Source organism: Scleropages formosus, chromosome 8 (assembly GCF_900964775.1).
Source record: "Scleropages formosus chromosome 8, fSclFor1.1, whole genome shotgun sequence".
Taxonomy (NCBI): Eukaryota; Metazoa; Chordata; class Actinopteri; order Osteoglossiformes; family Osteoglossidae; genus Scleropages; species Scleropages formosus.
Window position 1 is genome coordinate 4,778,755 of NC_041813.1, and position 121,896 is coordinate 4,900,650.

At 45.5% G+C, this 121,896-nt stretch overlaps 4 protein-coding genes and 1 long non-coding RNA gene across 7 annotated transcripts; 3 read left to right on the plus strand and 2 right to left on the minus strand.

Annotated features, from left to right (window-relative positions):
- Window positions 1-2,844: 2,844 nt before the first annotated feature.
- LOC108942673 (uncharacterized) lies at window positions 2,845-3,638 on the plus strand. The gene is made up of 4 exons (XR_003797854.1): window positions 2,845-2,945; window positions 3,142-3,162; window positions 3,252-3,319; window positions 3,455-3,638. It is a non-coding gene; the product is annotated as an uncharacterized LOC108942673 (long non-coding RNA).
- A 14,311-nt stretch (window positions 3,639-17,949) lies between these two features.
- Window positions 17,950-22,425, plus strand: calm2a (calmodulin 2a (phosphorylase kinase, delta)). The gene is made up of 6 exons (XM_018725104.2): window positions 17,950-18,046; window positions 19,394-19,424; window positions 20,946-21,089; window positions 21,178-21,284; window positions 21,378-21,513; window positions 21,800-22,425. Exons 1-6 carry the CDS (start codon window positions 18,044-18,046, stop codon window positions 21,826-21,828), a joined length of 450 nt encoding a protein of 149 aa, XP_018580620.1. The 5' UTR covers window positions 17,950-18,043; the 3' UTR covers window positions 21,829-22,425.
- Window positions 22,426-54,284: 31,859 nt separating this feature from the next.
- Window positions 54,285-109,867, minus strand: ttc7a (tetratricopeptide repeat domain 7A). 2 transcript variants are annotated; one of them, XM_018725133.2, is made up of 21 exons: window positions 109,822-109,867; window positions 108,816-109,005; window positions 106,089-106,252; window positions 105,118-105,286; window positions 100,531-100,661; window positions 100,263-100,387; window positions 99,464-99,542; window positions 97,482-97,651; window positions 95,487-95,550; window positions 94,841-94,978; window positions 93,605-93,688; window positions 91,551-91,655; window positions 90,332-90,449; window positions 88,689-88,746; window positions 88,235-88,307; window positions 86,807-86,967; window positions 76,726-76,842; window positions 76,173-76,273; window positions 74,422-74,556; window positions 70,607-70,809; window positions 54,285-55,121 (listed from the first exon to the last, which is right to left on the minus strand). In XM_018725133.2, exons 2-21 carry the CDS (start codon window positions 108,943-108,945, stop codon window positions 54,903-54,905), a joined length of 2,544 nt encoding a protein of 847 aa, XP_018580649.2. In that variant the 5' UTR covers window positions 108,946-109,005; window positions 109,822-109,867; the 3' UTR covers window positions 54,285-54,902. The 2 variants fall into 2 exon arrangements, with proteins under 2 accessions (XP_018580649.2, XP_018580650.1); XM_018725134.2 differs by lacking the exons at window positions 97,482-97,651; window positions 99,464-99,542; window positions 100,263-100,387; ... (3 more) ...; window positions 108,816-109,005; window positions 109,822-109,867 and adding an exon at window positions 95,738-95,802.
- An 811-nt stretch (window positions 109,868-110,678) lies between these two features.
- On the plus strand, window positions 110,679-113,392 carry mcfd2 (multiple coagulation factor deficiency 2, ER cargo receptor complex subunit). 2 transcript variants are annotated; one of them, XM_018725135.1, is made up of 4 exons: window positions 110,679-110,822; window positions 112,036-112,214; window positions 112,558-112,717; window positions 112,987-113,392. In XM_018725135.1, exons 2-4 carry the CDS (start codon window positions 112,054-112,056, stop codon window positions 113,116-113,118), a joined length of 453 nt encoding a protein of 150 aa, XP_018580651.1. In that variant the 5' UTR covers window positions 110,679-110,822; window positions 112,036-112,053; the 3' UTR covers window positions 113,119-113,392. The 2 variants fall into 2 exon arrangements, with proteins under 2 accessions (XP_018580651.1, XP_018580652.1); XM_018725136.2 differs by lacking the exon at window positions 110,679-110,822 and adding an exon at window positions 110,898-110,956.
- A 1,013-nt stretch (window positions 113,393-114,405) lies between these two features.
- prop1 (PROP paired-like homeobox 1) lies at window positions 114,406-119,559 on the minus strand. The gene is made up of 4 exons (XM_018766203.2): window positions 119,468-119,559; window positions 118,634-118,825; window positions 115,449-115,678; window positions 114,406-115,263 (listed from the first exon to the last, which is right to left on the minus strand). Exons 2-4 carry the CDS (start codon window positions 118,728-118,730, stop codon window positions 114,880-114,882), a joined length of 711 nt encoding a protein of 236 aa, XP_018621719.1. The 5' UTR covers window positions 118,731-118,825; window positions 119,468-119,559; the 3' UTR covers window positions 114,406-114,879.
- Window positions 119,560-121,896: the final 2,337 nt, after the last annotated feature.

The window sequence follows — 121,896 nt, forward strand, 5'->3', positions numbered from 1 at the left end:
TACGTAAGTCGGAACAGTTAGGTACGGTTCATATCTACGCATAAAAAACATTAAAGAAACACTTCCAGATACACTAAAACATCTTTAATATAACAGTACAGTAATAATGATAATAATATATTTATTCACTTAGCAGACACTTTTCTCCAAAGCAACTTCCAGTGAACTCTATGTAGTGTCATGAGCCCACACACCTTATTCACCGCAGTGACTTACACTGCTAGATACACTACTTACACTTGGTCACTCATTCATACATCAGTGGAACACACACACACACTCTCTTTCTGTCACTTGCTCACTATGGGTGAACCTGAACAGTATGTCTGTTGAGTGTGGGAGGAAACCAGAGCACCCAGAGGAAACCCACGCAGACAACATACAAACTCCACACAGACTGAGCAGGGATCGAACCCACATTCTCTCACACCACCCAGGCGCTGTGATACAGCAGCGCTACTCTCTGTGCCACCATGCCGCCCAGGTGCTATTGTTTGCCAGTGGCTGAAATGATACTTTACAATTTTACTAATAATACAAGTACCTCTTGTACAGGTAATAAATGCAACTACAGTATTTATAATAGAGAGAAAACAAAAAAATTAAAGCCTAATACAGTAACACACACAGGACACTGTAAACAGCAATGTGGTCCGACTGAAAAGAACAGATTCTGTCCTACCTTGAGCCCACGAGCCGATGAACCGCTGTAGACATGCAATGTTTTGATGAGTGTCGCAAAATAGCGCCGTTTGTTATTACAAGCCATTGTGCGTAACTCGAATGTTTACTTTACGGGGGGAGCGGTGGTTCGTAACTACAACTTGTATGTAAGTCAGACGTTCGTAACCCGGGGACTGTAGGGTTCTTGGTTACATCTGCTTTGGTGACTATTACTGCACAATGAGAACAGGGTTCAGAGTACTGATCTAAGGTAAGCAAAGATTATGTGCGCTTGTGCAATAGGGCCCGACTAACACACCTGTAATCACACCTGTATGAAAAGCTTCCGTGTTTCTATACCCCACGAAGACCATAGCTGAGACGGTTACGGTGTCGATCAGTGTGTGTTTCCCAGTTTGATGGAGTTTTCTGCTCCAAGAGAACAGAAAAGCAACATTAATTTTCTCTCCCAACCCAACGCACCATCCTGTCTTATTACGGGAAAATACAGTTTACGCCTTATTACTGGTAAAATGCCTCATTAGAGTGTAAATCTGTTTTAAGTCACTGTGTGTTTATGACCCACAGTTTTATGCCTCAAACTGCTACTGAGATCTTTTTCCGTAACGATTCAAATGACCTCAATCCCAAGGAGAGTAACCAGAAGCGACAGAGTTGGGACAAAGACTGCAGGGTGTCCGGTCCAGCAGCAGGTCCATTAATGGTGTTCGGTGCAAACTGCTGCTCATCGCGATGATGCCAGCTTCGGATGAACCCGTGCCTTGGGCGTGAACCGAAAGCGCGCCGTGAGGCCAAGCTAAGCCTGCAAATTATGTCACGGTGCAACTTTTGCATTCATTTGCTTAGCAGACAATTTTCTCCGAAGTGATGCCGAACAAGGGTGCGGTTCACCAGCAGGCGGAGAGACACAGATACAGACGCGCCGTTCATGAATTGCAGCTAATAAGTCCGATTCCACCGTCTTTGTCGGCGGCACGCAGGTGTAAAACACCAATGACTGGCGCTTTGCACAGACACACACCTCGATTATTTGTCTTCCTCCCTCCCCAGGTGGTAGGTTGTTTATGCCCAAAGGGTTTTGGGGGGAGATTCTGCGGTGACGCCACCGATGCGTGCCGGGGACGACCCTGCTTCCCGGGGGTGTCTTGCCAGAGCCAGCGGGACAACTTCACGTGCGGGCAGTGTCCGCCACACACCGTTCACCACGGCAAGCCAGGCTACAAGTGTTTCGAGAACGGTCAGTAAGAACTTTATGAACGAAGCTGAAAGCCAATTCATAAAGTTCATAAAAACGAAACAAACGCAGCTCTTGAGCCCACAGGGTTTTCCTACTTTATTACGTCAACTACATTTTCCCCATAATAATTAAATGATGTCATTGCATGTCAGACTTACAATGTGTCGGCGACTTCTACTCTTCAAAGCACAAATGTATGTAACCATATAATAATGTCGTTGCGTATTATTGCACAGCGACAGCAAACAACTGCAAAGCAGCAATAACAGCTGCCGAAAAACCATTTTCAGACTTGCTCATCTAATTTTTACTTTACTGCTCACACAGTTCTCAGTGAAGAGACCAATCTGTGTCTCTGCCATGTGATTTTTCGTCAGACTTCTGCCTCCCTCCGTTCCCCTTCCCCTGTCACAACATGGCCCAGTGCTACAACGCAGGGTACAGCTTCACCTGCATGTGCAAGTCTGGCTTCACCGGGGATGGACGCAACTGCACAGGTACGTGGCATCATAGCCGTGGACACAGCACAACGGCCACGCGCAAAAACAGACTTCTCAGATAAAATTATCCAGTGTCCAAATTTGAACAGCGACCATGATATTAAGGCTGATGTATTAAGTGTAACGACACAGCCGGCTTCGGGAAGCACTTAGTGGAGGTAAATAGAAACGTGGGGAAGGTATAAAGTGTCTCAAGCTAGTAATCTGTGACATGAGCTTCGCAAACCCGAACTGGACTAAGCTCTTTTAATAAAGCCCTGATGAATCCAGCCCATGTAGCAGTGATTCATGTCAGTGGATTTTTTTTTTTTTTTTGTCTTCACAAAAGCCTCACTCGGGCAAATGGAACAGTGATAAACGCTCCAGAACGCTGATGTACGGATCACACTCCTCCTCTCCTACAGATATAGACGAGTGCACGAACCCCTCCGCCTGTCCCAATGCCAAGTTTGAGTGCGTCAACACTCCAGGCTCAGTCCGCTGTTCCTGTCGGTACAAGAACATTAAGGAATCGGACGGCTGCGGTACGTGAGCCACAGTAGCGCCTGTTCAATTATTCAGGAAGCAGGGCCGCTCACCTTCTGCTGCAATGCCGTCCATGCTGAACCCACACATTTGTCATTCATAATTCAGAGCTGTCCCCTATGTTGGATAAGATATGGAAATGAAATGTGAGCTTTTGGAATTTAGTAACGGTGTCTCCGTTACAAACTCTTACAGGTGATTCGGACAATCCCCCAGGTATGTTCTTTCGTATACGCAAATGCTTCTCATAACCCACCTTGGAAAATGTGTAGCGGAAGGTGTTGTGGTGTGTGTTCTGTTGTCAGGGTGGAACATCTTTAACGTTTCTGTGGAGTGGAGCACTCAAGGAAGTGGAATGAGCGAACTGCAGAAGGTTAGAGCCTGTGGTTTCCTCTGAAGTTTAAATGCACATGCGATGGACACATCTTGAGTATCAGCTTATATTTTGCTGATTTTCTATCTATGTTTGGAACTCAAACGCTTGTACTCTGCCCCTCCAACCACACAGCTACAGCAGATCCTGTCCATGGGCTTTCAGAACAAGTTCTACAACGCCAGTGTGACATGGACAGGCCAGGGCGGACAGACATCTAGTGAATATCGCATCAACGTGTCCAGCGACACCCCGCACTGGTACGTGCAGGACTACCTCACCCGTGTCAGCCAGCATTATGGTATCAAGTCCACCGATGTGGGAGGTACGCTCTCCAAAACTACTTCACATGTATGTCTGAGGAAGCTTCTTGACCAAGGCATCTTAGACACAGAGACTGCCTGTCCTCCTCAGACCTGGACGAGTGTACGACGAAGGAGGCTGTGTGTCACAAGGCAGCAACGTGTGCCAACACCTATGGAGGGTACAGGTGTGTTTGCAATGGCACCACGGATGTGGACGAAATCCAGTCCTGCATTTTAGGTGAGGGGACCAGACGCATCTTCCAGACCCTATTTGGGTCTGAGATCCACCTGTTTGTTACCATTGCTATGGATGTACATTAGTGTGTTCAAGCAATTTATTCCATATTTCTGCATTGCAACATTCATAATAGTACCCAACTGGTTGACCAGTAGTTTGTCATAAAAAGCCAAAAAGGTCAATAGGTACTACGGTAGCTATCAATCTCTTGTTCTCGGCTTAGCTAAAGGTGAAGAGAACCGCACTGGAGTACATGAGGTCCAGAATCAGGAGAACCAGAGATCTTTGATTTTGGGCCTGGTTCTGGGCATTGGGATTCCCTTTCTACTGCTGCTGCTGCTAGCTGTCCTGGCCTGCTTCTGCTGCACACGCAGGAAGACCATCACGGGAGAGTATGTACTCATATCCCTCATGCCACTGAATGTGTGTGCAATCACAAATACACTTGAGCAATAAAAAGAATGACAAGAGCATTGCAGCGCTCTGCACCATTAGTCAGGTGTCACAACGTCATTCCTTCCAAGCAAATCATGGTGAAATGCTGTCTAGCACTCTATAGCCACTACGGTCTGTAATGTGCATTGAAACTGGGGGCCCTGGGTCACCAATACTTTTAAGGTGAAATTTATTATCTGGCTTCCCTGGCTTTCCCTTTTGAAAGCTTTTCTACTGTGTGCAGTCCTGTCAGAATTCTCACTTCCCGTGTGCAGTCCTGTCAGAATTCGCACTTCCTGTGTGCGTCCTGTCAGAATTCTCACTTCCTGTGTGCAGTCCTGTCAGAATTCGCACTTCCTGTGTGCAGTCCTGTCAGAATTCTCACTTCCTGTGTGCGTCCTGTCAGAATTCTCACTTCCTGTGTGCAGTCCTGTCAGAATTTGCACTTCCTGTGTTTAATCCTTCGGAATTCGTACTTCTTGTGTGCAGTCCTGTCAGAATTCACTCTTCCTGTCCTGTCAGAATTCGCTCTTCCTGTGTGCAGTCCTGTCAGAATTCTCACTTCCTGTCCTGTCAGAATTCTCACTTCCTGTGTGCGTCCTGTCAGAATTCGCACTTCCTGTGTGCAGTCCTGTCAGAATTCGCACTTCCTGTGTGCAGTCCTGTCAGAATTTGCACTTCCTGTGTTTAATCCTTTGGAATTCGTACTTCTTGTGTGCAGTCCTGTCAGAATTCACTCTTCCTGTCCTGTCAGAATTCGCTCTTCCTGTGTGCAATCCTTCGGAATTCTCACTTCTTGTGTGCGTCCTGTCAGAATTTGCACTTCCTGTGTTTAATCCTTTGGAATTCATACTTCTTGTGTGCAGTCCTGTCAGAATTCGCTCTTCCTGTCCTGTCAGAATTCGCTCTTCCTGTGTGCAGTCCTGTCAGAATTTGCACTTCCTGTATGCAGTCCTGTCAGAATTCACCACTTCTTGTGTTGTCTCTGCAGAATTCCCCACTGTGTGCCGGAGTACATGCAGCAGCAGTACAAACCCCCGCCGTTCAACTACTCGGACCCGGCGCTGCACTATAGGACCCACTCCAGCCCACGCTTTGTGGATGAAATCACGGTTAGGCGCTACCTCCAGTAGCTGCATTTTACATGTCCAACTTTTTTGCGGTTCTGAAGTGTCAGTTGACATGCCTTATTTTAATTCCACACCTTTTTGTGGGAAAAAAAAAACAATTAAAAAATATATATCTAGGATGAATGCAGTAATTTTCAAATGAAAAATTTTGTCTTCCAGAATTATGATAATGGTGAGTGTTAGCTGGGTAGTTTTTAAAATTAATCGTATTGTCTTATGAGAAAAAAACGATACACATGTACATGCTATAAGTATGCAGTCTCTTATCAAACTGGTGGATGTAATGTATTATAAAATATTATCTACAGGATGACATGCACAAAATGTTGTAATATATAAAGGTAAAAAGGCGATTATATTAATTTTTTCTTTAACTAATGACTTTGTTCAAGGCAACTTACAATGTAATAATGTGTGGGAAACAGGAACTTAGCCTCAGTCAAGGCAGAAGTCTTTGTAACTGGGCTACACCTCACTGAAAATGACACTTTGAACTGTGACATTTGCATTTTTCAAATTGTTTTCATGCACAGCACAGGGTCAAAAAGCATATGGATGGACAGTATATTGAGAAAAAGCAAATATGTCCACATACATAGAGCAAAGGCTCAGGGTCAAAAGATTACAATTTATCACAGGTATGGTCATGTAGCACTTTTCAGTAACTTCCAGAAGGGCGTCTAAATATTCCAGTATTCATTAGGATTGTCATGCAAATCAAATGTCTGTTTTGCAAGTGGGAAGAATTTAAACACGTCAGTAATGTGTTTACAGAGGGATCAAGTGTAAACCACAGCATTAAAATACACACACACACACATTTTCGGCATTAAAATACATTTCCTAAATAGTAACAACCCGCCGTCAGCACCCGATAGAAACTGAGCAATGAGACTGACTGGCTGTTGACAGAAAACACTGTCCAAAACACAAAAACATAACAGAACTTCGAAAGAAAATTAACTGCTGGTGTAATACGGTTAAAGACGAAATGTCACTTTTGTGAATGGCCTTTTGCAAAAAATTCTGTATCGGTGTGACACAATAAAGGTCAGCCATCCATCATCAGCTTGGATATGAATGTAATCTAAGTCACAGTTTTCTGTGGATGCTGTGATATTCTTATTTCCAGCTGCTGCCCCCTGTAAATATAGAGTGCATTGACTGTTACTATCATTTTTCCAGATCATAGCGACAGGAAGTTTTACACAACAGCGACTGCAGCCTCTGTTGCAGTCGCTCAGGGTGCCATTCATATCTGCACCATGTGGTGGCAGGAGCACTTAAGCCACAGTGGAACAGACAGCCTGGAAGCAGCCTGGCCAAAGGGCCCTCACTCTCCGCAGCCCTCTGTGCAGAACAGATGCACCAGTGCAGTGTTTCAGAGCTCCCTTTTCCCAGCTGGCTCTCAAGGCTGGAGGTCTGGTGGGTGGGGGTTGTTCAGTGTGTGCAATGACAATGGGTATTCGATGACAGAGTCATTCCACCTCCAGCAGCCCACGGAGACAGTGATACCCCCTGCAAGATGAGATCACGAACGTGGAGAAACCTTGGAGGTGCCTCAAGGCTGCTGAGCTTCATGCAGTACCTCCTGGGCAGAGACTGGCTCAAGGACAGTGCAAAACTTCCTCTCCTTCTCACATATAATTGTTTCTTGTAACCTCAGGAGGTAATTATCACAGTAACCTTTGAACAGCCTTCAGGTAGGATGCATCCAAGGTTGTATGAGAGGAGTTGATTGGTTGTCCTTCATTAAGGCTGCATTTGTTCATGTAGAGGTAAAAACGTACAGTACTTTAACAAACATGTGATGTGTGTGTGTGTGTGTGTGTGTGTGTGTTAACTTGCTTTTAGCACCTCAAGGCCCCTGTAAAACTTTACAGATCTAGTGTCTCATCAAACGTCACCAAAGCAGACATGATGACAGAAGATACAAAGATCCCTCTTGGGGGGTCAGTTAATCATCAGCTGCTTCACTGAAGACACTTCATCTTACTCTGACTGGTGCCCGTGCCGGAGAAAGGATGGGCTCTGGCTCCAATTTACACCTGCTGCAGTGTGTGCAACCAAAGCAGCACAAGTTTGGTGCTGAGGCTCAGAGGCTAGAGCTGACGGTAAGCTCGGATGATGGTGGGCCTCAGTGTCCCCTTAGGATCACAACAAAATGACAGGTGGTGAAGCTGCCCTGCTCGGCAGATGCAGCCGTAGTGGAAAATGACTGAGCGCAGACAAGTGGCCCCATCACCAGCAATACCTGGTACTACTGCAGAGCCAAAGGCGAGGACATGAACAGATCTTCGTCTTGGCAGCAGGGTCAGAATACGCAGCCTGAGAGCAGAGGTTCGAACAGGTACAGCCACAGAGTCATAACCCAAATCATACATCGTCACAGCTTACAGCAGACAGACACAGAGAGCCCCCAGGGCCACACAGTCACAGGGCACAGCAAGAGAACCACAGATTAGTGCAAATACAGCTTCGGAAACACAGCCTTGCAGATCCAGCCAGTGAGTCATGCAGTCATCTGCTGATGGGTCAAACTGTCAGTTAGGACACAGTCCAGCAGATTATAGCACCACGACCGACGCGCCCCGCTACAGAGTGGCACAGTCATCGTCACTCAAGATCAGGACACGGTTTAGACGTGACAGGAGAGCAAGTTATCATGCAACTAAAAATACTGCTGTAGTCAAGTGTGTGCTCTTCTAAAAGCGGCACATGCTAAATAACAAACACACAAAGGCTTATATGCTCATATCTAGTCCGAGGTGCTCTCTGAAGGTCAGCATTAAGATGATGTATGTGGCATAGCAGAGAAAACAATGAGATACGTTAAGTGACTGCATTGACCGCCCACCACTTCACAAAAAAAAAGAAAAAATCCAAGACCCTTAACATATGCAGACCATCACGTGACCCAAGTGAACGCACACTGAAAAAGTTTTTAATTTGCACCCCATGTGTAATTAAGTTTGTCTCAGCTCAATGTCCACTGAAGGGATGCAGATTTAAGATTAATGAGTGACTGTTGAACAGGTCAACCCAAGCAGAAAAAAACAATTAATTCCTCTGCGGCAAACAGAAAGTCATGTCAAAACAGGCAGTTAGCCATAACCCTCAAGTTCTTCATTAAATATTAACTACCGGTACTTTACTTTTAAATGCCTAATGTTTAACATTTGTGAAGGAATAAGTAAATTAAGCTATAAATAGCTTGGTAATGCATGTAAAACTCGGCTCCGCTCAACTATGAAGCTACCATTTGAACACAATCCTATTTATTTAGTTTTTATGTAGAAGCGGAGAGTATTTATTAGTGTGTTTTGGCGTGTTAAAAATTTCAGTTATAGGAATGTGGCAAGTTCTTTCATGCTTTTATCGCATTGCCCCAATCTGTTTCACTATACTAAAACTATAAATGCCCTGTTCATACCAACCCTGTACTAAGGTTTAGTTGAACTTTGGCCTGCTTTGGGTACTACATCATAAGCAGTTAAGACCTTCCCAAAGCACACTCCCGCTTTATTCTGACATTTTTTAACTGAAAGGGGACAGAATGAAAAAATGGAAATACATACAAAATATTCAGTATGTCCCTTCTCTCAAAAGATGGACCTTTTCTGGTATCCTTTGTTTAGCACCCATATGACTTACTTGTACTAATAAGCCAAGAGTTGTGTAATACTCCTGATTTTTTTAAAGACTTGATCTGTATGCCATTCATTCATTCATTCATTCATTCATTCATCTATGTCCACGGCCTTTCAGCAGTGAGGAGCTAATAACAATTAGAGGACTTGTAATTTCCAGAAAAAGAACATTTACATGTAAATGAAAATGTACTGCAAATGTGATTTAGAAAGCGCAAAAAAAGCTGCAGCTGAAACAATGGACTCTGCCCTTTTTATAACATACTATTTTTAAGTATCTATGGTTTGATAATTGTGTGGGTTAATAATTCATAATGCGCTAGGATGCAACAGCAGTCGTTTCCATGACTTGCTGGCGGTAGCGTTGGTGGAGTTCAGTCTGCACTCACCCTCGCTATTTAAATACAAAAGCTATAAACACACACACACACACACACACACACATTTTCAGAACCGCTTGTCCCATACGGGGTCACGGGGAACCGGAGCCTAACCCGGCAACTCAGGGCGCAAGGCCGGAGGGGGAAGGGGACACACCCAGGACGGGACGCCAGTCCGCCGCAAGGCACCCCAAGCGGGATTTGAACCCCAGACCCACCGGAGAGCAGGACTGCGGTCCAACCCACTGCACCACCGCACCCCCAAGCTATAAACAGTTCAAGAGAATTTAAAAAGATTGTAATGAAATGACACTATTTTTATTGCTGCCAAAACATATCTACTCTCCTAAATTCAACACTCAATAGAAATTCAGCATATTATAACAACCCACGTTACTGTGTTTTAGCGGGGAATACACTTATTATAAATAGTTGCATTATGGGGAAAAATGTGGAATGTAAGGGTGCAACCAATGGGGACACTTCTGGGGGAAATGATGGGGTGACTGTGTTTGTCAGGGTGTTAGAGCCTTGGGGGTGCTAAGCAGGCTGGGAAGGGTGGCTTGAGGCACAGGTCCTTGAGGAAGCGGGGTACAAGGCATTATTTCCCTGTGTGCCGGTGTTCTAACTAAACGTTTGCAGTGAACGCAGCCTGTGCGTCCGTTTTCACCCCATCCAAACCCACGGCACTGCGCACCACAATATATTCTGTTATTCAGCCGGCATCTTTGTCCAAGGCAACAACAGCATTTCAGAACTATTGACCAATTTATACAGCACAGCATCCTTTCAGTATCAATACATGGTAAGTACCTTGCTCAGCAGAACTGCAACAGGAGTGGAATTTGAGGCTGGCACCTTCAAACTGTATGGTAAGACTTGTGATCATATGCAAACAAACTGTAGCAACCAGCTAATGCAGTAACTGTAATTATCCAGTAGTTCATGTAGTATTGCCTCTTTGTCCATGTCATTCCACACTTTAGCGTATGAGCTTCAGCCAGTCACGTGTCAGGTGGTCTTCATCGTCAGTCTTTGCTCAACCTATAGCTTTTCTATCATTACATTTACATTTATTTATTTAGCAGATGCTTTGCTCCAAAACGACTGCCAATAAACCAGCCTGGGCCTGCAGAGCGTGGTAAACGAAGAAAGGTACCGTAACCTGGCTCTCACGTTTGGTGAGTAAAGCAGTCTGTAAATGATGATCGACATCAGTGCATGGATTACGTTTACTTATTTAGCAGACACTTTTCTCCAAAGTGACTTCCAACGAACTCTATAGTGTTATGAGCCAATACACCTTATTCACCGCGGTGACTTACACTGCTAGATACACTACTTACACTGGGTCACTCATCCATACATCAGTGGAACACATTCTCTGTTACTCACACACTATAGGTGAACCTGAAGAGCATGTCTTTGGAGTGTGGGAGGAAACCCACACAGACACAGGGAGAACATGCAGACTCCACACAGACTGAGCGAGGATCGAACCCACGTCCTCTTGCACCACCCAGGCGCTGTGCCACCGTGCCGCCCATCCACCATTAGTAACTGCAGTCAACATTTGGTGTCTCACTGGAATGTAGGAAACTAACAGAGCAGTGAAAGGCATTGAGACAATAAAAAGACACCCCTTCAGTCCAAATGTCAGTTTCTGTATCTCCAATGCCTGATGAGTGTCGGAAAGAATGACAGCTAAAGGCAAATATCTAAGCGCAACTCTTCGGGGAGTTCATTTCAGAATGCTGAGGTATGGTCCAAATTAAGGATGTTGTACCACTCACAATAACATTGACTTCTGTGCTGCTAAAAGCAAAAGACTTTCTTCAAATTAAAATGGGAGCTGGGGAGAGAGCTGCGAGACAAGAAACCCAGCATACTGACCAAAAGCATTAGTATTCTGGTTACAAATCTAACCCATAAGATTATGAATTTGAACCGCATTGCAATATTATTAAGATGCAAGGAAATGAAAACATTCAATCTCTTTGGAGAAATACGTAGGCCAAGCAAAAATAGGAAATCAGCAAACCACTTGCAAATAAATGATTCTGTGGCCAAAAAAACACAAGTATATTCCTGATACAAACATGCTTAGATTCCATGTCAGGTTTTGAGAGCAACAGGGATACCCAGTCGGCGTTGACCAAATGACATTCAAATTTTTTTCTCAATGGAAATATTTAAAAGTTAAATTTAAATGAGATGTCACTGTTTGGCTTTGTACTTTCTAAGAGGCTTGAGGAGACGATTGGAGCGCTTGATATGGGCAGGAATCACCTGCTGTATTTCATGGGGAACATGCTCATGTTACATTACTCCCCTTGGTCACCATTGTCTTCACCTCCTAACCCACCGGTCCACATTTGCAAAAAGAAAAGGCCTTCCTACACCCTTTTGCAGCAGGGAAACGCAGCACTATAAGTTTGGGTGTCCTTGCCTTCTTTGCCTCCACATCAATTCAGACAGAAGAATGAATAAATATAATACTGATAGGAAGAAGCGGCATTGCCTTGACAACAGGGGATTTTTTTTTCCCCCACGTTAGTGTCTGTGTGTATTTTTCCTCTCATTAAAGATCCATGGGCACATTGGTGGTGTACAGACACTCTATGGAATAAATTCATTACAGAGCGTGCTTTTACAACACCCTGATCTTGTGTATTGGAACTGTTTGTTGACTTCCCTAAATGAAAGCCTCGAGATCTCTCTCTCTCAGCAGGAGGAGTCGAGCTTGACGGCAGACTGTGCTAGATAACAACCATGCGCTGCTACTGCTGGGCTGAGAGTATTGAACAACGTGCAAGCGACTGCTCCATAATGACACGATCCTGGAGACCTTTGCATATCCACACGTAGAAACTTGCATGAGGTGCCTTTTACTGCTCCTGCACCCTGCAAATAGGCACGTTGGCACCCAAATGGACACGACTTTGGTCTCTAGGAAGACCTCAAGGAGAGGTTTCACTACCCACCCTCTCCACCTACAAGACACTTTCGGAGATCCTACCGCTGCAGAGGACAGTTACATATCCCATTAAGAGCAAAAAGATTCTTCCACTACGTAAATTTTGAGAATGTATTTGCCACAATTTCTGACATCTGGGCTTCTCTTTCCAGACTCGCATGGACCATTAACGCTTTCCCTGGTGTGACCCCACGGTCCCACACACACCACGGGACTTGTATGTCAGCTGCCAGCTCAGTGGAATACAGTGACTGGCTGCTCCACATCGCTCGCCGTGTCACCACCCAACCCCTGCTATCAGACAAACAGAGGGCCTTGTTTGTCGGTCACAGCGGAGCGCTTTGTAGCCCTTAGGGTTGCTCCAGACTTTCTTACTGGTGCAGAGCAGCAGACTTCAACAGGCTCGAATGTGCAAAACAAAGAACAGAGGAACAAATGGAGGAGGATGCCAAGGTACAAGGTGGGTACATATTGTATCAGTGAGCATGTGTGAGATGGGGCATTCAAGACAAGTGCCTTCAGTAAAATATGTGTGCTGGCTTTTAGCCTTAAGGGTCCGGCATGCTTCACATTTTTAAATAACAACGTATAACATACAATCAAACTCCACTTGCTAACGATATAAATAAATAAGTAGGCTTTAACCTCAACATCCACTTCTGACCTGAGACATGTTTCCACGGTCAAGGGCAAAACAGTAATCAATTAAATATTGATTCAGTAGCACAGAGGTTAATATGAAAAAGCACATTCGTGGCGCAGGGACACTAGGGAACAACAAGGTTAGGAAAGAAATGTGTGTATGCCGGGTGATGTTCTGGTCGGTTTTTGGATGTGACTGTCGCACTGGCCCAGGGGCACAAGATATAACAGCTTATCTCCCTACTTTGTGACCTTCTGTCAAAACAGGAAGCTGTGTTTGCAATTCTTGCGCTGGAGCACACTGATGACAGCCCTGCCCTCTGCCGGGAAGCTACGAAGCCCTCTTTACAATTGTTCTCGCAGCTTTTATGGACTCGCCCTTCCAAAGTCTTACTGCTTCCCATGCAGCATGATCACTAGGAACACGTAAGCAACCCGTTAAATGTTTCCATCCTGTTGTGAGAAAGATTAAGATACGGGAACACATGTACACACACACACACACACACACACGCACTGATATCCAGATTTGGTAGCCAGTTGCACACAGGGCACTAATAACACTTGGCTGTAATGGGATGAAATCCGACAAACATCTGCATGCCAGTCTGCGGTTAATCGTCAAAACAAAATCATGCCGGCTTCAGAAAGAACGCTACAAGAAATTAGGAGTTAAAGAGCACTTTCCACACTGAAAACGAGGCAAAGAAATGTTAAGCAATAGAAGTCGGAGGTGGTTTCTGCTGAGCTCTGTACCATATCTGTGTGTGTGTGTGTGTGTGTGTGTGTGTTTGTGCGCAGAAAGTAGAACTCAACCAAGAGGGCAACAACTAAGAAGCAGCTCAGTTGAGGGTCAGGTGAAAAGAGAGGAGTTCAACTCTATAGCAGTCTAGTGCAGCTAAATACAAAGATCTCAGTCAAGTTGAACTTTTCTCTCTCTTTACTGAACGGAGGCTTTCAGATCATTTTTATTATGCATAATTAATGAGAACAGTACCAAGGTGCCACAGCTCATGCGACTTGTAAGGCTGGATTTAAGCAAACACCCACATGCAGCAAGCGATTAATCCATTATGAAGGACAACAATTTGTGATCTTATCGCGAATACATACATCATCTGATGTTTAGAGAGGTGACGGATAAGTCAATTAAGACTATGACAGCTATGCTGTTCAAAGGTGGAGGCTGGAAGCGAACCTTCACACAGGTATAGACAGATCTTAAATAAATGGACCCTTCACACTCCTTCACGTGGTGGTAAAAGGAATCTGCCACAGGTGTATATATAAGTTCTGCACACAAATATAAAAGGACCCTGTACACAGGTATATGTGGATCCTGCATAAATAAATCCTGTAGAAGAATGTTCTGGACCTCTTGCAACTGATAGTGTTCAACTTGCAACATCCAGTGTTGGTTCCTGTTCCATTGTCCATCTCCGGACATTTACTGTAACTGCCGAGAGCTAAGATCTCGGGAAGGAGGAGCTGATGTCCCCATCCTCCCCATGACATACTGTGTCCAGCGAGTTAGCTTGCTCAGCTTTCATCTGGCAGGTTTCATTTGTGCCTCTGATTTGTGTCATCAGCTTTCTAAGAGATGGACAACCGCAGCACTCCCAGCCTCCATCCCCAGCCAATGCCTTGCCGGGTTTGGGTCCACGGACTGCTGAACAGACGCAAAACTGTGGCAGCTGGCCAGTCAGACCCCCCCTGCACCAAGGCTTCTTCCTGATTCACCAGGCCTCGCTAAACTGGGGTCTGCAGTCAGTCAGTCAGCTTTGTTGCACGCTGGTGCTGGCGTGTGTGGGCCCAGTGATGCAGTGTACAGTAGGCCTCGTAGTGCAGCGTAGGAACGAAAAGCACCGCTGGGCTGCTTTGCATGATGCTCAGGGTGGAGCAGAAAGACAGCAGAGCAAAAAATGACACTCTCAAAATGGTGAGAGGCAAACAGGATCTGTGGTTTCCTGCTGAATGCAGATGACTGTTTCAGGACATGTGCAGGTCATACATCTATCAGGGGCAACGCTGAGGACACACAGCCACCCACCCCTACATCCTCAGCACGATCGGTACATTTCTGCCACTCCGAACCGTGCTCTACCCTGTCAGTGTAAGAGACACATCAGAGGTTGGATATCTGCCATAGTCCTCTATAGAAGATTCGGTGATAATGTGGAGAAAGTCCAAAGCTTTTATGTAGCTTTTATGCACAGATAATACAGCATTCTCTGTACATCATTAACCTAAATATATCAAATCAAAGCCAGAGAAAAGGCATAATTATGATGTATTAGATGTCATGTAGGGGGCGCGGTGGCGCAGTGGGTTGGCCTGGGTCCTGCTCTCCAGTGGCTCTGGGGTTCGAGTCCCGCTGGAGGTGCCTTGCGACGGACTGGCGTCCCGTCCTGGGTGTGTCCCCTCCCCCTCCGGCCTTACGCCCTCTGTTGCCGGGTAGGCTCCGGTTCCCCGCGACCCCGTATGGGACAAGCGCTTCAGAAAATATGTATGTATATATGTGTGTGTGTGTGTGTGTGTGTGTAGATGTCATGTTTTGACCTTTAACCTCCTAACCTTAAGGTCCCCCAGACCATTAAGTAGGCCTTAAAAACAGCTTTTGGGAATCAAGAGCAGAACTGAGGGAAAAGCTGAAGCACATGTGTACTGCACATGTGGAAGGAGAGGACAAAGCGGAGAACGCACAGCTGTGAGTGTTTGTGTGGAAAGGCTGAACGGTGAAAATAGGCCCTTTTATGATTCACCCTTTCCTTCTTCTGGGCTAGAACAACCATAAGCATACCCTGCTGTTTTTGACTTGGCACCATTTATTCTGAAAAGTTGAGGGCGGTACAAGGAGGAACCGCAAAGTTGGAATTTAAGGGATGACCGGCACCATGGGACATGCGGTGGGCTGGACAGCACAGAGAATGCTGTAACACTCCTGACCTAAATGTGCAACGCCTCAATGGTTTCCAGTGTGTGTGTGTGTGTGTGTGTGTGTGTGTGTGTCCTGCCCCCCGCAGCTTCCACACAGCTTGGGCGAGAGTCAGGTGGCAAGCAGGGGCAAGGAGAGGCAGCCGAGCATGGAGAAGCATAACTGATAGGCCCTGGTTACCAGATCGGACCATACGCATCCTGCACAGAATCGCTCTTGGAGATCAGTGCGGCAGCTGCCGCTATACACTGGTTTTCCGCTCCTGGATATTTTTCCCCTCCCTGTTCCAGGATTCAGTTTCTTCTTGTTCCAGGGAAACAGGGAACCACTTCTTTACAGAAGAACCACAATATCATTTTGCTCTCTCTACAGACTATGCTCAGAATCATCTCAATGAAATTAAAGTGAATGTGAAATACCCCTTCAAGTTGAGTGAAACCAACCTGGAGACGCTTGTTCCCAGTTACAGCAAAGGTCTATGATGTGAACATAAATACGAGGTGATCAAACAGACAAGACACCAAAAGATAGAGTTAATGTTGGCTACTACTGTATGGAACAAAAAAGATCTTTGTTAGAACAGAGGTCAGAAGCTGCTTGCAATTTGAAGTATACAGTTTTTACTATCTACACCATGGTGGCAAAAGTAATAAGGTTGATTGTTTCTTCTGATGGGGGTGCGGTGGTGCAGCAGGTTTGGCCAGGTCCTGCTCTCTGGTGGGTCTGGGGTTTGAGTCCCGCTTAGGGGGCCTTATGATGGACTGGCGTCCCGTCCTGGGTGTGTCCCCTCCCCTTCCAGCTTTGCACCGTGTGTTGCCGGGTCAGGCTCCGGCTCGCCGCGACCCCGCTTCGAACAAGCAGTTTCAGCCAGTGTGTTTCTTCTGATATACCTACAGTAGATTTCAAGTCTTATCCGATCCATGATGTTCCTTGTTAACCTGCAGCAATTTTGGTAAATGTTGTGAACTGGGATAACAGAGACATCGTTGGTCATCAGGGTCTTCCAGGTGCTTTACAAGCTATGGGGAGAGTATTTTGCGGACACTTTGCTGCATTGCATCACTAGGTTAGCATGCTTTAATTCCCTACAGTGAAATCATTTCAGGATGAGTTACAGCTTTTGCAGGGCGAAGCAGTTCCATTAGTGTGTGTGCATGCATGAGATTGGGGGGTAAGGAAAGGTGTCCTGCTAAGACGGGAGCAGTAGATGGGCCTAACAGAGGCAAAGGAAAGTTGGCAAAATGCGTTAACAAAATCTATTGTTCCTTTTCAAGGCCGTACAGACGAACACTCCTGCATTCGTCTTTCCGAAAGCATTTTCCTCTTTGACTCTCTGTGGCAAAAACATATACCAGATATGTCATTCTTTACCCCGCCCCCGAGTCCATTTGAAATCCAGCATTTTTTTTTTTTTTTAACTGACATCCTCTTGCGCCTGAAACTGAGAGCCTTACACGACTGGTATTAAAAGAAAACGTATAGCTAGATGCTTGAACATTGGCTGGAATATAAGAGTTCCGCGTATTCAGCAGGACAACGGAAAGCAGCCATCATCACTGTTCGTATTCCTCGCAGTGCCTCCAGCCGTCCATGTGCAGTCTAGCGCTACCATGCATGTCCAAGGGAGTGACGCATTGCAGGTATGAACGGACCAATCAGAAGCGACCTTCCCTTCCTACAAGGTCCTATACGGCGCAGGACGTATCACGCAGTTACCACTTCCGCAGTTAGATAGTTCCACGCCTAGAGCTGCACGCTTTAATACTTACTAAAATTATTTACGCATAGAGTTATATGTTGGATTTTTTTAAAGGATGAAATGTTTAAATTTACAGTTTAGTGCTGTAGTTTCTTGGTTTTTCTGTCTGTGCTAAAAGCGAGGTGAGCTCCGGTCGGCGGAGAGATACAGCGTAGGGGAGGAGTTTGTGAAGAACTGTTAAAGGCGGGTCGGGGGCGTTGAGGCGCCATCCGGTCTTGTACGTGCAGGGGAGTGTAACGGTGTTGGTGCCAGTCGGTGATTAAGCGCAGGAAAATGGTGAGTTCTTTCAATTATAAGCTTATTTCGGAGTTAACCCGATGCAAGTGGGCCGCCTTGTCGTTGTGCGGTTTCAGATTAGTGCGTTCAGAGACGTGTGTGTCAGGAGAAGAACTTTGACGCCTCGGTTTGCGGAGTTTTCCCGAAACATGACACAGCAGGCCGGCGGGTTGGGGGTAATTTATTTCACCGGTTTGAGGGCGTATAAACGTCATATTACTTATAACTTTGTGTGAAATAATTAGGTGAACATAATTTTCCAGACGTTTTTAGGCATGTACGTTATCGGTTGGCAGAGAAGGGAGGTGTGTGTGGCCGCTGCACTGGGTCCCGCCTGTTGCTGCAGTCTGTCTGCGTGCGCGAGGGATGAGTTACAAATTAATGTTTGATGTGGGGAAATGTGTTAATACTGGATCATACGTGATGGGATCTGCTCTCTCCACATCACTCTCCCAAGCCAAGTGGTTCCTGACAGCTGATGGATGGGAACTCTGCATGAAACTAAGCTTCTCAGCCTGCTGCTGAAGCCTTTTTTTTTCTTTTTTTTTTTCCCTTCAAACAAGATTGCATGTGATATGTCGAAATGGTGTAAAAAGTTGTCAGACCTGTTTGTTTCTATTTGTTCACTGACTTAGCAGATGCTTTTTGCCAAAGTGACTAAAATATGATGGGTGCATTGTTAATTAGTGCTTATCTTTTCAAAGAGAAGTCTCCTGCCTCCCTTCGTATTGATGCCAAGAGAGGTATCAGGCATAAATGTCATATAAACTTCATAAGTGGTTTTTGGTAAATGTGTGACCACTGAAGATTCATAGCGGGAGAGACTGGTTTGCAACTGCACCTAATATTGCTCACGTGAAACGGTCCGCTATTCCATTGACCGCACGTAGATGACATCCTATCCTGAAATATGTATTTAATCATGGTCCAGAAAGTGCTGAATGTGCTCTTATCATTTGTGAAATGGATTCTCTATGTGCAAGCCTCTTGTTGGCTATACTATCTCATGTCTTCCACCTTTGATCTGGAAGGTAGTGGTTGTATAAATAGCTTGACATTTGCATATTATAGGAAATATTATGTCCCTTGAGATCAGTACATAAAATGTTTTCATGCTTGAGTTACATTTTACTGTGTGGGTGTGCGGAAATGGCACTGGTAAAGAATGTAAACTCTCCCGGGTGCCCTGAATTGTTTGAGGTCAGGGTGTGGGTCTCTGGTCTTGAATCAGGAGTGCTGTATCTTAGGAGGAAAGGTGTAGGTCAGCCCTGTGTTTTGCCTAGTTCAGCTGCATGCATTACCTAATGTAAAATAACTTCCTTTATTTATTTATTTTTTTTTTGGTAGGCTGATCAACTGACAGAAGAGCAGATTGCTGGTAAGATGACTCTATTCTCCTTCCTAGGTGCATGGACCTGTGTGGGTTCTTGTGGTACAGCCAGTTACCATTTCCAGTCTTTCCTTGCTTCTTCCCTTTTAAGGCCTTCTTTTGGACAGCCCACTGAAACTCCAGTGTGAATGGGCTGGCCTGGCCTGCCCTGGCCATGCTGCACTACAATCCACAGTTGTTACGGCCTTTAAAATGGGCCAGAAAGACTCGGTTCACGAAACATGCTTTACATATCTTGGATGAGCTTGCATTCCTTTTGCAAAGTATATCGCCATATGGAAACGAAAGTAAGGGCACAGCCTGACTTCCAACAGTTTAATGCATATGTGACATCAAAACTGTTTAGGAGCACTGTAACAACTCATGACTCCCCTCAAATTATTGGGTGAGCTCCTCAAAACAAAATCCAGAGTAAGGTTGAGAAGGGTATGTCTGTGTGGTGTCAAAGGCAGATACTTAAAAGCATTCCAGAGGTAATTTTGCGGTCTAAAATATCATACAGTGGCAAACTGGAGGATGTCAGACTTCTCCTTCCAAATTTTGCTCATAATGAGAACTTTTTTAGAATTTGTTCTACTTGTGATTTAAGTGGCTCTAAGGTGAGACAAGGTCGGTGCAGCCTGTTTTAAATACCTAAGTTATAGCTGAGGTGCCACTTTGAGTCAGTGGGTACTCAAGATTTATCTGCCATGTGGGGAAACATATTTTAAGTTATCCTGTCCTTGTAACTGAGGCAGGTAACACAGGAAGCTTTTTTTGGTCCCCTAATCATTGTTTAGGTGATGCATGATTGTGTAATGTGGCAGTTGTTAACTTAGTCTTTAAGTATTTTAAAGCAATCCTTGAGGTGACTACTTCTGTAACAAGTCAAAGTGGTAAACCCTGTGGCCTTCCATCCTAGTCACCTTGGTGTCAGTGGTGCTGGATGTGGCTATCCATATTGGCCCGTATTGCTGTAACTGAGGTGGGACATGTCAGCTGTCATGACACTGGCAAGCTGTTTTTTGTCAGTACTCATTCTAGCTTCCTGCATCAAGCTGTCAAGAGCTGTTAGTGTCCCTAGCAGCATTACGTTGTAACTGCTGCAGCTACCTCCTTCCCCTTTCACTGGCATGCATCTTCATCCTGGAGGTTTTAGAGGTCTGATGCAAATGTTTACAGTGTTAGTATTCATGAAACTGATTCCATTTTAGAGGTAATGGTTCAGTTTAGGATTAACTGATTTAAAACCTGTTGGTGTTTTGGGGGGGCTGTTAAGTGGTTTGTGGTGCTAATGCGTTTCTTTGCAAAGTCAATAGTTCCTGCTCTGCTCTTCTACTCATTAAGCACAACTTATTCCCAGTGGTGTATTGGGGCCAACCAAAAGACAAGGGCAGAGATTTTTAAAAAAAAAAAAAAATTTTGTACATCTATACATAAGATGGATGATTCCCTTCCTTTTCAGGAAGTTTGTGGTTCCAGTGTAATGTTGCCAAATGGTCCTCTAAACTCTTCTGTTCCCTTTACCAGAATTCAAAGAGGCTTTTTCACTATTTGACAAGGATGGTGATGGCACAATCACCACAAAAGAGCTGGGCACAGTCATGAGATCCCTGGGTCAGAACCCCACAGAAGCTGAGCTGCAGGACATGATCAATGAGGTTGATGCCGATGGTGAGGATCTCTCCTCTGTCTTCGTTTTATGTAGATGCACCAACCCTCTTCAGTTGAATTAATGTGGGCAAAATGTTTCTTCCTTCAGGAAACGGCACAATAGATTTCCCTGAGTTCTTGACAATGATGGCAAGAAAAATGAAAGATACAGATAGTGAGGAAGAGATCAGAGAAGCATTCCGTGTCTTTGACAAGGTAGCCACTTTTAACAACCTGTTCATATTTGACATTTTTCTGAAAGCTGCAAAACACTTAAGTGTTAACAGGTCTAGACATATGTCCACCCAGGATGGAAATGGCTACATCAGTGCTGCTGAGCTGCGTCATGTGATGACAAACTTGGGGGAGAAGCTGACTGATGAAGAGGTTGATGAAATGATCAGGGAAGCAGACATTGATGGAGATGGTCAGGTCAACTATGAAGGTATGTACCAGTTATTTTGCTCATCAGGTAGTTGGATGACTTTCACAGCTTCTGGTTTCACTTGATTAAGCTTAAACTGCTCACTTAACATTTGATTGGAACACTGCAACAGTAATTTTGAAAAACTAGACAATGGGAGAGTACTGAATTAAGAGTCTTGGTGATCTTCCCTGTTAAGATCAAATACTGAAGATTTGGCTTGCCTTTTATCAGCCTTGGTATTTTAACTTAAATGTTTTAGAGCAATGAAGGGATGTTTGAAAATGCCCCCGTTTTCTCTCTACAGAGTTTGTACAAATGATGACAGCGAAGTGATGGCCTTGTACAGATTTTTCCCTCCCCCTTGTATAAAATTTGCCTTTAATTTATCTGTAAAATGTTTTTCTCTGCCCCCCCCTCTCCTGCTGTCCAAAGGAACTGCATGTATACTATTTAGGATTCAATTCCTCATTTCCCTTTATTTTGCTATCATCTTGAGTGAAGAAATGAACATGTGGATGTTGAATGAGGCCTGGCAGGCAGGGCACTTGATCTGCTCTGCTGTCAGCTGCCCACCATGAAGTGACAGCAGGGCTGCTTGACAGTTGGAAATAACTTGGCAACAATGTTGGCATGTAAACATTTTTGATGTGCAGGAGTTTCTCTGCATGGACTATGGACAAAGTATACGGAAAAATCTCAGCATTGCACTATTGCAAAAAACGGGTGTTTTCCGCTAGGTACTCGTACACCAACTCTTTTTGTATCTGCTGTTCTATACCAGAGAACTTTGATTCTTACTATGCTTTTTAATGTTTTAGTCACTTTCTTTTCCTTTTTTTAACTGCTTATGGCATAGCCATGCCTCAAAGAATCCATTCCAAGTTGTATATTTTGGTTTTCCAATAAAATTTACAATTTACCCAAAAAAAAGTCTTTCTTCCCCCTTCTAGGGTTAGATGTGGGGATCAGCTTTATGTACATTTCCACGTTGTAACATCTGGACATTTAAGGTACACTCCTTAATCCTCCAGTGCACTTTGTTCCGAAAAGGGGCTAAATATAGAATACATAAAAGGATGAAAAATCCACAACAGCCTGAGGTTCCAAGGATTGCTCAAGACTTCAAGGGCAGGCTACTTCTGGAAAGATTCTTGTTACCAAATACCACACAGTGTTATTGCCCAGTTCCATCATCTTCACCAATACGATAGACGAATGTACCTTAGGTGTTGGAGGACTTAAAATTCAGCTTGTGAGTTTCCACATATCCAAAAGCATGACATTTTAGTACTTCACTGATGTGACTAATGTAGGATTACAAATGATTGAGAACTCTGGTTATTGACAGCACAAACACGGAAAAGTCACACTTTTAAGACAATGGTGCTGAAAATAGAATTTGAGGTTTTGTGACATTTCTGAAATTACTGAGCTGGGGGGGTGAAGCTCTCCAAATGTAGGACCACTGCAACCTAGCAAATGTACAGCTTACCATGCTCCAGCACCATTTTTGTTGCCCATGGAGAATGTGTTTCTGGGAAAGGTTTGGATAAATGGGTAAATAATTAATACATTGACATTGCAAGTTGCTTTGGAGAAGAGCATCAACTACATTAAGTCACTGGCTGCTATGTTTCAAGTAAAAACACAACTATCATCTGTTTATTCCTCATCCACCCATTGCCAGAAAGTTAGAACGAAACTTACTGGTATCAACAGGGCAGCAAATACTCAGGGTCATCTGACTTCTACAATACAACAGTTTGCAGATAACAAAAAGTGCAACAGCATTCATCACAACTAGGCACTTTAGTAATTTCTTTAAAATGTTCCTTAAAGTAATGCAGAAGGTGTGCAATATACTTATAAAAATAAATGAATACTTGTTATAGATGTAGCAAGCGCTACATCTTAACCTAGTAATAAAATTCATGCTGCAACGACATGCGATTACACAAAAAAAGGTGTGTTCTGAGAAATGGTGATTGTTCAAAAACGTACAAGATGTTATACTCCATGCATATTTATCAACGGCTCTACGCAAAGACCCAATCCAGTAGGGTACCAACATGAGTACTTCATTGAGGTTGTCAAATGGGCACCTCCCTTCATCAGTGTTTTGTTGAATTAGGCCCACGACCCCTCTAGGAGGCTCAACAGCTAGTTAAACCACAGCTCAATACATACCTTCTAGACACCACACCTTCATACCCACCAGCAGAAACTGCAACTACAACACACCTCCTTAATCACTGCCAGCTGCTTTCCATTACTACCCACCTGCAACCCCAACTACCCTGCTCTTTTTTCAACCGTAACCACTGACTCGCCTTCTCCGCTGCCTCAGACATCTCCTTCACCACTGCCTTTAATGAGTGGCCTCTAATATCAAATTCCCCCAACAACGATGCAACTCATTTAGCCACAAATCCTCTAACACCTACCTCCACCGGTCTCACCTTAGCCCGCCATCCATGGTCTCTTGCCTCTGCCAACAGATCTGCATACTTCAACAGTTTGTGCTCGTAAGCCTCCCCAATAGCATCCTCGAACGGCCCTTAACGCTACAAAGTACGCAATCTGCTCACACCCCAAGTATAACACCGTGTCCGGGTACGGTGAAGTAACCGCGACGACCTCCGGAACCTGGAGCTACTTGCCCACATCAGCCAGCAGCTGCCAGTCCCATGTCTGCCCTTGCATAGTGCTACTCTCTCCTGCCCACACAAAACCAATTGTTTTAGTCGAACCACAAACAGGCAAGGGATTTACCACCTGCCAAACATCTAAGGCACCACCTTTTTTAACAAACATCTTTTGACTCTGCTGGAGTCAGCTACAGACCCACCTTCACGCACTTGTACTCTTCCACCAAACTTCTCACTGGCAGCTCCAACATGCCCTTACCATATAACGCTACTGAAGCAGTCACTTTCTTACTGCTGTACTAATAACCCGCTCGAGATTCTCAACCTCCCAAACAGAAAACTCATACGCCGTAAGCGGCCGCTTAATACGTGGCAAGAGCCCGAACTGCAGACACCACAACTTTAACTTCCCAGGAAGGAGGGACACATCAATGCTCTTTATACCTTCCACAACCTGCTCCTGAACTATACCACCTTCCCAAGCTCTTAACTGGTTTCTCCAGAATAGATGGAATTACTTCCTCATCAATACAAAACTTCTCCTGCACCACCTTCCTACCAACAATCGAGAGACTCCTTGAGCTACTTGGCTTAACCTACTTAGCCCACTTCAAGTTATCGTTGCACTTGGGCAACAAACGACGAGTACAAGGAGCCCTAGCCGTAACTCTCGTCCTATTATCCATAAATGATCTAATGGGGGTTGGCGCATCCCATCCCATCCCACAGCCTCGCACCGCCAGCAACCCATTTGGAAACCCTTTTAACTTCCATTGCCATTGTGAACGCCAATGGCAAAATTGTACATTCAACCACGATTCCAACCTCCAGCTGATGCCAAGTCGTCGTGTAGCTTTCTGTACTGAAATAGAACCGAATATCCCCAAAGTAGGCTGTCGCCAGTCTCGTAACACTCCCAGGGACCTTAAAAAACCTGAACGCCTCCCATAGCAAACTGTGCAGAACCGACCCAAAGGCATTTGCTAAGTCCAATAACACACACACGGAGATCTCTTTTCTTCTTCTTGGCAGCCTGCATCCGATGCCAAATCATACTGGTGTGCTCCAAGCACCCCGAGCACCCTGGAAGCCCCGCTTTCTGCACGGAGGTATCAATCAGCCTGTTGGTTTTCAAGTACGCTACCAACCTCCTTGCCACAACACTAAAGAAGATCTTCCCTTCGACACTGAGAAGGCTAATAGGCCTAAACTGGCCTCCCCCAACAGCAATTCCTCCCGCTCTCCACCACGACTTGGGAATTACCCCCTTCTTCCATACGACAGCCATCAACCTCCACAGAAATTTTAGTACACCCGGTGCACACTTAAACACCCGGTAAGGTACCCAGTTTGGGCCAGGTGCCGAAGAGGCCCTTCCTCGCCGCACTACATCTTGCGCCTCTCCCTACCTCAAGGGACACGCATCCAATTTATCTCCACTACGGGGGAGATATCCACTGGCAACTCCAGTCCACCATCATGCTCTTTACCAGAGTACACCTCATGCAGATAACTATCCAGCTCCTGCTATTCTACCCTTAACATCCCAGACTTCTCCTCACCAAACAGAGCCTTCACAAAGTTGAAAGGATCCCTAAAAAAACACCACCCTGCCCCATTCCTTTCTCCTCCTCCTCCACCCTCCTTGATACAATAAGTCTACTCTTTATACCCGCCTGCAAAACAACTACAAATAAAGGCAGTTGGGAGACCTGAATGAGAAGGATAAATGGTACCGGGGGTAACTGAAAGTTATCAAAATAAATGTAACAAACAGATATGCGATTCCTCGTTCATCGCGACCCTGCGTACGGAGAGTTGAGGTTTTTTTGTGCATCAGCTGCGTAATGAAAATGACAAATCGGCGTTTAAGAACTCTAAAGTCTAGTAGCGTTTATTTTGCGTCTTAGAAAATGTAGTAGATGAGCCAAAGCTTCAGCCCCTGGAAGGCAGTGAAGGAAAATGAAACTGAATGTGCCAAATATCCCATATGCCCACTGAATGTGATGGGTGCATTTGAATAGTGCTAATTTGCATCCTAAAACGGCCGGGATACAGCAAGGTGAATCGTCTTGCGGGTGTCGCCAGGCTCAGGTAGCAGCGCAGCTTTACTGTACTTAGCTTAGGGGGTGTCGAGCAGAGAGGACACTTAGCCCTTCGCGCCCGTGTGTGTCGGAAAATTACACTCAACCTCAGCCGTTGAGAAGGTGACTAATTACAGTTGTGCTGCTCTTCGGCGCTACGTTTGCATTTATTTATTTATCAGACGCTTTTCTCCAAAGCGACTTCCAACGAACTCTATGTGGCGTTATCAGCGCACACACCTTATTCACCGCAGTGACTTACACTGCTAGATACACTAGTTACACTGGGTCGCTCATCCATGCATCAGTGGAACACACACACTCTCCTTGTCACTCACTCACACACTGTAGGGAAACCTGAACAGCATCTCTTTGGAGTGTGGGAGGAAACCAGAGCACCTTGAGGAAACCCACATAGACACGGGAAGAACACGCAAATTCCACACGCACTGAGCGGGGGTCACATCCGTGTCCTATTGGACCAACCAGGTGCTGTGAGACAGCAGCGCTGCTCGCTGTGCAACTGTGCTGCCCAGAATCATAGACTATGTATACTTGTATTTTTACTCCCTACCTGTGTCACTAAGACAAGGACCAGGACTTGCTGAACCCAGGAAACGACCAAACGCAAGGCTTCGTGGAGGAAGCCACCTCAACTCACATCCAAATGCCATGGTGCCACAGCAGGTACAGTAGATCCATGTAAAAAATGATAGACTGCAACAGTAAATGTCCTGAAAAGAAAACTGATGTATTCTAGTTTGAATAATACTGTACATTGATCTTACTATATACTGTACATATATACTATATACATATTGCATACATTATATACTTATATATGCACTATATATGTAACTATATATACTTTATATCTTACAATATACTTATACACTATGTACTTCGATCTTACTATATTATGGATGAGTGACCCAGTGTAAGTAGTGTATCCAGCAGTGTAAGTTACCCTGGTGAATAAGGTGTGTGGGCTGGTAACACTACACAGAGTTCGTTGGAAATCAGTCGCTTTGGAGAAAAGTGTCTGCTAAATAAACAAACGTAAATGTAATATATACACGTTAGAGCTGTTCAGCTCATCGGAGTGAAAGTTAACCGTTATCGTGGCTAAGATTATTTCCAGGGGGAAGAATCCCGCTAACAAGTTATTTATTTTAACAAGGAAATGAAAACACCTGTGGCCAACTGGAGATTTCACACGTTCTGTATGAGTGTGTTTACTGGACCCTAAAATGTAAGCAGCACACTGATTTTTTGAGTCCCTCCCTTCCAGATTTGTCACAGAGCCGCTCTGGGGAACGTACGCGTCCTGGGTCCGGTCACCCGCTCCGCGACTCTGTAGGGATGTCGGGCCTCTCGTCGCGCCCCTGGGACCAAGAAGCCGGAGCCCAGCTTGCCCCGCAAGTCAGACCCTATGGGTTCCTTCCCGAACAAATCCGAGGGACGCGGGTGGCTTCGCCTCGAGCGTTTCTCCCCTCGGGTTCCTGCCCTACAGGGTGCTGGCTCTTTGCTCGGGAGCCTCCCCCACCAACCCCTTTTCCTCACTCAGTTCCGCACCTGTCGGTGCTCCGTGCCGCCGCCCGAAACGGCGTCGCCTCCATCGCAAACACCCGAGAACGTACGCGGAGTCACACGGGGACGGCCGAGGTGACATGCGAGAAAAAAAAAAAAAAAAACCACCTGTTTCTGCACACTTCTTTAAGCAAATAAGAGCAGCAAATAAAGAGCTGCAATGTTTTTAATGGAATTTGCATGACAAATCACAGCTTTAACCCCTTTACAGAATAATGTTCTCGTCAGCTGGTATGATGGTACACAAGACGTTCTAGTTGAAGGCAGTTGCTGGAGTCAGAGGGTCTTGGTGGTTCGTGGTGAAGGGATACCGGCCATTCCGCAGGGTTCCTGCCGCTTGTGAACGCGCCAGTTCGTCTAGCGGGAGAAATTTTGGCCCACGTCCCCCACGCCCTGGCTTCTCCCGCCGACACACATTTATCGTTAAGCGCCGTCCTTCGATGCGCTGAGCTCACAGATCCCACCCAGGCGACGGCACGAAGGTCCTCCTCATCCCCAAATTTTCCCACCACCTACTGCTGTCGGCGGGCCTTCGAAGGTTGGCATAGGAGAGGAACGTTTCCAGCGCCAATAATTATGTCTTTCGAGTCCACAAGTGACAGATGCTATTTTTGTGAAGCGTGACAAAAAGTGTGTTCTAAGAGAAAGGCGTCTAAGTCTGTGATTTAACACGAATTCTCTGCTTTTTCACGTGTTCATACATACATAGAAATATTGAATTGAAAATCCCCCCCCCAGTGGTCACTATGAATTGGGCTCAATGGCACTTACAACCATCCATATATAATATTTCTTTTCTTCAAAATCTATTCAAAACACATTCAGCACGCTGGTAAAAATCAATCATATTTATCATTAATGCAAATATTACAAGCGCTCAGGGAGAAATTTATGGCATCTTGAAACAGGTAGGGCGGGATATGTTCTCAACATGCAATATAATCCCACCGCTCTTATTTAGTTCATAAACAGCTGTTTATTGATTCTGCAGTTATATCCAGTTCACTTCCCTGGAGCGTGTCCCGTGGTAATATTTAAAGCCCTCATAATATTGCGGCGGCATTGCCAAGACTTTGCTGCAGGCGCTAGTCTCACGTTCTCCGTTGAAACCGGCGCTGAAACCCCGACCTGCTCGCCATCCCGCCCGTCCAACGAGGGTGACCCTCGGTCCACTCGAGCTCATCCTTCGACATGCCGGCCCACGCCTCCCACCCGAACCCCACCCGGTCGCATGGCGACACCCTCCTAAGCCTCGTTCGCCCACGCTTCCGGCCGCTCGGTACCAGAGCACGGCGCAAAGACAACGTAGGGTCTTGACACGTCCTAGACGCACGGCCACGAAGACCTGGCCGGACACAGTCGGTGCAATTATTCAACAATTTATCAGTGGACAGCGGTCATAATACCTTCTTGGCGCTGACAGGTACCCACTTCACCACCTGTAGCGCAACCACATAGAAGAGGTGGTTTGGATGGCGTTGCCTGTCTGCGTGTGAGACAGAAGAGGGGTTTGGCTTGAAGAGCTTCTCTGGAAAGGCCAGAAGATCATCTGTGACATAAACTTGAATTAACACCTACTCCCCGCTTTGGCTTCCAGAGGTCTCGGTGGGGGCTAACCAGATCAAGTGATCCCGCGGCGGGAATCGGATGGCATGTAATGTTAGTAGCCGGCTTTGTGGGGGCCGGGGTAATGCGGTTAGGGCACGCGTTCAGCCCCTTGCTGGCTCTCGCTTATAATAAATATCGCAATAAATAATCTCAATGGCTGGGGACTGTCTGGCGCAGGCGAGAGCTGGGTCAGAAGCAAAATAATCCCATTTATTACTGCTGGCTCTTTTTTCCACGCGTACGACAGAAAGAGAGGAGAACCGGTGTGCCGTTCTCCTGGCCGACCGCAGCCGGCGGGAGTTCGCTCTGCGCGCGCTCGTGGGCGTGCGCGCCTGCTGGGGGCCGGGAGATGTGAGACAGGGGACACGAGGGGAGGGGCATGCTGAAAATAGTGGAAAGCAATTAGTGTATCGCAGAGTTCAGGCCTTGGGGGGTGGGGGGCAATGAGGATGTATGTGCTCCGGGCACAGAGCTGGTGCGATCCGTACAGAAGTAGTGGGAGCGGCGGACAAAATTAGACAAAGGAACGGAAAGGGGAGAATTAGGCAGGGAGATGAGAGCACGGCGCGTGCCTTGGGGGAGGGCTGCGTTCGGCCGAGGTACGGTGGTTCTCTAGGTCTCAAAGCTCTTTTCGTGAAAAGAAAGTACCGGCTATATCGCTCCAGAGGTGACAGATGACAGGACGGATATTTAGGTTACACATCTGCTATCGGAAGCCCTGCCGACAGATGACTCGTCTCACCTTGGGTGCCCTTCTTACCTATTATGAGCAATTGCAAAGGAATGCTATCGCTACCGGGGCGGTACGGCGGTGCAGCGAGCAGCGCCCGGGTGGTGTGAGAGAACGTGGGTTCGATCCCCGCTCGGTTTGTCCGGAGCTTGCATGTCATCCCCATATCCGTGTGGGTTTCCTCTGGGAGCTCAGGCTCCCTTCCACAGTCCAAAGGCATGCGGTGCAGATGGATTGGTAGTGCGAGATTGCTCTTAGTTTGAGTGAGTGGCCACCCAGCAACAGACTGGTGTCCCATCCAGGGTTTACCGCGCTGAACCTTGCGGCCATTGCTTCCGAGTTGGGCTCCAGTCCACTGTGACCTTGTTCAAGGTAGCTGGTTTTTGAAACTGGACGGACAGACGACCATAAGGAGGTAGAATGGGGATGGATGGATGGATGGCCAAGAGGAGGTAGAGAAGGGACAGAGGATGGATATAAAGAGGTAGAATGGGAATGGATTGATGGATGGATTGATAGATGGATGGATGGATGGATGGATGACCAAGAGGAGGTAGAGAAGGGACAGAGGATGGATATAAAGAGGTAGAATGGGAATGGATTGATGGATGGATTGATAGATGGATGGATGGCCAAGAAGAAGTAGAGAAGGGACAGAGGATGGATATAAAGAGGTAGAATGGGAATGGATTGATGGATGGATGGCCATAAGGAGGTAGAATGGGGATGGATTGATGGATATGAGGAGGTAGAATGGGATTGGATGGATGGACAGACTACTTGTACTCCAGAATAATAATACTAGTGATTTACTGTCACGTTGCTGCTGGTAGCTCACCAACCACCTCTTCAGGGTGAAAGCAGCTGAAATTGCTGTTCAGCCCCTACGCTAACCTGTATTGCTGGCCACCCCATTCGCAGACGCCCCATCTGATCCTCTTGAAAACCTGGCTCGTGTACAACCCTCGGTGTGGCACTGAGTAAGGCACAGGCCACCTCCGTACCATCGCTGACATGCCAAGCCCGATGTGCTGGAATTCAGCGAAATCACGCGGAGAACATGAGGTTGAAAGCCAGGCCTCACATACTTTTGATGTCAAGCGGAGGCAATTTACCACGGTCATAAAGAGTAGTGCACATGTTAGCTATTTCCTGATACCATCTTTTAGTACCAATCCCCCACCCCCCATCCCTGCTGTGCCTGTGTTCTCACTTAATGGTGTTCCATAAAGTGCAACTACATCCTGTTTGTTCAAGCAAGAGCAAATACTTGAGATTTAAGGAATTTCCATCCTGACGTTTGGGTCTGAGATTTATTTCATCCTGATTTTTACAACCATTCCCGACACAATGGAATATTTACCTCATAGCACCTGGGGGTATGTAATCCAAGTGGTAAAATTGCCATTTACGCCGTACTTCCAAAATACCTACCTTAACGAACGAACGAACGAACGCGCAAACGAACTATAGTTTCCTTCTTTGGACACATCGTGCAAAGAGAGGGATCGTTCTAAAAAAAGATTTCGCGATCAGTAAGGCTGAAGGTGAGTACGAAAGAGGAAGACCGAACAGCAAGAACCAATATGACAACAACGTGAATAAACGAATAATAATCAATGATAAAATCAATATCGATGATAAAAAGAGCTATGCCACTCTATCGGCGATTAGCCATCTGACTGAAAACAAACAGATTAGGACAAACATCCACAGGGTTTCCACGAGTCAACGTTGAATCAAAAGCACTTATAGAGAGATGTTCGGATGGACTTTTCTAGATCATCCCATCGTGGCTATGGATCACGTTATTTTTCTCCTTGCTGGCATATTATGCGTCCTGTCCTCAGCAAAGGACCTGCCCCTGGACCCTACAGATCACTAAAGGAATCCACCCACCGCACCGTTTCATGTTTCATATCTAGTGTCCAGCTCCCACGCCGTCCCACGCGTCCTCTACCCCAGCCAATGAGATTCCAACTGATGGGTGGCACATCTATAAGCACAACACATAGATGATTTTTCTCTTCGGGTGCCACTTTCCATGCTTCTCGCACTCTGATTCCAAGCCTCTAACTTGTACGAGAATCCCAAACCAGGTGCCACAATGAAAATATCATACAGACTTAGAGGTGCGGCTGGATGTGAAAGAGATATAGAGAAATTCCAGCTCAGCTGCAGTTGAGATCTGGCCCCTCTTACGACATCCATGTCCTTCCTAGCACCTTCATTTGAGCAGAGGATGCCCAGACCAGGGACGCATGAGTCATGGCTACAGATAGTCCAGGGCAGGGCAGAGACAGCCTGCCGCCTCTTCCTCTTCATCATCTTCTGAGCCTTTCTATGTTTCGAAGTGGGTCTGCATCTCACCCGGTCCTTCACCCCCAGCTCCTATAAATCACTTTTCGAAAATTTCGGATGCTTTACTGGCTTTTACATCTGTATTTATTTGGCAGATTGGGGGGGTCGGGGGTGGTGGCACAGCCAGTTTGGCCGGGGCCTGCTCTGTGGTGGGTCTGGGGTTTCAGCCCTGCTTGGGGTGCCCTGTGATGGACTGGCGTTCCGCCCGGGGTCTCTCCCCTCCCCCTCCAGCCTTGCACCCTGCGTTACCGGGTTAGGCTCCGGTTCGCTGCGACCCCGTTCGGCACAAGAAGTTGTAGCCATCGTGTGTGGGTGTGTGTATTTAGCAGACACTTTCCTCCAAAGCGACTTCCAATGAACTCTATGTAGTGTTACCAGCCCACAAACCTTATTCACCACGGTGACTTACACTGCTAGATACACTACTTCCACTGGGTCACTCATCCATACATCCGTGGAACACACATATGCACTCTCTGTCACTCACACACCTGAAGAGCATGTCTTTGGATTGTGGGAGGAAACCAGAGCACCTTGAGGAAACCCATGTAGACACGGGGAGAACATACAACTCCACACGGACTGAGCGGGGATCGAACCCGCATCCTCTCGCACCACCCAGAATTCATTTACTTTTAACTAGACTGTTGGGTCACCACATCATTACCTACCCCCCCCTCCCCCCCAAACCTATTTCCCTGGAATTCACACAAACGCACAAAGACGCAGCTGGTAAACACACACTGGAACAGAGCTGTCACAGGCATGCTGATCTTGTAGACGCCCAAAATAACACGCAGACAGAGGCTTAGTGTTTGAGCGATTCGAAAGCAGACATTCAAGTATTCACGCAAGCACAAGGGCGCATAATCCAAAAATTGTTCTGCAAACAAAACATCGCTTTACAGCGTACAGAACGGGGCTTTACAAAAACGAGCCAGTCAATTACTTTTTTGAAATTTCCTCTTTGCCTCGAGCTTTTCGTCCCTTATTATAGCAGCTGTTATTTATTTACGAGGGAGAGCGCAGCTCATGTTTTCGCGCGCGTCAGAGCACGAGGCATCGTGCAGCCCGTGTCATGCTCAGATAATGCATTCAGCAGCCACAATGAGCTCAGTATTACAATGTCAAACAGCTGATTCGCGACATGGGCGGCGCACACATCGGTGTTCAACGAAGGCAAGCTGCCGTTCGGTAACGTGCGCCCCAGAATGGCGCGAAGCCGGGGCCGCGGGACGACAAACGAACGGCGTGTTGCATTTCTGTAGACGGCAAAATTATACGGTAACTCGTGGCGTGCGGCAACGGACGGGCTGCGCCCTTGATTCGGCGACCTCACCCAGGGTGCACGATGATTAATGGGGCAGACATTCGTTTGTCGTTGTGGTGCAGTTGCTTGGTTACTCTTGAGGCCCACAGCAGTGACTCAAACGCAACTTTTTGTTTTGTCTTAATGGGGTAGGGCGGTGTTTTTTCGCACAGACTTGGCACAGGGTTTAACTTTTTTCCAAGCGCACGGAAAGCTAAATGCACGTTCATAAGTAAGAAATAAGCTGTACCTCTCCAGGTGCCAGTGCCAGCGCTACCTGAGCTAAGTCGCATGGCGGCACGGTGGCGCAGCGAGTAGCGCTGCTGTCTCATAGCACCTGGGTGGTGCGAGAGGACGTGGGTTTCATCCCCACTCAGTCCGTGTGGAGTTTGCACGTTCTCCCCGTGTCTGCAAGGGTTTCCTCCGGCTGCTCTGGTTTCCGCCCACACACCAAAGACATGCTGTTCAGGTTCACCCATAGTGTGTGAGTGTGTGTGTTCCACTGATGTGTGGATGAGTGACCCATTGTATGTAGTGTATCAAGCAGTGTAAGTCACCGCGGTGAATAAGGTGTGTGGGCTGCTAACACTACATAGAGTTCATTGGAAGTCGCTTTGGAGAAAAGCGTCTGCTAAATAAATAAATGTAAGTTTTGGTCCTTTTCCGAAGGCTATCTGAATAAGCCGTCAAGCATGCTTTTGGTGACTACACATCATACCCTGTCGCATTGTAATGGAGACATTTAACATACACATACTGACAAAGCAGAGGACACATACATGCGCGGATATGTTCACACCCAGAACTAAAGAAAACAGTTGAACTCACAGATATAGAAACAGATAAAGGTAAACAAAGGTGCAGAAAGAAACCGCAACCCCAGACAGCCGTAAGGGAGGTACACCCTTAGAGAACACCAGGCCTCAGACGGAGCTGGTAGTGCAACTGGAAGTGGAAGGCAGAGATTTAACTGAGGCGTCGTACTTAATTCTCACAACAGCGAAGCATTTCCATCGCAAAGACTTCAGCGTATTCCTCTGATCTCATATCAGACTCAGGAGACCATCCATGTAAAAGGCCAAGAATTTGGCTTGTTATGGGGTTCTTTCCCCACCCAACATGGCTTGTGCAGATTTCAGACATCTGGAGAAGGCACAGCCGTGGCTGCGACATCACAACCCACAGTGAAATATTACAAAGCTGGGTGAGGACTCCCAGCATCCCCGGGGTCCGTCCAACAGATGACCGATTCGTCCGATAACAGTTAATAACTCCGAGTCCAGCGAGTCTGAATCTCATAAACCGGAGGTGGAGAAAGCGATCCGACAACCCTGTCGAAGAAAGCTGGGAAGGAGTAGATATCTATTTTATCGATATTTATTACGTTCTATCTCTTAGAAGGGACTTTAAATGAAACCTCCCACACAAAGTCACCGCAGAATGAGAAGAGAGCGGAAATGAAGACCACATGGCTACGACGCCCAGCGAGCCTGTTGTCCTCCAAGCTTTTCCTCTCTAAATCAGACGGTATCCGCGTAGGTAATGACATCGTCACACTGATAAAAGCAAACGAGTGCATTTACGCAGGGTTCCGCGCCCCCTCGCTGTCTCGCTATCCGTCACAGTAGGATCCTGCACTCGACGGGACAAAGCGGACAAGCTGTGCCGATTTCCTTGAGGAATCGTCTCCTTGTCCACCGGCAGGATGATCTTCTTGTGACCCGTGTGCGTCCCGTCTTCCTGATCCCCGCTTAATATTTAATAGGGTCTTTACAGCGAGATGCAAACGTTCCCCGTGATTTTCCGAGCAGACGGGCGAGGACAGGGGAGCAAAGGAAGAGTCTGGCCTTTGACCGAGCGCAGTCAATCTGCAGCCGCGAGGCGAAACGTCTGAAATTAACGTATGTCCGATTCAGGTGTCTGCACGTCCTCCGCAAACCGTTGCGATATTTTACGAGAATCTCGGTGGTGCGGGCTACGATACCTGGCTATACCCACCTGAATGCCGAACACACAAATACCTGCTTCCATTTAATACCAAAAGCAAAACAGGAGAGTTTCTACCTTGCCTGGTATTCAAGGGTTTGGGGAGCTGAGGCCACGGGAGGAATCAAGTTCCTCTGGAAGGCATTACAGTAATCGTCTCATAACCAGTGTGGCAAGACAGGATGCCTGGCACTAATGCTCATTATAGCGTCAAAACTCTTTCAAAAAATTTAATTATAATTTCTGCTTATACTCGTTACACTTTCGGAAAGCTACCTCCAAACATTTTCTTCTGCTGTGCTGCAGCAGAATGGAATTGTATGTGACAGTCACTCTGTAAATGGTACTTTACATCCAATGGATTTCATTTACATGTCTAGCTGATGCTTTTCTCCAAAGTGACTTACAATGTTAAGGTTACAATTATTTACCCACTTATACAGCTGGGTAACTTTACTGGAGCAATTGAGGGTAAGTACCTTGCTCAAAGGTACTACAACCGGAGGTGGGGATCAAACCTGCAACCTTTAGAGCCAAAAGGCAGCAGTCTAACCACTAAACTACCAGATGTCCCAAATTTCAGTATTGTAATATACATACTAATTTCAAATGGAATGCAATAGTTCGCAACAAAAAATTGTTTTTGCATAATAGTTTTGTAACAAATATGTTAGTAAGTGTGTCTGTTAAATACTCCTGAGACTGAAGGAATAAAGTGTTAAACTGCAAGAATAAGCATCGACAGAAACTGGTTTGAATATTCCAGAATGTTCCGAACTGTTTATGAAATGCTGTATGTGGTAACAAACAACTGGTCCCCAACTTAGGACAGGGTTCTGTTCCAACAATCTTGACACAAGTCGACTTCGTCACCAGTGGTAAATCCCTTTATGCCGTATTACATAAACCATAAGGATATATAAATACTTAACATGCATTGATGCTACTCTGTACATTACAGCTTTGTTGTAATTTTTCACTACTTTTACACATTATTCATGTGAAATTATAACCAATGTAGAAGAATAACAATGCAAATACACTACAGTGTTATATTTCCATGCTGCGCTATTATTTTCACTGTCATTTCGAAATCTGTTTTCCAGGGTACGTTTGTTTTCGGTTGCTTAAATAAAAAGTAACTTGAACGGAATCACAATGGAAATGTTCTTTAAAAATGTTTTTGCGAATAAAATCCAGTCACCGAATCAATAAGAAATATGGCGCTTCGTGGCAGAGTCCAGTCGATGTTGTGCATAGACGGAGCGGTAGTTGTTAGGCGTTACGATCGAGGGTCAAGGCTCAAAAATAACACGGTAAGGCTTGATGGGACGGCTATCGTAAGCCGGTGACGAACTGCATGGATGTACAACACCCGAGATGAAAAAAGAACGTAACTCATGAAACTGGATGTGGTATCATGGAAAATCGAGCACAATTCATACCTTTAGCCAAGAATCGCTACTTCTGTTGCCAACCGGTAGTATGAAAACTCACCATATTGTTTCCTGTTTTAAAAAAAGTTCCATTAAAATCTTGACTGTGTATCGAGAGAACTTGCAATGGTCACGCGTGTGTGACTCAGAAGAGCAATAGCTACCATGTGGGATAGTGGTTAGCGCCGTCGCCTCGCAAAGAGAAGCTCCGGGTTTAAACCCGAGGCCCTTACCGTAGTACCCTTGTGAGGTTCTTCCCCACAATTGCTTCGCTCAAACCTTCCCTGCTGTTTAAACGGGTAAATCATTGCAGGTTACTCTACAATCCTGATGCTGCAAATTGCTCTGGAGAAAAGCACCATAGTAATCTGAGAGATCTATTAGATGCCAGCACCTGGGGTCACTACAAGAATTTCTGGGCCTGTTACATAAGAGCACCAAAATACATGCTTTATATGCTTATTTACATTATGTTTTGTGCTTTTCCATACTGGGACAAGATCCCTTCTCAGCGGATCGGCAGGCGCACAGACGGCGTGCAACTAATACTGCATCCATGGCAGAAGAAATACTTTTACTTTGGTTCTGATTCTCGGGGGAAAGAAAAAGGTGTTGAATTGCAAGCTTACGTTACATTTATTTACTTAGCAGATGCTTTTCTCCAAAGCGACTGCCAACGAACTCTACGTAGTGTTATCAGCCCACACACCTTACTCACGCGGTGACTTACACTGGGTCACTCATCCATACATCAGTGGAACGCACTCTCTCTGTCACTCACACACTGTGGGGGAACCCGAACAGCATGTCTTTGGAGTGTGGGAGGAAACCAGAGCACCCGGAGGAAACTCCACACAGACCGAGCTCCAAATGAGCCGTAGCACCTTAAATGAAGACAACGTTACCCTATTACAGGATGTGCACAGCACAGCGATGCAGAGTTGGACCTTCCTTGCAGAGAACAAATCTGCTGGTCACTCAGGACCGCTGCATTTTCTGTCATTAAATATGTCTTCCAAGCATCCAAGAAATGAAGAATGCGTTCACCCTCAAGCTGCAGAACCTGGCATCAGCAGTAATCTCCAGAGCATTAGAACATTGTGGGGAAAACGTAGGGAATAGGGGACTTCCTGTTAAGGGAAGTAACTGTGAGAAGAGTGACTGGTCACACAGGGTCGGGGCAAGAGGCAGACCGAGAGGCACAGGCCATGTGATTACTTTGGCCCAAAGTAACGTCATCACCGCGTCATTACCCCGGGCATATGCTCGGTCGCGGAATGTTTTACATCAACAGTTATGGAATTCCAGGGCTAATTTTACTGCTGCTTCTCTAAACATCTACACAGTGTGATCAGAAACACTCCCAGAATGTTTCATGCGAAAGGATACTGGAAAAGAAAGAAAACGGTTCCATCCCTTTTTCACGTCTGCCCGCCTCTGCGACAATACCGTCCAAATAGGTTCTACGTTTTCCGAGAATTTTTAAAGCACGGTGGGAGAATTGTCTATGTGCGGAAAATTTTTTTTTTTTTCCATGTCTTTGGACTGTGGGAGGAAACCAGAGCACCAAGAAACACCACTTACAATGTGTCACTCATCCATACATCAGTGGAACACACACACTCTCTCTGTCTCTCACACACTAATTTAATGAACTAAATGGTTGTCTCAAAAAGAACTGCATTTTTCTGCGGTTCAAATGTCAAATGGGTCTCATCTCTGACACCGTTCGAAGATACAGAGGAGGGACTGCAGTCTACCAGCTGTCGTTAGTCTGCTGATCCGCTCATCAAGACTTCCTCCCGGAGTCTGCAGCTCATACCAAAGCTCTGCTTCCACCCAAAATGTTCCCAGGGTAATCCTCACACCCCACTGTATGACCATCACTAGATTAACACCCAAACACCCCACGCCGGACTGCCGATAGCCCATATGATCCCCCAGCTCCGTGTTGATATGTTGGACGAACGTCACCGGGACATCTCTGAAAGAGCAGTTGGCACATCTGATGCAATTTTTTTTTTTTATACACCGGAGGCCCACAGAGTACAGGACCACTGCTGTGCGAAACTGTTAAGCCCAGCATCCGGCTGCTTAGCTGATGAGAACGAAATGAGGAACGGATCAGCGGCGTTCCTCTCTGCCACTGCACTGGTCCCGGTTACGCCAAAGCTTTCCACGTCGCGGCCTTACCTGCTGCATGAGTTGCTAAGCGTGATCTATGAAGCCCTCTTTCTCCCCAGTTCCTTGCTTGTACCAGCAGAATGAGCACACACACTTGTCACACACACAAAGAGATTAAACCTTGGGAAAATGGACTAGTAGAATACAACTTCCAAACAGGAAAGATCATTTCACTTTTCGCTCATAGATTTGAATTAGTCTAAATTTACATTTATTTATTTATCAGACACTTTTCTCCAAAGCAGCTTGCAATGAACTCTATATAGTGTTATCAGCCCACACACCTTATTCACCGCGGTGACTTACACTGCTAGATACACTACTTACACTGGGTCACTCATCCATACATCAGTGAACACACTCTCTCTGTCACTCACGCACCAGGGGGGAACCCGAACAGCATGTCTTTGGAGTGTGGGAGGAAACCAGAGCACCAAGATACACTACTTACACTGGGTCACTCATCCATACATCAGTGGAACACACACACTCTCTCTGTCTCTCACACACTAATTTAATGAACTAAATGGTTGTCTCAAAGAGACTGCAAGATGCAGACACATCGCAGGCTCCACTCCTCACTACTCTGGCTCGGTACAAACCATTAAGAAAACCCTTCAGCAGCGCAGATGAACTGGGCAAAGTCTCATAAGAGGATTAAGCTACTTCATTTGACAAAGACCAAGCGCAAGCAACGTAAATACAGAATGAAGACCAATAAAACCTGAAGTATGACACAGTGGAATTCAGTACATGAATTTAATCATTAGCAGATGAACGACAATGATAATGAATAATGAAAGACATAATGTGAAACTGCATTTCCTCAGAAAAGGCACTTATTCCAGGGCGCTAATTTTCTCTCGGTGCATGGTTTCCAACACAACATCACTGAGAAACAAATGCATGTATGTATTGTTTAGCTAGAATAAATACCTCATCTGGGAAAATGTACAATGAGACACTTATCGCTCCACTGAAAAGTTCAGCCCCCTGCACTCAGCAGTTTAACTATTGCAAAATATTCACACTTGACAGGAACATAACCAGCACATCACATTTACTCATTTAGCAGATGCTTTTCTCCAAAGCGACTTCCAACAAACTCTAGGTAGTGTTATGAGCCCACACACCTTATTCACCACGGTGACTTACACTGCTAGATACCCTCCTTACACTGGCTCTCTCATCCATACATCAGTGGAACACACACACACTCTGGGTGAACCAGAACAGCATGTCTGTTGAGTGTGGGAGAAAACCAGAGCACCCGGAGGAAAACCCATACAGATAAAGGAGAGAACATGCAAACTCCACATGGACTGAGCTGGCATCGAACCAACGTCCTCTCGCACCGCCCAGATGCTGTGAGACGGCAGCGCTACTCGCTGCAGCACTGTGCCACCCTAGATAAGCTGCAGCTTTGTGGCTAAAATGCTTCTTGAAAAGGTCAATTTGATCCCTTCTTTGGGGGGTTTCATATCCGTTCCCAAGTTAACCAGCTGTCTCCCTAGGGGGACGTGTAAGCGAACTCCAGTGCAACGTGGGCACCGGGGTCGTATTGTGTGTGCTGGTTGGAACTGTATCTCCAAAAACAGAAATATTACCCCATGAAGAAAACAATCCCTCAGGGATTTAGAACACACAGTCCTACTTCTCCTGGGTTTGACCCTGCCAAGACAGCCCCCCCCCCAGCCCATTGCTGCAGAGCTTGTCCTTTTGAGAAGGTTGTCTGTGCTTTTGTGGAAGTTCAATGTCTTTGTTGAGAGGCACAGGAACAGTGTAATCTAACAACCATTGGTGGCCACTCGCTGTCAGCATGTTCTCATTTCATGGAGCCATTTACTTTAGGGTAATATATCTTGAGGGTGCTTCTCTCATTTCATTAAACAGTTTTATGAGGAATTTAATTATCTTGGTTCTGTACCAGATGGACTGAACTAAAGCACATGTTGGATGGGGAATATGTTGGGGAAGAGAGAGGATTTCCCCCCATGTCAGCAAATATAGGAAGGGGGTCTACTATATGAATGACTTATGGAAAGTAAAACCAAGTCTGTCTATAAATCATAACAAATGTCAAGATTTTGGCTCATTGATGAGCTCTACAAAACTTCATGTTCCAGCTGTTACAGCATTTACACCTCGGTTCAAAATGAAAATAGCTTTATTTTTCAGTTAAATGTCAGCTTTTGAACAGTTGACCAGAAATAGCTAACTTGGAGCTTGAATTGTCATTGGATAGATGTTTCCAGAAAAAGACACCTCCTAAAGGTACACTCTTTTTGAGCAATAATACTATATTGTCTGGAATGGAGGCAAAAAAAAAAAAAAAAAAAAAAAAAAAAAAAAAAAAAACACAACCTCATCTCTATAAATAAATAAAACCAGTAAGTAAAGTTGTGTCACTTTCGTACACCTGAAACCTTAACCTCAGCTGGTAGTACATGTTTACCACTGATGTGCAGAGCAAACTAAACATAGTCCATCAACTTTCTCAAGGAAAAGCTTGGAACAGGATCCACGTAAGCGAGCCCACTACACCGAAACGATCATTTACTCTGCTTTTAATAAACATTGAGCTGCATTGTTGTGCTTGTCAGTTCCTTTCTCAGTATCTCCTACCTGACTGACTATGGGTTTGGAGGAGAGCACAGCAGGAAGATGGTCTCCAAGGCTCTGGAGGTCAGGCTAGGGATAAACAAGACACCACTTAACTCTGTGAGAAACCCAAGCTCTGTTGCCCCCCATTCAGCTTGACAGCAGGAGGCCTTGATTAACACCTAATTGTGTAAGTGGTCAGGAGGCAATCACTTGATACCTCACACAGGACAATGCCCCCTTCAATCTACCATGATTGCTTTCATTCAGTCAAGTGCAGATTAGCACAGCCACCAAACCTGCCTGGCTGTTCTCATAGCACTGGTCATCCCTCCCAGTAATGAGAAATAAAGAATATAGTTGTTGTTTCTAAAAACAAGCAATTGCATTTGCATGGAACCCTCTTTCAGCGGGTTTGGTCTGGCGGCGTATTGCACTTGGCCAGCAACCACGGATCTGTTTTCCGCGTCACTTACACGTGGGCCACGATCAGACATCACCTTTCTATTACACCACTCAGTGAATCTTTAATGGAGTTGAATGGGCCGTTCTTAGCGAACACGAGGTAATTGTTTGCCCATTAAGGACAACAGCAAAGTGCTGGGCCCATCAGCATCGGCCAATCACATGAAATTGATCAGGCGGTTTGGTTACGTGGAAACTGTGGACAAGGCGAGGTGGCAAAGGGAGGCAGCAGGCTGGAGCACTAGTGAAAATGCCTTTGCAGGACTTCACTCAAGAAACAGTATGCTGGATATATTTTGGATGCAGGCTTTCAGTGTATTGTCATCTGAAATTAATATCACTGCCTGAGAGATACATTATTAAGAGGCAATTTACTAGTGTAATCTCAAGTTACTTTATGGCAGGTGCTTATGTTCAAATTGACCTTCAGCCATCAATGTAAACCAAACCAGAACTCAAAACAAAAATTTGACCTATTCATGAATGCAAGTCAATACCCATTGGTATCACATGTGCCAGTATGTAGCACAAAAAACATCCTGGCACATGGCTTCTGCAACTATGATTATAATTAGCAATAATCCAGGCACCAGTTCAAGGTATGTGGTTTTTACATTTGATCTCAACGCAGACTCCCCATCTCCCTTATATCTGCTTCTCAGCTGGTTTCAATAAAAACACTATTCTCACTAATCTCATCGCTTAAATTCTCTAAGTCTTCCCTTCCCCCCAGTATCAAGTGTTGAACTCTTCCACTTGAAATGACATATCATCCACTTCAGACCCCTAATAACGTTGCCGTCCACTGCAGCTCAACAACTGTGTCAATCATGAGCCAAGGAAGAGGCTGTAATTCAGCCCTGACACCCAAACCAAAGACTTTGCAGGTTGGGTACTCATTGGATCCAACCGGTAGGCCGTGGCTGGGAAACTGGAGAACGGAGTGCAAGAACACCTTGCGTCATGCTTACGTAGGCAAAGGGCAGAGAGGACACCACCAGCGCGGAGCTTAAAGCCCAGACGACAGTTAAACTGACGCACAAGTAAATACAGGCCGAGGACAGGGAACACACACCTAGGGAAGAGGACACTTCATTATTTTGGGGCAAAACACTGTGCACTCACCTCCTGTTACTAGTACAACAGCGTTGGGGTACAACTTTACATTAATTTATTTATTAGACGCTTTTCTCCAAAGCGACTTCCAACAAACTCTATGTAGTGTTATCAGCCCACACACCTCACTCACTGTAGTGATTTACACTGCTAGATACACTACTTACACTGGGTCACTCATCCATACATCAGTGGAACACACTCTCTCTGTCTGGGAGAACCTGAAGAACACATCTTTGGAGTGTGGGAGGAAACCAGAACACTTGGAGGAGACCCATGTAGACACGGGGAGAACATACAACTCCACACACACTGAGCGGGGATCGAACCCACGTCCTCTCGGACCACCCAGGCGCTGTGCCGCCGTGCCGCCCAACTTTCTGCCGAGCAGGATGCGCTCTTTGTTTCGCGATTCATTGTCGAGCATTGTTTGAGCTGGTAAGAATCAACCTTACGGAAGTTACTCGGACAAACGGTGATGTGGTCCTGTCAGCTTCCACGGTGTAGTTCTTGCTGCTGTTGTTAAGCGCCACTGAGTCAACGGCGAGTGTTGCGAACACACACATGCAGTGTCAGAACGATCTGTGTCCTTAAGATTCCAAGAGCCGCGGTCATCGTCAGCGTGATTGAATCCATCCATCTGGCAAAATATATCACAAAAGCGTGGAAAGATTTGATGGAGCTCTAGAAAGAACCTCAAAAAGAGAATATTCTTGTTTCACAAAGACCTATGGAATGCTGTGCATTAACAAAAGAAGTCCCCGCAAAGAGTTAACAATGGCAGCTAGAATTACAAAAGACAAGTGACTCAGAACGGCGCTTGGTGTTACGTATGTCTGCTGCGAGAGGCACTAATCTACCGATGCGGTGCCAAACTCTTCAGCACGCAGCTAAGCACCAGGCAGAAGTGTACTGCCAAAGCAGCTTCAGCTGTCATAACTTACCGTGTGGCCTGATTTCCAGAAAGACTCCCCAGAGACCTGTTTTGCTCATACCGCACGAAAAGGTCAGCTGTAATCCTACAGCGCTCATTCCCTACACTCTCGCCACTCAGAAACTGAGTAGACCTGGGTCTGCAACTGAGATTTACAGAGAAGCTGGAATTTTACATAGGAGCTCAAACATTACATTTTATTTATTTAGCAGACACTTTTCTTCAAAGCGACTGCCAACGAACTCTATGTAGTGTTATGAGCCCACACACCTTATTGACCAAGGTGACTTACACTGCTAGATACACTACTTACACTGGGTCACTAATCCATACATCAGTGGAGCACACACTCTCTCTGTCACTCACACACTGTGGGTCAACCTGAACAGTATGTCTTTGGAGTGTGGGAGGAAACCAGAGCACCCAGAAGAAACCCAGGGGGAGAACATGCAAACTCGAAGCAGACTAAGCAGGGATCGAACCCATGTCCTTTTGTACCACCCAGAAGACAGCAGCGCTGCTCGCTGTGCCGCTGTGCCATAAATAAGAACATAAAATTTGTTTTCAAATTACAGCACAAAACTGCAACATTTTGATTAACTCATACATAGACTTGCTTTAAAGTACTGGTTTAGTTTCACTATCACAAACAGTTTGTTTTTAGAATAATTCAGCACAAAAATACATTTCTTAACTCTCTAAAATCTCTTCTTAAAGCTTTTTAATAGCCATTCGTTTTAATATGAGTCTATAAAATAGAAAATCACCCTTAGGTTAGTGCATCTGCCAGGCCAATGAATAAATCATGATTCCCTGGCGTGGAAATGAACAGTCTCTTCATCTTTTCATATACGTACCTATGTGAGTGTCAGCGTGAAAGGGAGTGTGTGTGTGTGCGTGTGTGTGTGTGTGAAAGCAAAGAGCCTTGAGCTGACTGCACAATCCCGCGAAACAGCCATTGACCTGGAAAAGCCCCGTTCTATGAGTGCTTCCCATTTAGCACAAAACATTTTCATGTCATTTCACAGTGATTCCGTAGGTAGTCGGAAAATACAACGCTGCTTAACTGTTGCTGGAGCAGCGCGTTTTAACTGTAGCCACACAGTATCTCTAAGAAGTTTCAACTTGCAAAAAAAAAGTCTTCATTTTAAGTCTTGAAATGGTTTTACTAAAGGCATATGATTTTAAAACCATAGATTTTATTTCTTTGCTCACTGGGATGTTTCCATTGCTCATGAAGCCACTTCCAATAGTGTCTTTATTTCTGTCCTGTAGTGATTGTCTGCTGTCTGCCAGAAATTTTTCTCCTCATCACTATTTAATTTATCTTTAAATTGACTAAATTCGCAGTGTAAGTCACCACAGTGAATAAGGAGTGTGGGCTGATAACACTACATAGAGTTCACTGGAAGTTGCTTTGGACAAAAGTGTCTGCTAGATAAATGTAAATTTAATATATGTAAATAAATACAGAATTTAAGTCAGCATATATTCAAAGCCTTTGCATAAAACCTACATGCATGTGGATTTGTAATCGCAGTTATGCAGCTTGGATAGTTTAAAATTAGGTCCTCTGTTCCATCTGTGATATTTCCACTGCCTTACATGATTCCCCACTTTCATCACAAGGTGCAAATTTGGCTATCAAATTGGGCTGTGGGACAGGAGGATGGTGAGAAGGTCGCTGGGCTGTGAAATAGGAAGAATCAACTAAGGCAGTGGAGTTATTGTGCATAATTTATAAATACCAGGCCCTGCGAACTTCTTCAAAACAACCTGCCGGAATAGAAATGATGAATAACAGCATATTTCTGAAGCGCACTTTCCATGTGTCAGGTACACAAAAGATAGAGCTTTAAGTCATACTGTGGTCTGATGAGTGTTTTAGATATATGAGGGAAATTTAAACGTCATTGAGGGGGTAACTGAGCTGTGAATGAAGCGGAGGTGTGGAGGTGAGGAGGAACGTGGGCTGCGGAACTGAAGGTGGTGAAAGTGAAGAGGAACCTGGGGGGCATAGGAGGTGAGGAAATAGATGGGCTGTGGATCAGGTGGGGGTCAGGAGGTGAAGAACAATTTGGGCTGCGGATCAGAGAGAAGTCTTGGGAGTGCAGTAGAAGACGAATGGTCAGTAAGGGAGTCTGACGGGTCTGATTTACCATAGTGCTGGTCTCTTCTGCAGTAATCCCTGAGTGCACTGCTTCCTGCATGGCCAGCAATTTCCCACGAGGGTATTCCAGGACCTGTACCATCATCAGCACTTTTAGCTTGTTTACTGCTGACAGCTGAAATGCTCTGGAAAACAAAAGCTCCCTCACAGTTTAATAAAATGTCCCGAGCTCCATTTACTGAGTTATGAAACAGGGGCACAAAGCCTTGAGCTCGTTTAGTCTCAGGGTCTTTCTAAACAAGAGAGATCATCTCCCTCTTCATACACTTACATTCCTGACAAAAGTACATTCATTTTCCTTCCATGGTGGTGGCAAGAATCCATATAATCCTTCAATCAGCTTGAATGAAAAAAAAAACGCAGAAACCAGCAATTCTTTACGTGACATTGTTTTTCAAAAATTTGTATTGAACGAGCAAAAAGGCTTCCGCCAGGATATATCTTGGACTGCATTTCTGGACTCTGGATTCACCTTGGCAAAAAGAACGTAACACTATGTACAAGAGCACAAAAGAGAATGATGCAAAGAAGAATTTTTTTCACTTAAATTACATTTATTCATTTAGCTGATGCTTTTCTTCCAAAGCGACGTACATTGTTAAGGTTAACAATTATTTACCCGTTTACACAGCTGGGTAATTTTACTGGAGCCCTTTAGGGCAAGTACCTTGCTCAAGGGTCCTACAGCCGGAGGTGGGGATCGAACCTGCAACCTTCGGATCCAAAGGCTCTATCCCCTAAATGAGCGTAGGCTGCCACGTATACGTAATTTTTCCCAAATTCCTAAGGTGAAACCCGCTACAGTGTTACTCAACAGCCAAATCTTGACTTGATCAAACCTTTTAAATAACGATTCCATGTGAAGCCATGCTAATATTAATTTGAGCCAAGCTTGCACTGGTCAGGTTGTCACCGATCTCTCGAATTTATTCTTTTATTCACATTTTTCTTTCTAGATCTTTTACAATTAACTTTTAAGTACTGGTCCAATCTAGGCTGATTTAACGAAAAACAATGTCAAAGGCATCTGAAACGCGAACATTTCGGAGCTGTGCAGACGTCCAAATTAGGGTGTTTTGCTTGATTTGATTTGGATGTTTGATGCAGTGAGACAGATTATGTGCAAGTACATTTTAAAGCACAACAATTACCCACGACTGTGTCCTCTCTGAAATCATGAGAATTTTCCTCAATTCCTTGAACATATAATAGCACTTCACTTGAAGCCTAACAGGCAATATTCCGAGCCCATAAAAAAGCAGGATGGCATTGCAGTAATGGCTCTACCCTCTTCCTCTTTGCTGGTAAGTGAGGTCTACTCCATGGAAGCAGATTGCTCCGATAGGGAGAGACAGTGCATTTCCTATTTCCCCTCCTCTCTTCCTTTTCGGTGCAAGATTAGCATACTTCTTCCTAACAGGCTTGATGAGTGCAGTAATGGCTATAATATCAGCAGTCAGACCCATTTATGCGTCTCTACAGACCAATGAGGTAATGACATGGGAACAGCTGGAAGAAACACTGGGAACCTGCAGCGTTTCACGGCATTTAAAAAGGACAAAGACAGCCCAGTGCGAACAAACACTGTCCATTTTCAACCAACCAACCAATTTCAATCCCGGGCGGGGTCGTGGTGAGCTGGAGCCTATCCTGGGGACATTGGGCACGGGGCTGGGGGAGTGGGGGGCACACCCTGGGCAGGATGCCAGTCCATCGCGGGGCCGCAGCTGGGCATCCAGGCACACAGCCCGGCGAGGATGCTGGGGTGGTCAGAGGGCGAGCATCTCGCTTGGGAGCACTGCAGCCGGGAGCGGAGATCGAGCCGGCCACGTTCGGAGCTAAAGGCAGCCGCTCCAACCACGAAACCACCAGACATCCCCTTTCCCCCATTTTCACATTACTCTATATTATGCTCAGCTATACAATTGCAGTGGTCCCAGGGGTCACACGGATGGCTTTAACACGATGAGACGGAGCGACTGTTGAAAAACTGTTGAACAACAGCTTAAAGCTTAGTTCACCTGCTTTTAATCTTAGTTAAAGCTGTGCCGTCTGCACCGCTGTCGTCACCATCCGGCAATTTCCCACCTCAAGAGTTTACAGCCCGACCACTTTAAAAATGCCCCATGAAGAGGGTTGTTGGCAGAAGAGCTTTTTTCTGTGGAATAATGAGTGTGTGTATTACTAGGCATGCTTTGCTGTGGCCACCTGGGTGTGCATAGCTGGAGTACCACACCGAGTTTAAAATAATTAGCAAGAAAGTGCCACTTCTGATGGCAAAGGGCCTCAGTCGACCTGTTACCGGTGTTGTGGGTCACGGGTCAAAGCCTCGAAGTGAGACAATGTTGGATTGAAGCCCACCTCCTTTGTGGATGGGGCATGAGCCGCGTGGGTTGGATTGCGGGTGTGTGTGTAGTTGTGCGTGTCTGTAGAAACGGTTCCTCTTTTTCCGGCCTGTAGGTTTGCGATGCTGTTGCCAGTTCCCGGTTGCTAAGGTGCACCGGTTACCTTTCGGTCCAGGGATGACTCACGTCATAAAATGACTGAGTTATTGACAGGAGACTTCTGAGTTGGCTGCACATGTAATTTCTGTTTGCAGAGGGAAAAATCTGTTTTACATTAGGATGAAATATGGGTCATTTAGCATGGGAATGGATGCACATTTGTATTCTTTTCTTAGTTAATGTTCTTAAACTGAAGTTTTTATTTTGGGGGTCTGTGGCAAGTGAATATTATTTCTAAAGACGTTTTTTCACAATGGAAGGAAAAAAGATCCATTATGCTCGTTTTGGAATGATTAAATTCCCATTTTGCACTAGGGTAAAGTGAGCAAATGCACAGCAGATAAAATGATCATAAATTGAGCCTGCAGGGGGACTACGTTCTTTCCAGTATATATTTTTTGATGGCTCTCAAATTATTTTATTAGAATGCTAAAAAATGTAGAAATCCTATTAAAGTTTAACCATAGAAGATGAATGATAGTGCACTTTTAAAATGTTTACATGATGGACGTGAATGAAATTTGAAACCTCGGTTACATGGCTATTGTGTTTAGATAAGCATATTAAGCTGAAGCATAGTCTCTATGTCGGGAAATTGTTATTATGTGAGTCAGAGCAATTATGTCCAGTGACTATCTATTCACAGTGATAATAAATGCAAATAACCAAATCAACAATTATGGAAACCTACGATCTACGGTTAATACTCAAATCAGCACTGGCTTGGTGATCTATTTTTCTGCCAGAGGAATTTGAAAAACTTTTTTTCATATACCTCCCAGACTGAAGTCATCCGCATCTCAAAGAAACAGGAAAGAAGAGGACTTCTGACCAAAAGGTGGTTGGTTCCAAACTCTGGAGGGTCTACAGCTTGACTTTCGAGCAAAACATACAATAGCGGCGCCGCAAAGGGATGCACATCCCCTCTGCACACCTCCTGCACTTGTGAATTGCACCCCAGCTCTCTGTTTAAACACAGGCTGGAAAGAAACTGATGCGACGCAGAGCTCCATCTTCTCCTCCCGTTTCCTTCTCCTTGTTGCTTTTGTCATTAAAGCTGGGACTCAGAGGAAACCAGAGATGGGAAGGCTAGGGTATCGACCCCTGCAGAAGCAGAACGGGGCGTATTGCCATCAACCAGAGATGCTCTTGGGACTCAGTGAGGTTCCGTCAGGGCTCTGTGGCACAGGGTTGGGTGATGTGACACAAAAGACAGGCAGACAGACAGAAGGACAAGCAAGTAGAAAGGGGATCAAAAAGGGAGCAAACAGAGATGAGCAGAAGGCGCAATGATACACAAAGGCACAAAGTTAATGCAGACTGGTGGGGACAGACAGGCATTTAAAGGGTGAAGACAGACATACAAGCAGGTAGACGGAAGCAGAAATTAACACAAAGACAGACAGAGGAAGACAGACAGGCACTGTCACAAAAGCGGAGATGAGATTTAAGACGACCACATGGTGCATCGCCATGGTTACGAATTACTAAGATGCATTATTCACGCTGCTTTACATAAAAAAAGTTACAGATATATAACACTGTTAGGTAATCCTAGAGAAATTATACAGTCGTGATAATTAAGTTCTAACAGAATTTTGTCCTACAATTTGACCTTGTTAAAATCTCCCACTTTTTATTACAGTGCTTCAGAATATTTTCCTACTTTTCCTATATGCTTAAACATCACAGCCTATATTAATAGCTTAGTTACATAATTCTTCTAAGAATAATCAAAACCTGAAACTCTGTTTTGACTGCTTCGGAAAGCTGGTGCATTTTCAGTCTCAGTGTTATCTCCAGAGTAAGCTTTCTTGAAGTGAAATGCTTCTAGAACCTTCAGTGGCGGATGATATGTACCATCTGCATCTGCCTATTCTGAAAAACATTAATAGCTCCGAATGTACAAGGGTAATCTTTTCAAAGGGAAAAAGCCAAATGAATGAACATCACCCCCACTCCTTCACTTTCATTCATTCAACCTTTTATTCATTTCAGATTGATGGAGCCTGAACTAAACTCATCCTCATCCTCATACTTCAGTGTGCCCATACAGGCAAAGAATCTGCAACGGGATTTAAACAGGATTGAAACCAGTAAAAAAAACTTAATTAAAATGAACACTTCCTAACTGTACAACAGAGGAGAGATTCTGTAGGACAGCAGAAGGGTAAAGGTCCATTGCAGGGTCGCAGAAAGAATGCGGCTCATAGGACCCATTAAGGCCTACCTGATGCTGGCGTGCATAGCTGCTTTATTAAAAACTTTATTATCAGCTTTGATGAATATTTATAGTAAATATGTACAAACATGTATTTTGCACCAAAATGAGAGACACCACAATTCTATGAGAGCCTAATTCTGTGGTCATAAAGTCTCTTCAAAACCGTGTTTACGTTCAACATACACGGGATAAGATGTTTCACCCCCATAAATTACAACGGCCGTACACAAGGACCCAGTCCAAAGGACTTCACCGTGAAGCCACAGAGAAAAACATCCTGCATTGCCATCACACATTTCCATGACTCAAGACCAAGTGGCTTTATTCCCTCAAATATGTTAAGTGAAGAAATATGAAGAACAGGCATTGTTTTTCAGTGCGCGCCTCCTTCAAAGGCAGACAGGAGCAGCTCAATTATTTCTCACATTTTTTTTCCCCTCAGCTCAACACAGTGCATGTTATTTGGGCTATTTTTTTTTAACTACTGTACAGCATCAGGAGTAGAACACCTAGCAATTCTGAGAACTGCCCAAAAACATGCTGCTCTTTACGTAACAGCCTGACCTCTGCATTGCACAAAGCGCCAGTTGCTGCCGGGCTCTGAAGTGTGCTCTAATAGGCACGCCAGTGTCACGTCCACGCCTGCGCCACAATTAACAGCACCTGACGCCGATCGAGCGCCGGCCGACAATCAGAACACTCGCCTTTAAAAGACCCTCCTCAGCCCCTTCACTCTTGCAGAATCTCACTGAGGCAACCACCCTCCTTTGCGCTCATGTCCTCCCTAGCCCCGGTTCTTTCTTCACGGGCTTCAGACCATTCGCCTCGTCTCCTGACTACATCCACGGATCCTCACTCCCGCTCTTTGCCCGACAACAAGGAACTCGCCTGACCCCTTGGTTCTTGCCAAACGATCCTGCACTTGAGTCCAGCCATCCCCACGTCCTCTGTTCTGCGTGACAGCCGGGGGCTAATAGGTGTGCCGGAGTGCCGGTAAGATTGGCCTGCTGGCAGCAGAACAAAACCACAATGCAACATCAAACCCAGACAAAACAATCACAGGCAGCAACGAGGAGTAAAGATGCAGAAAAGGAGAATATAAGGGTTGAATAGTAGGAAGCCCACCTTTGTGTCAGAAACAGTGAGCGTGATTGCGGGCGGATGAAGGCACTTAGATACAAGAGGGGAGAGGAAAACGCGGCTTAGAGCAAACTGTCACAGCATCAATCTCGATCAGTCAGTACTCATTTGTGGAGGGGAGCCCATCGGTGCCCGCCAGTGCCTGGTTTCAGAGAAGCATCCCTACTCCGCCTACTGTGAGGCAGAGAGACAGGCAAACTCGACAGAGACGCAAGAAACAGAAGGAGAAAGAAAGAGATACAGACACACACACACACAAAAAAATACACGGGGTGAACAAGAAAAAATGGTAAACAGCCCTTTTCGTAAACAAGGCTTTTACACTAAGCACGATGCCCCGTAGAACAATGTAGCTATATCCTCAGTCCCAATACAGAGGCGCCGCTGACAGCTGCAACACGACAATAATTGCTTCTCTTAAATATGTCAGCGTAACGTTAACAAAAGGGACCTGAACTAATAAAAACAGCAGTGACAGAACGAGCTTGCTGAGCTTTGTTCTATTTACATCGTTCCGTACTGGTGCATGAGCATGGAAACAATAGCAAATAGAAGACATACATCACATTAGCCCCTGCCAGCTGGACTTGTGTACATGTAAACTGCTGACACCCTGACAAAATACTGCAGCTCTTTTCAATGTAGGACAAAACAGGGGGCTGCTGAGTGCATGTGGATGCCGGGCTTTAAAATTCAGTGCTACGGAATCAGTGTAGACAGTGCAGTCCTTATTGAAGGTTTTGTATATGTGTGTTTATGAAACATGATGAAGATCTAGAAATAAGAAAATGCACATACATATGAAGGCGGTGTGTACAAACTTGAAACGCAGACCAAAAGACTGAACCTACCTCTTGGAAACTGCCCAAATGAAGCTTTCAAGAAAATATATTTTAGAATCGGTATTATAGCAGGCGACCGGCACTTGGCATGACCACCTTTCACATGGGCCCTTAAACCATAAGTATTAAATCTGAGCTCATAGAAAGTTGAGAGGCAAAATCTGCCACGTCTCTTTCGGAACTAACCATTTACAGCACTTTAAAATTTACAGTTTTTGGGCACTTACTGTATAAGAGTTCACTCCAGAGGTCTTTTGTGACACACTTCTCTTAAAAAAAAAAAAAAAAAAACCCTTTTTTCCTAAAAAAGTGCTTACTGAAGCAAGAAAAACAACTGTTGTATTTTAAATAAGATTTCCAAAGCGCAATCCTTGGTAGGCGTTAAATATTAAGTGAACTCTCAGTGTTCTTTGCTAACCCTGGGTCCTCCTTTCATTTTCCCCTCTGAGCAGACTTACCTCTACTGGAAGCTGAAAAATTTTGACTGCAGCTAATATAAAGGATGGAAATCATGGTTAAATATAGTACTCAAATACGCCATGTTCAGCTTCGATATTCTGCAGGCCTCAGGACACAGAACAAAATGACTTTCTATCCCAGTTCATATTTAAATGTTATAAAAAATGGCTCTGAATAAAATCTTCAGACACCTAATCGGTACTTTACTGTCAGAAACCCCCAAGACTAAAAATGTTCGGCCATATACGCCATTACAGGAATTGTATGTTGCATGAGAAAAATATGACAAAATACGCAAATCACATTTAAAAACTCTGTTTATAGAAGAAAGAGACAAAAATCAGAAGTAAAACTAACTAAAATTAAATATACAATACAAACAACATTTAGTGGTACATTTAGCACAACTAGTTTCCCTGAGTGTACACAAGTGTGTGTGTGCGGGAATATCTTCTTCAGTGTTAGAGGATGTAGATCTGAATTGCATACAAGATCAAGGGAGTGTGCAGTGGTGCAAGTGTGTGTTTCATCTGCATATGTAGGGATCTGGAACTGCGTGCCTCTGTCAACAAGACTTTGGTAATCCAGCTCAAGTGAAACAAAGCAGCTGAAAAGGGTTAACAATAAAAAAAAAAAAAAAACATGGAAGTCCTCTGCATTAAAGCTGGTGAAGCTGTCTTGAAAACCCTGAGGAAGTGATGGAATTAGACACTTCGGAATGGATTTGCTGAGCCCACTCTGGTCCAGTGGGGCAGCAGTATAAAATAAAGGCTCTGCAAAAAAGAATACTGTAGGTTTAAATATGGACCCCTGCAGCTGTACTAAACAGAGGTGCTTAGCCCGAACTGTTCCAGGGAAAAGCCACTGGTTTGTATCGGAGTTGTATCAACTAGACAGAAAAAGTTGCTGCACTAAGGTATCAGCTAATAGATTAACAAAACAAAAAGATTTCCATAACTGACATGTCATATGGCTTTGGTTTGTACTGAATGTCCTGAAAACCAGAGCAGAGGGCCTCATAGCTCACGCGGGATGATGGTGAAAGGCTTGATGGGACAGCTGGCTTCCAACTCCAGGGCAGTGAGAAAGCAATCGGGTGCCTGGCTGCTGCCCCGCTGCTCTAGAGCCTCACCCAGGCTGCTCCAGGCCTCGTGGGCAGTACTCTGGGCCTGCACCGCATCCCGTAGCACCTTCTCGGCAAGAGCTAGGCGACCCATCTTCACCAGCAGTTGGCCCTGCACGGTAGACAAGGAGGAGGGAAGGGGAGAGAGGAGGAGTTTATCCCTTCATAGACTACCTTTTCATATATTTGGACACAAATCAGCTTGAGCTGGAGCCAGATTCTAGTTCAACAGCTTTGGTGAGAAAAAGCACTTCTGCCAAACTGTAACAGAATAGCACAACATTTTAATTTATTCTGCTTTTGGATGTAATACGACATACCCGTGCCTTTAGAAATGACCTAACAACGGAAACATCAGCATGCTAAAAATTTTGCTCCATACTATGCCCCGAAACGTGACAGGACAACCCGGGACGTCAAGAGTTTCTGAGGACATGAAGTCAGATGTGAGGTCACCCCATGAAGAGCATAACCCTCCTCAGAGGTAATTAATGTTACGATGTTTTATGGGCTCTGCTGAACCATGAGAGGATTAACAATGAATGAGCTGCAGCTGTATGCAGCCACGGCTGTAGCTGCAGAGGAGGAGGGTGGAGTACCAAGTCCTCGAGTGACGCGACTTGCTTCCGTCCAGGGCCAAAGCAAACAGAATGCATCCTTTGCTGCAGGAAAAAAAGGCCCCGCTTGTTAAATGCTCGTTCGTCAAAACTCATATTTACTTGCGGCATATTTGGTGACAGGTTCCAAGGCCCAGTGTAGATGGGACCCAGCAAAACCCTCCAGCACGTATTCTGGACAGAGCAGTGGTCAGGATTGCATGCCTTGTCTCTTTCAAGTACTTCTCAGTCATCATCCAGCCCTGACCTTAAGACTGCAGGGGGACGAAGGCTCAGAATCATCCCGCAAAACTGTCCTATGACACAAAACTAGCTACAAGCGAGAGAGGGAAGTCCAAACACTACTCCTCCATGTTCAACTGAGACTGGCCACGCTAACTGACCTGCCAAAGAAACACACACTTTGGCACTCACAAGTGTACAAGCACAGGCACTCTCAGGTTTATACGCAGTCATACTGACAACCCCATCAAGCTGCCCTCTGGATCTATAAGTGCACACATCTATTCTCAGCTGCCCTCTAAGGAGGCAAGAACTTGATGTTGATGTAAGAGTCAGAAAGGGGAAACAGGAAGGTGGCGAGGGGACAAAAACAGGATCTAAGAAGAATGGAACCCAAACACCTGGACTGTTGGCCTCTGCAGGTGCTATAAGCTCCGTTGGGTCCGCGCCAGTGTAACCTGCATCACATACAAGTACATGACTCCATGTGTGATTCACGGTGCTCTGTGATCCTCTGGAGGCACCACCTCCCGGAGGTGAGACAGACGGGACTTGTTAGACTAAAAACCACCGATGACTCTGCTTGTCAGCTCCCCATTAATTGGGTTGAAATTCAGCACTCGCTGTCTCAAGGCACTGCGCCTATTTCAAGAGAGGAAAAGAGTTCATCCTCTCTCCTCTGTCACTCCCTATCCCCACCATCCCCACCCTCTCACCTCCAGCCCCTTCAGCACTTTACCCCATTCTTCTTCTCTGCTTCTTCCAATCCAAATAAACGTTGGTGTTTCGCTCTAAAGAGAGCCTTGGGGTGGGGTGTAGGAAGGAATCTGTTCTGCTATGGGTGGGTGTTAATTAGCTCAGTGAATAAACATTTTCCTTGCTCTGAGCTCCTGGGCTCCTGCTGTGGGATGGGGGGGGGCTTGCCCCAATGGGAGCTTGAGGATGGCTTGCAAGGGAACGGTGCACATGGGATGGTCGATCTAAAGCCACATGCTAGGGGGATTTTAACCCTGATATAAGTTTCAGTTGTCAGCCATGTGGGCAAGTTCTTTATAGCATCCCACAGAGTGGAAAAACAGCGTGTGATAAGCTCAGTGCCCCAGAAATGGGGGCTAAATTCCCCTCTAAATAATCCTCACCTTCCAAAGTACTGCAACGTAACATCCTGGACAAGCTGCCACATTTACTTTTATGGCACCGTGAACGCATCTCACCTGCCCCCATTTGCTGTATTTCGGTATTCTCTCTGCTAAAGGAACTTAGCACACTACAGTCCCCCACTACTTGTCTCCCAGTAGTGGGTCATTTATAGGTCGATATACTTCAGCGAACACAAATTCCCATTCATTTTGAAATTGGTCTGTCGCAGTAGTCTTATCGCTTTTCCATGGGACACTTTGATTCCCAGTATCATCAAGAAAGGCCTGCCTGCCTGCCGCTTTACTGTCAGACCTCCATGAGACTGTATCGCATGATTAGGATACTTACTCTGGCTATGGCACCCAGAGGCTTCTGTGAACCTGCTCAAATCTCCATTAATTTGAAGAATGACAACGGCGTGGAACACTGTGTGTGTTTGTGTCGAGTGATCACTTCCCCCCTGCTCTCACCGCGTGGGCAGACAGATGTTTCTCAGTGTGTCAACTCTCTGGTATTTCACACTTCTTCCCTGTTAGCTGAGGTGTAAAAACCACACTAAAGCCCACCCTTTTGCATCTACAGACATTTTTAACAAGCCCTGGGAGTCTGTCATGGCTGAATTCAAGGAGCACTGTGAAGTACTGAAGCTGAGCTGTAAAACAGGATGACGGAGAGTCACAGAATCTACAAGCACGGATTAGCAGCGGGTGGGGCACTTTTGCAAACCACTTAAAGTTAAGCTTGTGCGTAATGTCTGTCCATGTGACGTGTGCAAGGAAAGGCGATGTGGGGAGGGCTTAGAAGAATTACAGCCAATGGCAACAAAGATATCTGGGTTTCATGGGTATTTTGTGCTTCCTGGAAGACATACTGGTGTCCCACCTATCCATCAGATCCACACCTTGGTAGAGTCTACACATCCAGTAGACAAATGGAAGTAGAGGTTCAAATCAAGCCTTGCAAGCATTCATCTGGCAGACTTTCAACACTGGGGAGTCACAGCACTCACTCCCATGGTTACATACCTATAATCACAGCAAATATATTCAGGGTCAGCAGTTTACTGCAACAGTTGCTCCGCAATGGTAAACAAGGATGAGAGGAAAAAGAGAAAGAACAGCCTCTGTGTTTAGGGACATTTCTTGGCAGGGCATCCACGAGAAGTGTTTCCAAGCACCTCCACTTGGGCGAAGGGACGCACGGCTGGAAGACATGCTCCTTATATGTCTCGTACCGTGCAGCTGCATTGCCACCGGGGCCAAAGCGAAACACCTCTAAGCCGTCAGGTGCCTTCTCTGAATGTGCGCCCCACCTTCTCCTTCTCCCTTGCCAGGATTTTCTCACAGACCACATTAGGAAGGCATGTACCTCAGAGAGCTTCTTTCCAGGGGACTTCGGTGCTTACTGGCATGGCCCCGGAGCAAAGATTCATCAAGAGGTTGAGGAAACACAGATGTGGCACCAGGAGCAAGGCCGTCCTTGGCTGGTACACGTGCCAGGACAGAGAGAGAGAGAAAGCGAGAGAGAGCCCAGGAAGAGACAGATGCTGATAATTGTCCCAAACCCACAAAGAAAAAGAGAAACACAAACATGTGCATAATCCGCGTGAATTTCTCCTTTCACAGCAGAAGACAGCAAGCAGCTGATAAAGACACAAAGACACAGTGATACAAGGCGACACCGAGGAGGCAGAGCTTTGTTCTGCAGGAGAAAACAGGAGGGGTGTGGCATGGAGGCCAGAGCATAAAAATAACAGTGAAACGGTTCAACTTTCACACCGTTTAAACGAGCACAAGAATAGCCTCCTCTGCCAAAAACGAGCAGATGCGCAAATCTCTCATTCACTGTACCTCTCTCCCCAAATGGTGCTTCTCTAGTATAGAAATTCAGGTTGCCTACATTGAACCTACTGTACAGTAGCAACTTACTAAGGTCACATGCAGAGGAAAAAAGAACTTTGCCCTATGATTCAGACATAATAAATCTGACTCTTGAAGAGAACCTTGACATGGCATTTAAAGGCCCTCTCTTTAGTCCACATTGCTCACGCATCGATAAATCCTTGCTGACTTCCACGTACTACTTGCCAAGTTTTTCCCCTTAACACTTTTACTTTGTCACAAACAGACCCAGTGTCTGACTGGACCAGGTGTCCTCAAGTGGCGCCCGCTGCTGTCAGTCTATCACAGCACCGCCCCACTGGTCAGCATTAACCGTAAACAAGTGGCTTAACCCTGTTTGGGGCTGGCTGCTCGGGACACAGAAATCGTTCCTTTGTGTTTGGCCACAGCTGACACAACACTCCTAAAAGCAGGAGTAGAAAACCGGTAGCGAAAACAAAGCTTGTCTCCTTGACAGCGAATAACCCAAACCACAAATGATCACTCCGCCCACTCAGAAAGTCACACTCACCCTGTTGTTTGTTCCCTACTGACACACTGCTTTACACACCACATGCCAAAGTAAGCAGATATCCAGTTGCAAAAAAAATTTAGGCTCATAAAACAGCAGCTCTCAAACCAGAACTCTGAATCGGTTTCTGGAAGCTCCTGTTGGACTTCCGAATGACAGAGGCCATTGCGAAGCCCACCGGAAGCTGTGGGAACTGGGTTAGCAGAGACCTTCCAGGGCCCTACGCCACAGTCCTCTTCTACACTACTGTTGGGACTCAAGCTGAGAACATCACGGCCACGGAAACGTGCAGACAACTGACAGTGAGCCAGAGAGTGCAGAAGCCTGGATAATAATCATCCCTACCCTTCCCACCCAGACAATTCCTGACATCAACACTGATCTATGCACTGCCCAGAGCACCTGATCAATACCTTGCACAACAGGCAGATAAAGAATGCGCTTTGCAGTTGGGAGACAGGCTAAGTGATGATCAAAGGGACCAACCGATAACCAAAGGAAAAAAGCTGTTCTGACATCTCAGTGAAACGCATCCCCTTTTGTCAAAGGGTTACTGCCTCACGGGTTATGGGAATATGAGGTTAAAGCCTCAGATCCCTGTTGCTCTAGGCAATCGATTGCACCCTCCCACCATGCACTGACCCCAAGCAGCCCAGATGCATTTGCAGCCCGCGCTGGATGTTCCTGCATTTGGAGAGGACACATATTACGGAAATCATCAATGGAGGTCCCCTGGGGTTGGAAGAGTGTTTTTTGTCAGCATGGGAGAGAAATGGAACGGCGGGGGTGAGGAACAGATAACCCCCAACCAGCCCGCTGCCCATTAACGGCTGTGGGAGGTGAGGCAGAGTGAATGGCTTTTTTTGTGTTGGGTCGACACTGTGGGGGAGTCCCTGTTTCACCTTTCTAATGATTAAATCATCACTCTTACACATTCAGTAACTTCCTCTGAAAGCAGACAAAGTGAGAGTTTATGATGAGCTGAGCTAGACATCCGCCCCCCCCGAAACCTTGACTATAAACTCAGACAGAAGGTCGATGTTGTTTCGTCTGAGCTTCAGCTATTACAATGACCGTATGCTCATCATAAATGCATGCTGTGCTTTGGACGTGGACTCAGTTTAATTGGGTGTCTATGACCAACAGCGGTGCCTTTAAAGCTCTTTGTTGATTTTAAAAGCTCAAAGAATGTCAATGCACACATGCAGGGAGAGACAATATTTTTATTAAACTCAACTTTGCTGCATAAATAAAAATGAGGTAAACATTGTTACATGCCGAATGAAGTTTAATGTTGACTGATTTTTTAATAAACCACAGGCAGAGCAAAATTCACATTGCATTAATGAGTGCCTTACATTACAAGATGTTTTAATAGTGTTCTTGGATATTAAAAAAATAATTTAGAGTCAGACAGAGCAATAACAAATAGATGCAGTCTGGATCTGCTTGGGTACTATCATTTAGAAATGTGAAGACCTCTCCTATCCTCTTTTCTCTTGATTGTCAGTAGGCTGCCATTGGACACACACTCAGGGCAGCACAGCACACGTAGCACTCCCACATACACTCCGAACAGACATGCGCGCTCACACACACACACACACACACACACACACACACACACACACACACACACACACACACACACGCACACAGAGATCACGGGAATGCTCGCTGCATGGTAACATGTATGCTAATAAAGTGTTTTTTAATCTTTGGTGCCAGTTGGTTTCAAATCACATTGGTTCACAATTCAAAGGGAACTTTCTCAAGTTTGAACGCAAACAGTATGTCACTCCCAAGGAAGCCAGTCCAGTTTCCTGTAGCACAGACCTGGTGCCGACGGCCAAACTGTGGACTAACCAGGTCTGCTGACAGTACCTGCTTGTCCTGTCTGTGGCAGGGCTGACAGTCAAAGACCCGAAGCCCTGCTAGAAGGGTCTGAACAGGTGACCTTTGCAGGGGGACAGTTCCAGAGACAGACTGCTGACTTACTCCACAAGCAGCAGCAATGGTGCCAAAGCACCACATGGACCCATCGGAGATAGAAAGTACATTGGAGGGGCTGAACAATTAGAAGCACAGGTACAACATTCCACATGCACTGAGCTAATATTAGGTTAATAGGACTTTAAGTACCAAACTCACATGGTCTGAGCACACAGCATTAACCATCAAAAAGGCCCATCAGCGTCTCCACTTCCTCAGGCGTCTGAAGAAAGCCAGGATGCCTACTACAGTCCTCACCACTTTCTACAGGTGTGCTGTTGAGTCCGTCCTCAAAGGGTGTATTACATCCTGGTGTGGCAGCTGCTCCATACAGGACAAGAAAGCCCTACAGAGGGTGGTCAAAACAGCTCAGGGAATCATCAGCACACAGCTACCAGCAGTCCAGGACACCTACACCACACGCTGCCTCAGAAAGACAATGCGCATCATGAAAGATCATAGTCACCCCGCACGGGCACTTTTCTCTTCTCTACCGTCTGCAAAGCGGCTCAGGTCTTTTCGAACCCGCACTGCTAGGTACAGGAACAGCTTTTACCCGAGTGCTGTAAGAGTATACAACAATCACCAATGTGCCACCTTTACTAACTAGAGTTGGACTGCTCCACCCAAGCACATTGGTAAATTACACTGTCACTTTAAGCATTCGCATTCTCGCTTTCACGTTCTGAGTTCTCTGGCTGTCTGGTATTATTGTTATTACTGTTACTGTTATTTATTGTCATTGCTATTAGCATTACTCACTGTCATTGTCATTGTTTTGTTTGTACAGTATTTGTATTGTCTCTGTCTTGTCCATAGTCTGTGGAGAAGCATTCAAGAAGAATTTCATGATACTTCTACACGGTACTTGTGCCTGTGACGATAAACTTGAAACTTGAAGTACCATGGGTTCCAGAAATCCACTCACACAGGACCTAAGGTTATGACACTGTGGCACTGATGGACAGTAAACCACAAATGTGGTGTGCACAGTAGACTGAAGCGGGTAAATTCAATACCACATGCCTCCCGTTCTTTAAAAGGCCACAGGTGAGTCAGGCAGGCACTCTGCTGTGCTGCAGACAGTTTCCCCACAACTGCAGACAAGTCACCCGTGGGAGAGACAGAGAGCCCTTCAGCAAGGAAGGCGAACTCCTGTCACTGATGAGAACTTCCAGGTTAATCACTCTCTAATACAAACTGACGGCTAAATCAGCACACCTGGCTCTGTTCTTCAGGGTCAGTACTAAAGTGCCTGGAGGGTTGCTGCTGAACTGCACCACGACAGAAGCTACCACTGGTCAGGCTGACGGAGTGTGGTTGTTTTTGAGCATGTCCAACAGTGTGCACACCCGCACGTGTTTGTGTGCACTGCTGTGGAGCGCTACCACAGGTTTCAGTCCGAGGCCAGCGTGGCTACTTCATGCCAAGCACATAACAGGTGGACACATACCCCAAACGTCCTCACTGCGTCTTCTCGAGCTCGTGTGGCCCCAGACAGTTGCCCTGGCTCCGTCTCCAGAGCTGCATGGTGCTGACAGAGGTCACATGACCATACGCGGGTACATGGAAAGGAGCAAGTGAGAATGATAAACCAGGGACGCTTGTCTGTTGGGAATAGGAGGCGTGGGTTACTGAGGGGTTATGGAGGTTAGGGGTTAGTGTTCCCAGGCCCAGGAATAATGGAGAGGGCCACACACATGGGTTTCAAACTGAACTGTAGGAATTTCAAGCACCTGTACTCATTGCTCTCCTGTTTAACTTGAACATCTACACAGTAGTGTTTAAGTAAGTGGTGAATAGCGGTTAGCATTGCTGTATTCCACCCCAAGGACACAGGCTGAAATTCCAGCTCCTGCTGTAGTACCCTTGAGGGAAGCACTTACCCTATACTGAACTCAATAAAGATTACCCAGCTGCATAAAGATAGATAAATCATTGTAAGTAGCTTAACACTTTAGATTGATTTGTAGTATCAGCTAAATTAATGGGTGACACGGTGACACAGCAGATAGCACTGGTACCTAGAGACAGTGTGTTTGGACACAGCCCGTGCGGAGTTTTCATGTTCTCTCTATGTTTCAATGGATTTCCTTTGGGTGATCTGGTCCAACAATAAGTTTCAGGTGAACTGGTGAACTGGTGACGCTAAATGGCCCGTAGTGTGTAAATGTGTTATCTTTTTCTGCTGTATGGATGGGTCAGTGTACCTAGGAGAGTAAGTCACCTTAGATAAAGCTATAAAATGAATAAACATAATTACTAACTAAAAATGCATCTCCCTCCCAGCCCATGAAAAGTGACATACTGTTTTGTGAGCACTGTCCTGTAGAGACAACCCTGTGCGTGTGTGGGCGTTACTGTGTCTCCAATGACACGAGTGCTAATTAAATTATTAGTGCTCTCTGCCACCTTTTTTACTTTTCTTTTCCTTCTGATCTCCCTCCTCCACAAATGCAGCTTTTATAATATCTCAGCCAAAGATATACTGTATAGTATTTTAGATAATAAGACTGGCTTACAGACCAACAGATGCTCAGTTTCACAGTAACACTGCTTAAAACAAACTCTAAAAGTTAAGAGACATTTAGTACCATCAAATGATGCTGAAAGAACAGGTCATCCAGATCACTACCAAGGTGAAGCAGGGAGCTCTTTTTCCACAGTAAGGCTACTGAACTGCCACCCACTGTCCTCCTTTTAATGCCCCACAAGTCCACCATCAGCTAAGTTTTTGCTACATATATAAACACATACACTTACCAAGGCAGGCAGTTGGTAACATAGTGATTAGAGCTGCTGCCTTTGGCCACAAAGATAGCAGGTTTAAATCAATACCCTTGAGCAAGGTACTTACCCTAAATTGCACCAGTGAAATTGCTCAGCTATATAAATGGGTAAATATTAGTAGGTACCTTGACGTTGCAAGTTGCTTCGGAAAAAAGCATAAACTAATGAATAAATGTAATGAATCATCACAATTTTTCCATTCCCAGTATCTCCTCCACCCTCTAAACCCATCATAGACAAGGTACCACGGTCCACCAAGCACAGAGACAAGCTACAGCCAGAATACACCCTTGCTCCCCCTTCTGCTCCCACAGTATGGCTACCTCCACCTACTCCATCTACTTCTGTACTTCTCAAAGGCTTTGCTCAATAGAATACATTTTCCAGTTGCTAGGCAATCCCATAAAGCATATGAAGAGAAGGACCGAAGCCTTATAAATAATGTATCTGCATTATCTAATCGGTGGAAAATGTTTCCTGGCTGGCAGCCACTTGTATTGACAGAGCAAGAGGGGGGAGTGGACAGGAAGGACCGGCAGAGCTGACATAGGAACAAGGGTGACTACCATGATGGTGAAAAGTGAAGAAGGAGGCAGAGCCTGTCTTCTGAACCATGACAGCATCACTTGGGGGGAGGGCTACTCCCACCACCCCATCATCTGTAATAGCCAGAATTCAGGAGAAGATTGCAAAACAATGAAAGGGGCCTTGTCACACGCTACAGAAAAGGCCATGTCGCACACACATATATGGGATATCCTTAGCGGTGTGTGTCCAGTGCTAACTGCATGTCCTACGAGGTACAAGGTGAATAAAAGTGTGTGTGCATTCTCTCTCGTACACACACTCGTAAACATACAAGGGGCGCACACCGAAGGCACACGTCTCTCATAACAAGATTTTAGTTTCAGTGTCCAAAGTTGACACAGTGCATGCTAAGAGCTTATAGAAATGATCAAATTAGCCAATTAATGTTAAAAAGTCTCCATAATTTCAAGAACAATCTAATGTGACGCCCACTGGAGACAGACAGGGCTACAGGGCCAGCTACAGAGATACTCAAGTGTTGCACGGTACGGGGGCAGGTGGGATGTATGGCACTAAGCAGCACTACTGCAAAAACAAGTAGTAGTAAGCTGGACAGAGCAGTCGGGCAGGTGGCGTTTCAGTGAAGTCTAACAATCAAAAATGTCTTTGATCCAAGACAAAGGTCATAAGACGCAAATGCAAATGGTGATGCCATGCATAGAAAACACTCTTTTTCGCCGAATCAGGCACCGGTCAAACAAAAAGAACCACTTAAGGAGTAATTTCCAGGTGGGATTGTGAATGGCACTGAGGTGAGCATGTGGGCAGGTGAGCACCACCCTGGCAGGTGCCTGCAGAAGGAGACTAGCCTGGTTCGTGGAAGCACCGTTCCTGGGAAGAGGATCAAACATGCGGTGCGTGAGTCCCACAGGGAAGCAAGTAACTACCTTTGCTCTTCCAACAGCAGGGATGGTAGGCGTGTCTCGTAGGCAAGAAGCACAAGGAATTGCCCGTGACGCCTAAAGACGCCTTCCAAATGCAGCTATGTTAAGTAAACGGGCACACTGACTTATCTGGGTGTGATAAAAGGAGTTGGTTACACAAGCTCTGAGTCATTAGTGAGGGATGAAATCTCAGAGTAAAACTGACCTGCAACTCCAGCTTTTTTGCTTCGGCGCAGAAGCAGAGTTTATTACATAATTTGCTGCAAAAACACACAAACAGACATAAGCACGCATGAGCGCACACATACATGCTCAAACATACTCGCAATCAAAAATGCGGTGTGTTTTCACCACCCCCCTGGGTTGCAACTGTTTCCTCTGGAACAATTAATAATAACAATAGCCTGAAATCAGCCTCCCCTCCAGTTTAGCACCGCAAACACTTTCACCCCCTTCATTTCCCCATATTGATAAAAAGTCAACTGTCGCTGTCAAAAATGTAATGTCAAAATAATATGAAATCCACAGTGATATCCATAAGCTGCAGGTTCAAGTCTGAGGGAAAGTCAAGCTTTTTAACTTTGAACACTGCAAACAACTTTATAAATGCACAAATAAAGGCTTTAAGTTGCAATTCTGTGAGCTGCAAACACACAACTGTTTGCGGCTGTGCTATGACCATGCTTTTACTAGGACACTGAAAGACCCAGACACTTAGGTTGAAGAACTAGGGCCTTAGCAGAAGTCATTACGAAAGGCTTATTTGGGAATCTTCATTCCTGCCTGGACACTCACGTATCCTTGCCTCGGAAAAGACAAGTCACATATGATTTAGGGACAGATAAAGACAGAGAATGCTGAAAAGAGGAGAGTGTGAGTGTGCATGCTTGTTATAGAGACAGATGGGAAATAAGAGAGAGAGAGAGAGAGCGTGAGAGGGCAGGAGGAGGGACTCCATGCCTTCTGAAGAAGCAGGTGAGGTGTACACTGCAGCAGAAGTCCTGCGATCTCTGATTCTTCCTGAATATGCACTGAAGTGTGCAGCTCTCGCTGGCAGTTTTAGAAAAACTGAGAGAGAAAGAAAAAAACAGGGGCAAGCAAGAAGTCCTATTCAGGGCAAAAAGCAACCGCTTGCCCTCTCGAAGGGACTAATCAGACACATGCATGAGTCAAACAGGAACAGTTTACTCACATACAACCTGAGACCAAACCCAAAGAACCAACCACAAAAGAAGAGGGCCCTCTATTTGGACTGCTTCACTAGCCAGCGCCTGTGCTAAAAATAGTTCCCCGGCTATGAGTCACTGGTGGCCGCCTCCGCCAATGGCGGCAACAAGGCATAGCAGGCACTGCTTAGGAGAGGACTGCCTGGGAGAGTCGCACTGTGGACCAGAAGGACAACTGCACGTGTCCGCAGCTGCAGATGGACATTGCTACCTGCTTTTCCACCAGGCCATGTGACACGTCAAGGCCAGTGCAAGTAAACAGGAAGGGCTTCCTCTCTAATGCTGTCGGGGGGAGGAGCTTCACTTTCTATTATGGCACCTTAATAAATGACAAACAGTAAAGAAGATGGTTAGCCTTACACAGAGGGAAAGAGAACAGCTATGGGAAAAGCAGCAAGTCCGTCAGTGTTTCCTCTGACACATTTTCAAGAATGGAGGAAAAGCTTACGTATAGAACTTACATTGTGCTTTGCACCTGTGAAAAACTGTCAGGCAGGGCTTTAGGGCTGGTTAGAAAAATCTGTCTAATATGACACGGTTTAAAGCAGAATGCATTATCTAGGTAGCTGAATATAGTTTAAATGTTAAAACAGATGAAATTAACTATATCATTAAATGAGTAGCAGCATAAAGAATTGACAGAAACACAAAGGTAATTAATTGAGAAGTGAGTCTGAAAAGGATGTTTTGAGATCCTTCTTGAACACCAAGAGGGATTCAGCAGTCCTGAGAGAGAGATTGCATGTTGGTGACAGATTAAAGATACACTTCTCAGCAATAAAACAGTATTTTTTTTCCAAACCACAAACTACTTGTTCCTTTCAGCCTTTGCACCAGTGATCACAATTTAAACAGTGGTTGGAGAAATGCTGTTATATTTGTTATAGTCCCTGGGGAAATCACACAGCTGTGACTTCATAACTTTTGCATCTTAACACAGCCAATCCATACTCAAAGATAAAGATGTCATCCAAGATGTGTAAGTCCACTAAAATTTTAGTCAGACATTTTTGTGATCTGAACTTTAAAAAGTAAGATCGCTTGTGTTCTTTTTAACCTCTATTTGCAAACATTGCGTTTCTATGTGTTTAAAGGTCAATGACTAACAGTTACATGTCGGCTGCTTTACCCATATGGAGCAAAGATGGTTCCGACTGCCAGGACAACTGAGAGTCTCTCCATCGCATTGTAATGTTGCGCGGTGGGCTGGATGTCATCTTTGTTTCGGGGTCCATCCATCCTGTCCTATCTCTTTTAAGCCACAGTGTTGCAGGACCTGGCCACAGTGTCACAGTGTTCACTCCCAGGCCCCTGCCACCTCTCCATAAACCTCCCCATGCAACTGCTGTGAATTCTGTGAGCGTACAGAGGAATTTGACGGAAAGCGCTGACAGCAACCCTCCAAGTGAGAGTGCACTGACTGCTCAAGCCATCATTTAGACTACAACCTTATCGGATTGTCTACCGCCATTAACAAGATTAAGGGGGAAACAGCAGGAAGGCTGTTAAGCCAAATGTAATTAAGGATTTCCATTTAATAAGCTAGTACTCTAAAGTAGTGCCCAATTTCCACCCTTACCCTGCTCTCTAATTTCTGTGGCTCACACAGCAGACAATAAACTTGAACAGGCTGGGTCATTGAACCCATGTTCAAAGTAGTGCACAGATAAGTGTCAAGACTCTGCTCTATTAATTGTTTTTGTTATATTTTACATTTATACACTTAGCAAATGTTAAATGAATAAAATGTAACTCAGGGTAAACAACAAAGAGAGTTTTAGACACAGACACATGATTCTTGCAGCACAGTTTATCCAACATTACTTTTGCCAACGAGTAGATGCCTGTAGAACTGATAGGACATAGACAGGTGATTGTGACAAAAGCGGAGGTCAGAAAGCCGAAAGACACAAGCCAAGGGAGGAGAGGGGGGAACAAGGGGTAGATGAAGGAACAAGGAGATACAAAGCACAGTTCGACGCAGAGGGAAGCGGTCCCTCTTGCGAGGTTCTGTGAGCCGGTGTGGCTGGACCACCCTTTTATGTTTCATCTTGTTGATGCGCTGCAGCTGTTTTTGTCCCGTCCAACACCGGGGGTGTGACAGTTACAGCGTGCAAGCAGGAAACATATCCAACTGTCCATAAAATTGTTGTCTTAACTTACCCTAAAATTGCTCCAGTAAAATTACCCATCTGTATAAATGGGTTAATAATTGTAACCTTGACATTGTAAGTTGCTTTGGGGAAAAACATTAGATAAATGTACTGTACAGAAATCTTCCCACAAGCACACTCTTACACATTTTTTCCCCATAACAGGGGAACCTCACACACACACACACACACACACACACACACACACACACACACACACACACACATTTTCAGAACCGCTTGTCCCATACGGGGTCACGGGGAACCGGAGCCTAACCTGGCAACTGAGGGTGTAAGGCCAGAGGGGGAGGGGACACACCCAGGACAGGACGCCAGTCTGTCGCAAGGCACCCCAAGTGGGACTCGAACCCCAGACCCACCAGAGAGCAGGACCCGGTCCAACCCACTACGCCACCGTACCCCCCCTCAAAAAGCAAACAAGAATGCTAATTCCAACAGAGCACACTGGTAGAAGGGTGATGCAGCAGCGAAGAGGGTTTCTAATATGGCAGGTGAATGAAAGGAGGCGTGGCTTCAACCATTAGGGCATATGTTAAGGAACCTGACAATTATGGTCTGCTCCTTCCTCCTGTTTCTGTCCTCAGCCACATGAGGACACCAGGAAGATCACATGTACCATCTGCGAAGACATAAATGCAACGATGCGACCCTTCCTGACTCTGCCCGAAGCTAACTGCAAATATCCTATCACATCCGAAAAACAGCGTGTCTGGAGTGTGTGTCCTCACCCCCTCCCCCTTTCCAGTCCAAGGACCTCTATATGTCCCTTTGCCAGTCCTGAAGCGGCCCCTGGCTGGCATACCACGGGTCGGCCCGTCTGACTTCCCTACCACTGAGTGAGAAGTGCTGGTCTCCCCCATCTGCCATATAAAGTAAAGTGCACATAATACAGAAACTGTGAGCAGCCCCACACACACTGGAAAAATCTAGGGCCTACCACTCCACTCTCCAAGTACAGGTATACACACCCAGGGAATAGCTCAGGAGACTCTCCACATAGAGGAGAATGCACCACAGGTGTCATTCACCTTCCCCCAGTATGCATGGACATGCTGTGCACCCTCACACCCTCTAGCCCAGTCCTCCATGGAAGCCAAGACCCAGACTCCTGCAGTCACACATCTCTGGAAGGCCCCCATTTTGTTTTCTTTTTCCAAAGTGTTAATCCATTCAACTGCTAGCAAGAGGTCAGGCTGCAGGAGCAGAGGAATGATGTGGAAATGTGGCACATCACATCAACACCTGCACTGGGATGCTGCTTATTGCCATGGCAACTCTCCCAACAACAGCAAAGTGGACAGGCATCTCGGTGCTGAAAGGCAGTGGTAGGGTGGTGGAGGAGCAACCTTGGGGAAAGAATTAAGCAATATCTCCCTGGCTGTGCCATTCACCCACCGCTGTAAATACAAAATGTACCTCCTTACTCCAAGATGTAATGTCTTGTCCTACCAACAGGGTGAATATTGCCAAGGTGAGTGTAGGGACTGGAGTTTGGATGCCAATAAAGTGATGTTGCTGTGTGAGTTGGGGAATGGGGTTTCAGCTCACTCACCAGATGCACAAGGATGAGGTATCCCTGGGGGTGGATGGTCAGCGCCTCATTATAAAAGGTCTTTGCTTCAGTGTGAGCCCCACGCAACTCTGCCAGCCGCCCTTTCAGCAGCAGCACTGAGTGGGAGGCTGGCGACAGCACCGCTGCCTCCTGGACACAAAACTGCGCCTCCTTCACACGTCCCTGTGCCATGAAGAGCTCCCCTGGGGAACCACACACATGTAAACACACGCAGACACAAAAGGACAAAAACACAGGGACAACAGGTCAATTCACTGATTTTCAACTAGTAGTCCAAGTCCTGACCCTGCCATGACATTTGAGGCAGCATCCAGCATACATAGGCTTGTGACCTAAAGGTTCCCGGTTAAAATCCCACAAGAGGCCCTGCTGCAGTGCCATTGAAAAAGTCTTGACCTACATTGCTCCAGCAAAATATGAAATTGTACAAATCTTTATTATTTTAGGGTGATTTGGATAAAAAATTCAGGTTGAAAGCAAAATAATAGTGGTAATAGTAAAGACACACGTTAGATAATGTATTGCTCAAGTAAACAAATGCACACAAACAGAGTGATTTGAGCAGGCACCGTACCGTCTCAAGAGCAGGGCACTTCCTTGCGGGTGTGCGGTTGCCTTGTATTGCCTCATCTGAACTCTCATCTGACATGCATAGCTGCTGCGCACTTGGCTGCATCTGCAGCCAATCACTAAAATTTCAGCTGACAGCAAGCCGTTAATAACCATATTTTATAAGGGGACTTTGAGTAGTGTGATGCCTTACAGTGCATTTGCAAACATACAGCAAGTTAAACAGGCAGCACTGCAAACAGCATGCAAAAGCAGTCTGAACACGTACCGCTCCTCACCATTACGAGTGTTTGTACATATGCCAGGTCACTCTCAAAATCAAAGTATTTACTTTACAAGCCTCAGTACAGCTACACCCCGTCAGCTCAGTAAATGCGTTCTGACATACATGAGGACTTGGACAAGGTACATCTTCCGCTCATGGATATTTCTGGAGCAACGGCCACTGATAAACCAGGGACCACAGGATCTTCCAGGGCTCTCGATAGAGCAAGTCTCTTGGTGCAAGCTGAGGTTCACCGCTGATGTGTGATTAAAGACTAACATTTGGGCTCTACATTAAGGCTCTGTGAGCTCATTTAAATGCAGCACCTAGCGAAGTCTGACTTGGACCGTCTGTCCCTTTGAGGCCAAAAGTGCCCAGAGAGTCATCCTTCAAAGAAGCACGACACTGTGAAGTCGCACTGCAGCACCACCCTTTTGAGACTAGCTCACGTTGCTATCCCAAGAACCCCCCATACGGCAGCTCGCCGATTCAGCCGACACGCGACATGACATGGGGCAGAGTGTGTATTTTATACCGACACCTTCCTGGTCCGCAGCCACCTATAGATGGATATAGACTCAGGGATCCAACGGCTCAAATCACACATGACCATAATAAAGGCTGGCACGGAGCCAAAGAAACAGATGTGAGCAACTTGCGCAGGTGTATCTCAACACTTTTAAAGTCTCTGGCTTTTTTACGGTCACTGCTTGAACCATCCTCCTCAGCACCGAGAACAACACCAAACTGAGTTTACATCATGTTTATTCATTGAGCTGACGCTTTTCTCCTAAGCAACTTACAATGTTAAGCTAGTTACAATTATTTACCTATTTACACAGCTGGGTAATTTTACTGGAGCAATTTTGGGTAAGTACCTTGCTGAAGGGTACTACAGCTAGAGGTGGGAATCGAACCTTCAACCTTTGGGTCCAAAAGCAGCCGCTCTAACCACTAGGCTACCAAAATTTCTCAGCAAACACCAAATTCAGGAGGTTATGACCCATACCAATTGTGGCTCCTGTGTGTGGGTGTGTGTATGTCTGTTTGTAGTAAAGGTTTCTTCTCATTCAGACATTGTTAAAATAAATTCTCCATAACAGTTTAATAAAACCTATTGTGTGTGGTTCCAATTCCTAATATTTCACGGAGACACACACACTAGAATGCACGCACAAACTATCACACTGTGAAACCGGCACACACACACACGCACGCGCGCACCCGCGCTCAGTTCCATGCCTGGACAGTAATCGCACACTTGACTAAATAAGGGCATTGTGTGCTGCTGCTGCTGTAACTCAAGCCAGGCTCCCAGCTGGCCACAGGGGACACACCCCCAAGCCCCCCAGCAGACCAATGGGAGCCAGGGCTGCAGGAAGCTGTCTCTGGGCAGCAATGGACAGGGCCGCACATTGACGGACGTGATGCGGAAGACTCATTCATTAAATGCCAGCTTAGGCGGTGGCTTGCGTGACAAGCTAACAGCCCTGATTTGTCCTTGTTTGTGTTTGTTTTAAAAGGGGAAACGCACATGGAGGTATTTGTGCACATTAGAAACAAAGCAATTTATTGCACTTTTTTCTTTTTGTTTTGAGCTACTTTCCATTTGAAAAATTCTGAACAATCTTCAAAAGGTGATGTAGGGATCAGAGCCGCTGCCTTTCCTTTGAAAAACCCACAATGGAAACCAACCTCCTGCTATAATACCCTAGAGCAAGGTACTGTACTTACACTGAACCGATACAGTAACTGTATAATGGGGTAAATAATTGCAAGCAGCTTAGTCTACAAACCTGAAATTGTACATGTCTTTGGACAAAGGTGTCAGCTAAATTAAAAAATAGTACAAGCAGCCAGTAATTTTGTCATAATGAGTTGCTTGTTCGTTGCAGTGTGTACTTGCAGCTAAGATCCCTTATATAAACCATCACAAACTGGACTCCCCCCAGTGGTGCAACGGCAAACTGAAATGCCCCCTGCAGGGACGCAGGTTTGTGACTGGTGAGCTGTCCATTCAGGACAAGTTCCAAGCAAAATAGATGAATAGCGCTGCACGTCTGTAAGGAAACTGTGTGAGTGCACCAAACCTAAGGTGACAACTTCGCCACTTTGTGCTGAGCATTTTACTGACGCTGACTAAATACAAGTGCAGGTGAGCTTGCGATCCAGAAATTCTGCAGATAGACAGACATGAAGCCACTTGCAGTACTGGATCACACAGCACAACACATGGTGGGATGTGGAAACAACTGACATCTGGCTCTGTGCGACAGCTCAGTGATAATCTGCTGATATTCTGTGGATTTGACCTGGAGCACTATTTGCTTTCCTCTCACACACTCACAAACGCACACACAGACACACACACATGCAGAAATACAATCTGGCCAGTTGTCACACACATGTGAAAATGTATGCATGCAGTAACACTTGCTGTGCCTCGCCCATCACACACACACTACAGCAGAATTGTGCTCAAGACCCCATTTGTATAGCTGTGATCAGACAGATATGTTAAAGCTTTAATCACCTTATCCGTCATAAAAACAATATAATACAAGAAAAATTAATTCAAACTGATGACTGACACAAAGGCAAAAGCCATTCATCCTAATTACTGAATGAATCAAGGTTTTTTCTGTTTCTACAAATAAATGCCTATGTAAATACAAAACCCGAAGCTTAAACTGGGCCTTTAACTGGCTGCTTGGGTTCCGCCTCCTCAGCCAATGTCCCAAGCATGTAACTAGACTTGTGTCCAATGGAGAGTTCATACTCACAACATTGTACACAGAGTGGTCAAGTAAGATATTTGAACTAGTCAATACCTGTCATTGTGGTAACCATAGGTCACCATTTCATAACCTTCATGATTAAGTCTTACTGCTGCAATGGTACTTATGTTTTGATATCAAAACACTGAAACGCATATCCACGAGTGCTGTCGGGTCCTGACCTGCTTGTAGCCAGATGCGCTCCAGGATCGTCCAGATGTGAGCGGGGCCCTGCCGGTGGGTCGAGCTCATTGCGGACACCTCGGACCAGGCCTGCTCCAGGCGTGATGCCGCAATGGAGGCGGCACTCTGCGACCCTGACACGGGGCAACAGAAGAGGTCATGGGGGCTTACTGAAATGTACTTAAAATGGATGTTTAATACAGAAATTTAATTTTCCATATCATTCAGCACTCTGGAATCATTACTGCATATAAAACAGTTCTTGGTTTCTTCTGGATGGGGAAAGGAGTCACTTTTTTCCTCGCTTCCTACCAGAAACGCAATACAATACATGCAGTACTGAGAACTATCCACAACACGGTCAGTGAAAGTCTTTCTTTATAAAAGGGTGGGAAGAAAGACTGTGAAGCTAGAAGGTGGGCTGCCTTCCTATATTCCTTCACCTCAAGTGTCCTTCACGCTGTGCTTCTCTGTAACTTCCACCATGCTATACTTTCTTCTATATGTGTGTGTGTGTGTGTGGACAATCGCTCATAACCCCAAAAAGTGGTCTTCCTCCAGCCAACAATAGGGACTTTCCTCCCCTACCTATAGTGAGGTCAAGGGAAAGGGTTTATATGTGTCTGCATGGTCCAAGTGGGGAAACAGGGTAGAAGCAGAAATCACTGAGTCCAGTTTTCTCAAGTCTTTACTTGGCAGCAGGAAAGGATTACGCTTGCACCAGTGTCTGGTTGTGGGTGGGTGAGCGGTGACTTACGTGGAATAGCAGAAGGGCAGGTATACGACCACAAATATGGGTCTTTCAGGCTGTGAGGCAGCAGCAACTGGGTCAACCCCCCCACCCAATAAAAAATGTCACCCACGTGTGGCAGCCCTGACTGCTCGAACCCCCACCCAGCAAGATGTCACTGCTAAAATCGTCCTATCGGCACCCATGTGTCTCCAGGAATCTCAGCAATGCGCAGTCCTGGCCAGGACAAGGCAAGGGGGACTGTGAGGGACAGGGCAAGAGGTTTCCAGCATGAGTTTGAGTGAGCAAAGGGCCCAGAACTGGGGAAGAGTGCCGAACTACACCCTCGCTACAAGGATTCCACGCCTCCCAAAAATTTCATCAGCTCATGTGCTCCACCCCTAAACGCAGGCATATGAGGTAACCTGCACATATGTTCTGCATTTGTGAGGCCCAAAGAGATTGTGTGTATGTGCGTGATGGGGGAACACACATGATGACATATTTCTCCAAAAAATGATTGTGTTGGCCAAACTTTGGCCTTGAAGACTGATTCAGTGCTGCGCAGTAAGGGTGTATGACCTTCAGGAAGGGAGGTATTATTGTGCTTCGCTCCCCGTTTGAGGCAGTAATTAGCTGTACCAGTAAAAAAAAAAGATGCCCTTCACCATAGCACTGCACTTTCATCAAAGAGGCTCTTCTCTAGGTTAGGGTAAGTGCTCTCTGCTGATCTCATTGTAAACTCAGCATCCACGGTTCTTGCTTAATGTGATGCTCCATGACTTCAGAAAAATTGTGTATTTCATAATTTCACTTGCCCATCTGTCCAGAGGACAATATGCGTGTTACACTTGCCACCCTGTTAAGAATCACATCACAGTCAGTCCTGTCTCAAGAAGTAGGAAATTACGTAGAAGTCTGCAAGATGTGACCCTTACAATACGTGTTTCCTGGACCAGTCTGAGGATGGTGTAGCAGCTCAAACTAAATGCTGTGTGTCTGAATGGTTGACGGACAGACCTGTTTCAGGGGCCTGGAAGTCCGGGAGCGTGAGGTGCATTCCGCTCGGTTTCCGGCTCAGCGATGCTGGCTCGGGAAGGCTGCTGTTCTCATCTGCTTCACTGCAGCACAGAGAAGAACAAACACGACACTTCTAATATACATGACCGTGTGTGTAAGCTAAAGGGCAAATGTGCGCACACACACTGCGGGCGAGCGACAGCAGCGCTGATGACCATAGTCGACTGTTTGGAAGCTGTCACTGTTGCACACCTGTCCCCCATCCCTAGTTCACTCCAATTAGCTATGCCTGACCTTGACCATCTTCTCCTCCTCCTTTCCCTCAGCCAATGAGGAGGCAGCCATAGCTTTGGCTTCCTGCCTGTCCACCCAGCATGAGCACCCCCTTCCCCAGCACCTCCTGTGTACTAGCAGCTTGAGGTCTTGTCCCTTACCTAACCAACTTGGATGTCATTTCCAGACTTTCACAACAGGAGCGCATACGGACACATGCATACACAAACATACACAGACAAACATGGTGGTTCACAAACACGCATACACACACACTCACCTGGAGCGGGTGCAGTCATAGTGACTCTGCCACAGCTGCAGCATGTCCTGACAGGTGTGCAGGGCCACCCCTGGGCCCAGGAGCTCTTCCTCCAGCTTCACCTTGGTGAATAGCAGGCTGGAACATGAGCAGGAACACAGTGCCATTACACCTTGCAGCCGTTGCACACTCGCTGTCAACACCAAGCCCAAACACACTCATCCTGAAACACAGTCGGCAACATATTTTGTGGCTCCAGAAACTCCTCTACATTTATACAGTATTTGAAAATTCAGTGTGTGTGCTAGTCCACGCTCCCTCACATTGGGTATACCGAGATATGCACATGTCATTCAGCCAGGATGTCCACATCTCCATGGCATGCTTACCCAAGGCTGGGTTGGAGCCTTACCACACTGCATGCGAGGTCAGAGGTCGTGATCATTCCTCAATGCCATTCAGAAGCCTCTACAGCTGGCACAAGTGTACCAACTGCTGTGCCGCACATCACACTAGTACATAACGCCAGAATACCATTGTGTGCCTGGAATTACTGGCTCGGAGGAGTGCACCCATAGATGTAATAGTGGTATACATGGTGTGAAATCGTCGCAGGGTATAACACATATCAGAGCATGGCTGCACCATCATGCAGAAATAACCACAACCATCCTGTAAACCAAAAACTTCCCCAAAAGAAATGCAGATTTCACTGGTCAACGCTTTTCACTGGTCAAGGATTTTTCCAGTCGCAATAATGAAAGTTACATAATCCAATAAAAAAAAAAGAGTATAACAGCTGCTCGTTACTACTGCATCGGTATCCCTATTTCTACAACTGCTTGGGTTTTCTCAGATATGTGATCTGTGCCTAAGCCTGTCTCTGCTGTTCTTTTTTCTGTGGTTGCATACTTACCATCTCCACTTAGATGTGGTGGTGAACTTTTATACCTCCTTCCAAACTTACAGTATGAGATCGCCTCCGGCGTAGAGGACGTCTGCTCTGCTTCGCCCCAGGGCAAACAGTGCTGTACACGGCCGCTTTATTGGACTTACAAAGAGCTCACATCAGAACTGAACACAAACGGACACACAGCAAGATACTACTAGATAGACTGCACCAAGCAACCAAAACAAAACTGCAAAGACGACCCACACTGATACAAATAAGTAATCCACCACTGAAAACCATTTGGAAGAGTGAACTAATGTATATAGCTGAAGGTTCGGGTCATTGCCAGCAAGTAAGGGCTTGATGTCAGTGGGTTTCATAGGTAGCTGCTAGGTATAAGTCCATAACCACAATGTATCAGTGATAACTGGATGTCGGCGGGTAAGAGAGGGTAACAGCTGAGTGTCAGTGTGTGTCGCTGGATATTTGCTACACAGCAGTGAGATCTGAGTCAGTTATGGTTCTGTTGTGCTACTAGCCCTGCAAGCAAACATCAGTCATGCCACCAGCATCCTATATCGATTAGCCTTTCTTCCTGGTTAAAAGGGAGAACAGAACATTAGCAGCAGTATCACATTCTGTCCCTTCCTTACGGACTGCCTCCAAGCAAACAGAGCAAAGAACAAACAACCGGTAACACACACAAACAGCTTAAATAATGAACTGTGCAAGCACACGGAGGCCAGGCAACGTGAGCGTGATGGGAGGCTGGGAGATCTTATCAGCACATGAGTGTAATGGAAAAAAAAAAGCATCTCCGTTTATCTCACAGGTGGATGCAAGACAGCAGGGCCTGAGGAGGCATCCCAGGGTAACACTTCCAAATGCCACTAAGAAAACCACTACATTATGACTGGGAAGCAGAGGACACAGAAGATCTGCATGGGAAGGTATAGTAGGTGTAGGTGAACTGGTCACATAGGCTCAGGGTGATTTGCTGCGGCAATCGGGCATGGCCGGCTAGGGATGCACGGATGGCCATCTGAAGCAAACTCAAGTGAATGGAAACTCAAACAGAAATCAATGTCCAACCTTTGAAGTGACCCCTAGGGAGGTTCTCCATGGCCAGCAGCAGCCCTGGCAGCAACCCAGCAGCACTTCGATTATGCTGCTTTGATCCCCCACGAGACTCACCCTACCTTTTGTTTGTTCTGCATCACTGTCAAAGTCATTATAAATACATAGAGCAGCTTCTGATGCTATGTGATCTGATATTCTGCATCACTGAGAAGCCACACACACACACACACACACACACACACATCCATGAGTACATACATTAGCTCGTTGATAAGGCAGCACGTACAGCCGCAACACTGACAACAGAGAGGGGACCACCTCTGAAATAAAATGGCCAGAACGTCCGTCGGCACAAGGGTGCATCACTAGAACCCAGACTCAATCTGAGGGTCATGCAAGGTCCCAACTCTGTCTGAACCCTAAATAAAAAGTCAGAACTTGACACTAAAAAGAAAAGATATCACACAGCACTGGAGTTACTTCTGCCATTTTCTAACAGCACTTGGCTCAGGCTCCAGTACTCCTATCCTCCCTGGTACAGCAGAAGCTGGAGACAGGTCATCGCAACCCCGACCCTCGGGCATTAAGAGCAGAAAAATAATAAACACCAGCACCAAGCAGGAATTACTTAGTGTGATGTAAGCTCATTAGGTTGGAAGAACGCAAGGCATGCCAGTGAATACGTTTCCTGCTTGCACACTGTAACTTACATATTGTGCAGAATTTTTTTCCCCACCTTCTCCACAGCAGCCCTCCTGATGAGCCATTTGTACAACTGCATGGCTGCTGTGGAGAAGGTGAGGGGGGAAAAAGTCAGCACAGTATGCAAGTAGGAAACAGGATGAGCCGTTTCAACAACTGCTTGATTGCTCTGCTGTCATACCCTCCTCTTTCAATTATTCCGAAGAAACTCAGAATTACATAATTTGTACTTAGATGACACTTTTTTTCTAAATTGACTTACAATGTTAGTCTACCTACAAATATTCATTCATTTATACAGCTGTATAACATTATTGGAGCAATTTAGGGTCAGTACTTTGCTTGGGGGGAACTGAACCTACAACGGGTCCAAAGGCAACAGCTCTAACCACTACACTACCAGCTGTCCCCACTTGAACAGCCCTCATTTTAGGACTCCTCTTACACAGGATTTACACCAACAAAGGTGAGATGACTCCTGGGGTGGAGAATGGCTCAAAATGAACACTGGCATAAGCTCACACTAAGCCTGATCATAGTAAGGGTCACAAGTGAGTATCGTCCATCTTTGTGGAGGATGGCCTGACCTGACCTCTATCAAAAACAACAAAGTGCAGCATAGTTATTTGTGGCCTTTATCTCAGCAAGAAACACAGTGACTAAGGACTAAGGATTAAGGAAACAGACTTGAAACCTGCCTGCTATTTAACCCTTGAGCAAAGTCCTTTGCCTGAATTTCTGCAGCAAGACATTCGGCTGCACAAATGAGCAAAATTGTATGATAAAAGCGTCAGCTAGGCAGCAACATGAAAGACAATGATTACGTCTTTATTCACAGGTACAGGGAGCTGGCTACAGAAACCCCCACAGATCACGGGAAAGGCTCCGAGATTTTTTTGCCATTTCTGTGCTGTCGGTTACGTAAAAACACCAGCGCTGAAAAGACAGCAGAACGTCTCACCAACAGTGTGGACACAAAACGTTGTTGAATCGCTTTCCAAAGAATCCTCTGGACAGATGTCGGGGACATATATTTGTGCCAGTGTTCCCGCTGAGCTACGGCAATGTTACGCCACTTTCACAGGTATCATATTTGCGAATTACATAACTTCTCATGGTCCCTGTATGAAGTCAAAAGAAGCCTGGTGCAATGTGCGTCAGAGAGACAGTTCATTTACCGGAGTACAGGTAATCCCCGTTATCTCTCAATGCATTTTCAATATATCTCCCCTCAGCTCCACTCGTCACATCATGGGAATGGAAGCCTGTGTGTGTGTGTGTGTGTCTTTGTATGTGGGGGCAAAGGTTGGTGAAAGTGTACACAAATATATGTACATATATACACATATATAAAACAGTACTAATACATGGACATACATGGCATGCATCTGCACTCGAATCTGATTATATCAAATAAAGCTTTCCAGACAACAATGCCATAGAAACGGATGTCCTGGACATTTCGGTGAGACAGGGCATGCTGTCGTCCAGTGTCCTGATATAACCGTTTCAAAACCAGCAGTGGAAAACCGCTAATTGTTATTGGCAGGGACAGCAATGCTCTGATTCACAGAGCAAGAGGCAAATGTGGCAGTGACTGATCGAGCACCACATGGAGCACTGAGACTGGCTAACAGCGATATTGGGACTGGCATTTTAAAGCGGGTGTGTGGGGGGGGGGGGCCCAGGGCACTCAGAATGTGTGTGAGAGTAGGAAGTGAGCCAGCTAGTATGTTTATCTTCCTTCGCCCATAACCTTTTACGTCCTGCTTTGGAATGCTGGTATCGAGGTCTCTCGTTTCCATGATAACCGTCAACACACATCAGCAGCAGACCGTGGCAAGTACCCAATGTTGTTTCTACTTTTAATACATTATTAAAATAGATTGCAATTCCAGGCATTGTTATATCAGATTCTCCATACAACATGTTTCTTACACATGCTAAGGACTCTATAGACATTAACATCCTGTGACAGTATTGTCAAAATTGTAAAATATCTTTGAGACACTCTGAATTAAAGCACTGGTTGCAGTAGCCACCTGTAACTGGTCATCTGTTTGATCAGTTTGTGCCCTAATTTTTCTGCAGTTACCACAGCTGCCTGATCATTATACTGCAGACAAAGGTGCATTGCCTTTATTTATAATAAATTAGCATTTATTTTGGGGTAACCATTGATATGGGCTCTGTGTCTCTGGTCCTCAGACCCCTGTGTCAGTAACTGTTTGGGTCACATTGGGGTGGGAGAAAGAGTACTCTCCATGCCAAGTAAGGGGCTCTGCTGAAACAGACCATTGCTCACCAAGGAGAGGAGATAGGGAGGCAATTACAGCTCTTGATCTGAAGTCTGTTCCCTTCTGAGTTGAATGGCTCTCCAATTACTCCCCCCCCAGTCAAACATTGCCTTCCCCAGTGGACTTGTGCTTGGATCGGCACCGACGGCCCAGCTCGCTCAGATCAATAGCGCAGAGAAAGACGGCGCCTCTCCTGGGAAACATGGGTGGTGGAACACAGCTTGTTACAAAGTCTACAGGTTTCAGTTGTGAGGGGTGCATTGTGGGGGCGAAACCAGTCTGCAGATCATGTCATCGAACACTAGGATGACAACCTGCACCAAAGGGAGGCAATATTAAGAATATACTTGTCAGTGTTGTCATAATGCCATAAAATCTAATACTGAGGAAAAGATGGAAGGTGCCACCCTACTGAAAATGTCACAGGCATATGACACAAAAATGAGCAATAGGAACAGCATAAATAAATAATAAAAGCATTGAGTGAACATGGTGATTATATCTGCCACTGCTGCATTATTACTTATTCGTCTACCTAATACTTTTTTCCAAAAGATGTTACAGTCCTAGGTTTGCATACTAAATTACTTACAATCATTTGCCAAACTTGTACAGCTGGGTAACTGTTACTGGAGCGATTCAGGGTATATTTCTTGATCAAGTTTATTGCAGTAGAAACGGGATTCAGACAGGGTTCTTAGGCTACAAGATTTTGGTTCTGACCACCATTTGGCTTACTGGCATTCAAAGAACCTCTGGTCGAGCAACAGCCAAGTGCATGCTGGAGCCAAGCCAAGTACACGTAGCAGTGGCCCCGTCAACAAGAAGGTCACTTCACAGCTGGTGTTGCCCTGTTACTTGAAATCCTGGGTCCTGAGAAGAATAAACGTCTAGCCAGAACACTCTCTTCAAAGTCGAAATCAGCTCTTCAACTCTGCAGTTGGGTAGTGTCACAAAAGATAAAAGGAGCTGCGGACTGTCCCTCCAGCGCATGGACATCTGCAATGTCTGCAGTGCCTCCCTGCAGGTCTGCTGCCCCACCCCACCCCACCCCACATAAACACAGACACATAAATCTATGCAGCTCTGCAGAGCGCCGCAGTTCCCCCCTTCCCATTTCCCCCACCCCTGGACAACGGAGCACAGCAGTGAAGGAGCCGTCAATCACAACTTTCAGGGCGGCTCTGAAGGAGTGCCGCTCTGATCCTATCCAGTTCTGGCCGCAGCAGGGATTAAGTTAGCGCTGGTTGGAGATGTTTATGGGCTCGTCCTCTATCTCCATTAAGCAGTAAGGTGCATGTGCCTGGACCGAAGGACATAAACAGGTTAGATGAAAGAGGGGACAGCACAATACAGCATCGAGTAGGACAACGTAGACATTGTTGGTACTTATGGAGCCACAAAGACACAGAGTTCTTTCTAGCTGGTCCCCAGAGCAGATCAGACAGGTAGGGAGATGGGGATAGAGCAGCTGAGAATCAGAACATGAATAACGAGACGGAGAAATAGGAGTGCAGTTCTCAGTTCTGCCCCCCACCTTTTTCACTCTGCGGAGAAACCTAATTCTGTTGTGCCCAGGTCCGACAGCCAAGCCCCTCTTTGCGTCATGACCTTCAGGAAGGAGGAGGCTCTCAAAAATGTGAGGTCCATTTTTGTGTGATCACAGTTTTCCATTTTCCAGGAGTGTAAAGATGGGTGTGGGGGCTGTATTGACTTGTAAACACCAGAAAGACATACTAAATGTGCGACAGGAAAGCTGAATAAGCTGCGCATGGTCTCCACATGCAATTGGAAAAACAGGCAGCAATGAAAACAGCTTCGCTGCGCCGACGCTCATGTTGCCTTCCCAGACTTCCACGATTTAAACTGCTGGGCTCACTTTAAACAGGGCTCACAAAAGCAGCATGATCGATTCTTCCAGGCCGAGGAGTTAAAACCAGCTGGTAAACAATCAGAAGGCGATGCCTGTGAGTTCAAACCCAGACTGCAAGCCCATACACAAACAGACACACACACACAGGCACGTGTGAATCAAAGCCCCTGAACCTTTCATCCTGCCTTCTCGGGTGTGTAGACTGTAGCAAGATGAGTCCCCCTTCTTCCTCTGCTCCCTCCATTGCTCACTCTGTTGCGACAGGCAAGACTGCAGTAAATATCGCCCACCCCACATTTTTACTCTCATCCGTCCTGTCTGTTCATCTGCATGCATTTTAAACTGCAAGCCATACTCGTCTTTTCTCCATCTCTTTCCCAGCGACCCTTGCTGTCCCTTACTGTACAGTATGTGCTGGGCTGCTGCCAGATTATAATTTTATTTCACAAAAGGAAAAATGGGGGATAAGACGATGTGACAGCTTTTTACGCCCCCGCTCCACTTGTCTCCAAGCAGCACAAATCAGCGCGAGAAAAAAGGACAAGAGAAAGAAGAAGGGGGGCTGTGAGGGAGGGAGCAGGGGGAGGTGGGACACAGACATGCATACACTGCTACCACAGCGCATCCAAATCAAAATACCCTCTGCCTGCCGGGAGCATCACCTAAATCTGCCCTGAAGGAGAGAAAAGTAGAAGGAATAAACCTGGGTCTCTGAGCTCTGAGTGGAGAAGGCTGCACTGGAGAATAAAATCAGTTGTTATTCATTCTCTTTCCACCTTCACGTTCAGGGGTGCACCACCTGACAATGACACCCTGGTGTAAAAAGGAACACTACATGTCACCATCAGTCAGAACACACAACTCATCCATGTGTGTAGCTCGCAGTCACACAGTAGCCCTGTCAGTGCCTCCTGCTGATAGGGAACTGAACTGCAGGCCACAGTTTTCGCACTTTCTGGGGTAACAGCATGGGGGGAAATACCTTGACCAGGTCATCTCAAGTGTGAATAGGAAATAGGCCTGCTTCTTTCACCGCAAGTAGAGCCCTGATCCTGCAGGAAAATAGAGCAGCCATATCAGGCTTAAGAAATAAAATCCTCTCCCAGTCCTACACACACCCACACAAACACACATACACGCACAAGTTTCTTCCCCATTCCCAAATGATAGGAACACCAAGCACGTTCCAAATGAATGACCTCATGGTTGCCAGGGTGACGGGGATTCCTGGTACTCGGAGGGCTGTGATTGGTCAATGTCTGAGGAGAACCTTAATTGGGTCAAGGCACTCCAGAGTCTCCAGGGAAGAAAATAGGGAAGAACATGTATACATGTATGTGTTTAGGAGTATGTGTTTGTATTTATATGTGTGTGTGAGAGAGAGAACTCAAGGAAGAGAATGGCAAAAAAGCAGAGGGGGAAATATATATCATTACATCCTAAAGACAGAGACAAAAACTCTGAAAGATGCTCTGTGGGGAAAAACGTTAAAGAGCATATAATGCAAAACCAATGCAAGTTGGATCAATTTATTGGCAGGAAATGCCACCCTTCGTGTGCACATCCTGTCTCTGTGTCCATAATTGCTGCGGGATCTTGCAATAATCACAAGGACAGGCTTCCTGACAGCATGTGCCCAAGCTGCTCATGCATGTGGCACTGCCTTCCATGGACACTGCTATAGGGATGCACCGGAGCAACTTCCCGCCAACACTCAAAGCACCGCCTTTGCTTCTGTGCACCAGGCCCTCTGTAGTTAATGTTTACAGTCACCATCCCCCAAGGGGGTAAACGATGTGACACCCCCTCTTGTTGGCACAATACGTCTGAATGCAGAGAGCAGTGCAGTGGGGATTGCGTACAGCAGCTGAGCAAATGAGACAGAATCCAAGGGACTGAGATACAAACAAGGAAGAGCTAAACAGCAGGTGTAGTGGTAGTGGTTAGAGCTGTTGCCTCTGGATCCAAAGGTCGCAGGTTTGAGCCCCAACTGTAGTACCCTTCACCAAGGTACTTACCCTAAATTGCTCCAGTAACATTTCCCAACTGTATAAATGGGTAAATAATTGTAGGAAGACTAACATTGTAAGTTGCTTTGAAGAAAAGCATCAGTTAACTGAATAAATGTAAGGAGCAGCGTCGGGTTTCCAGAAGCTGTGTGTCATTTTATTTCTCTTGGTTCTCTTTCTCATACCTTTCCCTCTGCAGGACTGCACCGACTTCGATCACACACCGACAGAGATATCTCCTTAAAACTTGACATCCCCGAATCAAACACAGCCTCCTCTAGTGGCCACACTGGGTATATTACCACAGCACACTTCCTCTCTGGACTCACATGCTGCTGTAGCCACATGCCTGAAACAGACACTCACACATAACACGTAACACAATGCATACAGGTAGCCATACTTACCCATGCTGAATCACAGCGGGATATACAGATTCATGCTCAAGTGAGCTTCTGTCTGAGATCACTAGATGATAAGGAGACTACATTTCACTGGTTCCCTATTCAAAAACTGCCTTAATGAGTTGGGTGAATTAGATGCGCTTCCTGAACATGACCTCAGTGGTTTTAAGCTAAAAAATTCCACAACACATCACACTTTCCGCCCTTTTCAGAGTATGAGCAAGCATTTAAGGTATTACAGGGGCAGGGCCAGCAGGTCAGCCATGTTCAGCATGTGCTCTAAGTGGAGGATGGGTAAGAGATGTTGCACTCATGGGTTATTATTAGCCCCTCTGGGATCAAGCTGACTACTGGCTTGGGTGGCAAAAAACAGGTATCTACTCTCTGAAACTTACTAAAAATCTCGGCAGGCCCATCCTGCAAAGGTTCTTGGTGGACTGAGTCACCACCAGCACTTCCTACATACCTCTGGCAAGCCTCAATCAAATCTCTGGCAGTGCATTTAAAACAGTAACATGAAAAACAATGAAACAATCAAAATCCAGCAACTCCCAAGTACAGATAATAGGAGACATAACGGAGGCGATTATTGTATAGTGTAGAACATCTACAACAGGGCTATTCAACTTCATTTCAAGAGGTTTTAGCTCCACCTGACTGAACTGCCTTCCTGAGCTCTAGAGGTCAGAGTACTAGAAAAGCTGTTGGGCTCAGTCCTTATGTGCGAATCTGAGCTGTTCAGACCTGCAAGGTCTTCGGTGGGAGAACAATGTGCAATAGGGACCGTTAAACTTCTGTTGCCTTGGGCTGAGTGAAATGGCCAGTGGTGATCCAGCTTCACCTACCTGAAGTTCTCTGGGTACTGGCTGAGGGCAATGGATAGGGTGTCCATGGCATGCTGGTGGTGCTTCTGGGCACTAAGGAGCAAAGCCAGGAGGTGCAGGGAGTTGAGGTCATCTGGGCGCAAGGACAGCGCCACCTGCAGGGGTGTCATAGCAGCCGACACCTACAAAGGATTGTTGCCACGGAGGAGCAGGTGGTAAGAAGAACCAAAGTGGCGGTTAACAGGTTTGTAGCACGACTAGAATTTACTGCCAGCAGGATGTCCACGGGCTTTTTATGGTCTTTAAAGTTTTATGGCCTTTGGACTTAGACACATAAGTGTCCCAGGACCAATCCTGAAGCATTAGAAGAGAACACTGCTGTGCAGAGGAGCTGCACACATATAAAACAGTTCCATAGCGCTCAACACAAAGAGACTAATTTTTTAAAGATGCTTGTTTCTGCCACGGTCCATCTAGGTGCAAACCGGCAGCAAATGATTCTCATATTCTCAAGAAATCTGCCTGCCAAGCTCAGCACAGAACAGCTTGTTTACGTGGCTGTAAAACTGTGATTGTACAAGAGAGAAAAACTAAAAATATATGCAGCATGTAACTTGACTTTGGGGAGCGCTAAGCGTTCAGGAAAGCATCATAAAGGAGCAGAATTTTAGAGATGCCTTTTTCTGTGTACTGCTTTCGTATCACCAAAACACACACCCTCCACCTATACCCACATACATGCAGTGCACATGCTATATGTACTTATACTATAGACTGTAAGAGTAAATTTGGGTGTGTAGGCCCCCAGAGACCCATCCCTGACAAGGACCCCAGAGCGATCAACTAATGGGGACACGCGCTATGTGTCAATGACAGGAAGTGACAATAAGACGCTAAAGCCTTCCCTGGCTCCCTCACATGTGTGATTCCAGCCTTCCAGCACAATTCCTGCCCAATCCTGCCACAAGCCCCCTGCCACAGAGCTACTGCTCAGCCATGTTGTCCCTCCATGCCATCCCTGCTTCCCACCAACACAGTCCCTGGCTCTCTTTCTTGGCCAGTGCAGTGTGAGCCTTACTCTCAACTCTGAGTCTTGCTCACCGTGCATGTTGTAGCTATTTCTGCTTCCTCGTGTTGAGACCCAGCCAAAGAATTCCCAGAACCTTTAGCGGTTTCCCAAAACACCCTGCTCTTCACCAACGTCCAGGTGCGATTGAGGGAGCCCATATATATATTATACTGTGACTCTTACTCTAGGCACAACCCCAGAGTCTCCGGTTCCATCTGCTGCCCCTCTCTTCACCCAACCACAACAAATACATTTACATTTATTAATTTAGCACACACTTTCCTCCAAAGCAATTCGTGAATACAGTCAAAGCACATAAAGCATTCTACACCACTTCCCCTGGATCGCAACTGAAAGTCTAAGGGAATGGTTATTCTGACCTGGCGGACGAGGGCTAGCTGCAGTGCGAGGTAGAGGGCAATCTGTGGGTCATCCGGATCCAGCGTGTGGGCTCTGTAGAGAAGCACAGACACACTCAGACAAAGACGCACTCAATGCCCACCATGTTCCTTTAACACTCCTCTCACTTAGCAGAAACTTGCATCTCCATGGCTACCACACGAAGCGTCCCTGTGTTTAGTGCCAACACAAAATTAGAAATCTGCCCTGACTCTCATGCTGCATGTACTGCAGCCAAAGTCAGGTGGCTGCAAATGGCAGAAGAAGCTGTGGCTTAGGTAAGACACACTCAAGCCTGCAGAGATCAAACCTAAAAGGCAGCTCAAAGGTCTCAATTCCTTCCATTTATGCACACCCACAATTGGTTAATGTCTTTATCATTTGGAAGATTTCAAATACATGCGTGCACACACACATACGGACACAAACACACACCTTTGCAGAGATTCCAGCGCCCGCCTGTTGAACTCGTCCCGAGTGGCTCTTAAAGTAGCTGCAGATAGACACACAGATACACTTTTCATGTTCATTACACATCCCTTATTCCAGTTGTCTTCTTCCATTTAATTTGTTGTGAACAGTACAGAGGACTTGAGGCTGTCAAAGTGAGCCTCCCTGGATGCTCTTGCACCCAGCACTGACCCTGAAAATGAAGTATTCCGCTATTAGTAAGGTGTGTGCCTGTGTGTGTGGATGGGTGCTTGCAGTTTGCATGCGTGAAAGGACAGTGCCCATGTACAGAAATGATAAAGTATGTACTGGTATGTGCACACACCTATGAGTGAGACTGACAAAATACATCAAGACTCAGAGCCTTTCTTTTCATGCTGCCCTTTAACACTCAAGCACTCTGACTCAACACTATAAACTTCTTTCCATGCAAATTACATTTCATAGGTCAAACTGAGCTGCTGCGTTAAATTTTTCTTAACTTGTTCGTTTGGATACTCTAGGATGTCCTATACACAGCACAGTTTCATAGAGTTAACGTCACAAGACGTTTGCCCTGACACCTGCCTGCATTTTGGACATCTACTCCACCTGTGCTCTGTTAGTATGAGTCAGTTCGGACAGCAGTGTTGAGCCTGTGGCTTGGAGCACTGGAGTCAGTGGGACAGGATGGCCGTCTCCAGGGAGGAGTGATGTTCTTCTTAGTGTAATCAGAGGCTCTGCCTGGAGAGCCAGCAGCCCAGAGCAGGCCCTGATGTTATGGTGCATTTTGAGACTCTGCATCATGCATGCTTGCAGTCCTCTGCCTGTCTTCAGAGTAATGACATCAAGCCAAGCTGTAACAAGCTCGCACAAGTTCTTGCTCGTACATCTGGCATACAGAAGCAGCCCATCTCCACAAAAGCTGCTCTACCTCTGTAGGTAATCCAGAGTACAACCTTCCCTGAGAGTGTGCTGTATTACTCTTCTGGGAATTCTGTGTAAATGATCGGTCTGGAAGCTCTGCTGTACTTTTCTAGACTGCATGTACTTATATATGGACAGTAACTTAGGGGGCTGGAACTGGGTGGGGCACTAGCAGAAAGCATGATGGGACAGGTCCGAAAGCCTGTTGCGAAGCGCAGCAGGATCAGTGTCCCCAAACATTGTCTCTCAGAGGGATCCCGTGTCCTCAATTTTTCTCCTCCAATCTGGGACACTGTAGCTTTCCCATACCTAAGGCAAAGTCAAGCAAGAACAAAGTGCACTGCAGGTCTACCCAGACAGGTCCTGCAGTTCTGAACCCAGAGTTTCTAGGAATTAGAAAAAAAAAGTCTTTTACAGGCAACGAAATCCAAATCCATTAAAGAAATTTTATTTTGAGATAAAGCTCTTTATACGTGAGAACATCCACCACATGGGACTCCATAAGTCAAGGTCAAATGTTTTATTTATTGGTACAAAAACCCCGCTATAGGAATGTGAAACTTTTCCTCTGCAGGGACCATTTACACTGTCCAAACTCCTTCTGCCTGTGCATCTGAAACTGGCTCAGGCCTCACCATTCCTACTGCTACTGCTGGCCTCCCTCCTTACTCAAACAACCACACACTGCTCCTAGTTATATTTCACCCTTGTGGACCCCTTACCATCTGTGGCCTGGAGGCTACAGCAGAGCCCAACAGCCAGGTGCGCTCGAGGCAGGAACTCCACTGCCCCGTCTCCCATAGTAATGACACTCTGAGCCAGGGCCTCTCCCTCCTCCAGCTGACAGAATGAGAGAAAGAGCTGAGGTCACTGGTGGCAGGTGTAGGACCAGCAGTCCAGTCTGCCATGAATGGCAGCAGCTTGTTTGCAGCAGCTCCTCTGAACAGTGCCTTCAGCTTGGACTGTGGGTTCCATGAAAGCAGAACTCACATGTGTCACTGTGATGGGTCTGAGCCGCCGCTATCCCTGGAAGTATGGTTCTGTGCAAGGGAGTCAGATTATCAGTTGCTTTCTACATCAGAGCACCAGCAAAGGGACATTATTTTTATATCCCGTGGAGTTAAAGCATCAGAAGTCCCTTCTCATAGCTTTTCCAACGATGGATTTTAATATTAGATAAAGCACAACACAAAGCAGACCCCATATTTATTTTTTTCAAACCATGGAAAAGTATTAAAAATGCAATACATATTATACTAATACACACATTGCGTGGAGGACCAAGTCTCCAGCCTGCACTTTCCTTTATGTAAAGCAAAGCTTAAATACTTAAACAGCATAAAAAAACCAATGCTATCACGTTGACCTTGACCTTAACATTTTGCTGCTAAAACTGAACTAGTATGTTTACATTTACAGCACTTATTGTGTATTTATTATGTTTTATATATAAATAAATAAATAAATATTTATTGTTTGTATTTATTGCTTATTGTGTAGGTAGCTCTTAATTATTTCTATGTAGCACTATGGTCCTGGAGGAATGTTGCTTCGTTTCACTGTATACTGTACCAGCTGCATATGGTTGAAATGACAATACAGCCATTTTGACTTTGAACAGTAGAGCCTAATTTTCCATACCTGTTAGCTCCTGTATCAATTAACATCTTTGTGTGAGTTAAAAGCAAACTGAGAAGCAAGCCCCCTTCACTTGAGGGCTTCAAGTGTTGTGCATCTCCCTTTTAATGCCCCTGTCGTTTGATGCTTTCATGTCTTTGCTTCGTTTTACTGCTCCCCTCTGGTTTCCCAGTGTCACTGGGATCACTGCACTTACCCCAGCCAGTTCTCACCCAATGGAAAGTATACTTTATGCCTGTTTGTAACAGACTCCAGAACTACCATGCCCCAACCCCTTCACCCCCCACCCCCAGCTTTGCTCACCCAGTGCAGCTGGTTGATGCAGGCCTTGGCAGCTAGGAGGCGTACTGCTGGGTCCTCAGGTCGCATCCTCACGCACTCCTTCAACACAGACACGGCACCAGCAGCCTGCATTGCAGACACCAAGGGATACAGGGACACCAGATTTATGGCGCACAGAGACCCAAGCAGAGTGGCACTAAAGTAGGAAGACAGTCACAGAAGATGCACAAGAGTCACTGAGACATATATGCCAAGCCACTGGGAAGCTGGGATGAACAAAGAAGAGGTGGCATCATGTTGAAATGCTGACGGTTGAATCTACTATCAGAGACTATCTGCCTGCTTAGCAAAGATGCAGAAAAATCAATGAATAAATGGACAAATGATTCACTTGTATTGTGCACCACATTACTTTCAGAACGATGCTGAAGGTATGTGTAAATGCTGTGCAACAGGACTATACCATAACACTATACATGCAGGCAGCAGGTGGTGCAATGGCTGAAAACATGACCTTGAACCCAATTACAGTCCAAGCTGTAGTAACTTTAAGGTACTTAACCTGGATTACTCCAGCACCCAGCAACAATGTGACACACAGCCGGTGCTGACGGCTTTCTGAATAACAGATGAAGCGCGCTTGCAGAGGACGCAGAGAGGCCGTTCACACCCAGGATCTCTCTAGCAGCGCTCCTCTTTCCTCCTGGCCTTCGTCACACTGGCGCTAATTATACCAAAAAGAACTAGGTTGCCGTCCCAGAGCTTCAGCCGCTGGCCCACAAGCAAGTGGCCTGCTTTTTTCTGAGCCGCTCACTGCGCGGCCACATACTCAGCTGGAGAAGTTTAGTTTGCTGGCTCTGGCGTGCACATGTGTATGTATATCTGTGTGAGCTAAAAGTTCCAAGTCCATTCTCTTATTCACCCCTTTTAGCATGTCTTCATTGTACTTTTTTGGGAGCTACACCGATGTTTCCAATTTAAAAAACCAACTCTTGAAAGCTTCACTCTCAGAGAGAGGCGAGAGAGGTGAGAAAGTGCTTTCAGCTGACCTGGAGTAACATGTCACACAGTCTGAGATGTATTTCAAAAGCAGCCAGTGCAGTGCAAGTTATTTATGGTGTTTTTTTTTTTTTTTTTTTTTTTTTAATTCTTGAAATAGCTATCCTCCAAAGGAAATCCTAGCTCCCTGGCATAATTATGGTGCTAATTTCAAGCAAGGGGCCTTAAAAATGACACTGGAAAGTGTAGTTAATGGTCCTTAAATGAATTCAGCCATGTGCTGAGACAGAAAGAAGTTTAAGGATGGCTAGATGAACCCATTCAAAACAGCTCTGCTGGATTTCCCTAACTTGTATATTCAGAAGTAATGTGCTGGTATGACTCACATATGGTTCCAACAAGGATATGAGTCTGGTGACCTCTGACCCTCAGAAAGAGCTATTTATGAGTGGCCTGGTCGACAGGCAACGTGACTCACTAGGGTCTGATCCCAACCCAGCTTGATGTAGCCTGAAAATGGATGGCTGAGCATTCACACATTGCTCAAGAGACAAGCTCACTCAGAAGACATCGCAGCAGAGACCTGACAACCAAAGTGTACACAGGCTTACACTGCTCGCTGCTGCATACTGCAATGGCTACTTCCACACACTCTCCACCCTGCATGCGCACGCATGCATCATACAGGTCCCCGAATTTGGCGCAGCTGACGGCACCAGGTGAGTTCTTGAGTTCTGTTTCTTTATATGGATGGTGCTATTTCCGGCACCTTCCCACTAAATTGCAGTGTCACGTTTTCCCGCAGCCGGAGATCGCTTTCCCATCTGTGCACCAAATCTCTGTCGAGATAGGGAATTCCAGAACTTCGGGTTAGGCTACCAGGACGTGAGGGCAGCAAACATTTCTTTGCCATGAAATAGCCCTCAGAGCCCTCACAGAATTGTTTCGACAACATTCCCCCTATGCTGCAAGAACTTACTTTGCCATTTGTTGTAAACAGAAAGACAGACAGGGCAGCCAGGTGAGAGACACAGGGTGGACTGTAATTTCAGAACCGTCTGCTTTGGGGACCGTACCTTGCCGCAGGCCATGAGTGACAGACCCAGCTGGTACCATAGGTGGAATTCGTTAAAGGAGAACTTCATCGCCCGTTCCAAACACTACAGAGTGCGAGAGCGAAAGGAATGTCAGTTCTGTTAAACAAAAGCACATAAGCAAAATCCCTAATTAGCGAGCTCTGTAACCATGTTCCATACAGCTCTGGGGGAAATTTTAGCGTGTTGCTGCGGAAACATATGTACATTTACTGCATACAAACGTTCAGTGTCTCCCCTGCACGTAAGGACATAATGTGGAGAAGGTGTACATGATGCAAGTTGAAAGTTAATGGTTAACAATTAAAAACTGACGAAAACGAAGCAGCGGCGCCGATTACGGCTACCTCTGCATTGGACGACGTCTGAGACCTTTAACACCTGTATGGATGGAATGGTGTTAGTGACAGGCTGGGGTCAGGGTTGCAGGTCTGGGATGATGCCTGCGCTAGATCAGAAGGAAATTCACACAGAGAGGAGTGGTTTAGTGGCCAAAGACATAGCAGGCATGCAGGCGAGGGACAGAGATGGTTAGCAGTGGCTTTTTTGGTTCACCTGGACGGACAGGTAAAGCGAAGCCAGTCCCATTCTGGTTCACTTGGACAACATGGAGCAAACCAGACCAACCTGAGGATGGGTGGGAGGAAAACAAATCGGTAATAAAGATGGAACAGATAATAGAGTAAAGGCAAAGATTACAGTGGGCAATAAGGGAATAAAGAGAGATAATGTGAATGTGACGCAGAGGGCAGAAACACGGCACCTTCTGAAGCTGCAGTGCACACACTCGAAGGGTGAGGGTTCATTAGCAAACTTGTTCCAGAAAAGGGTGCTGATCTAGGCAAGACAAACAGGAAGACATCCCTGCAGAAACCTGTCAGCAAGCTCTGAGCCATGTCCTGTCAATGTGCTGCAATATGCCTGGCTTACCCATGTCAACAGTAATATAATACTTCCGAGTGCAACGGCTGTCTGCAAGTTATTTAGGATCAACAGGTTTTGAGCCCCATACGCCTCATGCCATATTTAACCTAAATATCTGCACAGACCTGGGAAAATTTAAAACCTGTGAAAAGACTTGAGTAATCGCAAAACACTTTCCCACTTGTAAATTCTCTGTTCTGTCCTTGGCTGTTCCTTCTGTTTTGATGAATCTGGTTCCTCAACCTGGTCTTTTTACCTCTTTCCTTGCCCTGGAGCCCAGTACAGCAGCCTCACCTCAGAGAGCATGGCGTACTGCCCCCTTCTGGCCATGCCAATGGTCAGTAGGTCATACACAGAGGTGGCATCCTCCAAGCTGGCCTCCCGTGCCTCTTGGTGGTCAGGCGCCCGACTGATAACTCTGTCTCCACTTGCCTGTAGGGGGTAACGTAGAGCTTGGTCAATGTGTTACCACTGGCCCACAGTAAAGGGTGGAGAGAAAAAGATGCTTTTTGTACAGGATGAATAGATGGAGCAATGAATAAAAAAACATCCAAGCATCATCACAGTTGATCACCACAGTTTTATCTTTCTAGTCTCCATACGCAATACAGTATGAACAGTAATATTAAGGGCATGTTTTATTTACTAATACTTTAACTACATTTGTGAAAGTAGTATGTGCAGCACAAAAGCGACACACAAAACTGATGCGCAACCCGTTTTGTTGAAATTTCAAAATTCTGAAACATACAAACATTCATGAAACAAAAGATAGATGTGGGTACAAAGAGAAACGTCTACAGATATGGATTGCAAACCTAGGAAATATCCAAGACAGAGACATGATCAGAGGTGGAGGGCAGATGTGGGGGACAGATGAAGGGAAGTACTGGAGAGAGTGCCTAAGGGACACGGAGCAATGAAGAGATGAGTGCCTCACCATGGACTCACTGATCAGCAGCAGCAGCACGGCCTCCTCCACCACATCCCGAGGACAGAAGGCGCTGTCAAGGGGAGAACCGAAAGAGGGAAGTGAGGAAGGACTTGGGTCACTGAGCTCAGGTTTCACCAGTGGCCCTGGAAACACAACCCTGATACGGATCCGCTGTGGACACACATGCTCATGTGCACACACAGATACACACAGAGAGTTACACACACACACTCTACTGTCTCCTCTACTGCCAGCACCTTCCAGATCACATGCTTCTTCACCATTTCCTGTATCACTCCCTCTGGCTTTCACGCTCTTTTACTCCTCTTACTTCTCCCTGATTTAGGAAATTACAACAGCAAAAGCAAAATCATTTTAGCAAGTTAGATAAGACCCAAAACTTCCAAGCTCTCCTTGAAAAAGGTCTGGACCTGACTTCGGCATACCTATCCTACCTTGCTCTCTCACTGAATTCCAAGTATTTGTCCTTTGGCTATGTCTTTCCCCTGCTGATTCCCACCCCATCTCACCTTCCACGTCACAACAAAGCAATACAGTCAGAGTCAGAAGAATCAGCAAGATGCAACTTGCTGGAAATCCATAGCACTCAATAGGGCAGGGAGTGCTTTATTGCGCCAACAAACTGTTCAGCTGTGTTCTTTAATCATGTCTCCCGACCACGTTTCTCTCTACGTAGGGTTTGCTGTCGGGGCTGGAGTGAGACACCCTCTACGCCTGGCTTTTTATTACCTCAGTGCAGGCAGTGCAAAGCAGCTACCAGAAGAGGGGCATTCCCCTCCATATCCCAGACCCCAGTAGCTGCCTGCCCCGTGTCACTTCATAATGTGGATTTAAACTTTAAAAATTCTAAACTATTTCTAACTCAAAATCTGGAACATAAATCTGAAATTTATTGGCAGTTATTTTGACAAGCAGTTTTATCACACTTTATGTACATGGACTACTAAAATTCTTAGAACTGAGACCGCTTAGCAGAAACCATGAAGAGGTTCTCAGAAACAGATAAAAGACCAGTTATTTCAGTCTTTAGATCTCCAGAAGAATGGCACATACAATTGTTTTCATCTCCAGCTGCAACCAGAAATCTCACATTCATCTTTTATATTGATATAGCTTCAAACAACATTTTGTTGGGTCCATTTTTATCTTATCACAACTGTCATATGTTCATGGCCTGTGATATCATTAGTGCCAGCTTCACAAAAATGAGACTTCAAATGGTGGAAATTTAGTAATGTCTACTGACAGCCGCTCTCTGAAGTTGCTAAAATATTTAGCCTTTGTTCCACATCCAGTGAACTGAAATTTAAGATACATTAATGACAAGACTCTTAAAATATGAAAAACTCAAGCAAAATGCTTTAATCGAGATCATTGTGTAAATGTTCAACGTGTTTCTTCTGCAACCAGAAGAGCTGTGGATATGGCTTGACTGCATGCTAACCGGTGTCCACGCAGGTTCACATTCCAGTCGGGATCACATTACTCCACTAGTGAGGCTAGACCACAATCACTTCTGCTTTACATCGGCAAGCTGTGCCTGCCAGGGCAATAAGCTGGGGGACCATGATTGCCCCCCCACAGGGTGACATCTGTTCTGCTGTAATCTTGTCATTCCAAGCTCTTATCCCTGCCACACTATCCTTGACACAGGCTGAACTGCTATTCCGTCACGTTACTCTCACACATGACGCAGGCAGAATTCTGAATAATAAAGACACACATATCAGCTGAACTTCCCGTTAGTGGAAAAGTGCTACAGTAGATGTTGCATAACAGTATAAGAATAATGCTGCAAAATTCCACTTATGGGCATAGAAATGGGGGAAATGTCAAAAAAAAAAAAAAACAAAGAGGCACAGAAAAGTATCAGTGGGAGTAAGGAAAAAGACAAAGAAAAAAAAAATGTCAGACAGGTAACAGCGGAAAAGTAGAGGGTCAGAAGTGAACCCAAGGCAGCAGAGGAGGGCCCTGACCAACCTCTCGGTGCTGTAATAAACAGGCGGTCTGGAGCTTGGGTACAAGGCATCTTTGGAAGAGGCGGTGCCCTCTCTGTGCAGCCAGGCAGCAGGTGGAGGTGTCAGGGGATCCCAGTAGCTGTCCTCACTCACCGATCTGAGCAACACTTCAGCCAGCCGCCGCGCCACTACCTGAGGGACATGGAAAACACTCAGTCAGGGAAGGCAGGCAGCAGGACCACTGGGGAAGAAGTGGTTAGTGCAGTGGGTTAGTGCCTCTGAGTTTGGACTTGAATGACCTGAACTAAAATCCCGACTCCTGCTATAGTGGCCTCAAGCAAGGTACTTACCTAAATTGCTCCAGTGAAAATGATCCAGCTCTATAAATGGGTAAATCATGGTAAGTTGCTTTGGGTAAAAAGTATCAGCTTATAAATAAACGTAAATGTGAGAACAATGTGCCCACAGAGCAAAAAGGTGAAGGGCATCTGGCTGCAAGAGTAACAAAATGCTCCATGACCCAGTGCATCAAAAGCGAGAAAATCGAAGGAGAATCAAGATACAAACGGATTCACCGGAACCCAACAGCAAGGTGAACAGGTGAACAGGACACAAAGCTGGGTCATCAGGATTGTCATATGGTGTACTTGATGCTCTCCCTTTTTCTTGACTTTATTCAAAGTCAACATGGGATCGCTGCATGTTTGTCTGCGTGTCTCTTAATGTGTGTTGAGAGTGAAGGTACACACACACAGAGACTGTTTCTCTCCTATTTACTTTGTTGCAGACCCTACAGCGGGCCTCCTTACACGAGCCCAATTTACAGACTTTGTCCGTATGGACGGGGGGGGCGCAAAGCGCCCAATCCCACACTGGCTCCAGAGAACTGCAGCCATAATGAATGAGGGGCCTTGCATAACCATGAGTGGCTCCCACTGAGGTGACGTTGCTAGGCAACCACATCCCTGTAGGAACTGCATTGCGACATGGAGTTAGGAAAACTCATTCTCAAGTTCCCACTTAGCCTCTGTCAAACAAGTCTGTGTGTGAGACAAGAGTGTGTCTATGTTTGTGTCTTTGTATTCATTATGCCTGTGCCACATATTCCGTTTATTTCATATGACATATGTACATTTTGTGAATATACACACTATAAAGCAATCTTTATCCGTGTGGGGGTGTTTGTATCTGTGAATGTGCTCCTGGAAAGTATGTGCAGAAGGTGTGTGCTGTTTTCTCGCTATCTGTGTGTGTCTGTGAGTGCGTATGCCTGTGTGTCTGCATCTATCAGTGTGTGTGCGTGTATGTGCATAGGCCATGTTCCCAAGCAATAAGATAGCCTCCGTGTGGTTACCGGCCCCCCACAGTCCTTCCCCTCCCTCCCTTCCTTCCTTGTTCCCCCTACTGCACTGGCACCCCCTGGTATGGTTGAGAGGCAACATTCGGCGGCTGCGACCCATGGCCACAGGCTCCTGGTTTTGCTGAATCACTGTGAGGTGGCTGTTGCACAGAGCACTCTCTGGCTGCAGACAGCTGGTGTCTGGCCTCCAGAAGGTGCTAAAAATCGCAGTACAGCACTGCATCGCACTTACACACATACACACACACTCTCTTTATACAGGGGTAAAAACACAGGGCTGGGAAAGCCACTACTTACAGAGATCGCAGAGCTCTCAGGGAAAACTGGATATGGAGTTAATTCACTCACAAGCTCACAAGCATCCGACTATCCTAGTTATTCATTTCACAGACACTTTTCTCCAATGTGTTGTACAACTCAGAGTACACAAAAGTGTATTTCACCAATAGACAAGGAAATACAGGTGCAGACAAGCGATTCTTGGGATACAGTCACTTAGTTCCATGCCACCGCTGTACATTACATGGGTAGCTGCATGTACAAGGTACATTTTTCACCCACATGCTAAAATGTGTGTTTGTCAAGGCTTTAACCAAGGATGTAAGGAGCTTTCCGTTGGCAGTAAAAAAGCCACTGCAGCTCACCTTCCTGAAACTCTGAGACCCTCGGGAGTCCACCACTCTAAGGACCCTGCGCAACTGCTGGGCGCCCTGGGCCAAGTGGCTGACAAGAAAACAGACAGAAGGGGCACAGGTGAGACACACACAAGAAACAACATCACTATAGCAAATACAGTTATTCTGTTCCTGCCCTCAACTTTTAAAGACCCCTTAATCTTTTTTTAAAAAACTTTGGTCATCCAACATCAGTCATATATTTGTCTTTTTCATTAGGCCCTTACAGGGTGCGTGGTGGCGCAGTAGTGCAGCAGGTTTGGCCTGTGCCTGCTCTCTGGTGGATCTGGGGTTCGAGTCCTGCTTGGGGTGCCCTATGTTGGACTGGCATCCCGTCCAGGGTGTATCCCTTCCCCCTCCAGCCTTGCACCCTCAGTTGCCGGGTTAGGCTACGGCTTGCCGTGACCCCACTCGGGACAAGCGGTTTCAGTCAATGTGTGTGTGTCAGACCCTTTGTGTGCAAATGCTCTGCAGCTTCGGGAGGCGGGCTGCAGATGGGCTGGCCCAGTGAGCCTACACAGAGAGTCCTTTAGGCCCCTAAACAGTGCTGTTGGGTAATGTCATTCCACACCATGATCTGTTAGACTCTACCGACACCTGGTGGTCAGTCTAGGAAGTATATTACTATGTCCAGTCCCCGAACTACACATAATGGTGCTTCTAAAAAACAAAATTAGAAGAAAAATGTGTTTCAGAGAATGGTTGGGTGTCTTAATCAATGGGACTCCTTGATGACCTGCACATTTTTGCACATAAAAAGCAGCCTCACCCTTTCTGCAGTAATGACAGGTAGGCGCTCTGTAGTGCTGCCTGCTGGAAGAAGCTCAAGTCAAACTCGACTGGTGTTGAGGAGATGCTGCTCTTCGTGCCCTTGCTGTGATGGCCACTTGTTGTCTATGTGTGAAAGAGCACATGTTGCTGTGTGTGTGAAAGAGCAGGAAAACACACATAGTAGACAGAGATATCCAGAGATTTGCGGACACAGACATACTGTAAACCCACTCTGATTACCTGACCCCCGACCACACCCTGTTCACCTTGTCGAGCTCTTGGAGGTATAGCAGTGCTGTGTCACAGGCTCTCAGGTAGCAGGACAAACACTCCTCCTCCCGCTCAGACAAACGCACTCGCGAGGCAGAGGAAACGGCTTGGTGGTCCAGGGACAGGCCTGGGGTGCCAAGGGATGGGGGGACAAGGTGGTAACATGTTAAAGTACTCAGGGCAAAGATTACCACAAATTACAAACCACACTGTTCTAAGCACTAAACATTTTCTGTAAACTACCCACTTTTATAGATGTTTTTTAAGTTGAGATAATTTCATTATCAAAATAATTAAAATCATTGCTGTGCATATTATGCACTGAATAAGAATTTCAGAAAAATAAATATCAGCAAAGTTATACTGAATTAAATGCAACACTTTAGGCAACAGAGACTTTTGAATATTTACAACAAAAACATTTATTCATTTAGCAGATGCTAAATACAGAGCTATGAAATCCACTAAAACAAATGGTTCTAGGATACATTTAAACATCCTGAGCCATGTGTGAGACTCCAAATGAAGGCATCTGTTGAGGAAATTATCAATAATGACAGGCAGAACACAATGAAAACAGCCATCCCTTGGGAGGGGCGGCACACTCATTGAATTATGTTCACCAAAAAGTAACAATAACACAGAACGTAAATGGAGAATATGAGGACAAATAAATTCCACAAATATTATAATAAATGGATATATGTATAATAAACAAATATTCCACATTTTCGCAAGTGTTTAACGGATGTACGTTCATACAGAATTAGACGTGAAGGCCAGAAGGAAATGCCAAAAACAGTTTCTCAACTGATCAAAGCAGAAAGGCTGTGTACATTAGACCAGATTGCAAGAGCTTCCGAATTTAACGGCTGACTTTAACCTGAGCCAAATGGAATTTTCCCCTGGGGTACAGAATGTGGAATAAGACCGGGACACCGTCTTCCCATTAAACTGTCGGCACCCGTTGCTTTTCCCCATAGAGTCATATACTGGCAGAGGGTCAGAAAGGAACTTATTACCCAATAAAAAGGACCTGATAAATAAACTGAGGGCTTCTGGACAGCAGCAGAGGAAGAGAGGTCCAGACGGCGAGTGTAATTTAATAAGGCACTGATTTAGGAAATTTCCCTCTGCTCTTCAACATCTTCAGACCTGTGGTCAAGTGTTATTTATTTGCTTCCTCAGCAAAAAGTAACCATGGAAACGGATGTAATTCCTGTACTTTTTCAGATCAGGTACCCCGAATGGGATCAGAAACGTGTCCAATGGGTTCTGATGTCAGGTAAATAATGCTGTGAGAATTTAATGATGGGAAACATCACCTGTCAAACTGAAGACCCTCAATACATCTAAGGCCTGTTGTGCACAGCTGGATTGTTAAGGGAAAAATGCACATCCTATCAAGGAATCACAAGGACGTCTGCATTGTTGTGTGTTAGACACACCACTGACATTTCCATGTCTGTGACAATGCAATACTTTTGAGTTACAGAGTTCATGCTGACACTGTTGCATGAAAAAGCCACACACGGAAAGAGAAATGACGTACGTCCGTTATCATTCAGCCACAGGGGAGATGAACTTATGTGATCGGTATGTAAGAGGGAACTTCAAATTAATAAAAAAATAAAACTCGAGAACACATAGGAACCAGAACTAAGTTTTGCTAATAAATGAAGTTAAACATATCAGGCAAAAGGGGGCCCTAATCAAACTCCACCAGGGTCTACTTACATTTATTCATTTAGCTGATGCTTTTCACCAAAACAACTTACAAAGTTAAGATACTTACAATTATTTACCCATTTATACAGGTGTGTAATTTTACCTGGAGTAATTTTAGGATAAGTAGCTTATTCAAGGGTACTGCAGTTAGAGATGGGAACTGAACCTGCAACCTTTGGGTCAAAAGGCAGCAGCTAAACTACCGGCTGTCCTACTTGAGTCTATAGAGCACAGTAACTAAAGGACAGCACAGTCATAGACGTGGTATTTCGGAGACACTGACCTGACAACTGAGGCACCTTCAAGTAATAGCAGAGGATTACTTCTACTTGGTATTGTGCCTAAAAACACCACACTTGCACATGTTTGACCCAAATAGCCTGCATCTAACACCTAAACTCCAGCCTCCTTGCTCTTTCCCTACCACCATGTACTACATTCACCAAAGCCAGGTCCAAATCACAGTGCTGCTTGGAGCTCAGAACTTGTAGTCACATTATGGAGACCTGCCACAAGTACAGTACCTGCTTAACTGCAGCTTGCATAGTGTGAATCTTACCAAATTGCAACAATCCGCTTGCAGTTTACCATTTATGTAGAAATACTGGCTTCCTCTTCATTATACTTCATTCAGCACCATGCAGATGGACAAATGCTCTTGTTGCCTTGAAAAAATACAACCCTTGCGAAAAAGTCCCACAGAACTATTTCAAAATAACTGCAGTACAGTTATATATAGTACATCTCTTCCAGACGTCTATGTTGCGTAACTCATCTTTATTTCTGATACGCTGAACTCACAAAAAACATATGTGCCAAAGTTTTTTGACATTTTACTAGACCCACTACGTGAAGAGTAAACTTCCAGCAATGAAAAAGGTATCTATCTCTGACTGTGTTCAATACTAACAATCACAAATGTTTATGTCTGTGATGTGCTGGTCAATAGCATGATGCACCTGATCAACCTGTACAGTACGTGCATGGGACAACACACAATTGCTATACATCTCAGGTAACTGCTGCAGAAGAGCTGGAAAAACTGGTTTCCACAGAGAAAATCGATTTCCAGCAACTGTTGACTGGTTCTCTATATCCCCAGTATCCTCCCATTGTCACATCTCAGGAGTGCACAGAGAACAGTGTGATGCCAGACATGCATAACAAGAAATATACATTTCATTGCTTTCTTTGGTCTTGTCTTTGCTTTGTTCTGGCCGGATAAGCAGTGGCGATCCAGTGAAGCTTTGCTGTTATATTACTGCAACCACTGTTTTACATTTACATTTATTCATTTAGCAGACGCTCTTCTCCAGTGCGACATACTGTACATCTCATAAAAAATACAATGTGTGCATTACATTAGCAGAAAGAGAGACTTGGATGCAGACGCATGATTCTAAAGTAGTTAGTTTGTTACTAATCACCATAAGAACCAATGTACATCACATGAATAACTAGTTGCATGAAGGTTTATCTGAATAATCGAGAATTCCTAATCACATTCCTAATTTTTTTTTTTAACATTTACATTACATGAGTAACTGCATGAAGGTTTATCTGTTGTTCAACTGTTATGATCTCAAAGTTATAAGCATGAACATTTACACATTACATGAACTTAAGAGAACATGGGAGAAGTTTTCTATGCACATTCACTAATTCCTGCATATCTGTATATCACAACAAATGTCATGTGAAAATGGGTTTTATGTATTATGTAATTTTATGAATACAGCTTAAAAATCACCTCTGCTAACTTCACAGTAGCAGGCATGAATATGGGCAATGCTACACCACATTATTACAATGTTTTCGTCTTCAAGTGAGGAACTGACACACGTCCAGGCAGATTTCAAAGCCACATGGTTCTTACAAGCCCACTGCCTCGGACCACTGACTGAGTCACAGAAGAAGCACCTTGCATTCTGTTTGATTTAGAAGAGCATTAAAACCTACAGACATGTCTGTTCTTCAGCATCACATAGAAATGTCCCAGAGATACATTTTATTTAATGATGGCAAGTAAAAGGCCTGAGCTGACCAATTTTCAATCCATACAAGGATACATGAAATTCATGCTTATAATAACTCTTACAGCAGGGATTTAGACCCTTGATCTCTCCAGTAAGTTAATACTTAATATAGACATAATAGAATGAAACTCCGACCATAAGCTTGGAGTCAAGGCATCCCAGTTGCAGCTACATCTGCTTCAACACACATTATTCATACTTGTTGTATTTTACTGAATCAGCAGAATCAACATTTCATCAGATAACAGCAGCTTAGCTTGGGAAATTTGTTAATTGTTTGCATGAACTAATGGAACAGTAGAGTTCATTTCAACAGCTAATTTTGAAAGAGTTTTCTGTATCTCATTTCTACTTAGATGCAAAATACAAACTTCTTTGTGCTACATTTAAGTAAATATACCCTCATCGTATAATGGGCAAATGTTTATAATACAAACTCCAGTACGCAATCATTTAGCAGTGAGTGTTTAGACTGAATGTAATGGATTGTAATATACTGTCCAAAGGTAAACTTAAGCCACTTTAAAACATCATTATTGTTCTTTAGCTGATTCCTTTGTTCACAATGTCAGTTTTTGTACACTAAGCAACTTGCCATTATTTACCCATTTGTACAGTACGGCACACTTATTAGAGCAATACAAGGTAAGTACTTTGACCAAGGACATGGCAGCAGAAGAGGAATCTGATCCCTGGACCTTTAGATTGTAAGACAATGGCTCTAACTGTGCTACCTGCTACCCCATGAGCTGCAGGTAGCAAAAACAAAGATCTGCACAAATATGACAGGAGCTTGAATATCACCAGTCTTGATAATACCTTTAATGACAAAGGCCTCAGCCAGCAGTCGCAGGTGGTAGAGGGGTTGTTCGTCTCGGGTCAGGTCATCGATGGCCGCTCTGGCGCACATACCTTGAGCGTCACGGTAACAGCCCTGGACGTAGTGCAATTTGGCCATCAGGAGCAGAGCTTCGTTCAGGTACCTAGGCTGTTGTGACAATGCAACACTGGCAGGTATGAGTCTCCCACACCGGTCAGAAACAAACAACATAGTAAGAAATGGAACTTGCTGATGTGATGTGTCACAACTACTGGAGGAGCTACAGAGAATACATACTCAAAGGTTGTGTGTTCAAATCCCACCTACTCCTGCAGTACACTTGAGCAAGGTGCATGCATTAAATTGCTTCAGTACAATTACCCACCTGTAAAAACTGGCAAATAGTTATATCAAAATTAATATTATGAATCAGTTTGAGGCAGCACAGCAAGTAGCGCTGTTGTCTCACAGCCTCTCAGTGGTGCGAGAGGACATGGGTTCGGTCCCCACTTAGTCTGTGTGAAGCTTGCATGTTCTCCCAGTGTCTGCGTGGGATTCCTCCGGGTGCTCCGGTTTCCTCCCACAGTCCAAAGACATGCTGGTCAGGTTCACCCATAGTATGTGATAGACAGAGAGCGTGTGTGTGTTCCAGTGATGTATGGATGAGTGACCCATTGTAAGTAGTGTATCTAGCAGTGTAAGTCACCCTGGTGAATAAGGTGTGGGCCCATAACACTACATAGAGTTCACTGGAAATCGCTTTGGAGAAAAGCGTCTGCTAAATGAAGTAATGGAACACAACGCATACTGAGCAAATTAACGGGTACAAATATATAACATTATGTACATATATAAAAACCCAAAAAATAAATGGAATATAAATGTATCACTCTTGCTACATGACTGACAATGAAATATCACACTCTGTGTCAGAAAGAGGGCAGAGGCGTGTTCTCCAAAGTATACTGACCTCCAGCCTGCCCCTGTTAAGGATGGTATTGAGGAGTGCCTTCGCCTTGGCCAGTTTGAGATGCTCGTTGTCTGTGAGCGGTGTGGAGCTGCGCAGGAGGGCAATGTTCTCCAGCAAGCACTCCTCCAACAGGGCCTCCGCCAACACCAAGTTTCCATAGTCATCTGGAAAAGGGAGGAGAGGAGACGTTACGTGGAGATATATGAAGATCCACGGCACACCAAACTTAACGGTGAATTGACAAAGTGGTCAGAGTTTACGGTCATATTAAAAAGCAAAGAACAAAATGGGCTGAGGGTCAAGGATTCTAATGACCAGCAAAACAGCTGAGCGATTTTCAACGACAGAGTTGAGAAACCAAGGAAGGAAGACCTTGTCATCCCAGATACTGAGAGGAGAAATCCAGTGGTTCCAGAGGTGAAGAGCAACATTAAAGTGGGTTCTGCAGACCAAGAAAGTGGGAGAACACAGAGAACGAGGTACAGGGGTCAACAGCTGAACCAGCCAAAGTAAACAAATCCCACATTCCTATTATTACGTCTCAGAGTCCAGTGAAAACTGTTTGCAATTAAATAAAATGAGTGCAGGACATCTTTTCCTCCCTCTCCTGTGACTGTAAAAATTCCTCAGCTCATTTAGGCTGCTTCTGTTTTGTGTTTACAATTCCATGCTTACTTAGACACAGTTGGTTTGATTTACATTTGTTTAAAATTCTAAAGTGTACATCTACGCATGTCCGTTTTAGATATGAAGACTCGTCTAGAAGCCAACAAATACCAAAGGAATGAATGTATTAATATTTCTTTTTTTTTCTGTTACATCGGGCAAACCACCTTGTGGAGCCATCTGAAACACCTACAGTTTCTCATGAGTGACGGTTTGCTTCTTTGGTTCTTGCTTATTAGAGCCTTACATACTCAGATTCCCAACAATCCCTATCTGTTGGTTTCAACATCAAATGTAAAACATATGTTTCACATTAGACAGGTATTATTTTGTGGCTTTTACTGAAAGAAATTTTCAGTTTTTTTGTATATCTACAAGTGGATATTTTACAGGGCCCGTTCTAGTGAAGGACCTTAAAAGGTACAAGAGCAGGATCCCTACTGAGACTAGAACCCATAATCTTCAGGTTATGACTTTGCATTCTTAACCCCCTCATTACCTGATTCTCTTGTTTGAGCCACAGGATGTCAGTGTCAAAAAATGTCAAGCTGATACTGGTAATAGACCCCTAGTTAGTGTGAAATCATTGCAAAACAATTTTAATGTAGCATATTGCAACATGTTCCTTCGTCCACAGAACTCACACAGACCACCTTCTCAAATATAATACATGATTCATTATCATACAGTTTTATAATAGCCCATTATTGTCCTGTTTTACATGTCTGGGCAGCAGGGACCATAGTGGTTTGAGCTGCTGTTGGTGGTTTTGCAGGTCACAGGTTCAATTTCCACCTTGTGCTACACTGCCCTTGAGCAAAGTATTTACCCTAAAATGCTCTAGTAAAAAAAAAAAGAAAAAACTACCAAACTGTCTAAACTATCTTAGGATGCAAAACTGCACAAAACTTTAATTTCAATCTCTGATGCATGGCATAGCATCCGTTCCTAACGCATTCCAGAGCACTTGTGACAACTCAGACAAAGCAAAACACACACGGAGGACCTGACTGCTCGAGATTTCCACTGAAAGCACAGCAATGCGGTGAAGTTCTGCCACAGCTGGTCTCGTGACCTTCTGGGCCGCATGTTGACACAGCAGTGACACACAGCACTGCCCTGGGCAAGGCTGGACAGAGTCACCTCAGCCATGTTTACTTTACTGTGGTAATCTCTGGTGTGCTCCAGAGACAGAGAGCTGCACAGAGAAGGGAAAGGTCAGAATTCACAGAGGGGAGGGATGCCTTCTGGGGTAACAAGTTATACGTGGTTCTCATCAGTGTGGTAACAAACCTGTCAGGTACCAAGTGAGCAAAAATATGAAGAAAAGCAGTCAGTGGAGTTATGCACAAATACTAGGGAGCACATTGAACACTGGGGAGGATAGAGAAAGCCCTGGTTCTTATAGTTACAAGTATGTTCAGGGATGACCTGAGGGCTCCAACAAGCATGATGTAAAAAACCGTGAAACTGGAGAACACACTGATTGAGAACTGGGGTCAAATTTAAACACAAGTTAAGTTTGTAGTTCTGGAAACTGTGCGCGTCAGTTATGACACGTAAAAATAAAAAAAAAAATAAAAAAAAACTTTGGAAAGTTTTACACTGATAAACTAATTTTTAGCCAGCCAGACCACAGAGCACTCTTGGGTTTAAGATGACGGACAACATAATAACGTAGAGAAATGTTTAACTAAAGCCAACGCTTTTCTGTCGCACGAAAACCTATTTTAAAATTAAAATGGAACTACAATTCATTTCACGCACCAGGGCCTTTAATTTTAAGGACGTTTCAACTAAATACAAATTACGTACTGCGAGGACGAGTAGTTGTGCATATTATTGATTATATCAGTTGGGAAGCAGTCGCAGATATTATAATTATTAGAGTAACTTCAGGCCATTATGATAATGATTATCAGCGACAGCTTCAGTTTACCTCAGAAGTACAAAGTTCGCGTGGAGGAGTGAAGTCTCGCGCGCGTCCTCTGCCCCAGTTCCCGCTTCTCCGCTCTTCGCTTCTGCCGTCGGACCCCCCTCCCGCGCGCGCGCTCAACTTACCGTCCTCGTGGATTCGAGCTGACACGAGCTGCTCCACGAGCGCGGGGATCCTGTCCCACTGGCACTCCGCGCGGCAGCGCTCGATCTCCGCCTCCAGTCGGTACTGCGAGAAGGACAGCCGCGCCGACATCCCCGCTCTGTGTCTGTCCTGGCTCCTCAGATCCCTCGACACTAAGGGAGTCACTGCGGACTGAACGGCGATATTAAAAAAAAAAAAAAATTAAATTCCACACTGAGCATGTGCAAAGGTGAACTTGGGCTCTCGCGCAGCGGAGCGCGTGCCAGGACTGCCGGGGGAAGTACAGTTAAGAATGCGAAGCGAGCCCAGTGGAGTGATAAGACGTCAGAATCACAGAGCGTTTCCTTTCAGTATAATGAACCTTTATCGGCATAGCTGAATATGATTTACCCGCTTTATTTTTTTTTGGAACATCGTACCTCCACAAACACAGCTAAAAACACACATTGCGCACCTGCTGCATTTCTTCGTGCAGTTTTATTTCGACGCTACCGTTGCTGGTGTTCTGCAATGTTAGATAACCAACAATGATTTATTCCCTTATACAAGAGGCTATTCTTAAATAAATTCAGGTTAAACAACCTGAGAAAGAGCACTAAAGGAGGATTCGAACCCGGAAACAGCAGCCCCTAACAACTTTACAAACTTGCTGCGTTTCGTGCTGCGCAGAAACCCATAAATCATCTCTCTGTCTCACCTGATCTATAGCAGTACGTGAATGGACATGAAGGTGTAATTTTAGACTTAAGAAATCAAGGATGAATTATGAGTGAATAGCTATTATTAAATATACTATTATTACTGCCATTTACAGTCCACTGATCATGTCTTCCTTAAAAGGCCAAGGAAACAATTTTACACATATTTAGACATAAACACCGTTTATAAACGAAAGGTGATGGGCAAAAATATTGGAATTAGCTTCGATGCAACAATTTCGTGCAGAAATACAAACTTTGTATTAAGATTAATGTAACCAGCGCTCACGGTGAGGAACAACGGGGTTCATCCATGTGAAGAAAGAGCATCTGCAGCGCCTCCATGTGTAGAGGCAGAGAATTGCAAGCACTTGAGACCTTTTCTGCGGTTCTCACGGTTCAACGTGAGTCCGGCATGTAAATCAAATGTATCGGGTGCGGTATAACGGTGTAAACACGGTCCCGTTTTGTCACCCTGCTATACTTTATTTCGCTGTAAGACGCACTTTTTCTGTCCACATGAGCGTCTCGAAGTGGGGATCACCTACATTTAGAAAAAAATAGGTTTATGGGAACGATTAAGTTGATAATGACACTGACTGAGCACTTAAGCTAACAATGGCAACTAAATTATAAATATTCGTATCACCAGTGGTTCATGGCAAGACGACTTGTGAGGATGCGTGAAATGTTAAGATGTATAAATATATATAAATATAATACATATAAGTAGCTAGTGAATAAGAATTTCGTGATTTAGTTCGTAGCGAGGTAACAATACATAAATTCATTATGAGAAGTATATGACATTTTTGCTAACTACATCTAAATACTAGTTTAGCTACAGTACAGGTATCTACTACTAAATGTAATTTGAACAAAACCTCAAGCTTCTGGAGAAAGCCTTTCGCGGCCACATTGTCGGCATTTATGGCGTTAGACATTTAGCCTGAAAACTGGCAAGTTTTTAAGTGGAAGTGCGGACACTGGCGCAGTCTATATGCGCGTATATCTCACTCTTCAACACCATCTACTTCTACGAGGCAGCAAGCGCTTTGACGTGGATTAGCGAGCGCTGCCGCGGCGACCCCAACGTCACACAATGACGTCACAACACAATCCAATCAAAAATTAGACGTCGTGTACTTGAGCTGAACTACGGAGCGCAACTTGGGCCAAAAAAACATTTATCATTAAAGAAACACACAACACGCCGCAAGAAACTGTTCGTGTAATCAGGCTCGGGGATCGTTAAATATTTCCAGTGTTGGCTGAACTTCTTCAGAGCGGGTGAGCGTGAAAGCTCCGGGTTTGCAGCGTTACGGGATGCGTTTGTCGTGACACCTGTGAATTCATAATTGAGCGCACGGTTGTCGTAACGGTCTTGCGTCTGGACCGCTGTTACCGCTAACGACTCGAGTCGAGTGAGTCCGCTGCTGAAAGTTATTATCCATGATCATATCATTGTTAGAACTTTGACTTGCACTAACCTCACGTGTAGGTTTAAGACGACTTCTCTCCCTTTCCGCACATCTTCTTGCATAGCAACACTTTTTTTTGTTCAGTTCGTGTCAGTTATTTTCGGCCAGCAGCTGCTGTATTTCATTAGCGTCCAGTGGGGAAGCCGTTTAACGGGACAGGTTTACGAAGGGTCAGTATAGACTTTCACGTGGGGGAAAAGTCTACATGACGTGCGTGTTCCTGGGAATAACGGGCTCCGTGCGGGCTCTGGGTGGACAAACTAAGTGTCCAGGTGACGGCTCTGAACGGCGGGTTCTTGACACTCACTAACGCGCCGGCGGCGTGTGTGTTTGCGCGGCCCTTTCGCAACTTTGAATCGGTGTATGTTGTGTCAAGTCAAGGTCAGCGGGCGCCCTGGTCAACTATAACACACTACTCGCTACTCTGTCACCAGGCAGTAGTGCGTCCGATTGAGGCCGCGAATGTCATCATGTGGACATCGCACCGTTTTTTGTGCGTGAGGTCTTTGCCAGGTGTCTGTGACACCAGGTCTTCTCTCCATTTACAGCTGGTGGTGGAGTGGTTAGAGTCAATGCCTTTGGACCCGAAGGTCACAGGTTCGATTCCTAGCTGTAGTACCTTGAGCAAGGTACTTACCCTAAAATTACCTGGCTGTAAATGGCTAAATAATTGTAAGTAGCTTAACATTGTCAGTTGCTTTGGAGAAAAGTGTCAGCTAAGTGAATAAATGCACATAATCTTACCCAGACCTAGCAAATATCTGTAACCAATACAGAATTTGTTTTACATGTCAGTGATGGTGCAGTTTTATTGTTTTTTTTTTTTTTAAAAAAAAAAGCATGGTATTCTTACTGTATCGGTCAGGTACCTGGCTTAAGGGTGGAGCAGTAAAAGCTGCAAGGCAACGGTTGTAACCACTACACCATCTGCTGCTCCCCTCAGGGGGGGTGAGGAAATGATCGGCAGTATTTGGTTCCATGCTTATTTTGCATAACTGTAAATGTCTGCTTTGCTTTTGCAGTATTTCTGTGACAGCCCAATGAGAATGCTGTGGAAAGGTAGGAGAATACAGGATGTGAGTCTAGGCTCACTGCTGCTAGTCGCTGTCCTGGTGTCCGTCCACATCCATGCTCATCAGGAGGTCTCAGAGGGTCATCAGCAAAGTATGCGCCTGGACAAGAACATGGTGCAGGACAAAGAGTAAGTCTGCTATCCTGAGGAAATGCAGTGAAATTTATAGTTGCCGCTCACGTTGTGTTCTGTATACTCTAGCATTTTCTCTGTACTAGAAACCACCTGTGGCCTCAGTAGCCTCACAGATGTCCATTCATGTGCAGTATTTGTCCAGCACCATTCATCTTCAGATGCAGAAAGAAATCTCTACTATTGCAGTAGGGTTATTGTTTTAAAATAAGGCTCAGATCACAACTCATAGTCTGAGGTCCACCATTGTCCTTGATGTTGCTGAGCTTTTGAACATGACCCATACAGCCACACGAACAAGCGAGATGAATTGTCATCCCCTCCGGTCTCTATTCATCAGCCATGTCATGGAGCACCTGGAGGGTGTGATCGAGAAGCCGGAGTCAGACATGACGCCCCAGGAGCTGCAGCTGCACTACTTCAAGATGCACGACTACGATGGTAACAACCTGCTAGATGGGCTGGAGCTAGCCACTGCCATTACGCACGTGCACAAAGAGGTACTCGTCCCTCGTCAGTTCTCTCACATTTACGCTCTCGAACACAGACATACAGTAGCCATAGAGTATTGCTCAAATATCCCCTTGCCAGGTTATCTCTCAAACAACACAGAACTGAATACTGGGGTGACAAAGGGTTTGTTCAGACAGCCTACTTTCATGGGAACTACACTGCTGATAAGAGCTTTGTTTAAAATATATTTTTTTTAACCTGAATTCTTCACAATGTCTCAATATGTTAAATGTTTTTTTTTTTTTTTAATCACTAGGAGAGAGGAGCAGACAGTCAACCCATGAAAGAGGAAGACCTCATCAGCTTGATAGATGATGTCCTCAGGGATGATGATAAAAACAATGATGGCTACATTGACTATGCAGAATTTGCAAAGTCACTTGAGTAAAGAAAGCAGATGTAAGGAAGGCTGACTGACCAACTGTGAAATGGCCTCAAGAGCTGAAATGCACATAACCACAGCCCCATTTCTGGAAGACCTCAAGAAGCAATTTAATGTAACTGTTTCCAATTTGCAACTTAATTCAGAGGAGTTACTGTAATTTGACTCAGTGGGACTGAAGTAGCTCAGAAATGCCAGCATAAACATTTCAGATACAACTGTGTTATACTGCCAAACTTGTCTACTGTGTGCAATAAAGTGCTGTAATAATTTACTGAAATATTTCTGTTGGTAATTAATTATTGCAATAACAAACCTGTGAATATGTAATCACGGGACTTTTCATCATTGAAATGACAAACATTACTGTAAGGAAAAGCTCTAAGCTCTCTACGGGGCCGTAGTGCTTATCGTCTCACATTAGTTTAACTGATGGTAGTGATACACAAACAGTTTCTTCTGAGCATATAAATATCAAATACAGATACAAAATAAACAAGCTCTATGTCTTGGTAATTAACCAGAGTAAAGCAGTATGTCACAGTGATGCAAAGTCATGAATGCCTCTTGTGTGTGTGTGTGTGTGTGTGGGGTGGGGTGGGGTAAGATGTGTAGATGACCACCCTTCCTGGACACCTATGGGCCCAGTGTCTGCTGTTGATGGAGCGAAGGGGTTAGAAAACCAGAAATGCAGCTATTGTAGCAACACAGTCCTCAGCTGGGTAATGCTGAGTAAACTCCTTGCAACTGAGAAATCCTGGCTCAAGGCTCTCGTTTGCAAAACATGAAGGAATTGTTGTTTATTGAGGTTTTCCGCACATTTGCTGTGGAAGAATGTCAAAGTTGTCAGCTTTGTGCAGTATAATTTTTTTTCTACACAACTTGGTTGCCTTGTTTGATGTGCACGATATGGCCACTGTTGTGGAATAACTTAGGAGCAGTGCATTCTGAAAGAAAATCTATATTCAAAATTCATTCCTGAAGTGTTTCACTGCATCTCAGTAAGTTTCAGTACCAAGATAATACTTGTAAAAAGGACTTCTATCACTATTACATTGCAGGTTATTGTGCAATAAGGCCAAAAAAATGACGTTTTAATTTTTAAAAAGTTGTTTTTTAAAATTTTAAAAGTTGAAACCGTTTGTTATGGAAAGTAAATATTTCCATGTAATAATTTTAACTCTGAATTGTAGACTTGTTTTTGTGAAACCTGTTAATATACAGATGTGATACTGTGACAAAGTTTTTTTGTGTAATTTTCAGTTGTAATAAAGGCTAGAAATGATTCTTGTGCCTTAATTTATTCAAATACCAAGTTTTTAAAAACATCTTTAAATCCTGTATAGACAACATAGAACGTTACCATGTTCCTCTACAGCTGTAGCCTCTTTGCCAAAGTCACTGTGTCCACTGAGAAACACAGATGTAATCATACCATGGTAAGCTGGCAGCGTCTTTCATTCTGTTGGACTTTGGGTTTTCCTGTGATCTCTTGCATAAACACAACCCTCCACAACAAACGGGTTCTGATTGCCGCAGATATTTTTATGTCCAAGATGAAAACATGAAGGAAGAAAAATTTGAATACAGGACTTTGGCTGCAGTTCATTTCAGGGCTATACGGAAGCACTGACACTACAACGTGAAGAGAGGTGCAGAAGCTACAGCGTAGCAGTGGTTCGGATCACTGATCTTAGTCAGAGCTGGGCCAGTACCAGTACCACCACCCCCTCCTGTGAACTGCGAAAAGGACAGATGCGGAGACACTTAGTTCCAGTGAGGGTTGGGTTCAAGCCCAGGCACGGGAGCCAGGGAGAACATTGGGGCAGAGAGGCTGACCGGAGGGGCGCTGATGGTGCGCAGCTGACCGTACCAGTCTTCACGGGGGCAGGACGGAGGCTGGCCGACCGCGGGGCAGGGAAACTGGGCACCAGGGCCACCGTGGCTGTAGCTGCTGGAGGTCAGCATGGGCGGAAAGCGAGGGATGTGGGCCAGGGAGGGACGGTACTGGTACTGGCGCTCCGTGCCGCTCGCCGGCGCACACCTCCCGCTCACCAGACCCCCGTGCTCTGGAAATAACCCCACGGAAACAGCCTTCAGGGAGGCGCGCTCCTGCTTCCTCTTCTTGGCACGACGATTCTGAAACCAAACCTGAGTGAGAGACGGGTCAAGTGGTCAGTTTGAGAGGCCAAGCCCATAAATCTGAGGCAAACCTTGAGTTAAAAATTAGTTTAAATTATTATTAAACGGTCATAATAGAAATAATAGTGACTTAACATTTAGAATACAGCGACGGTTAAAAGTACATTTTACTAGTGAGCACAAAACGGATGAACCTGAACGCGCGCCTCGTTGAGCTTGGTGGCTCGCGCCAGCTCCTCGCGGCAGTACACGTCCGGGTAGTGGTTCTGCGCGAAGGCCCCCTCCAGCTGCTCCAGCTGCTCGTGGCTAAAGGTGGTGCGGTGGCGCCTGCGCGCTGGGGACGGGTAGTGTCCCGCCGCGTGCGCGCGGAACGACTCGCCCGCCTCGTTCGCTGAGGCGATTTTACCGGAGCTGCTGTCAGCGTCTGCTTCCCACGGAACATGTAAAAAGAAAAGAAATGCGAAGGGATTCGCGCTCCAATTTCTAATAAAAAAATGGACGGCGAGGTGGGCTCAAATCCACGCAGTGCAAAGACGTCACGTGCTGCTGCTGTTTTCCAGATGACGGAATTATCCAGAGCGCGTGGCGTGCGAGCGCGCGGTCGCTGGGGCTGGGAATCGATTCCCACAAAGAGTCGATTCTTCGATTCCAAGCGGCAAGGAATCGAGAGTCGATCCCTCACAGTAAAATTGATTCTGCCTTTGCGTGTTTCCGGCAAAAGCTGTGCCCACTCCTGCCGGCACACACATCACGAGAGAAGACGTAAAAGAAAAACTTTAATTCAGATTCGTCTTTTTTTAAATTTAAGAATGCCGCCCTCCACGTATCAATAGCTTGGCCCTACTTTATTTAGCTGACACTTTTCTCCAAAGCGACTAACGATATTAAGGCGCTTACAATTATTCATCCCATTTACAGCTGGGTAATTTTACTGTAGGAATTAAGGGTAAATACCTTGCTCAAGAGTACTAGAGGCAGAGGTGGGATTGAACCTACAACCATTGGACCCAAAAACAGTGACTTTAACCACTATACTACCCACTGTCTCCAGCAGCCCTTTACTTTCGACAAGTTGAAAAACAATGTGAATGTAAACTGAAACAAAATTCCATTTCCGATCCGTAAGAAAAAAAAAAATAAAAAACTCTGACATGCTAAAACACGATCGCTAATGATAAAACATGATGTAAAGGCTACCGATCCCCAGGAAGTGACAGAAAGTTTAGGTACAGGTTTAGCCCTGTTATCCAGCTCACTTAGTCAGATTCCCAAGTTACATCGCTATAAATTCGTAGTTTACCACTAATGTCTAAATTATCTTAACTCAGATTTACGTAAATCTGCGATCCATATGAACTTGAAGTAATTTGGAGAGTTTGACTAAAACGTTAGTGCCAGCGTCAGTTTAATACAGAGATGGACTGAACATGGACGTTTTGCCAAATAAATCACTGCAGGGCTGAACAGGAGGACGGAGACACAGAGCGCTTAAACACAGGCATAAGGCAATAAAATAAATAAATGCATCGAAAAAGAGAAACAAAGAAGACAGTTGACTGCCGACTATCATAATAGTACTTTTATAGAGATAAGTTTCCTACTGGCCACGGAGGAAAGGAACAAAAACTCCCAACTTAAAATCGAGGGAGAAAAAAAACCTCTGGGGGGTCCAATGGCCAGTGGCTGCCCACCCCTCCGGGGCATTCTACATTAAATAACAACTCTAAGCCAGTTTACAAGTAATAATGATATTGTCGCTGTATGTTAGCTTGAATCCCCAGCTCAGCATCGTACGGGTTCTCTGGTCCAGGTCTTCTTATGGACAGTGTGCTGAACTTTCACACAGAGATAAGTTGAAAAAAACTTTCATTACCGCCTAAAGATTCTTTTTTAAACTACACATGATGTATATGATGAATGCATAGAATTGTAAAGGGTTTTTTGCTTCCAGCAGTACAAGCTTGGTTTATTGAAAGGTGTCAAGATCGATTGCCAATACGTGGAATCGGAACGGGAGTCGACTCCGCAATGTTTGGATTCGAACAGCTCTAGTGGTCGCCGAGCCCTGGCCTGGAGTTAAACCCACAGTGTATCCGCACTGCGCTTGCGCGACTCTGCGCTGGACAAGAGGTGAGTGAGTGAGTGAGTGAGTGAGTCCTTCCTTTCCTGTCTGGCAGCACTTTAATTACTCTGGTTCGTGGCTCTCATGTTTCCTGCGGCAGGGGCGGGAGGAAAAAACACATCAGTTGTGCGATGGAGCCGGAGAAGCTGTGCGTTTGTCCCCTCCGTCCGTGTGGAAGCGGAGAGAAGCCCTCCTTTCAGCAGCTCAAGCTGCGGGATTAAGGTGAATGAAGGCTCGCGGCCGCCGAACCCAACCCCGTGGGAAGGGGACACCGGAGCCCCGCGGGACTGAGCTCAGACAAGCCAACAAAAACCCGGCAAAGTGACTCACTTATTAAAATGCTCCTCCACTCTCCCAGATTCCTCTCTCCTGTGACACACATGTGACATGTCCGTCCATCCTGGGCATCAACAGCCAATTTAATTCACAACATGCGATATACAATTAAGTATAAACCAGTCAAAAAACGTATCTGCGCTTCTTGGTGCAGTATTTTTTAAATACTTTGGCGGTAAATGGCATACCTGGCGTCCCGCTTGAGATTTAAACAGTAACACAGATTTACAAGCGTGATACTTGGATCTGATTCCTTACAGCCTGAAGGGTCCAGGTTCGAATCCCACTGCTCCTGCAGTACCCTTATCAATATTTACCCAGAATTGATGCGTCAAGAATACACTGCTTGCTAACCATTGTGCGAAAATGTAAGTCGCCTAATGACAAAACAATCAGCTTATTAATAATAAAACATCTGGAAGTGTGTATTAAGTTGTCCTTACTTTCATACAGTCATCATCCCCCCCCCCAAAAAAAAATTGTACTGGGTGACGGTTTGCTGCAACGCTGGAATCAAATCGTGTCATTAATTCTACATTAATCGTTACATGTTCAGATAGATGGATTAATTTCTTGGGACATCAGATTCGATCTTTCATGTTTCTGAGCGACACATTTGAATAGCGGTCGCTGAATATTACATATATATATAGAAATACTGGGAGAAACCTGAAATACTGCAATGGTATTTTGAACACACGTTGCTTATCATAGGTTAATGACAGAATTAGTAAAATAAAGAAGAAAAAGTAGAATATAAACCGATAACTATGATGAAACAAATTCTCATCCCATCCTCCATGCAGAAATTCATCTCGTGTAGCGGCCGGTTCAGATGCCGAGGAGCTCAGGGTTCGAGGTGGGCTGCAAGGTGGGACCCCCGTGTCACACAGTGACGACAATCAGCAAGCAGCTGCTCACCTGCGCTCGAGCTCACAGTCGGGGTCTCGCAGTACAGCTCGCGGTACTGGCCCTGGCACTTGCCCCTCTCCGCCGCTACCTGGGTCCTCTGGGCCATCTGGACAGGTAACGCTCTGCTCCCTGGGGACTTGGGCACTCGTGTGTGAAGTGTGAGCACACCTTGTTTTCCGTCGCGACCAACCGTGACATCATCTGTCAATCACAGCTGCGTTAAGCTTTGGGAGTGAGAGCAACACGTTGCAGTAACACAATAGGCCAGCAGGCGGCGTAGTGGTTGCAACAGTACATTTAGTCACCCAGCTGACACTTTTCTCCAAAGTTACTTACTGTGATTTGGCCATTTATACAGATGGTAAGTTTTTACTGAAGCAATTTAGGTGAAGTACCCTGCTGAGGAGCATTACAAGCACGAAGGAAGATTCGAACCTACGACATTCTCCAACTACTATAAGAAAGAAGAGTGCGGGAACTTGTTTCTGCCGCCCTCTTTTAGTCTGTAGCCCCTGAAACGTGAAAGTCATCGGTTCGAAACCCGCCCCTGCGATACCACTCTTGATTAAAAAAAATCAAACCGAATTCCCCCTTTTTTGCCAAGATCCCCCCTCCCCAGTGTCAGTCTGGGCACTGAGCCCCCTCCCTACCGGGTCCAGCAGCCCACTAGACCGCAGCACTTGACGAATTTCTCAGTGGGAAACGCTGATTGCACTCGAACCGAGCTGATGTGACAGACAGGGCAAGTAAAAACTGTAATAACTGCACAATAATAATAACAACAACAACAACACTGCGCACAGCGAGTCTTTTCGCCTCTGCCACTGTGTCCATGTTACTCACAGTGTCGCCGTGGATCAAGAACACCGATTTAAGACACGAAATAGTGTCTCTGCTCTCTCTTATTCCGGGACCTGCGCTTCACCGCCGCTCCCGCAGCGCCCCGTCACCGTTACACCGCTAATGCAGCGGCCGCCAGGGGGCGACACACCACACAAGAGCGCTGCCCTTTAACCTCCTCGGGCCTAGTGACTCTCTTCTGTTGATGTAATGCACTCGTTTTTATTTTTCCCTGAGATCTACAGGACGTAGTTTTGGAGAAAAGCGTCTACTAAATGAATAAATGTAAATGTATATTATATAAAAACGAAAAAAGGGTTATAATTTTTGTTTTTTTTTTTGTTGTGGCTCTGTTTGTGAGGTGGAGGTGGCCACATAGGGTAGAACAGAGGCACATGACAACAAGGGTTAAAAAAAAAAAAAACATGTGCTGATGTATTAAAGAGAAGCATAAAGTCAGGACAGGGTTGCTTCTGTCACAAACATGAACAAGTGAAAAAGAAAGTCAGCGACACAAACCGAAACCCATCAAACTAAAGTCAATTACCATCTGAGCAGGGAGTCCTCTAGTCCTCTGCAGTACTTCAGAGCAGATGCCCTATACCCTATCCTTGATTTTCCATGTATCAGCCAGAAAGAGGACTTCACTGAGCTGGAACATGGTACAGAGAGGCACCGGTGAGCTGTCCATCAATGTCATCCAGCGGTTCCACCTCCCACCAGCTCACACTACATAGGTCTGTAGACCTGCAGGCCCTTATCGTGCCTTCTGGGTTGACCCATTGAACACTGTAAGCTAATAGACATCCCTAGCAGCACCTCACCTCTGCAAAACCCACAGCAAAATATCATTATTTTCTATAATTGTCTAATGATAGCATGCTGAAGAAAAGTTTCCCCTGCACTTTTTGCACTTTGAGGAAACATGCTGTAAAGTGCACCATACAAAAATAGGACTGAATTATTTCTACCTTTTTTGGAATTCCTTCTGGTCTCTTTTCATTTCTTCCTTTGCTCTGGAAGTACAGTTGTCAGGTCATTGAGGTATCTCCGAATGTGAGTAATAATCTAAATGACAGTAATGGCTCCTATTTATATTTCCTGCAGAAAGTTTTAAAAGGACTGCACAATGAGGGAACTTTCCTTACCCATGAACTTGTCGAGTACCACCTAGGTGATGTACCTGAGTCTCTTTTTCATCAGAGTTCACTCCCAGCTGGCTGAACCAGCAACTGAGCAAAGCAGAAGATGTGTCAGACCCGAGCTGCTCAGCCACCAGCAACTTTGTAGTTAAGATGTACTTGCAGTTATAATGAGAACAAATCTCAGAAATTCAATGCGGGGTTTCATTTAAACCTGACCTTGAAGGAGCCCAGCTCTAAGACCTCTCGAGATCTGCGTAAAAATCCAAAAAGCAAATGACATTTACATTTACATGTATTCATTTAGCAGACGCTTTTCTCCAAAGCAACAGACATCTCATAGAAAATACAATGTGTTCATTACATTAGCAGGAAGAGACGCTTAGATGCAGACGTGCGATTCTTAAGTGCAGTTAGTTTGTTTCTTTCCACCATATGAACCAATGTTCATCACACGAGTAGCTGCATCAAACTTTATCCGAATAATCGACAATTCCTAATCACATTCCTAATAATTTTTTTTAAAAATTTACATTAAATTACAGGAGTAGCTGTGTGAAAGTTTATCCGTTGTTCAGCAGTTACGATCTGAAAGTTATAGCGCATGAACATTTACACATTACATGAATTTAAGAGATGATGGGTGAAGTGAGTCCAGAAGAGGTGAGTTTTAAGACCTTTTTTAAATGTGGACACACATTCAGCAGTTCTGAGTGAGAGGGGGAGGTCGTTCCACCACATCGGAGCCAGAACCGAGAACCTTCCTGCTTTTGCTTTTGGACCTTTTGTGCAGGAATGAATATTCCTGTTTTTTTCAGTAAAAACAGTAAAGCAGCTTCCCACCGGCAGGCGGTAATTAAACAGAATATGAACCGTGCACAAAGCAAAAGGCAAGTGCGCGTGATACCGGTGCTTCTACAGATGCTGTAAATCAGGAGTGTCCAACTTTTTTGGCCCCCAGGAAGCACTTTGGACACAATGCAGAACAGAAATTGCAGATGAAATGTGTAGCAATATGTGCCAAGTGAACCATCAGCTGAGGATAAAAGACGACACCCCAGCAGCAGAGGGTACGTACTGTACGTCTGAGACCTGTTCGGACCACGGCTGTCCATGGCTGCGCTGTGGCCTTATGTCAAAAAGATCTGATCTAGTGAAGAATTCACCATCATTCTCTCAGCACGTAATATCTGTGAAGTAGTGCCTTTCGCAGCATCAGTACTTATTCCAGTACACACATTCATTTAAGAAAACAGCACGCGTTAAATTACCATCGTTACGCATTTGGCT

Coding starts and splice junctions, on each gene's coding strand:
- mcfd2 (XM_018725135.1), top strand. CDS start 112,054: ATGAGAATGCTGTGGAAAGGTAGGAGAATACAGGATGTGAGTCTAGGC. Junction 112,215..112,557: donor AACATGGTGCAGGACAAAGA/GTAAGTCTGCTA, acceptor TCTATTCATCAG/CCATGTCATGGAGCACCTGG. Junction 112,718..112,986: donor TTACGCACGTGCACAAAGAG/GTACTCGTCCCT, acceptor TTTAATCACTAG/GAGAGAGGAGCAGACAGTCA.
- calm2a (XM_018725104.2), top strand. Junction 19,425..20,945: donor GACAGAAGAGCAGATTGCTG/GTAAGATGACTC, acceptor TCCCTTTACCAG/AATTCAAAGAGGCTTTTTCA. Junction 21,285..21,377: donor CATTCCGTGTCTTTGACAAG/GTAGCCACTTTT, acceptor ATGTCCACCCAG/GATGGAAATGGCTACATCAG.
- prop1 (XM_018766203.2), bottom strand. CDS start 118,730: ATGGCCCAGAGGACCCAGGTAGCGGCGGAGAGGGGCAAGTGCCAGGGC. Junction 115,679..118,633: donor GACTGTGAGCTCGAGCGCAG/GTGAGCAGCTGC, acceptor CGTGGGAAGCAG/ACGCTGACAGCAGCTCCGGT. Junction 115,264..115,448: donor TCAACGAGGCGCGCGTTCAG/GTTCATCCGTTT, acceptor TCTCTCACTCAG/GTTTGGTTTCAGAATCGTCG.
- ttc7a (XM_018725133.2), bottom strand. CDS start 108,945: ATGTCGGCGCGGCTGTCCTTCTCGCAGTACCGACTGGAGGCGGAGATC. Junction 93,689..94,840: donor AGTACGCCATGCTCTCTGAG/GTGAGGCTGCTG, acceptor CGCACTCTGTAG/TGTTTGGAACGGGCGATGAA. Junction 76,843..86,806: donor CAGTACCCAGAGAACTTCAG/GTAGGTGAAGCT, acceptor CTCATGTTCCAG/CCTGCTATTCACCAAGGTGA.